The sequence below is a fragment of the Chelmon rostratus genome, chromosome 5 (genome assembly GCF_017976325.1).
Source record: "Chelmon rostratus isolate fCheRos1 chromosome 5, fCheRos1.pri, whole genome shotgun sequence".
Lineage (NCBI taxonomy): Eukaryota > Metazoa > Chordata > Actinopteri > Chaetodontiformes > Chaetodontidae > Chelmon > Chelmon rostratus.
In genome coordinates, this window is record NC_055662.1 from 27530406 (window position 1) to 27652675 (window position 122270).

Genomic DNA, 122270 nt, shown 5'->3' on the forward strand with positions numbered 1-122270 from the left:
GGAAACCTCAGATGGACACGCCGAGCCTGCCTCCTAATATGGCCGCCCACTTCTCGTGACACGACCGGGCCCGGAAGGAAGAGAGCGAGGAAGGAAGCGTCAATCAGTGGAAAAGGGGTCCATCTCCGAAAGGGTGAGAGGTCAGCACTTCACTGAAGAGGGAATGCCAGGCTGGGGATGGAAAAAGGAAGATGCAGGGGTGCGGACAGACAGACAGAAAGAGAGAGAGAGTGAAACTGAGTCAGCGATGAGGAAGGAATGTGAGATGAAGGAGGGAGGAAGTGGGACACTGACTCAGTTTGATCTGTGAAACCAGCAGCAGACTGGCCTCTGGGGAACCGGCCGCTCCACCTGACTCTTCACCTGAAGCCCACAGCCGACAGTCCACCCAGCACCTCCTGTGGGTGGGGAGAGGAGCAGAGTGAGGGGGGGGTGATCATGCTGATTGCCTCTGACAGAGGCACTGAGAGTGATTACAGACCTACAACACTGCATGTAACTGTGTACTCAGAGACTCAGTCCGAAGGCACAACTCATACTGTTTCACTTATTCCACTGCAAGTCGGCAAACAAGTTCACTTTACTACGACTGCCTTTATTTAGCTTTGATAACTGCTTTAACCAATGGCTTTAACACATTGTTGTATAGTTGTGAGCAGATTTGAGGGCATTTTAACTGTCTCTAAATATATTTGTCCACTAAAGCTCCACATTTAGGCAGCTACAATTATGAGATAATGATAAATTCTTTACTAATACTTAGCAAGGATGCTAAGCTATTGGCTATTATAACAATACCTCAAATGGAGACTTATTGTATTAGCTAGCATTAGCTAACCTTAGCCACCATAAGCTACTGGTCATACCAGACCAGGTGAGTCTCTAGTGTTTGAGTGTAATGAATTAAGTTGAGTTTTGCTGCTCATGAAATCAACAAATGTGTCATCATTTGTAACAGATTCATCGCGTCAGGAGTTGCATCTCTTAGCTTTAATGCTCGATAACACAGAATAACATTGTCAATCATTTATAGCAATATGACTTCAGTAGGTTTAAATACATTTATAAACATTCATATGTTTATTAAAAGACAATCATTTCAAACAGTTATGCATCTACTTTCAAATGACTTGTTCATGTATTTAATCAGTGAACAAACGCTTAAATATACACTATAATACAATTATACAATTATAATTACATCTTTTATTTAGATATTCATATTAATAAATAGTTTAAACTCCAGATGAAGCACGAGCAAGTGAATTATTTCCTACACACTCTAACGTGATTACAAACACAAATAAGGGCCAATTAAAGTGATTAAAGTTTAAAAGCGCCGACACAAATTAAAAAACCCAAAGAGGCTGTTTGCCACCAACACTTTCAGTCACTCCACAACCACAATAATATCCACAGAAACCTTTAGATCAATGTTTGTTTTGTGTTCTGAAAAAGAAAATGATCAATTATCAGTTATTACAGTGTGATCACTTTAGTCTTTCTGTCAACCTTTCAAAATAAAGGTTCGCTGTTTTGGCTTAAGCACAGGCATGCAAACATAAACTAAAGCTTACGGCTTTTTCACACACACACACACACACACACACACACGCGCGCGCTCTGAAGCTGGGGGAATTCCTTAAATAACATTCAGGCGAAAGCAGACATGGGTGGTCCACGCTTGTCATTATATCCCTGCAGGCAAGAAGGCAAACACAAAGCACCATGGGAAACACAACCTTCCCTGGTGGCAGAGCACCAGAGCTGCTCTCAATCTGGAAGAAGACAAGTCGTGAACTGCGAGCGAAGCACAAATCACTCGGAGGTGGAAGTTTGGTGCTTCGAGCAGCCAGAGAAGAAACTGTCTCCAGGGCAGGAGAGGAAGCTCGACGGTGGAAATCTGCAGCAGAGAATAAATCCCTCTGTCACAGAGGAGGAAGCCACAGCTTGTTTGTTCTTCCTACAACGTGGACTGACTCACTGTGGTCTAATGGCGGGGTGATAAATATTCTGTTCCTGCATACGATTTTTTACCGTGTGCTACTTATGCACAGCTAACACTCGAAGTCAAGCCGCAGTGCTGAGCAAACACACTGAGCAAACAGGCCGGGCTGTTGTCGGGAACTTGTTTATGCTTCAAAAGCAGGGGGAGCAGGGCAAAGGGCAGGGCCTTTTCTCTCCGAGCGTGGACGTGAATGCTTCTCAATGGAGATGGATGGGACGAGACACATAAACAGCTCTTATCTCTTCGTCCTCTATCCCTGCCGTGACCTTCCTCGTCTTCCTCGACTCGCTCACATGGCTGTTGGCTCCCCTGCTGAGCCTGGCTCTCCCTGGGACCACCGTGCACCTTCTGTAGTCAATAAATAACTCTGAGAATGGACACACGGACACAAAGCACAGATTGTACCTCTGTCCACATTTCATCTTTCTCACAATGGATCCTGTTGACGCTCCCACTCCCTGGTATTTGTCTGACAGATCTGTGACTCATGTGCACCAGCCGCAGCCAAACCAGAGACTGACTATTGACTGTCTGCACACAAAGTCCATTTTCCCCTACAGTTTCATGCTTTTAAATCATCCCTGCACACGTAGCACAATATAGATCCACGCGCTTATATATTGATTGAGATCATGCACTAAAGCTGCATCACTGAGCACGTCGGTGAACACGTTGAGCCACATGTATGACACACATTGAATAAAAGCCGTGCTCATGTTTACCTATCGACTGTTCACACAAAGCTGCGAGGAAGTGAAAATGTCAGAGGAAGCGGCGTGCAGGTGAATCACTGATTACAGCTGAGGGTGGATGAGCTGCTAACATGCAAGGCCAACAGCTGTGGAGCCTCGGGGGGGTCTCAGCGAGGAGGTCACGGGGTGTGCAGGCTGCACCGAGCTGCACGGCGACCGATCCGCGACAATGATTCACACGTGCTGATACTGAGGAAAACATGTGAACACGTTTGTAAAAATGCAGAAGTTTTAAGCTGCTGCACGTTAAAGCAGAAGACAGCAGAAGGCAAAGGTCTGCAAATGGATTCCAAACGTTTCCGACCACAAACAGGTTTAAAATGGTTTAGGATGTCACACATTTTATAAATAAAAAGTAAAAATCATCATATGCCCCAAATCCTCCACTTTAAGACAGTTTGGAAGAGCAAAGACTCTTTTCTTTGACCGTCCAACCATGGGGTTGGCTCTTCTTCTTCTTCTTCTTCCTGCAGACAGGTAGCCTGCAGCTATGCTAGCAGCTCTGAGCGACTGTGCTGCTTTGAGCTAATGCGTCTGTCAGCATGCTAATATGCTCGCAGCGACAATGCTAAAAGGCTGACGTTATAATGTTTATCATGTTCATCTTAGTTCAGCGTGCTAGCATGCTAACACTCGATAGCTAAACAAAAAGCAGGCCTGCAGCTGAGGCTGATGGGAGTTTGGAGTCGCATATTTTTGGAAATGTTTTGGTGAGATAAATAAGATTAACTTGTGTTCCCAGATTCGTTTCATCACCTTTGGTCTTTGGTTTTGTTGCTTACCTTAATGCAGGTTTTTGATTTGCTGTGGACACATGAGTGAACAGAATGACTCATTACTTCATTATGTCAGACTGACATTGTCCAACTAAAGTGCTATAAATCTTTACCGAAGCTCTCACATGTCTCTTTTAAAGCAATGTTTGGCTGGACTTAAAGTAAGTAATGTGCATGTTACAGTACAGGCCTATTTTACAAAATATGTTGTGATTGGTGTCAGCACTGGACCATCTATCTCCATAGAGGAAGAGATTGGGAAGGAATGGAGGGAGGAGAGCAGGCAGGGGTCTCTGCACATTAAAACCAGATGCAGACTGGCTCCAGAGAAGTGAGGTGCATTATGGATTGAACTCGAAGGCCTGGATGGCATATTTAGAATCTGCCATCCATCATCAAGTCAAAGCATGTTCATAAACTCTCCTTCAGACAGGTCAAGGAGAAGCGAGCGGAGGTGTTCGCTGAACAAGCGGCCAGTGTTTGTGGGAACATTGTGTGAAAAGCAAACTGGAGAATGGTCACCTATCTGCGAGAGGGGGAAGATTCATGGCCGGGAGTCTGAAGAAGAGCGTTGTGTGTGGAAACCACAGTGACGTCCCCGCCGGCTCAAAACAACCTCCCTGCCAGGACCGGCCTCTCTGTGGTTTGTTTACACTGAGAGCTAATCCAGACGGCACGTGCACGCCGGTGCGTGCACGCCACTCTGCACACCTCCGGAGAAGACGCGACCCTTGCGCTTCAAAACTCGGTCACGGGGGGGGGGGAGCGTACTTCTTTCTGTCTGTCTGTTTGTCTCACTCGCTCTGTTGCATGCAAACAAACACACACCTGTGCAACCCCCGCCCCCCCGCCGCCTCCAGAGCCCGTCCACACAGCTGGCTTGGCAGCAGTGTATGAATGCAGCGAGAGAGCCAAAGAGTTCTGCAGATCAGGAATGTGTGTGTGTGTCCGACTGCCTCCACGTCTGTGCATGTGTGTGAATTTACTGCATCGCTGCATACAAACATGTTTGTGTCCTCGTGTTTGTGTGTGTGTGTGTGTGTGTGGCAGGATATGAGTGATTGCCCTGCGAGGGGGGAAGGATGATGGAGCACTAAAATATGAATCATCAGCAGACGGCCCGGCTGTCCTCCCCCCTCTGTGTCTGTCTCGAAGCCTCCTGGGATCCCAAAGCTCTCAGGAACAGAATCCTGATTGCAGAACTCCTCAATCAACTCCCACAGAACGGGGGCGAACGCTCGGCCAAACGGTGAGGGTGTCTGTTCCGTGTCCCAGATCTACCATCCGTAATGGAAAGGCCATAGGTTTGATATGCAGTGTCAGGGTTTCAGGACTGAATGCACGCACGTGTTCAGTTTCACTTCAGATCAGTTTTATTTTTATGGCACCAAATTACAACGAAAGTTGTCTCAGGACACTTTTCATATGGAGCAGGTCTCGACCGCACTCAATCTGTAGAGACCCACCAGGTCCCTCGTGAGCGAACGCTTAGTGACGGCGGCGAGGAAAAACTTAATTTAAACAGGCGTAAACTTCCAACAGAACAAAGACAGAGCAATGACAATATGAATAATAACAATAACAACTATGGCAATCAAGAAATCTGACTACTAATAACACAGTAAATGTATGATTGTATATGTATATAATTATAATACGTATAGAAGAGATTTTCTCAAAGGATAATGAACCTGAACAGATGGAGCAAACATCAACCGCAGCTGCTGAAAGTCTGATTTGTTTGTTTGTTTGTTTGTTTGTAGAAACTGGCGGCCGGCTGGTTTCGTCATTTCGGTTTCTCCAGGTGAATGTCTGAAATTTGTCTTTTTGATGAAACGCTGACGTATGTAACAGTAGACATGTGTCAGTCCCGTGTGTCCGGCACATGCTTTGAACAAACAGTTTATAACGTGACTTTTCCTGAACGTCACGTTTAGCAGCTCTGGTTTCATTCGAGGTCAGTTTGACGTCTCGAACCCTGCCCTCAGTTCTGGTTTGAGATCCAACATTAAGACCCTGCAGACGTCATGCTAGCAGCTCAGCGGTGCTTTGAGCTTAATGCTAACCTCAGCATGCTAAAATGCTGGTACTATACCGATAATCATCATCTTAGTTTAGCATGTTAGCAGGCTAATATTTGCTATGTAGCCGGACTGGAATTTTGCAGGTTTTCAACTATAGGGTGAAATAAAACTGGTTCGGGGTCTCACCACAGTTCACAGTTCTTCTCTGGGGAACATGAACGTGACTGCTAGCATGTCTTAAAATCATATCCTCATCGAAACAATGCCGGGGTTACTCTGGATACGTGGATCAGCACCTTCTATTAAACAAATGGTCCCAATGAAAACCTTTGACAGAGCATGTTGTTGGATCCATGTATGTATCTGCAGACTTTGATGTACTGTTGTATTCTTGAGGCTGTGTGGAAGGTGGAAAGGACAAATAAGTCTAAAGCTAGCAACAGATTCAGAAAGTACATTTATTTTATTTTTAAAACATCCACTGTTTTTGGGTGGAGGAAGAGCTTTCAGTGGCGGATACCTCAAAACCTAAAGAATCCCAAACGATCTGCAGCACTAAGTAAATGAGGTTCAGTCAGACTGAACCTCTAATGTGGGAAAGTCGAGCAGAGAAGATCTGTGAACAAACCAACCTCTGTGTAAAATATCAAATCCAAGCTCCAGTCTGGTCGTTTTCATTTTAATGTAATTTTTTTATTTAATTTTTATCTTTATTTAAAATATCAAACCAAAGCTCCAGTCTGGTCCTTTTCTTTTTAATTTAATTTTTTAATTTAATTTTAATTTTTATTTAAAATATCAAACCAAAGTTCCAGTCTGGTCGTTTTCTTTATAATTAAATTTTTTAATTAAATTTTAATTTTTATTTAAAATATCAAACCAAAGCTCCAGTCTGGTCGTTTTCAGAGCTCTGCGGCTTCTTCCTCGCTGACGCTGCAGCTGAACAACCCTCTATCTCATGGATAATCTGTGCCAGATCTCCAAGCTAATCCCCTGAATGCCTGCGGCTCAACATGATGGGCTCTTTAAGGTGGACATGATGACACAAAAACACACCTGACGCAGGGTACGCCAGTAAAACTCCCAGCGGCGCTCCGCAGCTTCCAGCTGTGGCTTCAGAACAATAACACAGAGGAGGGAAAACAGTTCTCAGCAAACAAAGCTACAGCTGCTCGAGCTTAACGGGCTTGTGATTGAGTGTATCTTCCAGACAACAAAGGCAAACGCAGAGTTATCGAAGTTTTTATGAGAACTGAAAAAACATCACGCACCATTTCCTGGCAATCTGTGGTAATCACCATGGAGAGCTGGTGGACCATCAAAGATACAATCGAATCGACTCACAGTCAGCTGTGTGCAGCTCTGCACTCGGTCTTATTTGCGCTCTGATTTCCCTTTCGGCGGAGCGTCTGTTGGTCAGAGTCACGTATGAAGCGCAGACGTGTGGAGGGAAGCGTCAACAAGGATTCAGGTCTTCCTCCTCGGCCTGCTGGGATCACTTCAGTCTGCTCTGTGTGTGTGTGTGTGTGTGTGGCCATGTGTAACTCATGTTGTGGGGACGTAAATCTGTTTACGCAGTCAGATTGCGGGGACTCGCCTTCCTTAAGGGGACAAAATGCAAGTCCCACGTAAGGTAAATCATTGAGGATGAAGACTTTAGAGTAAGGTTAGAGTTATGGAAGTAGTGGTTAGGGTAAACCTCCAGGAAATGAATGTAAGTCAATGTACAGGGCTGTGTCCTGAAGTGATGGAAACACGACTGTGTGTGTGTGTGTGTGTGTGTGCACGAGATGCACTCATTCAGTAACTGGTGGATGCACAGTGATCCCACCCGTCTCCACCCAGTCCTGAAATACACCAGGCAGGACGGTTACAGGCACACAAAGACGCTACACAGGCCTGATGAAACGAGTCGAGATCCTTTAATCATCCTGTTAGTGAGTAAACGCTCCACGGCTCACTGATGATTTCTGAAATAAATGAATCTATACACGTCTTCACATCAGGGGGTTTCCTCACACACCTGAAAAACGACGGATGAGTTTCGGATAATTTCTGCACAACTTTACCTGGATAACTTTCCAGATCAGAAGAGGTTCTGGGTTTTACCCGGTGCAGTTATTCTGCTGATGTGTAATCCTTCTGTAGGTTCAGCCCCAGGCCTGAGTAAAAAAACTTAACATAAATAACTTGGAACGGACGTTGAGTTCGTCGCTATGCAGACGATACAGTTTTGTAGCTGTGGAGCTTCTTCGCTTCAGCCTGCCTGAAACATTTTACACAGATGTTCTGGATGTTTTTACATCTCCAGGGAAAAGACGTTGATATTTAACATGATGAATGTCGTTCTTTTAGGCAACATGTTGAAAACCTGTTGAATAAACTGAGACTGTGGTTAGACTCATCTTTGCTTCTCTTTGGATTAGATGCTGCTGTCGCCTTTTTACCACCTCGTGATTCTGATGATTGGTTTTAAAAGGAAAGCATCAACACGATCTCTCTGCATGTTTATCGCAGCGCTTTGAAATTTATGATCACATTAAAAGCGCTGAGCCACATTGTGTTTGTTCTGCCGGTGTGTTGACTGGATCAGTGATATATTATTATTATTTATAACACTTTTCTGTCCATCAGGGTTTTCTAAGATTACGAGTTATTCTTTCAATCATTATCTCAGATCTTCATGTTCTCTGTCACTTTGGATCGCTTTTTAGTTTGTTGTTGTCTGACTTTGTTTTGTTTTGTCTGCAACCTTTAAGCTTGCAGAGATGCTTACTGTAGTCTGCCTAGCAACAGAGGTTCACCTGACCTGGTTAGATAAAAGTTTAAATATTTATTTTATTCTACATTTATTAGATACTGAATGTTATTTTAGCAAAATGTTGGACGGAATACGTTTGCATTTCTTCTGTCCTGTGGGTGGCGCTAGAGAAAAGGCCAAGTGCTCATTTAGATTTAAATTGGTCATTATCTTTAGAGCTTAAATGTGCTTTGAAAGTTAAATTAGAGGAAACAACAATAAAATACGCAAAATCTTTAGAAATTATGAGGAATATCTGAGAAGCAAATGAGATACTTATTACTAACTGTTAAAATTAATTTCATTGTTAACTGCTAATTGTTAATGAAGTAATATGTAATGAACAAATTCGGAATAGTGATGTATTATTACCTGATAATTACTAACTAATTCATAAGATCAGTGATTACTAACTGCTTATTATCAACAAATGTGTATTTAATAACGTTAGCTGTGAGAAATATTTTAAATATAAGAATAATTTATATATAGGCTAATTGATAATTAGTAATTATAAATTGACTAATTAACTGTTCATTGTGAGTAGTTGTATCACTATATGTGGTCTAGTAAACACTTGCTCACGGGCCCTTCGGCAGCAGGAGGACGTGCACGCCGCTGTCGGTTGTACATGGAAGTGATCCAGATCATGAGGGCTGGACTGGATCCAGGTGCAAAAAAAGCCTGGCAGGATCATTAAGAGGGAGCTCTCTCCACACACACACACACACACACACACACTCCAGCAGAGCGACGCAGAGCGGCGCAGAGGAGCTCTCATCCAGCTCGGTGCCAGACGCGCCGTCGACTCTCTGTTTCTGCGCCACTTTTTCTGCGTTTTGTTTGGTTTGACAGTCGGGCGACTTTAAACTTCACATTGGTTTCAACATTGAGGGTTTTTAGAAGTTTGTTTCCGACTTTTCTCGCCTGGTTGGAATATCTTTCGGGACTAAAGGTGGACACTTGGTGGCGACGCGCAGGTACAGTAAAGTTTGAGGAGGAATAAAGGCTGGAGTTTTGCGCACAGTGTGCGGCCGACGGTTGAATGCATGTTTCCTGACGTGTCTTCTCTTCTCTGCTTGCAGAAACCATCTAGAAAAAGTTCCTCAGGACTTTATTTCGGACGCAGCAGCGCGTCAGGAGGAAAACTTGTCGGTGCGACTTCGTCTGGAGTGTTTTTTTTTTGGACTGAGCCGTCCCAGAAATGGTGGGGCACCTACATTTACAAGCGATGGATGATAGTCTGAAAGGAAAGAACCGGGAAGGGCTCCTCGACAGTCCGGATTCGGGGTTGCCCCCCAGTCCCAGCCCGCCCTTCTGCTCTCTCTCTCCGGGTCTGATCGAGTCGCGCTCCGGCAGCTGCACGACGCCCGTCGAGAGCCATCATGGATTTTATAAAAAGGAAAGCAGAGAAGGCAAACTGGTGAGAAAGACTCTGTTTACTTTGATGTGAGCACTTTTGTAGTGTGAAGTCTGTTTTGTGTCCAGGATCATTTTCAGCCACTTCATTGATTCACTGAATTAAAGGATAAAAAGAGCGAATGACCAAATAATGACGCTGAACTGAGAATCTGAGAGCGTTTTAGTTTCAGCCAGAAACAGATTTCACATCAGTCCCACTCACACAACATCTGGAAGCTCTCTCTCTCTCTTTCTGTGTGTGTGTGCGTGTGTGTGGGCGCGCGTGCGCGTGCCCGGAATTCCTTAGTTACAAACTTCTGATGTTGCACTTGTGCTGAAGATGACCCTCAGCGATCCGGTCACTTTTCTTCTCTTTCACTGGGGTGCATCAGCTGGGCCTGAACCACATGGTGTCAGGAGGGTCACTGAGTTGATTAGACCCAGTTGGGTTTCCAACCTGGGGTCCAGGCACTCCCAGGGGTCCTCGCCAGGATTCCAGGGTCTCCCATTAAAATGACAGGAAGTTTTCTTGCTGTAGTTCTGTCTGTCTGTATCTGACTCTGATCCGGTTTCTGTCTCTCCACCTGTGGACAGTGACATGTCGTCAGAAGGTCTGTGAGGGATTCACATGGAGGACTGTCGTGAAACGGTCCAGCTCAGGCTTCCTCTGTCTGCCATGGTGATTAGAAGAATCTGTTAGAGTCAGTTTTGAAGCAGCTCTATGAAAGCTTCCAGTGAGCGGCGAGCAGCAGGTCCGTGTCCTCAGCTGAAGACACTTTGTATGAACAGGAGGTTGGTTATTAGATCTGTGCTTGTAGCCCACAGGTGTGTTTGGATCGTGACTCTCTTCAGTGAGGCAGCGTCCTCTGGCAGCTCGTCTCCACACAGTGTTTTTGACTGACGAGCAGTTTGTTTCGTCCTACCTTAATAAAACATTTCACACTGAACAGCAACAACCAAAGAAAAGTCACAAATATGTTTTTTGTTTTTTGTCTTGTTAATCATCTTTTGACCCCTGCGGTACATCGACAGCCCCTTGGAGGGGTCCCAGGCCTCAGGTTGGGAACCTCTGTGTCAACAGTGTTTCATAATTGTGACTCTTCCCACAACCTGAAGCCCAGAAGTTTGATGAATGTTGGTGTTTGTGAGCGTGCACACCTGAGTGGAGTTACCTGAGCGCCTCCCTCAGCCCGTGAATGCTGACACTGAATGAACAGCTGAGAACAGAGAGGAGCTGAAATAAAGACGCAGGAAACAGAGAAAACACCCTGAAGCTGATTAATCTGAGGGAATGAAACAGGAACGACTGATTAAAGCTAAAAATACATCAGCATCTGGGAGCCAGAGTCTTCCTGGATTTGTTCATGTCCAGCTCAGCATGTGTGTGGACGCAGCAGCGGGACAGACAACTGAGACGTCCACGCGGACGTCTGAAGCCAACAGTTAATAAACCTTCTTAATGAAGTTCACACAGGCAAATCCAAGCAGCTGTTCAGGTATTTACAATAATGATTCAACCTTAAAGGCGATTTTTCCTGATGTTTGCAGCAATATGTGCAGCTGGAACGCTCAAACAGTCAGTGCACGCTGAGGCAGTGTTAGTCCTTCATTAGCTGAGGACAGACGTGGTTGATAACTGATGCTGAGCTCTGCCTTCCACTCTTTCAGATGCATTTTAGTGACACATCCCGCAGTGGGTTTTTGATTGAAAATCATTTCCAGGTCACTCCCACTTTCAGACGTTTTAAAAACATGTCTGCGCAGGTCGGGGTGGCTCCCGAAGTGTCTGGAAATGAAAGAAATGCAGCGCTGCATCCTGGGTGTTGCGTGACATCGATTTTTCTGAAGCCTGAAAAAGAGAACGAGAGAGATCCTCTAATCCTCTGCAGGTCCACATCAGTGGGGGGACTCTGCTTTGTGGTTTTCCTTTTAAAGATCAGTCCCGATGGGGGCTGCTTGTGTTTTCTAATCCCGTCCGTGCGAGAAGAATCAAACCTCTCCGGCAGAAAGAGGCTTTTTCGCTCTTTGAGACGTCTGTTAGCATCTATTTTTGTGTTGTTTTTGAACGGCACCTGAGAACAATCCTCCACGTCTATTTTGGGGTGTGGGGGCTTGTTAGAGAGGCTGCGGGCCATTGCATAAGTGTTTGATGACCTCTCACTTCTAAATTAAACGTGGATAAACACTCAGACAGTCGGCCTTTTTTTTAAACTTGGCTCACATTTATGCAGACGTGGAATAATTCATCTTATACTTGCACATATTAACGTGTGAATGAAGCATCAAGACGGACAGGATGCGTGAAAAGTATGAGCGTGGTCATGTGGTCTGCGAAAGGCTGCGAGCACGTCCTGTTGAAGGATGCCGGTCAAGTGTCGGCGGATTAGACGGCCGGACGGACGGGAGACAGATCTCATGACTTTTTCTAAATCTGCCTCGCTGGGTGATACTGATGCTCGTACATTAACGTCTTCGTCACCAAACAGCCAGCAGCTGGAAAAGGTGTGTTTGAGTTGGCGTCTCTCTCTGCGGCTCTGCATTGTGCATTGTACTTTGTGTGGGCTGCTCAGCTGCAGACTATTTTTCCTGGGCAGAAATGTGCTTCCAGGGGGGTTTGTGCTTTGTGTGCACACTGGGGGATCCGCCGCCTGGAGGTGACCTACCCTCCATTCACCAGTGTTTGCTTTGCAGAGGTTGCCAGAACACACTGTGGAGAAATACCTGGGATGCTCTCCATGCCGGAGCAGTGAAGACGATCAGGCACTTGCACAGTTTTCAGGTCGGGAAGCAGAAAGCGAACGGCCTGCAGAGGAACGTTTTGGCGGCCCCGCGGCGTTCGGAGAGCGTGCGTGGCGATGGCGGGCCGTAGGTAAGACGAGCTCACGCCCTTGGCCTGTTCTCGCTCGTCTCCTGTAGTGGCATGTGCGCTTAGCTGAGGCCAAACCGCAGCATGTGACAGCCTCTCTGTAATGTGAGAGTTGTGGTTGAGCTGCCATTTGATTCAGAGTGGTCAGTGTTTAGACACACACGCTGTATCTGCGCTTCTGATTGGTGCAGCTCATTATGGCTCCAGCCAGAGGTCAAGGGTCAGCCCTCAAGCAGAATACAGGCAAACCTGAATGAAGCCGCCGTCATCGCCTTGTGATCCTCAGTGTTGGTTTACCGGAGCTTAACGAGGCCTCTTCATTAGATTTTTCTTACAGGAACCTTTTAGAGCCGATGATTCATGAATTAGTCAGTGGAAAGAAAATTAATCTGCAGCTGTTTTGATAATTAGTCATTTACAACAAACATCACCTACATTCACTTCAACTTGTCAAATAAAACTGATTGTTTTGTGTTATTTTAAGTCTTTGCTTTTTGGACTTTTGGTCAGTTTTTGACATTTTGATGTAAAATAATTAATGGATTGATTGAGAAAATAATCCTGTGTGTGTGTGTCTGAAAAAGCAGGAAGAGAGAGAGCCTCACATACACACAAGCCATCGTTTGAACCCATAAAAATCCAAACTGACGTAAGAATCAAGAAATATGACAAAGACACAACACGCGTTTGTGATTCGAGACTTTCAGTCCGAAAACGTGTCCGATGACCTCTGACCTCCATGTGTAGGCAGAAAGGAAACCTGTCAATGTCACCTCTTATCTTTTTCTAACAGCATCAATTTCACTCAAGCCTATCTTCAGTCCATGCACACACACACACACACACACACACGCACACACACGCACACACACACACACACGCGCTGTGACTGTCTGAATGAAAGTGTTTCCTGTCTGCCGTGTGACTTGTCTAATTGTTGCCGTAGTAACAGCCGTGCCATCGTGGAGGCGAGTTCTCACAAGGGCGGATGAAGGAGCTGGTTTTCCTGGAGAGGGTGGGGACTGCTGTGTTTTTAATTTGGGCTCTTGGCTCTGCAGAAACCCCCAAACACGCTGGCATTTTTTACAGGAATTCCTCGGACGGACACGCTGGCGGGCCAATCACAAACGCTTCACCGCTGTTTCTGTCAGATTGTGACTCTTGTGTTTCCTCTGCACAGCTGCCGTACCTGCTGCTGAACTCCACGGGATCGGACCCCAAGGCTCGCATGTACCCCGTGTTCTTCGGAGAGAGCATCGAGGTCAACCCCAAACCAGAGCAGGAAATCAAGTAAGGGACTCATAAAGACGCCGGCTGCAGCGTGGAGCCGAGTGCACTCGCGTGATCAATATTCACATGTCAACGCTGCCACCTAGTGTTCATGTTAGATGTGTCTCTAAAGAGTCGTCGTCTTCTCCTTTTCAGGTGCAACTCAGAGGTCAAGTACGACTCCGACAAGCACTACCGGGACCAGGTCTACTGTGCCCCCGTTCCCACGGCCACCTCCTTCAGCGAGACAGTGGTGGCGGTGCGGAACTGCACTTGGAGGAGCTACAAGTCCCAGGTGTACCTGGAGCCGCGGCAGAAGCCCATCAGCTACCAGAGCACCACCATCATCTACCCGAAACACGCCAAGAACACTTACCGCACCACGCTCAACTACAACGCCACGGGCTCCCGCCGCTGGTTCGTCTCCACGGTGCAGCTGGAGTCGAGCGAGGACACTAGTCCCTGCATCATCTACACAGAGGACCTGTAGGGTCCAGCCTGCACTGGGCGGGGGCTACCTGGTGATCACCTTATTTTGTTTTGGAGGACGAGGAACTCGGGAAGGCCCTACTGAAAGGGAAATACTTCAACAGAGCCCCTAAAAACCCTGCCCTGTTCATGTCGACTCACCGTGGAGGAACCTCTGGGAAGCCTTTAGTGATCATAGTCATCTGAGTGTATTTCGACTTTCTACTGATGCAGTCTTTAAAAAGGGAGTCGCTCCTCCGGCAGTTCAGAGCTGCACGTCATTGGTTAATGTCTTATTTAATACAAGAGCTGACAAATTGGTGGCCTTCAGGTTGGACCGTCGCCTCAGTGCAGTGAAGGCAACAGATCGTAGAAGTCTGCACGTAGAGAAAAGTCGAGGTGACGCGATTTCAGCCGAGCCTGCGCAAACCCAGTCCCACCAACGCAAAGCTTCAATGCAGCTTTATTGCACTTCTTTTATATATCTCAGTCCTCTCTGTGGACATGGCCTCGCGGGGAGGGGGGGGGGGGGTTCAGCGCTGCATGTGAAAAATTGGACCAAAGATAGTTTGAACAATTTATCTCTTTTTAATAAATAAGAACCGTTTCAACTAACCCACATTAAAACAGCAGCTTGTCTAGTTCAGTCAAACGTTTAACGAAGTGTCCTGATTATTATGAAGCTGAAGGACGACGGCACAATAACCACAGACCGCCTGCAGAGATGAACTGAATGCTTTGGTTCAGATAATGGATGGAGTTAGGGGTGTTTTGGTGAACAGGTTCTTGTTTTGTGTCCAGGAGGTGCTGAAGGGCTGCAGAGCAACACGCAATTAATGAAGTTTGGAAAAAAAACATCCTTAATTATAATTTATTCTGAGTTTAAAGTTAGAAACTGAGTTAATCTGCTTCGTCAGGACTGTGTGGGTGTAGGACCACGTCATCTACAGTGTATCATTGCTTTTTCAATCAGTTTGTCTTTAACCTGCTTTTGTGCCAGATGGTGAAGTTTGTCCCACAGGAAAGAGACAAAAAAATGAGACACGTCTCTGTCCCAGCTGTGGACAAACTGAGGCAGAGACACTCACTCGTCCACGAGTCAAATACAACAGCTGTCTCAGCTGTCTGGATGCTTCAGTGTAACAAGCACTCAGCGTCGCTGTTCTGGACTGGGGGGCACCAGCTATTTGTAAATCTATCGCTAACTTTGTGCTAAATTAACTCGTCATCAGTTTTAAACTCATGATTTATTAACTCATGTTGCACCATTAAAACATCTGCAGCTCTGTCCAAAAATCACCAATCTAAACAGGAAGCCACTGCAGCATCACAACTCGCAGCACAACGTCCAAAAATCACTGTTTTAAAGGGGAAACAATATTAAACTGAACTGCTTTTACAAATGTAGGTAGCTAATATATTAGCTTTTGTTTAAAGTGCACACATCGAGAAATATATGTCTACAATAACCAATTACGCTAACCTAGCTAACATCATTTCGTCATAAAGTCTGATATTATTAGCCTAATGTCAAGAATAAATATATGCATTTGTTATGCTAACATAGCTAATGTAATTTGGTCATGAAGGCTAACTTTATTAGCATAATGTTAATAATAGAATGTGTTTATTATGCTAACCTAGCTATTGTAATTTGGTAATTAAGTCTAACATTATTAGCATAACGTTAATATAGATATAATATAATGTGTTTATTATGCTAACTTAGCTAACACTATTTGGTCATTATGTCTAACATTATTATCAGAAAGTTAATAATAAATATTATAGAATATAATGTGTGTTTGTTATGCTAACCTAGCTAACGTAATTTGGTCATTAAATCTGACATTATTAGCATAGCATTCAGTAATTTGAGGCATGTTGTTACTTTGAAATTTAATTTAAAATCTCCCCTGATGTCAGTTCAGATGTTTCAACCAGTTTCACGTGTTCTTATTCTTCACTCTAAAACGGGTCATACATTAGCAAGCTAGCGTTAGCCTTGCCCGTTGGTTCAGCTAACGCTAGCTAGCAGCTACATCTGTGCAGTTACAGGGCGTTTGTGTGCAGGTCTGTCCACCCGGTGATCTCTTAACTAGGCTTGAATTACGAATAGCTGGTGACTCAAAGAGCCGTTTCCTGTTGTTTTCAGGTCGTATCTGACAGTTTCTGATCCAAAGTAGCTCAAAAGCATCAAAAATCAGATTTCCCTGTCGAAGATGTAAAATAGATTTTTATCATGACTTCTCTTTGTGTCTGTCTTATATATTTAGATTATTGAACATGGCAAATATTGAAACTTCAGACTTTACCTCAGATTTTCTTAGTTATCGGTTTTATTTCATTGCAAACATGTATTCCTGACTTTCAGCTACAGCTTGCGGTTTTGTTGTTTTTCTAGTTTGAAACGCCCTCCGGGTTTATGGTGACGGTCGAGACGAGGGGCCGAGGCGGTGCGTCGGTGCTGGGTTTGAATGAGGGAACAGGAAGTAGAAACACAAAGAGGAGAAAAGTCTAAAAAGTCTAGACGAGAAGAAGAAGTGGTTGTGACGGCGGCGTTTTATACCAAACAGTTAAGTTCCTGGTGAGATGATGGAGCGTCGCGCGAAGTGTGGATGGTCTGTGAAATGTCAGAGAAAGATGACAGGAAGTCGTTGGGTGTCCAGTTTGATACGTCGCTGGTTTTATGTGAGATACTTTTGTTTCCTAACACTTGATTTTGTTACTGTAAAATATTTCCTGTTGTATATGTGGCATCGAGGCACTTCATAATTCTTTATATTTTTGTACGTCAATCATCGTTCCTGTTCTGATCAAAGGAAATAATTTAAAAAGATGTATATCCTAAATGAATAAAAAAAAGCAGTTCCCAAAGCCTGATTCTGTTGTGTTGAGTGTTTCTTCAATTTGATCGCAGGATGTTTTATCGATTTAAATTATTAAATATTGATTAAATGATTGGGACTGAGGTCAGATGAGCCAGTTCAGCTCAGCACAATTTATTTTCTCACATGAGTGAAAATAAAAAACCTTTTTGCTGATTTCTAGCTCTGAAACCACATGATCACAACTGCGCGCTCTCATTGGTGTGACGCCATCGGGGTGGGCGGGGCAAGCGTCAAACAGGAAGTTGGCCCTGTAACACGCGAGGTGAGCGAACTTGCTTGTAGTCTTTAGCTAGTTTTCATTTTAAAGTCACAAAATCGTCGTAGTTAATCTGTTGAACAAACATTTGACAGAAACGTGAACACGATGTTCAACTGCAACAAAATCAGTAAAAATCGCGTTAATATCGTCTTTAGGGTTTTGGGAAATGAGGTTTTTATTTGTCCCGTCCACCCACAAACGCAGCATTGTGTTAGATCTGTATGTTATAGATTAGTGGCTCCCAAACTCTTCATGTGTGCAGACCTCAAACAACCACAAACACGTTCAGGGACTGGCTGGATCTTTAAACTGTTTTTTTTTTCTAAGTCTACTCTAATAAACCAACCCAGCCAAGCCTGACACTAAGTTTAGCCTTGACCTTTTAACCATCGATACCTAATCCTGATTAATCAGTTGCAGAGTAGACTGAGACTGAAACAGAGAGCACAGGAAAGAACAAACAGCAAGGAAAAAAGTGGAGTGAGGACAGGCTGAAGGGAGGAACAGGACCTGCAGAGTGCCAACATCAGGTCTGCAGAGGCCAGTGAAGGCCTGAAGCACACTGCTGGGACTGAGTCCTGCACCCAGCCTGCACAGCACCTCAGTCTAAATCAGTGAGACGAATAAGGAATATAACCTCCTTTACCCCTCTATACAGAGGTAACATCTTCAGTATTGATATTCAGAAACTGTCCCAGTCACCCTTCATTTACCCAAGCTCTGCAGACACAGAGCAGGACAGGTCGCAGTTTGTCTCAGCTCATGCAGTTAAAATCCAAGACGAAGTTAGGATTCATGACAGAAGAGTGTGCAAATGTTCTTTCAAATGCAAATGAGACGGCAGGACTGAGCGTTGGCTCTATTTTTAGCAGTAAATTATAGGATGTGAAGCTGCTCAGTGAAGGACGCTGAAGGAGATCAGCACAGGAAAAAGAAGATAAGATCAATTTTATTAATCCCCAGCTGGGGAGATTCGGTGTCACAGGCAGCATCAATAGAAAGGCAATGGAAAATAATACAAATACAAAATATGAAGTTGACTATATGTATGTACATTTTATTCAGAAGACTATAAAAAAAGATATTACCAATGGAAAATATTGAGAAATATTTTTAAAAAGTTGTGCAAGGATTGAAAACATTTGCACATGGTTGGTTTGGGTAAGTTGAGTTCAGTGTTTGATCTATTGCACTGTAGATAAATGTATGTATGTGTCACAGTGGAAGGTCGGAGCTGCTGCAACAAGCTGCCACTCATGGGGCGCCATCTCACATAAATTATTATTATTATTATTGGAGAAGTCAACACAATAGAAAAAAGCTGCATGTGATGTCATCAGGGATGCTTTTACTACAAACTTAATGCGACAAACTGCTGTGACACAACTGAAATACCTGATCTGTAAATTCAGTTTACATGAGAGCAGAAACTTTGGCTCCACTGAGCTCATTCAGTCGCACAAAGACGCCGCAGGAGGTCAGAAAATGAAATCCTTCCCTGGGCTGGAAGCTGTATGTTACACTTATATAAGACCATTGTTGTAAAATGAGAAAGGAAAACTAATTCCAGTCTTAATTTCATAACACAGTCCACCTTGCGGAGCTCATGGATGTTATGTAATGACGGGATCATTGCAGACATGCAGCCTGACCTTCCTGTGAGCCGAGGATGGAACAGATCACTGAAGAGCAGATGAAGAGCACTGCAGAGAGCTCTGCTCTTCTTCATCATTATCAGCAGCAGCATTAACGTGAGTCACACCTGTATTTTATCATCTTATGCAAACTTATTACATGATGAAGTTTCTCCTCCAGAATTCTGTCAAACACATTGATGTAATTGTTAAAATGTGCTCGTGCTGCCCCCTGGTGGTATTTCACCTGCAGTTCAAAATGAGAACAAGCAGAACAAACAGGACTCTGAGACCATGAATGGCAATAAGCTTTTTATTTAAACATTAAGGCAGTGTCTTTTTTGTTTTTCATCTTTACACTGCTATCCACAAAGCTTGCTGGTGGGCATGTAGAATTTAACCATGTGAATATTTTTATTTTTTTTATTTTTTTTCAGAATACCAACCTTGAAGCAAGCCACATAAATATTTACATCTCTTCAGTTTTATATACAATCCTTGCTATTATACAGTGGGTTATAATAAAAAAAAATCATTATGCACAAAATGGTCTAACAATGTACTGTTTATGTCAATCCCCCCACCCGCCGCTTGGACAGTGAACACATCAGCGATCGACTTTCTTTTCACGTTTTGAACGACTATTTTTGATTTGTGACATGACTGAAATCAAAACAATCTGTAAGAACAAAATAGATGCATGTTAAAATTCATTTCATTATACTTTTAAAAACAACACGTTAGTCTGTCATCAGTTTAGGGAACAGCTGGATATGGCTTAGTCTGTTTACCGTCACATTCTTCAGTTTCATCAGCGGATATATGAAACACGCAGAGAGACAGATGTATGAAGCCCGGCTGCATTCGCGCCTCGCCGATGAAATTACAAACCCTCTGTCAGCCTTGATAGAAAACAAATCAGATTAAACATGGCCGAGCTTTCTGCAGGTGTGATTCAAGGAGGAAGAGGAGGTAGTCCTATAACAGTCGTGTCTGTGTTGTGAGAATCCACCGTGACAAAATGAACTTCGTCTTTCTAAGCGACGAAACGAGCGCCGCTCCCATCGAGTCAGAGGACACGACTCATCCCAGGCTGCACAAAGTCACGAGCTGGAGACAGATCATCGTTTACGGAGAGGGCGACCTTTGAAATACTGCAGTAAAATGTGAGCACATGTCTACTGATGTTACGTAAAACTACCAGAGTGCTTTCCACGCCTTCCCCTCGACCTCCTCTAGCCGGCGCAAACACGGAGAGGGGGGGGGCGATGAAGTACACTTGAAGTATGTCGTCGGTGTCGAGGCTGAGAGAAGGTCTGACGCGGGCCCAGTTCAGCTGTCCTGTCATTCTGAACATAAATCCAATGAGTCGAACAGTTAAAAGCTAAGGCTGTGATGGATTTGGAAGAAAAGAAAAAAAATGCACACAAGATCGTTAAGAGGACGTTTCATTTGCTTTTTGTTGTTGGATTTCCCTGCGTGGACAGAATAAACCCTGTCGGGGGCGAAAAGAAAAATTGTGCGTCACTTGGTAACTTCTGTACTGTATATGTAAAATAAATGGCACTTAACACTAGGAATATCTCATAACTGTACAAAATCTGCCTGGACGAGGAGCTGGGTCGCGGCTCCTCCTCCGGGCAACGAAAGGTCAGAGGTCAGACCGTCACAACAGCTCCTGGCCGGGATTCCAGCAGCCGGCTGAAGCCGCCGCCGCCGCGGACCGAGGGTCGTAGAAAGATGGCTTTTTGTCACCTCTTCAATGCGAACAAACCCCAAGTGATGCTGAGGAGTTTGCCGTTAAGCAGCTTTAAGGTCGGTCCGCACCTGCTCGAAGCAGCGAAGTCGTCGTTCACTAAAATGTGATTGTCGCTTTGAGTGCGGGAGCGATGAAGAACGTCGGTGGCGAGACCAAAATTAAACGGGTCGGCGCTGAAGGGTTCCTCCGCGGTGGGGTTTCTATGCTGCTCTAGAGTCCGCTTCTCACCCGCCCCAGGAAACACAGATTCTAAAAAATGCCATCGTGAACAGATCGACAACTAAGTGCTTAATATCCAAAAACTGCTTCAACAAACACAGACATGGTTAATATAAAAACAGTGAGAAAGTGTCACTTGTTTCAGTGCCATCCGTCTGGCAAATCATCTCCCCCGCGCGGGGGCCTGACGTCAACAGGCCGTCGCCGTTCCTCAGGACCCTCCCTAATATATGACATCAGCAATGAACAGCGTGTTTACCCTGTAAACCAATGATATGACCCTCCCACATAACAATCTCTGCCCCCCGCCCCCCAAAAGATACATCATTGCAGATAATAGACAACAAATGACACCATCAAAAGTTCACCATCAAAATGTACTAAAGGTCTCAGCTCACGTTCCAAACACAGGACTGGACTGGATTCAAAGGAGCGAAAGAAAGAACCAAAACAAGAAAAACAGGATGTCGACTCTCCTCCCGCCCCCTCGCACGTCTTCTTGTAGTGGTAGCAGTGCACGGGCCGCCTGCACCCGGAGTTCTCCGTGAAGCGACGTGACTGGGTCCTCCGCTGCTCTGGGGTCAGATCTGCAGTCCAAATCTGTCGGTAGAGCGGCCGAAAGTCCAGGTGCAGGTCAATGTGTCTGTTGATAAGGCCAGTGAGGAGAAGTAGTAAAGTTTAAAAAAAAAAAGAAAAAAAAAAGAAGAAGTGATTTGTCCTTTAGAGTAGTCCTGGAGTGACTGCATCACACACACACACACACACACACACACACGCACGCACAGCAGCAGTGTCCGGCTTGTCCTGCTTGGTGTCTCCGGTGTGTGAGAGGAGGACACTGATGGAGGGAGGAGGTGCAGAGTGGAATGGAGCAGGTGTGTTAGCAGGTGTGTGTGTGTGTGTGTGTGCGTCGGTTGACTGTTAGCGCCCCCTGTGGTGCGGCTGAACTTCGGGTCACTCGCTGTCAGACAGCGTCTCGTACTGAGACATGAGCAGAGGTTTGGGCTCCTCCTCCCAGGACCGGCCCTGTCCAGGTCCCATCCCCGGGCCCTGGGCCCCCGGCTGACCGGAGGAGGGGGAGGGAGCGGACACTGTCCCGCTGGGGAAACGCATTATCAGCGGGTTGCATGGGAAGGGGGTTGGAGTGGAACCTGCAGAGAAACAGAACAGTTTTTTTTTTTTTTAGATTTTTTTTAAGATGTTTCAGATATTTTCTCCTGTTTCAGGTGAATCAGCAAGCGTCTCAGAGGAGTTTCACACCTGTGGACGAAGGCCGGTCCTCCCACACACGGTTGGTGAGAGGAGTTCGTCTGTTGCAGTCTCCCTCAGAGTGGACCGAGGACACCGAGGACGGTCTCTCGCCCCCCGACAGGCCCGGTCCTGGAGATTTGGCCTTCCGCCCATTAGAGCGCCCTCCGCTCTTTGAGGACTTCCCTCCACCTGTGAACGGAGGAGGCGGAGCTTAAACCTCTAGAGTGACTCCATCGTGAGCAAAACACCACCAGCTCTGTTCAGAGCTGCTGCACCATCACAGAAACCCCCACCAGACTGAACCAGCAGATAAAAACCAGCAGATATTCATTCAGTAATCAGTGATTTGTGTTTGCGAGGCCGCTGCGTGGCGCCGCTCTGAACAGCTGGCGGTGTTTCCTCGCTCTGATCGCAGACGCCGTTTTATCCTCAGACTCTCAGAGGCTACGTCGCTCGTCAGAAACAGGTCATGAGGGACCTGAGGGGGCAGTTTGGCCTTTGTGTGTCATGATTGTGTTCTAATGAAAACTCAGTGGTGTTCTTCAGTCCCCGACACCCACAGGTCACATTTGAGGGGGGTGAACTGGTGGTTATTTTCATGTATGTTGAAAATACAAATAAAATCTGGAAACTTCATTTATGAAACCATGTCATATCTCGGGCTCGTGCAGGGACTCTAAATATATTCTTCTATCAGCCGGCAGACTTTCTGTGCTGGTGCTTAACTGATGAGAAGCTCAAAGCTGAGGTGGAGCAGCTGGTTAACACGTCACAGGAGCGACAGCAAGGCATGCTGGGAGCTTCACAATCTGTGGACATCAAATCTTAATCTCACCTCTTCGGCCGACGGTGCCGACGAGGATTTTCTGACTGAACTACGAGCAGGACGCACGCTTTCACATCACGCGTGAAGAAAGGCGTTCGAATGTGAGTCTCACAGGTAAAACGTGAGACTCGTGTCAAATCTTCGTATTAAATCTGTTTCGACTGACAAAGTTCTGGGTCACATCATCAAGATCATCCTAACAGTGGTTTATTTCTATGGTGTCACCACGACGTGTCCTTGATGGCTGAACTGAAGTCTGTGCACCAAGGACTGATCTTATTGTAGTGAGGCAGCACAGGATGGAGACTATGATCCCTGGACAAGGTTTCTGCTCATCTCTGTGATTTCAACACACATTTGTTGTTCATGCAGCATCACAAAAAAAAGATTGTAAAGCATCTGTTCATAGATCGCACCTTGTGAGAAGAAGTCCTCGGCTCGTCCGTCGGCTACGGTCAAGGCGGACATGCTGGAGCCCATCGGGTTAGCAGCACAGGAGGCAGAGCGGTCCTCAGACTGGTCGTCGTATTTGCCCATTAAGGCTTTTCGTATAATGGCCTCCAGGCCGATTGAGTTCCCCGGCGTCTCTGGAGTCGGGTGGCAGCGGACACTCACGGGTCCTGTGACAGGAAACAGTGTTGCATCAGTATCATGAACCACAGCAGCAGACAGTACCAACAGAGAGGCCAACAGAGGGGAGAAAAACATGCATTTATACACATTAACCCTGAAAATGTGCTGATTCCATGTGTAAAGAGTACTTTGTTAGTAAAAAGCACAGTTTTTCCAGGAAGCGATGCTCTACAACTTCATTAATCATGTGCCGGGGCTTCGGAGAGCAGTATACTTAAATCTAAATGTTCCTCTTCACACGAGTCCAGCAGGACGTTTGCCAACAGAACAGTCAGGACGCGTCCTGAAAGGCTGCGTTGTCACTTTAAATCAGTGTAATAACTGATGAGGTTTTACCTGCAGTCGTGGACGCCGGCATGTTGAAGATCTCCGTTCCCGGCTGACCCGCATCTGAAAGCGGGAACGGGGTTTCTTGTTAAAGTTCACTCTCGTCATTGAATGCAACACAAAGGTTTTCTTCTGGAAACAATTTGAACGGCGCCGTCATTGCTGCGCTGAGGTCAGACTTACTGAAATCGCCCTCATTTCCCACCACGGTCATCTTCTTGATCATCTCCTGTTTCTTCGACTTCACGATGGCTGACGTGTTCTCCGTCAGCTTGCTGAAGAAAGCCGGGGGCTGGGAGGCGTTGGGTGGAGAGCGGGAGCCCATTCTGCAGCCGGGACAGGAGAGCCGGGTTAAACACGCCCAAAACAAGGAAGGATTAGAAGCCAAATGTTGACATGTAAATACCTTTTTTGAGGGCTCTGCAGCTCTTGTGTATATATTTAAACTCTAACCAGTACGTCTAAGCAGCATTTCCAAGTAATTATCAACATCTCTGCTTAAAATGTTCCTCAACAAGGAGGCATCAGATGCTCCTGGCGGGTATTTGAGCCCCTCACTCTGTCTCTCAGGGTGAACGACGACACCCTCAGATTGAGACAGCAGATAAAATCGTCTGTTTGGAGCCGTTTAAATTTGCAATTTAATTCTTTCAGTGACCATCTGGGTCAAAACTCTGATCCAAAAACACAGATAGAACTAAATTTCTCCCTTCAGCGGTGCCGAGAGGTTCAGTCCACAAAAACACAAACGAGGACCCCCCAAAAAAAAACTCAGACGGTGCAACTCAGGGGGACAGTATGCATGAAAACTGAAAGAAAAACAAAATAAATAGTATAAAGTATTATATGACTGAATGTAGACGCAGCTCTCAATCCAATTAAACCACACCTGGGCGGCTCAGACACCAACATTTCATGCTCAAATCTTCTTTTACCATCCCGGCAGAAGCTTTCCACGGGGGGGTTTAGCCAATAACAGGGTTCCACCTGTTAGTCCTGAGTTTAAACTAAAGTTACCTCCTCGCAGTTGCACTCATATAATATCTGTAGCGAAGACCAATCAGCTCGCGGTGACTAAGGTGCTTCAGATATGGACGCTGTGATGGACGACGTGGTGACAGTCTGCCTTCTGTTCCTGAGTCATGATGTTCAATAACAACATTATGATGTCGCAGAGAAGATGACCTTTGACCTTTTGCACATAAAATGTCCTCACTTTAACATTTTATCCTCTGAGACATTTCTGTGGACTTTTGCCATAATGAACGTCTGATTTCTGGAGTCGACCACCAACATCTAATCAGTTCACCCTCAAGTCCAAGCAGGCGTTTGAGCCACGTTTGAAGAAATTCCCTCGATGATGGGACGGACCTCTGGACCACCTGAAAACATAACGCCTGCACGGAGCCATAGAGATGGGAACACCACCCCCCCCTGAAAACCTGTCAGCTCCATGTAACTTAGAGTAGATGTCTCAACCATTTATGGCCTGAGCGTGATGCCGTCTGAAGGTGAAGCTGTCGTGTACGTCTGTATGATTGCTGGCTTGTTGTTTGGCTGCTTTGCATCATCAAACACTGAAGTGTGGGGAAAGATCGTTAGATGCAGCCCCGCTAATCTTACACATCACACAGGCTGCATCCATCAGAAACTGAACAGAAACAGCACACGGGGGGTGTATCTGCAGCACTGGGAGACGTTACCCTTGCTCTCCCTGCTCGTTGGGGTAGGAGGCCCCTCCCTGGACTTCAGGCTCAGAGTTGGCTCCGGCGGGAGATACTGGTTCAATGCCGTCATTTGAAACACTGACAGGTGATGTCTTGGGCTGAGGGGGAGACCTGCGGACAGTACAGACACATTTACAGCACAAATTACAGCAAAGGGGGAGGATTTATACGGTCAACTGTCCATCCACACACGTCACAGACACGTCTGTCCTTCCATGGTGATTCCTACCGGTCTCTGTTGCGTTCTCCACCGAGGCCCTCTAGATATCGGGGTCCTTGGGCAGACTCCTGTGAGGTGGGTGGGGGCTGGGAGGCACTGGGTGGACGGGTCAGGTCCAGGACAGGAGAGCCGTGGTAGCTCTGCTGCTGCTGGCTCTGCCTGGTGTAGTCTTTAGTGATCACCTCCTGTTCATGCAGAGACACATCAGAAATATCTCCTCTGCTCAAGCACTCAGGAAGCTGGTCTTTCCATTTGTAAAGCGGTGGCTGAGTGAACTTACACTGATGTGCTGCGCCAGGGTGACCACCCTCTGGCTGCCTTTAACACAGGGGGACGTGGGCTGCTGGCCTGGAGACAGTCTCTCCTCAGATGGGGGCCGGTACAGACCGTGTGGCTCCATCTTCTGTTGAACTGAGAGTCAAATCCAAAGAACAGACACACATGTACACCCATGCACACGCACACACACACACAGGCAAAAATTACATCCACACACAGGTACAAGTTAGCTTTGCTTTTAAGCACACGGTGGCACAATTCAAGACCTCTAAAATGTACTAATGGAAACATGCGTAACTCAGAAATGTCTGTCAGTCCATCAGAACTCATGGTGGATGTGAAATTTAAACATTTCATGTAACATCTGCACATGAAAGCTCAAAGGAGAAGCTCTCCTACAAACATACTATATGACAGTGTGTGACACACTGCTTCATATCTCTAATTTATATTTAACGTACTGTTTGCATACAGACCTAGCAAGCATAGCGCTGACCAGAAATGTTGCTAAAATTGACTGGTTGTGCATCAGTGACTCATAAATGAAGAAGTCGCACAACTTCATTTTAAAACTGATGCACTCAACCATTTTTCTGTACTGAACATATAAAACCATGAAGGTACTGCTTCAGAGACAGGAAGACTATGCCTTGAACACACAGAGGGGAAGTGACTCCTGGTTATCCATTAATATGTGAATTTACTGCTGAAGCATTGTGGGGGCATATAAGACGATTTTCCCTTGTGTGTTTTGTGTTTTCTTACACAACAGTTGCACTACAGTATTTATCTCAGCAGAGGATGATGTAAGCTGAACGCAGGGGGCAGGATTGACTGTATGGCCTCCCAGAGAGGACGCGTCCCCCAGAGGGACAGGATGCTGTGGTTTCTGTTGTTAGCTAGCAACCACGGCAGAAACTCTGGGTTCATTTCAACAACAGCTTACAATCGCTTCTCTCTGTGGTACCAGCGTGCCAACGGCAAGGTGACGAGGTCTTATTAAGAAGCCTGCCTGGCGGTCTCGTCTCTTTTGAGAATCACGCTTCCCGTTGACTTCTCTTCGTACAGGAGGTTGTTTTTAACACTCATCTGAACTCAGCATGCAGTTGTCACTTGCCCCGCAGGCTTGTAAAACGTCTAAAGACGTGACACATCTCTCGACAAGCAGAAAACAACGGAACAAAATCACATTCCAGATGACGGACAAACTCCCAGAGGCTTGATTGAGAGGGATGTGTTGAGCGTTTGCCATGTGTGAAAAACAAATAAAGAAAAAAAATCAGCATAAATTACAGTGAGCCATAAATAGGAACATGCAGAAATTTGGGGGGCAGAAGCTGCAGTACCCCCCTCCCCCCCAGGTGTCTTTTCCACATCCCTCCTCTTTCCCACCCTCCTTCTGTGCAACACCGGCGCTCTCCGGGACTCCAGGGAGTCAGACTGGCGGCTGGTAAGACTTTCAGTGACGTTTGATGGAAGGGGCCGTCACACCCATTCTCTATTCCCCTCTACTCATCTGGGCTACATGTGGTCACGACCACAGTAGTGTTTACAATGTGTTTCAAATAGGTCCGGGAGCATCTACTAGACCTGCAGCAGTCGAGCAGAGCCGCTGCATTTATAACGTCAAAGTGTTTGAATTACGGGCAGTCTCATTTAACATGGGATATACAAGCCTCCTGCAGTGAAATGCCTTTTCAAGTGTCTAAGATATTCTCGTCATGCCCTCTTGCGTGTGGTGAAATATTCCGTTTAAAGTGAGCAGCCGAACGGGAGGGAGGAGGGGTTGCCGCATGTTAAATTCAAGTCACATCCTCTACGAAAAGAAAATGAAAATAAGCAGCAAAGGAGGTTCGGCCTTAACGCCCCACCAGCTTTAGCTACCGGAAAATGACACCTTAAAGGACACCTAGGATCTTCTTCGTGGAAAATATTTAGCCGTTGATGTTTTATCAAAGCTCGATCGAGGTTTTAAACTGCCTCTTCTCATTCAATCTGAGCCAGTCAGGTCCAATGTGGACGGGCTAGAGGTTTGGTTTTCCAGAGGGCACCCTTGGTGGTCTTTAAGTCTATTAAGAAAAACTAATAATAAAACTGGAAAAAAAGCAAAAAATTATAGCATTGAATGAAAATAAAAATGTAAATGAATTGGGCTGATTTGATAATGCCAACCACCACAGCGTGCAATAGGCCACAGACTGACGGGGGAGGGTCTGGGTGATGAGGGGGACCCTGGGATCCAGAGCGTCTTACCATCAGTGGCGCCGCTGGCAACAAGCGAGCCCGTCTCTGGCATCCCCGTTTCACAAGAAATTTGACGCATAATAATCGCGTTTATGAAGTTGGCCGCAGTCATGGTGGTCTTACCGAGTGCTCGGAGCTCTTGTTCCTGAATGGACATCGGTTTGTTTTGAGTCTTTTCCCTACTAGGTGTACCGCTTTCTCCACGACCAGGAGGGTTCTCCGACTGGAGAGGCAGCAGGTGTTGCGGCCGGCCTGAAGCCGAGGGGTAGGAACCTGGGTACATTCCTCCAGGGCTGGGGCTGGACAGCTTGGGGTCAGATTTACTGGAGGGCCCGTGTTGGTCCTGCACATGCTTGGGTAGACCTCCCCTGTTTTTGCCTCCATCGCGACTCTGCTCTTTGGCCACACTCGAGTCCACGGCAGGCGGATAGGCCTCGGGGGGAACACCTGTCCTTTGGAGGTGGCCTGGGTAACCTTGGTAGCGTGCCGGCCCTGAGGTCATGGACCTGGCAGGCCAAGAAAAACACATTCAGTACACAAGACGATCAAAATGTTCTCCTCGCTGTGAACACTTATGAGAAATTAGCTCTGGAAAAAGTCCCGGGGGTTGTCCTCGTAAAAGCAGAACTAAAATGCAGCTTACCGAAACACAGATGAGCTGGAGTGTTCGCTGACAGAAAGGCTCTTGCCGCCGGTGTTGTGCAGGACGCTCGGCCTCTGCTGCACGGTCTCCTGGGTGCGAGGGGACACGGGGGAGTGCTGGTGGCTGTACGGCTGGGACGAAGGTCTCACGCCACTGCTGCTGCTGGCCAGGCTGTGCTCTGTCCCTGAGAGGCGCGAAACATTCATGTCATTTCAAACCAGCGTTTTCCCTCAAGCTACGTTTGTGCCGCCACTGACTTTTAACGTGCAGATAAAAATGAGAAACTGCTCCGCACCTGGTCGCCAGATGGGGGCGTGCTCCACATTTCCAACAGAGCCGCCCTTCTCTCGGTCGCGCTCTCGGTCTCTCTCTCTGTCCCGGTCCCGGTCCCTGTCTCGCTCCCGGTCCCGCTCACGCTCCCGGTCCCGCTCCCTCTCTCTCTCCCGCTCCCGGTCTCTCTCCCGCTCCCGGTCTCTCTCTCGCTCCCGGTCTCGGTCTCGCTCCCGGTCCCTCTCCCGCTCTCGGTCACGTTCGCGGTCTCTTTCTCGCTCGCGCTCTGAAGATGAAGGTGCGCCCTGCATCTTGTTCATGTGCGACGACCCGACTGTGCAGACACAAAAAAAGAATCAGTGTAAAAACAGTATGAGTGCAACACACTTTATCTGAAGGTGAGTTTCCTGGTGTGGACTGAATTGTACCAGGTGAGATAGGGGAGGTGGTGTAAGGCCTGCCAGGGAAGGTGGCGCTTCCCCCGGGGATGTAGGTGATGCGATCCATTGGGGAGCCGGCTGCCCCTGCAGAGGGAGGGACCAGGACAGGTAAGTGTGGCACCTGAGAAAGATCGATGATTCCTGGGGGACAGAGAGAAGAGAAGAGTAAAGAAAACCCTAACAGCTGGTCCACATGTGTCCTGGTCTGCAGGATGACAGGTAAACAAAGGACATTCTCATACTGCTCCACGTCAGCAGGTATCATTTAACTCCAACAGCAAACTGCTGTTTGTCGTTAGAGATGCAACAGTAATGTGGTAATGATAGAGGGGAAAAACCTGGTTTGTATCTTTGAAATAAATGCTAATAAAACCAAGAAAAACAGAATAATGCAGCGATGACGAGGCAAATCTTCACCACCTGGAAAAAAGATGAAAATGATTACAAAGCACTAAAATGAGAGACTCCCATCGGATCTGATTCTGCTTTCGTCTCGAGACAAAGTCGCTCATGAACGATGCACGACGTGCTCCTGTTAATACCTGCACTTGTGGTTTGTTGAAGTTGCTACTTTATGTTGAAAACCTTTCGGCGAGTTGAATTTCAACCTTTCTGATCAAAGTAACAAAAAAAAAAAAAACGACAGCGACAGAAAAATTCATATTCATTACATCTGAAGCTGAATCCATCTAAACATTTTCACACAGAAATCCCTGTGAACGAGTCAGCCACTTGAGTCGCGGCGCGAGGTTAAGCAGGCCGTGAGCAGTGCTGCACTCGTTCGTGTTTCAGCTTACAGGTGATTCTATTATTGAATGAAATCCAGGCAGCGCTGAGCCCGCTGCTCTCAGCAAGCTCCGTCTGTAGGTACAGTCTGAGCTGCTGGCAAAGTTTACAGCTGTTCTGCTGAAAAAAAAAAAACAGTTTGCCAAACATCTCAGAAAGCCGACGTGACAAATGTGAGCGTGGTGACGTCTGCCTTACCGCGGGGGGCTGCGGAGTACGGCAGAGGAAGGGGCTGGTCTCGCGGAGTCAGGCCCCTCAGCAGGTCCGAGCGCTGGGCGGCCATGGCGGCAGCTGCGGGCCACTGGTGCATCTGCTGGGAGGTGATGTAGTCATTGAGCAGCGTCTGGCGGTTCTCCAGGGCCGCGGTGTCGGGAAAGCCACGAATGAGGTAGGGGTAGGGGTGAGGGTATGCAGGGTTGGGGGCCAGATGGCGAGGCAAGTAGTAGGCTGCTGCGTAAGAAGAGAAGGAAAGGACATGCCTCATTCATGTTGGACTAAATAACAAAATGATTACAGGCCAACAGATGTTTTCAAGTAGTTTTTTGACTAGATGTCTTCTCAGGACTGTGAGGACGGGTACAGACTGTGTCCCTCTACAGTCTGGTTTCGCCTGTCAGGCTCTGTTCAGACTGACAGACCCCCCAGCAAAACACTGCAAAAGGCTACGTTACAGTCGCAGTGTTTCGGCTACAGGTGTGAGGATGAAACACAAACCAGGTAGTCCAGGGATAATCACTGGTAGTCCACCCTGTCTGTGCTCTTTCGTGCATCTTGAATTGCTCAATGCAGTTCTTCAATGCAGACAATTGTTGCCAGACTACTCTGTGTTTTGTTTCTTTGTACGCTGTCACTGCACCAACACAAAGGTCTCAATGATCGGCGAGGCTGCATTGTTTTTGATTCGACAACATACAGCAGGCCTTCATGATTATCATCAAGAGATTAATGTTGGTGACCTCACATAACTCCCAAAACGCCCTCCAACCTCCATTTAGCTGAGGTCAGACTAACTGAAAACACCTGAGAGGGTGTGCAGGCCTTCAAGAAAATCTCACAAAAACAGTTTCAGAGGACTGTCTGTGTCAGTCCAGTCTGACTGTGGCTGTACCTGGGTCAATGGGGATGCCACGGGGCAGCGCTGCAGGATCAAAGGCTAAAGGGATTTGACGGTACACATCTGCAGCTCCGAGACCCTGCAGCAGACGCTCGTAGGTCTGCTGATCTGCAACACCTGGGAGAGGTGATTTGGTAGCACTCATTTCCCTGGGGGTTGGTGTGGCTTTACGCTCCTGGGGCGGATTCTTACTGGAACCTGGAGAGTCAAGAAGGAAACAAAGGAACTGAATGAAGGGTGAAGTATCTTGTTCTAAGACATTTCAGCTTGTTATTCAGGGCTTGAGAGTGGGGGTGGACAACAGCAGTGGCTACAGTTCCTGTAACGATGTATTACAGCGAGGCTATAAGCAAGAATCAAGCATTTTTTCAGAGCCACACAAACACAACACGTCTGGACTGTGTGAGTTATACCCACCGTCATGCTGCCTTTGGCTTGCCTCCCTGGACAGAGGGGAGCCACGATGCGAGGGACCAGGGTACGGGGTCCTTAAGGCGCCTTTGTCCTCGTAGCCCACTGGACTATGATGGGCCTTGCTCCCCTGCTCTGACCCCAGTGTGAGGGGAGAGGAGCGGGCAATAGGGCTAGCCGTGCTCACCACAGCGCTGGGCCTCCCTTTTGGTGCCTCTTCATAGCGGCCCCTCTCTGCACGCATCTCCAGGTGGGAGGGCGCACTGTGGTAGGAGCGCGGTGAACTGGCTATGATGGAGCGGACATCGTGACGTTTCCCTGAACCGGCCGCCTCCTGCTTCATGGGTGTTCCCTGAAAAGAAGCACAACAGGAGTGAATCAGTTCGTGCAGAGAGGGCCAAGCATTAATGGTCGGCGAGCATCTGCAGGTGTTGTTAGCGAGGGAATACCTGTGCTATGATGCCCTCCTTGCCAGGCTGTCTGAGCTCCTCCCTGGGAATGAGGTGGATGGAGCGCCCGGCCTCCTTCACCGTGGGCACCATGCCCTCTCTGCCCTTCATGGGGTCAGAAAGTGAACCGGGCCCGCGTGGCGGGGAGCCCTCCCTCTTCATCTGCTTAGCCTCCCTCCTCAGGTAGCCATCCTGAGGGTCCAGGTGACGAGGTATACCTGAAATCACAAAGACGGGTCAATCTTGTTTGACTTCCACCAGATTACACAGAGTCATCTAGAGAGCAGAGACATTTACATTCAGTTCAAAGATTTAATCTGCGGAAACATCTTTAAGACTTTTCTCAGTGCGACTGTGTCACTCTGATCTGCAGCGTTTACAACCACCAGCACTTCACCGCCCCTGTCAGCCTGTCTCCCAGCAGATGAGAATGGGTTTATAATGAATACATCTTGGAAAAGAACATAAAATCACATCATCCTACCTTGAGAGATGGAACCACGGATGTGATGAGCATCCTTGTAGGGCGTGTGATGTGGACTGTCCCGATCATGAGGCATGGCTCGGCCAATCAGACCTGAGGTAGAGGCAGAGGGGGAGCGAAGAATGATTTAATCAATAATGAGAGCTGAATGTGATTAAAGAAGGGTCAAACAGGATTATATCCAGCAGTCCCTTGTGACAGTGAGACAGGGTTAAGTGGGGTCGCCTCTTACCTTCACAGTTGGCGGCAGACAGTGAATCCCTCATAGGCAGCCCTCTAGAGATGCCTCCCTCCATAACGTCATAAGGACGCTTCAGGCCTAGAATGTCCCCGGGCTGCCCGGGGCCTCGGCCCTCATCTTTAGGGGTCTGAGAAGTCGAGCCTACGAATGACAGAAGACACAGGAAAGATGTTACTGTACTTTAGTAAAAGTTACCCCTTTGTTTAAGAACAGTCCAGGAGATCTAATGACTTACTTAAATGACTCCATGTGCTTTACAGAACTTGCAAGTTTAACTCAATGGAAATTTTTGCATTTGTTGGGTTTGTGCCAGAGTTTAGTCAGAATGAAAGTAAAGAGCTGATGAACTCACGGTCATATGTGAGAATGTGCCCGCTGATGCCCTCGTAGACCACGTGGCCTTTAGAAAGCGCCTCGTCCCGCTCCCTCTCGGCTCGGCTGGCGCTGTCCTCTGTGATCAGACGGGTTATGGTTCCCTTATACAGCACATCAGCCGGCGTCCCCTGTGTTGAAGAGAGGGGGCATGAGACCTGCGCTTTATCATCTCACTGTGCGGCAGCAGATGATCTTCAGGAAAGGTCTGGTCATGACTTTTATATGACAGATTGTAGCAATGATGGACAAGAGTCTGCCTCAAAAAAGCCTTCCAAAAAAAATAAAAATAAAATAAAATAAAATCTCACTTCTCAGGCAGCACCAGACGATGCAGCACTCCCAACCGGTTCCTCCTTGCTAGCTAACCACACAGGCTAACGGCTACCAATAGCAATGCCCACGCACAAGTTCAGGTAATTACACTGTTGGATGAATATTGTGAAATTCACACCTCTAAAATGTGAAGTCACTTCTGCTAAAAAGCCTAAAAAGCCTTTAAATAGCCAACAGTGTGCATTATGATCCATTAAGATTCTAATAAAACTAGTTTAGAAATCAGCTTGAATCCCTGATTACAAAAAACATTGGGACACTGTGTAAAACACAAATAAAACAGAACGTGATAACTGCATAATCCTTTCCGACATATTCTGACTCCATCAGCTTCATTGGTTTTTGTAAATATCTGCTTATTCTGAATCTGATGCAGCAACACGTTTCAAACACGTTGTGGCAGGAGAGACTAAAGACTGGGAAAGATGTGGAACGCTTCAAAAACACCTGTTTGGATCATTCCACAGGTTAACGGGTTGATCGGTAACAGGTGAGAGTATCATGATTGAAAGGCTCAGTGGTTCACGGCGAGGATGGAGCGACTTTGTCTCACCACTTTGTGAACACATGATTGGATAAAGAGATTAATACCTGGACTCAGGAACACTGCAGAAAACTGATGTCAGGAAACACAGTTTGATTTGAAATGACTGATTCTGGTTTTATTTATGTTTTACGCAGCGTCCAGACCTTTGGTTGCAGAAAGGTCGTTAACGAGTCAGACTGCAGGTCAAAAACAATCCTGATTGGATTATGGTACAGATAGTGTGAGTGACTGTGAATAGTCCCTGTTTCTCTTTTCAGGATTGTTGAATTGGATGTAATTGGAGCAGCAGCTGTTGACTTGATTGTAATGCTCACATACAGAATGTGTATTCTGTCTCTTGAATTGTTTGCGCCCCAGAGAGTGTTTGTTACAATGGTGACAGATGACGAGCATCCAAATAAATTAAAAACAATCACCAAGTGTTGTTGTGGAGGTGCAACAACACTTGATGACAACAGGCAGCTTTGTTAGAGCCTTGAGTCACATCACTCGTACACAGAGTGTGAGTAATATTCCTGCACTGCTTGAGAGTGGGGGTGGACGTTTGAGGGGGAGACACAGTTGTGCCTCAGATCACATTTCTTGCGTGTTGATTGCAGCTTTTCCAGGAAGACATTGCTAAAGGTTGGGGGCCGGACTAGCAGGGCTGTGTGTGTGTGTGTGTGAGTGGGGTTATATTTACTCATTCATCACACATTCACACATCCATCAATCCATCTAGCTGCAAGACAAAAACAAAACAAACAAAGCAGCTGCCCCAACATAACAGCACTGATTATTCTTTATGGCTTTCACCTTTTTCTTACTCATCTATTATGGTGGATAACTTCCCCCTCAGTACTTGTTTTCTCTCGCATCCCAGTTGGATGTGATATTACAGTGGGCATATCAATGACTGGGCCAGAGCCTAGAGTAAACAGATAAATAAAAGACGGAACAGACGCGGTACAGTGTGTACCTGTTGCCAGGGCGACAGGGCCACTCAGAGCTGTGGTTATGTCACAGCAGCAGGGAAATCTAGCAGCCGCAGCACTTGGCTTGCCTCATGACGTCTCAGCAGCTCTGCAGCTCTCTCTTTCACCATGAAACCCTGCTAACACGAAGGCGGCTAGTTTGACAGCAGTGGCTTTAAACGATACGGGCGGGGGCCAAATGACAGCCTCAGTGTGGGCAGAGATGGTGTTAACCATCAGAAAAAGTGGGCGAGTGTGGGTCGTTGTGTAATGGCCATAAAATCTGCTACGATCAGGAACCTGCACGCAGTTTAACACTATGTCAATTTTAGTTCAGCATTTATAGCCATCTGTCTCTGGACAAAGCAAATTACATTAACCTGAGTGCGCTGCTCCTGCAGTGATCTGAGGGGCAACACTGGGCCACATATCGTCTTATTTCTAATAACAAGTCTCTCCTAAACCAGAATAACGGCTCATTCCCTGCACATCATTTCAATACCGACTTATTTAAATGAATTTCAGAGGTGATTCAGAGGTTCTCCAAATAAAGGGGAAGAGCAGTGTGAGCCAGTTGTCTGTTGTAATGCGCTACTCAAATTTGAACACTGTCAGCAGAATATTCATAACGCACTTACATCAGGATTGCCGCACCCAGCATGGCGATAAACAAAGTGCACAAATTCTGCCCCCGTCAGAGTAAAAACACAGCAGTGTGGCATTATCTGTGGACTGCACCAGTTCCATCATCAACAACTACTTTAGATTCTGCATTAAAACGTTGAGATATCAAGTTATTTAGCTCTCAATATGAGAAAATTTGATTAAATTCACTAATTTCATTGTGGGTCTACTTCAGCTCAACTGTGCTCTGTGCAGCTTTGTTACACATGTCTGTTGCTGAGGAGAAGACTTGACTGGGGCATCGATAACTCCTGCATAGCAGCCTCAAGAAGGACCAACACTCACAGCACCTCTGTGGTCTGAGCTCACCTGAGTAATGGAGCCCCCTCGGTAGGAGATTGAGGAATCTGGATGCATTCTGGTCCCTGGGATGCCCTTAGTGATACTTCCCCCCTGAACAGCTGGAATAGAAGCTGTAAAGATAGCCAGAAAAAGCAGCATTAGCAGTGAGAGTGGAGTATATGAGATAATATATAAACAACCTCTTCAAAGTCAAGGTTTGCAAAAGTTCTTCAAGGACGACGAAAAGCTTGTGAGAACAGAACAGCTGCAGCCAAAGCAAATGTTTCAGGTTGTTTGGATCACTGTTTGCTCTCTGTAAATGTATTTACAGTCTTATTTATAATTGTAATTTCAGTCTAAACGCTGTATCTACTGATGTGAGGGTGGAAGCATGGCGTGTTGAGGCACCACTGGCAGTAATTACAGCTTTGAATCTTCTTGAGTTTGCGTCGAGCAGCTTTGCACACATGGATGTGGACAGTTTTTCCCATTTCCCACATCCTCTCAAGCTGTCAGATTAGATGAGCTTCAGTGAACTCAACTCCCCACCGATTCTCAGTTGAGATTTAAGTCTAGCCTCGGCCACTCAACTACATTCAGAGATGTGTCCTGAAGTCCTCCTGTGTGGTCCGTGCTGTGGGCCTCAGGTCACTGTCATGCTGCTGAGGGGGTAAATCTTTTCAGCGTGACAGTGCTGAACAACAACATGTGGAAAAATCCATGATTTGACTTTGTTATTCAAGTGTGTGTGGCACCTTGATTGATGGCAAAAATGAAGTGGGTTTGAAATAATTATGTGACGCAACACGACTTGGAAAAAGCAGGAAATCATTCTTCACCCGCTACACAGGGGACAAGGAAAAAATACAGATGCAAAGCACCAATAGCAGTTTACTGTACATGGAAATTAAAAGGAGGAAAGGGGAGCCACTCACCACGCCCAGCAGCGCTATCGTGAGGCGTCCCCTGGCTCGACAGGTTGTCAGCTTGAGAGGACGAGCTGCGAGGGGACAGCTGCTCCTGTTTGACCACAGGGAAAGGACCTGCTGTGCAGACAGTAAGAGGTGAACAGAGAGACAGCGATGAGAGACACACGTCTGTGATACAGCAGATGATCAGATGTTGTGATGGGCAAAGTAGAAGTGGAGAAAACTGGAGCCGGTCCCTGCAGACAAGTTTACTCACCCGCTTTCCTCTGATCCATCCAAGACATCCCCATCTGTGTGGGGGGCATCTTCCCGTGGTCCAACACATGAGCTGGGCTGTGTAACTGCACTGGGGTGCCCTGAAGAAACGAGTCATGATGTTGACGTACAATCGCTGCTCGTGTGTAAAAAGCTTTTTTTTAGCTTTAATGTTTTTTATCCATATCTTAACTCAGTCTTTTTGTGCGGGCTGCTATACCTGCGTGATGGAGCCTCCTGGCTTGGTGGAGGAAATGAGTGGCGGGGGCTCTGTGAGGGGCCTCACCGCTGCCATTCGACCACTGTCCGGTGGCAGACTAGTGAGCGAGGGGTGGCCTGCTTGCTGGAACGCTGGAGGGCAGGAGAGATAATGAGATTGAGATTTGACTGTTTGATTTTTGGCAGATGGTTTCCAGACGCATTTCAGCATCAACAAGTAGAGATTTTGTTCCTGTAATCAAATGCATATTACAGCTGAGGCTCGTTAGGATATAAAGATAGGGCAGAGCAGAGAAGAGGACTCACAGTTGAAGTGGAGCAGGTGCTGGTCGTGAGATATCTTGGCCATGTCTCGCTGGGACATGGGGTAGGGGGAGAGAACTGGCCGACCTAAGTTGGAGGTCCTCAGGTCATCGGGGCCCATCGCCTGTTTCTTGGCTTCGCTATGCGGCGAGAACGCCCGCGACTTTTCTGCAACGACACGAACACGAACGGCGTCAAGAGCAAAGCCCAGCACTGATCCAAGAATCTGCCTTCAGCCGCCGCTCACATTGTCATCACTGTCGTCCACTAGCACACAGAACCCCTGACGCCACAACAAGCCACGGCTAATATTTATTTTAAAGTACACACAGTAAAATCCTGCAGAGGAGAGGATGGCCTGCATTGTGTTTAAGGTGTCATTAAAACAGGGAATGGTGTGGTAAGGGGTGAACCTACTTAATCCCTGCAGGAGGGTCTGTAACCACCTCTCGCTGCTTTCCAGCTCTGAAGGGACACAAACACACCACAGATCATTGCATCCTCACACAAAAACATGCACCAGCTACACTTCTGTATTCGCCAACAGATAAATGCCAGCAAACAGCAGCTACCGTGCAGCTTGTGAACACAGTATGTCTACACCTGCCTCTGTGTCAGGCGCTGCACAGAGAGCTTTTTAAGCCTTTTTCTTTTCTAAAAATTCATGAAAAAGTGAGAAAGCGGTTGCGTCCTTTACAGTTCTCAGCTGCTGTGCCCAGTTGGTTATAAAAGACCTGTCTTTGTCTGGACTGTTGCTACAAGTCTTACACTGTGCTCTCAGAGATTCACATTCCACAAGCTCACAGTAAGTGCAGTGAACTAGACTATATTCCCTTCTGGGTCAATAGCAATACCGGATCATTTATCAGTTCCCTCTCCACGAGTGTCCCAGAAACACTTGAATACCCTAAGCACTAGAGAACACAGACTCAAGGTTAGAGCATGTAGCAAGGACCAACTAAGTAAAACTGGATCAAATGCGACTAAAACTGCATAATGTGCAGCACTTTCATTAACCTCCATTTTCATTTCATTATTCCTCATTTGCAGTGCTAACCTGAATCCACATATCCTACACATTTAAATACACAATAAACATACAAACACCCTGCAGGACACTAGAAAATGATGGCAAAGGAAAAAGACACACATGGAGATGAATATGAAGCAAAGTTACTACAGGTGAAGTATTGATGTGACTGGTGACTTCACAGATCAGCTGCTTGACTCGATATGCAACATAAGGTAGATTTCTGTCATGATGGAGGTGCGCGTACCATCCTTGTCGCTGGTGGAGGGGCTGCGTGGGCGAACACGAGGGCTGCTGCTATGAAGAGCCTCCCTGTCTCTCTCTGCCTGCGGGTTGTAAGGCTGCTGTTTGCCCGGCTGGCCTGAAAGCTGCTGCTGCTGTTGCTGTTGCTGTTTGACCTCTTGAGAGGACTCCCCGTGAGCCATGGTGATCTGCTGCTGGTACAGTGCCAGGGCGTGGGGGGGCAGCACTGCCTTGCCACCCCCACTCCGCTGACTGCCCTGCATGGAGGCTTCTGGCATCTAGACACAGGATGAGAGGGAAAAGAAAAAGGTTATAATCATCGCACACATAACACAAGCCCACTCCTACCGGGTGTGTGACATATGGTTAGCCACATACAGTATCTGATAAACATGATAGCAAATAAGCATCTCTTATTTCTTGGTAAGCTAAAGTTTCCCTAATGCCTAGGATCTAATTTCTTCTCCACAAAGCAATCTACCCCATCACCCTCCATCTGGCCAGCTTATCTTATACAAATATGACTTAACAATTTCACCTGCTATACTGTTATCTCTGTAAGCAAAGAGACGGGTAGCATTGATACCACTGCAATGGAAGACAGTGTGTGTGTGTGTGTGTGTGTGTGTGTGTGTGTGTGTGTGCGTGTGTGTGTGTGTGTGCGTGTGCGTGTGTGTGCAAGCTGGGCAAATCAGTTTTCTGTTGCAAAACACTACCTGGGTAAAAGACGCTTTTCAAGGTGTTCTTCAACATGAAACATACACACAATGAGACCCATCTGGTTTAACTGGTAACTCACAATAGGTGGTATAGCAGCAGCCCTCTGTTTGAGCTGTTTCAGGTCCATGGGCTTCTGCAGGGGGGAGGATATGACCCCATCGTGAGTGTAGTTCAGTAGGCTTGGCCGAGGAGAGGTCATTCTGCAGGCACACGAACACAGACAGGAATAAGTTAGTGCCTTCTCTCATCGGCTTTGCCCGAGCGCTGCGTTATTTCATCTGGCGCAAATCTTAAAAAATCTCAACAAAAAGAAAGACCTTAAGGAGTGTTTCCAACCCACGTGCCTGCCTACACACTCCACAAAGCCGACACAAACACGAATCCGCACTCCCTAAACAAAGTGTTTGTGATGGGGAGCAGCAGGAATGCATGGGATCTGTGCGTGTGTGTGTGACTGTGGAGATGAAAAGTTAAAATCCATATCTACGTCTCGCACATCTGTCGAAAGCACACTCTGAATCACAGACAGACACACACTTTGATGCACAACGACACACAGACACACACACACACTCTCCCTTTGTTTGCTTTGGCAGAGAGGGCAGCGTTTCCCTTGGCTCTGCCAGTACATGTAGTCTGCTGTCATGGAAAAAATTGAACAAATACCGTGCAAACACGACTAATCACTCCTCCCACGCACTTTGACACCCATTTCTCGTGGCCTCATTCACAGACATATACTATGCATTATATATATATACATATATAAATACATATGCTATATATAATATTATATATGTGCACACACACAGTAAATATATATTCTCATTCATACAAAGTACAAATAAAACCTCTGGTTGACAGAAAAGAGCAGCCTGTGGTGTACACATAAGTGGCTTGCCAAATATGGCTTCGCTGCTGTACAGTGTAGCTAGGCAACGAATAACACTTCAAAACCCTCGCTGCTGTATTTTTTTGATGTCTGCTGTGGTAGACCAGAGAAGTAGGACACCTAGTAAACCACAGCTCAAACACCAGAGGCCCTCTGACACCGATAATCTCATGCAGGCCCAATGATGTCATCAACAAAACAAAACATGGCGGATGTAGTAAAACATTTTTTTTAATCTAAATTAATTTAGGAAGAACAACTAATTTCTACTTTCACTCTTGCTAAGAGTTCTTACCTGCTCTTATCTGTGTTGTCTGTCTCCTCCACTTCGTCAGCACTGCAGGTGGCACTAGAGTCGCTGTCCCCATGGGAGCCGGTTTTGGCCCCGTGGTCCTTCTTGGAGCTCTTGGTGGAGCTTTTGACTTCCTCCATCTCTGCTGTAGGAGGTTTTTTATCTGTGGCATCGCTGGGTGCTGTCGGCTGCAGCTGCTCCTTGCTGGGCTCCCCTGTCTCAGTCTTTATCTCCTGCTTGATGGCAGAGTCTGCATCTTCCTTGACGGGAGGTTTCTCGTCCCCTGCCTGGCCCACGTCGGACCCGGACGCCTCCTTGTCCCCGCTGTTGGAGCTGGCCTTTGACCTGCTTGAGCCTTCCTCCTTAGCCTTGCTATCCTCTGATGAATGTGGCGAGGGCAGGCTCTCCGTGTCAGAGCTGTTGTTGGCTCCACCTGGCAGGACAAAAGGAAAACACAGATCAAAAGACAAGACTGGGCTTCTACTGCAAATCATGTTTCTCCTTGTCCTTTTTCTCCGTCTCTTTCTGCTAAACCAGATTCTTTACAGTGCCAGTCTTCTGCCTAATCAGGTTTCACTGTACAATAAGGAGGAACACAAAACCAATTGGGATGATGGACAAAATCCCCCGGGGCCTCTGCACTCGATGGTGGAAGTACAGTCCACACAGTACGCTTCTATCAACAAACTACAGCAGGACTTTCAGCACACTTTAATGTTTCTCATGTCAGAACATAATTCTTCAAACTAACGGGGAGCTGCTCAGAGTTTCATGACACTATTACATCATATACACTCAGCAGCCACCTTATTAGCTTCACATGTACAATCTGATGCAATCATACACAACAGCTCAGCTGCTGTTTCTACCTTTACTGAGATAATGATGTTCAGTTTAGAGGTATTAATTCAACTTCATGTGTTTTAATGAGGTTGTGCTTTGCAGTGGTGTTGAACTTGCTCCTTTACACATTTACCAAAATAACAAAAACTGGCCATCTTCAGCTTTGTAAAGATAGAATTTGTGGCAGATGTGTACTGCCTTAAATTGCAAAAGCGTAAAGTTTGGAATCACCAGTTGCGTTCATGTATTTCTTCTTTACTTCAATAAAGGCTAATGACAAAAATTAAATAATTAAATGACGACAGTTTCCGTTTAACCGATGTCCCTGCAGCGCTGCATGGCAGGGGAGAAGTGCTGTAACCATTCTGCTTTGCTTTACACGTTCAACAAAAAACTGATCCACAGCAACAAGCAGGATTTAATAATTTACATCATCGAATGCTGAAATATTTCAAAACCCCTTTACAACTGCAAAAACACTATAAAAACACTGCACGCTGTAATAAAACAGCCTCCTATTTCATTCCGCTCAAAAAGGTGAACTCCTCAATTGATAAACGCAGGTGACATAGATGGTAATTATCATTTGACTGGTGTACCTTCTCCATCTTCAGGGGCCTCCTCTTCATTGCCGCTGGCTCCTGAACCCTCCATTTCCTCCTCCTCCGCTGCATACGGGGCACTGGTCTCCTCATTCTGAACAGTTTTGCCCCTACGACGGGCCTTTCGCTCCTTCTCCTGGGTCGAAACAGACACACACTAAATAAAAACAGCCCAGGGAAAACGAGACACCGTGTTATAGCAGCTTGGTCACGCACACACAGCACGGATGCCTTAATCAGCATCACGTGGAGCAAATACGGCTCCCAAACTTTCCCAGTCTTTACCGATTTCATTTTATGCTGCTGCAGAATCTCATCCAGTTTCTGCCTCTTCTTGTAGTTGAAGTAGAAGTTCTTGCACTGTGACACAGTTTTTGATCCCACCATCTTGGCGATGGCGGACCAATTCCTACCATACTGGAGAAGGCCTGGAATGAACAGACAGACAGGCAGAGGGATTAGAACTGGAGGGGAACTAAGACGGGCCGACATGTGGCCTTGCATGACATCAAATGATATTCTTTATGCAGCTGTTTAAAAAAAAAAAGATGTACACTGTGCAAAGTGCAGGTGTTGTAAAGATTGTACATTTAACGGTTATTTTGGTTTATAAACTATGAACAATATCTTCAACCACAATCTCCATTAGTGCACAAAATGGAAGTCTCTCAATTGTAAATCAATAGCTATAAACATCTGTCTCTCTATACAGCTGCCAAAACTGTAGCACAGCCTGGGAGTTTAGTTCACAATGCAACATAGACACAGTCCCACTCTCCCTGCAGCAGCATGGCCCGATGCCATACGCTTCCTAAGCAGAGACAGAGAGGGAGATACAGAGAGAGGAGTGGTGGCCGAACCGTCCGTCACACCAATGACATCACTAACTGTCTCCACTGGGGTCACTCTGTGTCATATCCTCACTGACTTTGATGTGACCCATTTCCAAGAAAGCCTGGTCCTTTACCCAGTCAACCACATGATTGTGCCTTACACAAGAGTCTACAGGCACCCGCTGCGCCAGAGCTGTGATGGATCAACCTGCCATGACACACATACACACACGCATGCACGCACACACACAGCTATGTGCGCTAAAAGAAGAGATGTAGTGAGCAGTCAGTCGGTAAGTGGAAGTGAGTGAGGAAGACAGCGTAGAATTCGCTCCAGTGTCCCCCCACCCTCCAGAGTCTGCTGTTAGCTAAAGGCAGCTCATTAACAGTGTGTGTTGTAAGAGGCTTAGCTTACACCACCCACTTGTTTCCTGTGCCAGCCTGACAGGTCCTGGCAACAGGACAGTCTCTCAAAGGGTTGCGGGGGGGGTTGGTGTTATTAACAGGCAGAGAGCCAACACCTCCTGGGATAACCTTGGACATGGGTTCAGAGGTCTCTGCATCTCATCACTTAATGGAGGCAGTAGGACAACAAGCAGAAGTCCGAGCCAAAGGAGAGGAAAGGACAGCTGTTTACAGCCCCGTCAATTCAACGCTCATATTAATCAGAAACACTGACTGATAACAGCAATAAAACATGACGTATTAGAAGTTAACAAGTGCAATTTCTAGGATTTTATTCTCAAGATTCTTAGTTATTTATGTGTGCTGAGACACTCATAATCACGATATGAAGATGCATATAAACACGTCCCTGTAAATATGATAAAGTGTCCAGAAAACGGCAACGCTTCCTAAGTTCAAGTGATCCTCTGCAAAGCCATATCTATCATATTTATCTCTGCACAGACACGAATAAAACACGGAGCAAATGCTATTAAAAAAAAAAAAGAAAAAAGTTTGCCAAAATAGTTAGGCAGGCTCTGCATCATTCAGCAGCTGTGAGCACACGAATAATACTCACTGTCATGCTGAGAATTTATTAATGCCGGTATAAAAAGAACCACCATAACAAGCAAAGGTGATCTCCAAGTCTGAGCTGCTGGCGTCTAAAAGCTGCTGCGCACCTACAACCTGTCAAGTGTTAAAGTGGAAGAGGTTTTTCAGCTGAAATATTCATCGCTGCCACTAAAGGCATCGCTAGAAAAGCATCTCTACGGAAGGGAAGACCGGTCGGCCTGGCTCGCTCCAAGAGGACTGAGACACGTGACCGACACCTATTAACCTTTTACAGCCGGCTCACAAGAGTTGAGGAGGGGGCAGCCTGCGCTACCGGTCAGACGCCCTCCAACCTGCCAGAGAACACACAAATAGTGGCAAAATATCACACACATTCAAAGAAGTAAGACAAACGCTGCACCCACTGAACCTAAAGCAAAAGCAAAGCAATTCATTTCCTGAAAGTCAAAGGTCACTTTAGCTAGCGACAGCCACTTTATTCCACCATATGCAAGCACGCCAAGCACAGTCCCAGGCAGCTCTGGCTGACTCAGGGCCTTAGTTGCTGGAGCAACACGCATGGAACGAACTTCCAATCAGCAGCAGCAATACTGAAGCAGGTGGTAGTCTCACACCCAATCAGGACACTGTATTCCCATTAGCTCCTCCCAGAGAAAGTCCAATCAACACCTGGTGCAGCCAGAAAGTGGTTGTTCCCGTCTGTCACATGCCTGTCACTCCAGCCGTCGTCTCGTGGCCCTGCAGTGGATAACAATATCAGACGGTCTGATCTCTGGAGGGCCAGCCGGGAAGCTCTTCAGGGCTGGGCCTTCCGATCCAGAGCAGAGGAGATGAAAACAGCTCAGTCTCGGTGCTCTTCCTGCCAGCTGGCTTGATACTTGAGCCGGTGTCAGGTTGACATGCTCCAAAACAGCACATGCTCCTGGCCTCTCCCCTCCTGTTCCCTCACCCTGTCCTCCCTGTGCTCCGCAAAGTGCTGGTCTGTTCTTCTCTGCCGTGTCTCTCCCCAATGGCGGTCGTCTGGGAAGACTTCCACAGGAAAGTGGGACTGTGGGGCGGTGCTATGTGCTCTGCCTCGCTCTCCCCTCATCTGATCTCTCCTCTATCTCTCTCTTTTTTTTTCCTTCCCTCCCTCCCTCTGTCGGTCCGTCCCTCCCCCTACCTCAGTCTGCCAGCAGGCACGGCGGCGTGCACGCACACACACACACACACACACACACACACTCACACAAACGCATGAGTGAGTACACACTCACTCGAACCCTCTCTCTCTCTCTCTCTCTCTCTGTCTCTCTTGTTAATACTCCAGCACACAGACGCAAACACACACTCAGGCAGTCCAAGAGTAAACAGAGAGAGAGAGAGAGAGACACAGAGAAAGAGGGAGAGAGAGAGAGAGAGGGAGAGAGAGAGAGAGAGCCACTGAGCCAGAGAGACAATGGAGAAAGGGAAAGGATACAGAAGTGGAGAGTAAGCAAAGAGAGAAGAAGAAGAGGAGGAGGAGGGACAGGAGGGGGAGACAGGGAGTTGATGTTGATACCATGAGAAAGCATAAAGGCTTTCACATTTTTCCTGACTGACCTGCTTTTCATCTTGAATGTGACCTCTCTCCAGTCTATAACAACACAGAGTGAGGGGAGAGACAAAGTGAGTGGGGGAAAGAGGCACTTGCCAAATCTTCCACAGCTCTTGCCAATCTGGGCCGTCGCCATCTCCCATCTGAGCGAGGCGGGCAGAGCGAGAGACGGAGATAGAGCAACGGTGGAGGAGAAAGGGAGAAAAAATAATATGGCTTTCTCTACCTGCTGCTCCTTTAAATGGGTTCTTTAGGCAAGCAGAGCAGGGGCCATTATCCAGCTGCCTGCCTGCCTGCCTGCACCCAAGCAAAGCCTGCCAGATTAGTGCACTTACATAAACGCCAGCCAAGAAGGGCACGCATGCAAACACACACAGCCTGGTGCGCCACAGACACAACCTTTGCTACACATATCTTACACACACACACAGAGGCAGGCAGAGCTGGTGGGTTTAAGAGAGAGGCTTTGCAAAGATTGGCTGTCCCTTGTTTGAGGTAGCAGTCTTTATGAGCAGCGAAGACGAGAGCGATCCATCTCAGAGTGTGGCCATGCCATCCTCGAAGGCAGCGCTGGCTGGCACCGCGATGCTGGAATGCCGATGTCCTGCCAGGAACTATAAATGCCATTATTCAGATCTGTTTAGCTAAAGGGGATCAACACATTAGCATCAGGACACCTAAGCCTCTTTAAAACATATACATGTCAAGCACCTGCAAGGGAGCGCACCTTGACAAGCTTATTGAATGCTGCGAGGAAATGGGGGGGGTGCGGTTATGATCTTGGAGTGCGAGTTCTTGGACGGGGAATCCCTTTTGGCAGGTGTGGGGGTGGTTGTTAGGACCGATGAAAAACGGCAAGAACGGCTCCTCCTCCTAGGCCCTGGGCACTGTAGCTGGGGCTCTGTGGTTGTGGTTACATAAGCCCTTCATAGAAGCCCTGCTCCCACCGAGCTGCCAGGCTAATCCTCTGGGATGGAGAGCCCCACTAATCCCACTGCAGGAGAATGGAACTGAAGACATTAACCAGGATTACTACACAGGACCGTGTTCAAGCCAGGCCAGCGCCAGTTATCGCAAAATAACCCCTTAACACACAAACCCACACAAACACACACACACGAACCCCAAACTGCAGGAGACACCACACACACACACACACACACACACACACACACACACACACACACACACACACACACACACACACACACACACACACACACACACACACACACACACACACACACACACACACAGATGCCGTAACTCCTCTAGACCAAATGTGGTTTCAATATCACATTCAAGCTGTTGATAGCTGCTTGCAAGAGGCACTTTATCTACTGTTGACTGCATGAGAGGACAGGTTAAATTAGTCAGAAGCAGAACTGAGAGTCACACAAAGCAAGATGACACATCATCTACAAATGGCCACAAACCAGCCGCCTTGCAGTGAAATTGCGTTGAGTCACGTACAGAAAACAGGATTTGACATTACAAAAACGGTGCTTAGCCACCAAAGACAAACGCTTTAAAAATCATCTATAAAAAGATGCATTTACATGCAGAGCTCTGGCAGACATTCATAAATATCAATGCTACTGCCTGCAGCGCTCATCGACAATACCAATAACAGATGAGAAGATCCAAAGAGTGATACACATTAGAAACCAGTGAGGGCGAGGGGCTCATTACATCAGTAACTGAGACTGACGGACTGCACGCAACAAACACTCAAGCACACTCACACGGGGAGGAAAATGGGCGCGATGTCAGTGACCTCTGTGAATCAGTCTTCTGGGTAATCTTCAGTCAGAGACAATAAACAGGCTGAGTTAATGACTGCTGCATTTGCAGGGGCTGGCTGATAAGAGGCAGACTTTACAGCCTGCTTGATAAAAAGACAGGCTGCCTTGACCCAGAGTGATGGCTCCAAAGAGCAACAGGGCCGGTCCAGGCACACTGACACATACATGCATAGACACAACCGCGCAGCACGTGGCGGCCGCTGCCTCACTAACAGGAAGTCACAGCCACATCACTTGTCTGTGCTTTCACAAAAAAAACGGCGCGTGAGCAGCTACAAGCGCTCTTTCCTTTGGCGCCTCTATCATAACGCACAGCAACGGCGACGAAGTTACACTTCTTATGGAGAGGAAAGGTTTACTCCGTATTACCTTTTTTGGCGGTTTCCATCTCTTCTTCAGTCCAGCGAGAGCTCTCATTCATCTCCAGATTGGCTGTTAAAAAAAAAAAAAAAAGAGAACCACCAAGTCAGAGAGGGCGGGAGGAGGAGGAGGAGGGGTGGGCAGTTGTCACAGAGTCAGTTAGGGAGTGACTGACAAGAGGAAAGGAAGGAGAGAGAGAAATTAGAGAAGAAAAAAGAATAAGAGGGTGGGGGGCAGGGTAGCTGGTGCTGCTTGCCAGTGAGGCACTGCAGCGTGGGTCACTGGGGACTGTTTGTTTTAGATGGAGGAAGCAGGAAATCCAAGGAGAGAAGTCAGTTAATGATTATAGACATAACAACTGGCTTCTTTCCCTGCACAGGCCATAAGCCAGGCCGACCCTGCCTGGCAGACCGCGGAGCAGGAGCTCGTGTGTCCTCTATATGGACCTGTGAAGGGCACGGCGGGCCAGCTAGCACTGCTGCCAGCAGGGGAACAAACAGCGGCAGAGGGGGGCTGCTGATGAGAGCCCCTACGGCCCGAGTCACCTGGGGATTCCCTGTAACCAAACCTGTGCTGCAGGAGCGACTGCAGCATATACACACAACTGCTGAAACATCAAAAATCCCTGATAGCCTGCAGCAAGAGTGTTAGCGTGTGCACGGCTGACTTACCATCTGCGAGGAGACAAAGAGCTGAGCGGTGGGACACTGCTGACACGCCGACTATTTCGTCCTTAAATGATACTTTTGTCTTTTGCAAACAGATGGGATTTAAACTACAAGTCTCATGCAGTCACAACTTCTCACCGTTTTCATTTCTTATCATGAAATTTATGCGTGTCACAAAAATAGTGAGTGCCCGACTGAACGAGAAGAAGTGACAGAGGACAAAAGGAACAACAGTGCACTCTTGTGGTGTGGGACAGGAGGCCAAAACTAGACCAAAGGTGACAAAGTCCAGCATGATGGCAGTGAAAGACTGATCTTTGTTTAACTGCTCCTGACAGGTCCACATTATTTTATCCTCCATCATTGGTCTTAGCTTATTGTCCTAATGTTTTCATTAGAAGTTTCCTTATGATGAATGTGAAATAAAATTTAATGTCATTTCTGCGTGTTTATCAGGAATATTACTGAGGTTTAATCATTTACAGTACTGCAATGTGTCTGCAGGCTATAGACGCCATATTTATTCTGATGTTAAAATAAAACCACACAAAGGAGCAAATAAATAAGTCAGTGTTAATTTTGTGCGGTGCAGACTGACCGAGCTCATTGTTGAGTGGTGGCGTGGTGGTCTCCTCCACTTCGCTGGTCATAGAGCGGGTGATGCGGCCCTTGCGGCGTCCCTGGCTGTTGGCTGTGCGTCGACCCTTGAAAGCCACAGTGGGCTCTTTGTCCTCTGCATCTTCTCCAGAGGTGTCATCCCTGCATTTGGGAAATGTCAGCACAGTTAGCGAGAGACACTCAGGGAGTTTGAAGGTGTACTTTTTAATGTCGATGCCAGGATTTTAACTTCAAGTACAACAACTCCTGACTCTTCTTTCAATGCCACAGCAAAAACAAGAAAAAGTCCCAAACAGGATCATTTTTGTCTTTGTTTTCCTAACAACCAGCACACAGTGCTGACTGTACTGGTTGAGGACCAGTCGATCTTCTTCCCTGTTGTTTCATCTGTTTAACCTTGTAGATCTGTTATTTTATAACTTCACTACTTTCTGTACTATGAAATGAATCATTGACATCACGTCATGTTAATACTTTTGACAGCCTTAGTACATATGATGGGTCTCTGGTGCTCAACTGTTGTGTATCAACGTAAATGTACACACAATCAAATCAAACCAGAAAACTGACACGTTGATCATTCTTTCATTTCAAACCAAATGTGCTGAATAGCAAGCCAGCAGCAGAAAATGCACCGCTGAGGTAATAACCGCAGGCTGCAATGTGCACTGCAGGATATTATTCAAAATCCTACAGAAATGTCGTATTGGGTTTAGTAATTAAAAAACAAGCGTAGGGGGCTGCTGTGGCTCAGGAGGCAGAGCGGGTCATCTGCTAATCAGAAGGTTGGTGTTCTGATCTGAAGCGTCCTTGAGTAATATGCTGAACCCTAAAATGGTGTGTGTGTGTGTGTGTGTGTGTGTGTGTGTGTGTGTGTGTGTGTGTGTGTGTGTGTGTGTGTGTGTGAAAACACAGAATCATCATGGGGCATTTTGGATTCAAAAAGCTGTACGCTCCTACTGAGCCGGCTGCCACCTTACATGGCATCAAAGTATGAATGTTGACACGTGTGGTAAAGCTTTGAGTGTCAGCAGACTAGAAAAGCGTCATATAAACGACCTCACTGGTGAAATAATAGTGAGATTCAGTCAGTCTGAAGGATTGAATTCAACGCATCACCTAATGCCACTTGGCCTCTCGACGCATTAGCCATACTGCCACAAACCTGAGCAGACGTGTTTGTGTGCGTGAGGACAGGTGCACGCTGTCCTCACGCTGAGACTGAGTGTGTTTCAGTCTGCAGCATTCTGTAACAAACCTGGAGGACCGAATGTGAACGCGTGCACAGACGCCGCTTTGTCTTTCTTTTCTCTCCGAGATAATTTATCGAGTGTCAGCACAATGGCATGCCAGGAGACAGCCACTGAGTTTGAACCCGCTGCACCTCCATTCATCTTCCCACAGCTCCATTAATCTTGCTGAGGGGAGCCGGTTGCACCCTAAATATAGGCGAGCCAGCTGTGCCAGGGACAGGCAGGCAGCAGGGTGTGCTGGGAGTCACGGAGTCCCCTGGCCTCGCCTCGGAGCAGGGAGGCAGCACGCAACGTTTCATCATCATCTTACACCTCGACACAACTGCTAATAAATACGACCTGCTAATACCTGGAACTACTGTAGTGCGCAGCCTCAGCTGACATCATAATATAGTGCACGAATACAGACTGTATTCATCTAATAATTTTCAGGCACCAGAAAGCAGTGATATTCCATCTGTTGTTTTGCATCTCCTGCTGGCACGGTGCCTGAACACCTCCTCCTCCTCCTCCTCCTCCTCCTCCTCCTCGTCCACTGCACCCACCAGCCCAGCCACCCACCACACACATTCCTTCTAACACGCTGACATGTCAAACTGACAGCTAGGTTAATAACACTGCTTATTTTCCCCACCGAAAAGCCCCAGACTAACAAAATAAGCAGGGAATTTAAAAAATGACACTTGGCGTGGTGTTGGGAAGGGGAGAAGCGTAAACAGGAAAACAGCTGTTTTAATAGGGAGAACGAATGGGACGCTCAAATGTGCCGTAGGTGGAAAGTCTGGCTGGAGGTGAGGGAGTAAGAACTCGAGGGTTACAGAATGATTGGATTTCCAGATCTGCCCCTCATAGCCAAAACTTTCCCCATTTGCTGAAGGCTGACCTGGAACAATTCTACAACTGTGTGTTGAAGAAATGGGGAAGATTGTTTAAGCTGCACACTTTCAGAGTCACACAGTGTTTTCACTCGGCTGCATCGAACCAATCAGTGAGGAAGGTCATTGCTGCAGCGCGCTTACACTTAAAATTATAGGTTAGCATGTGATGACTCGTGACTGGAAGGTTTAGCATGTATTAAAAAGGAGACTCACTTCATTCCATCTTCCTTGTCTTCGGCTTCATTTTTTTCTTCATCCCTCTCTCCCTCCTTCTCTTTCTCCTCCTTCTCCTTGTCCTCCTGGCTGTTCCGCTGCACTTGTTGCTGCTGTTGCTGCTGCTGGCCGTGCTGCGACGAAGGAGACAGAACAAGGCCCTCCGTTACAAGGATGATCGCAGTTGACCGGATGCACAGACTTACCAACGCACAAACACTACAGAGAGCAGATCACAACCGATCCATTAATCCAGCACTGGGTGGTCACTGTTCTTCTGCCTGAATAATACTGCAAAACTGATGTGACAATGAGCAGGGGAGTAAAAAACTACACCAATAGTTAAAGTGACTTTCACTTCAGCAGATTCCTCCAATCACAATCCATCTCTTTTAACCACAGACGCCTTCTGCTTGTTTGCAGTGAGTGGATGCACTTCCTGTGGCAGATCTGTTATGTGATACATTATTCAGACATAAATGTACGTTTGGCACGCAGCTGCAGACGGCGCGACGCTTGGCTGGCTTCTTAATGAAGTAACACAACCGCCTCACAACTCACAACTATGAAAAACGTAACAATTCCCATGCTTGACTTTTTTTAAGTCTTGGTTTGTGTTGGTTTTAGTAAAAAATAGATACTAACCTTAAAAATCCTATTCATTCTCTGCATACGCAAAACAAAACAGGATGCGAAAGTTCCGAAATATGCTCTTTAAGCACCCAGAACCACTTCCTTACCAATTTCCTGCCTGTCTGGGCTTTTAGGGTTAGAGTTCAGATTAGTACAGACATGCAGTCTGACCAAAAACCTGAAAAACTGCTTAATAGCGACAAAGAAGACAAACATACTAACGGGAACCTCTGCTCCATTTGATGCAGGCCATCTTCAGTGGCTGCCTTTGGGCTAATGCTCATCTAAAGAACGCAAACTGTCACTGATGTCTTCACTACATATCTTCCCTAAAAACAGACACATTACATGTGGTTCCTGGCACGGGAACATAAAAAGGACAGAAACTGAGACAGAGGAGAGAGAGAGCCAGAGGATGAAAGGGGGGAGAGCAGCCATGAAAAAGAGGGCGAGCAGAGCCCGACAGCAGCAGAAGAGCAGGATTAAAATGCACCTTTCACACACAGAAGCTACTTTTTCACTGTTTGCACAATATCACTAATGTCCTCTCCCTCCCTTTGAAATGAGTTCAGACAGAAAACTCGGTAGGACTTAAAGGTCTCCGAGCCTCATGTGCCGCTCAGACACTTTTTCCTTCCTCCAGACACATCATCAGCATAATAATCACTATCCATCCCAACAACGGAGATCTGTTAGCACTGCGTCTGAACAGGCTGATCCAGGGACAGCCCCAAAGAAAATGCAGATTAAGAAGCAGCCACTCCACTACAGCACTGTGGGGATAGACTAAGTAAGACTGCTAACACATTCACATTAAGCTATTACTTATCCTCACCATCTCTCCACTACCCAAACATAATCTCTATTAGCATCTGCAGTCACTCTGACATATAGCTCTGCACTTTCAGTTCCTCCTGTGTAGCTACCCCCCTCTGTGACTGTGAGCCATTAGTGTGAGCTGCTACTCAACCACCAGGTAATGAGCGGAGGTTTCTTCAGGAAAGATGAGGAGACACCACGCTCGTTCCCACAGGAAAAGGTCGCCAGTAAATTAATGTGGCATTTCCTTAGCGCCCGCCAACACGGAGTTTAACAGCTAGCACCTGATCTGAGGCTAAGGAATAACTGGGGGGCTCATTAGCAACAGAAATGACCTGTGCTTGAAAAACTGTCGGTATGGAAACAGTGCTGACATGACGGGTCGGGGTTGAGCAAACTGTGGCACTTGATCAGCGCAGCTGTGTGACCTCTGGCGTTTCTCTTTTTTCCCTTGATCAGGAGAGTTCTGTGGCTTGCACTGCCTCACCGACATCACTTGCTGGTAGTGAGACGGAGGCCACGCTCACACGTTTTCAGCAACACAATGCCCCAATTTTCAGCAGCGTTCAAAGACTTGAGATCCTTTTGCGTGCTGTTTCTGTGCACCAGATACCTCACCGTCATCTGCGCTGTATGCCCTGCAAAGCGTCAACTCTACACAGAAAACACAACAATGCAACATATACGCTGCTGTCCAATTGCATAACATTAGAGCTTTAAGTGAGAGCCACTGTACACAAGAAAAACAGCGGAAGAGTTAGTGGTGGTTGTTCCTGCCAAACCTGTTTGACAACAGAGAATGTCATCAGGCCTGGAGTGCAGTGAGGGAAATGGAAATCCAGTAAGCTCAGTGACTGACAGCAGCTGACTTCCTGGTTGCCTAGCGATAGAAGCTGACTTCAGTGCTTCTGCCTGTGCAGGTCTTAAAAAAGACTGAGAGGTACCCTTCGGATTTACAGGCCAACAAAGCTTGTTTGGGCCTTGATATAAAGTAGTGCATCTGTTTGAGCCATTAGCTTGAAAGGTGAGAATACCTGGCTTCTTCCTCGGCGTCTGTAGTTCCTCCGCACTATGTTCTTATAGTTTTCATTCTTTTTGGTCAGGTAGTAAAAGAGCACACACTCTGCCACCGTCTGAAACATGAAAGAAATGTCATTTTTTTAAACAAACGCTTCCTGAGAAAATCGGATCGCTCAGACAAAACAACAAAGAAAATACACCAATACCTTTCTCTCCAGAAAAGATGCAATCAGACCGAAGTTTTTGGGGTGCTGGATGAACCTGTGAGAGCAGAACAAACATACTCTTACAGCTGGAAGAGAATGATATGATGAAGTCTGTGCTGACAGAGAAAAAGAACATTCAAAAAATGAAAATAAAAACACTGATCTCAGAGGATCAACAAATCTCTTGCTTTAAGCCCAAAGCAGGAAATCTGGCATCTAAGAAACAATCAAATATTACACTAAATGATCAAATATCTTATCTTACTGCGTGTTTGGATCAGAGTTACTCGAAGAAGAAACTGAAGCTCTTCCACTTACATGTGGGTAGACTTTAAAGTCACTGAATTTTACTGTGTGGGTTTGATTCGACTTGGCAGCTTGAAACGCCTCCTCTCGTTTCTCGCGAAAGGGGAAGATTCACTTCCTTACCAACAACTTATGGACCCTTTATCTGTCACACATATTTCACAGGAAGTGCAGACAAACCTCATTTTGTTGCTTAAAAAGAAGTTCTTAAGGATTCCGCCAACAAAACGAGAAAGGAGCTGGAAGCTAATGTGGGATTTGATTGAATTAAAAATGTAAAGAGTTGAATGTGAAAAGCCTAGAATAAACAAAAACCCCACATCTGTTTATAAATTGTATTCTGGGCGCAAAATGCCAAAGCCAAATGTGACACCAAAACGTTTCAGTCAAAAGATATTTTTAGGTGCATTTTTGGTCAACGAAACCAAATCCAGCTGCAGGAAAATAAGGATAAAAGGAGATATGTTTCTATTCAAAGACGAAGACATGATGTCTGTGTTTTGCTTACTTCTCTCTGAAAGTGTCCTTCTCCTGCTCGCTCCACATGTTCATCACCTGCCGGTCCTTGTACACCTTCATGGGATCATCCATCAGTCCGTTCATGTTGATGAACTTGATGCGCTGCTGCTCAGCATCAAACAGCATGGGAGGGATGACCGCCAGCTGTCGCATTTGCTTCTCTGTGTTCTGTCGCACACAGAAAGCAGCATCCTCGAGTGAGCGGGTCGGTCTCGAGAGGGAAACTATCAGACACCACGCTGCTTACACTGAAACGCACTATATGAAACCTAATGCGGTGATACATTCTGTTTTGAAATGTGGAAGAGAAGAATGGAGAGGATGCTGGCTCTGGTAATTCAGCAGCTTAGTTTATTTATGTATTACTTGAAGGATGTGCACACATCACTCGCACATCATGCTTCAATTGAGACGATTCATTGGAATATGAAAAAGGATGGGAGAGATCGTATGGATGCAGTGATTGGTGGAGCATGTTTTTGCGCCTTTTATGTTGGTGGATTTGTTGCTTTTCACTCCGTGCGAGCCACTAAAATCTGTGTCATATTTTACAAAAAGCATTAACCCTCCTCCCATTTGGTGACTTTTAGTCTTTTTGGCAGGGACTATCCTTCTTCTTCTTGTTGTTCTATTGGTGGGCACTGTTTGAATGTCAACACGTGCTACAACTAACATTCTACATACTGCCACCTGCTGTACAGGAGGTGAATGACATAAAACTGGCAGTTATGACCCAACCATCAATGTTACAGCTAATCTTTTATTTTAGAAAGGTTAAAAATATGGGAGATTTATGGGAACATATTTAAACAAGAGGACAGCGGGAGTGACAGGTAAAATATAGTAAAATCTCTGGAGGGTTGTCAGCATGCATATTAGTCGCATTTTGGCTATTTCTTAGTCATTATAAGCACTTAGCAATGCCTTATTCTGGGCTTTACAGTTATTAGGGGGTTTAGTTATTCAGATCATAATATATGTAAAACACTTCTTTACTTAATATCAATAAGCAGTAATTAGGAGGTCCCTGAGGAAATATTTTAGTTTAAGTACTTGTAGAGTATGGTCATGCAGAATAAGACATTAATTAGTGCTTTATTATGAGAAATAAAGAGCCAATATGCTACTAATATACATACTAATATAACTTAGCAACTAGTTAATGGTGAACACATCTTAAAAATTAGTTAATGTCTGAGGTTAGCAGAGAGAAGCGTTGTCAAGGAACAGCTCTTTGCTATTTTCTAGAGACGGGAAGGTAGAAAGCACTTCTTCAGACGATACAAGACAACCCAATTGGACACACAGCTCAGCTTAATGGGACTTGTCAGACATGAGAGGAACAGGTCTAATATGTGTGACCAGTGGATATCATGGCAATGTCTACTCAGAGCAGGTCGTCCATCTATCACCTTACCACTGAGCGCCGTGCCTCACGCTGTGGGAGTCTGACCCCTCGGGCCGAGCACATCTCCTGCACATGATGGCTTTTAACATCATGATAAGCAAGACATGTTTGCATATCTTGCGTATAATCCGGGAAAAGTGCAACTGATTGCCTACAGTGTGCTTCTTATTAAAAATACTTCAACCATGGAAGCTGACTTAGGCGAGCATATTTGGTTTTAACTGGACCCAGAATGTGTGAGCTGTGAGCTTTTGCATTTTTGAAGTGTGAACCTTGTCAGAAGAAAAAGCATGAATTTGGCTGGCATGTCCGAGGTCAAGTCAAGCCAATTTTATTTACATAATTTGCCTCAGAGGGCTTGAGAAAGTGCTTTCTTCGACAAGACTGACACTTTTGATCCTGAAACTTTTCCAAAAGCAGCTAAATCTGCAGGCTATTACAGGGCTGCGATTTTGTAGCCCCCGCTGACGTTTACCATTCTCTGCCTCCTCCTGCATTCTGTGCTGAGTTCAGATTCATCACAGAGCGATTATACAGCTGACGAGTACACGGACAATAACTACTGTTGCACCAACAGCTGACGCTGTGTGTCGGCTGCACACGTTATAAATGGAGGAAAGAGAAATGAGGGAAGACTGTAAAAAAAGAGACAGGCAGTAAAAACCACCAGAAACGTTTGGGAGCGTTTCAATTGAAAGCAGCTGTGCCGCTGTGCTTGCCGCTAGGCTGTGGTGGCCTTAAAGGGCTATTATTTAGCTTTGGCTAGCCCTGCTAACTTAACTGCCACAGATATTCCAGAGGCATACCATACCATCCGGAGTAACAGCTGTATTATATGCCAATATTTTATGGCATATGCCTCAAAATCAAAACTATGTTGCAGTGCTTTAAGAAGGCTCGAGTCAAATTCCTGCGGGCTGTATTTATGATGCTGCTCCTGCTGTCTTTAAAAGCCTGTACTGCAAGTGACATAATGTTCATGAATATTATTATTACATGCACTATATGTTTATGTGCTTTTGTGTGAAAAGATCATAATTTTGAAACCTGGATGATTAATTTCTCCTATTTACTCCTGCTCTTAAGAACAACAGCACTCCTAAAATGTGCATACACTGTATGTATATTTAAATGTCATATAAATAAATGGGGCAAGCATTTTTTAAAAAGTAATTTTCTCATCCACCACCTCACAAACTTGGGGTTTCATTTCTGGCAGCAGCGCCAACCTACAATCAGACATCCAGATGTTTGGCCACTGCAGTGTGAAAGTGTGAACACAGGTGCTGCAGAGGAGCGAGTGGAGGCGCAAACCGTCCTGACAGAAGAGCTTACCTCATGCTCCGATATTCCATCAATGATCTCGGAGACCTCATGCTCACTGCGTGCTGCAGACGAGGTCAGCCCACCTCCTCGCTGCCCGACACGGCTATAAAAAGGAAACACACAAGGCCCGATGATCAAAACTGGCCACTCATGACTGTAACTGAGCCACAGCAATTCTTTACAATAACAGCATGAGCCAGGAAACCAATCAAAGTCATCAAGTCAGTTCCAGAAACGAGCACAGTGCCTTTTACTCTGTTACAGCACAATCAGCGACTCCCTGCCGCGAAAGGGAGAAACAAATCTTGTGATCTCACCTCTGCATGCGCTCCTGTAGCTCTCGTTGCTTGCGGATCTCTGGGAACTGTTTCTCGTAGTACTCTCGCACCTTGCTCTCCTTGGCTCGGCGCCGCGGGTTGTTTTCGATGCGCTCGACCTTCTTCTCCCAGGCTTCCATCAGCTGGTCGTAGCGCTGGCAAAACTTCTGTTCCTGAAGCGCCACAGAAAGACAAAGATCTCAATCCACTGCAGAGCCCATTTAGATATCAACACTATCTCTTTTCTGTCTTCCCTTTGATCTCAAGACACAAAACTAATGGACCATTAAGTCTGAGGAACATTTAACAGTTACTGCTAAAACATCCCCCACAGCACAGAGTGATATTTTAGGCTGGATAACACCGAAAGATTCATTTTTCAGTGATTATATTCAGTATTCTTCTTTAGCTCTCTGTCTTTCTGACGACGTACCACCTCTACATGTTCAGGGGGGACAAAGTCATATGTTGGTATTCTATGGGGAGTCTGGCCTTGAGCCACGACTCTGGCAGACGACAGCCCACTGCTTTCCCAGCTTCCTGGCAGGCAGGCTGTAAAGCAGACCATTAAACCTGGTGGAGACACGACTCTCGGTAGGCTCATAAAGCACAAGGTGATGTCTCCCCACGCTCTGCCCACGAGGAGCTACCTCCCCCACTTAGACGCAGCACCAGAGAAGACCGGACACTCACCCACGACACGCAGGCTTCGATACAGGTGCTGCATGTGAACTGTTCTTTCTGGCCTCACATAAACTTGCAATACATGAAAAAATGCAGAGCTGTGAGAGAGTTGCTGCTGGCACCGTCTCCACGGTTGGAAGCAGTTAAAAGTTGCCCGTCATATTTCCTACTTGTGGATAGATGCAGATTTCATAGTAAAACTGCAGACTTGATTTGCAATAACGATTTTCTGTCCAGCCAGTTGATTTTAAGATGTCCGCCTGGCTCTACCATCAGAGCTCACCCCATTGATCCCTGCTTTATTTATAGTCACGCTCTTTGGCTCGGCCTCACTCAATCACCGGCAGCCAAGAGCGCAGACTAACCCCGTACACAATGCTCACTAAAAGCACTTGGCTGAAAGTGAATTCAACAGAAGTATTTTAAAAAAAATGCGAAAAATCAAGGTTTTTCTTTTAGATGATGGATTTTTTTTGTTCTTCAAAAGCATTCGCTTCCCCAGAGCAAAGCACTGACAACAGATCATGCTCTATTCCTCTTTGGTCCGCCTAAAACGGGCCCTCACATCAAGGAGCAGCTGGCCCAGTTTCACACGAGTCATCCGTCATGGGCCGAGTCCCAGCGGAGAGTCAGAAACGTTGAGTTCTCTACTTACCCACTGCTTACGAGCATGATTTCTCCTCTTGAAGTACAAGATGAGCTTCTTCCTCATCGCCTGGTTTCTACGGGGGATGAAGAAAGAGAGGCGGGGAGGAAACAGAGGGACGGATGCAAAAGGATAAGGTGAAGACATCCAAGAAAACGCTCGATTCAGACAGTGCTTCGGCTTTCATCACATCATAAATCTCAGTATATGATGTTCTCCAGATACTCAGGTACACATTTCTACCCTCTGCACTTTCTCTGCCTCACTTCTCTACACAATAAAAAAACAAACAGAAACCACACACAGTCACACACACACACACACACACACACAGACAATGCCTGTCCTTGTATGCCACCGCTCGATAAACTCAAACTTGCTTCTAGGTGGAAAGGACAGCGAGGTGAGCCAAACTTATAAAACTTGTCTGGTCTGGGAACAGCCAGCCACCGTGCTTCAAATAAAGGTCAGGGCCAGTAATCTCCTTAGGCAGCCGCTCGGTTTGTCTCTTTCTTTGCTGCGAGACAGAATTTTATTCCTGACACTTAATCTGTCAGTTGTAAGGTCACGTTCCCCGCTGATTAATGTAATCTTATTCTACATTAGTCACTTCAGCTGAGCCGCGGGGTCCTTCAGGTCACAGGCGAGGACAGAAGACGGGGAAGTGGGCGACCGGTGGTATATGAGTTTTGTGACAATTGGCAGATAGCATCATAACATTTAAGGTCTAGAGGGATAAACACGCAGGGTGACCTATTCTTCATTTCCCAAACATGTTATCTGCAATAACAAGCCCAAGTTAAATCTAAACAGCCTTAACCCCCAACCTACATAAACACTCCCACACAAACAAACACACACATATCGAGTCAAGCCATTGCGACAGAAAAGACAAACACTGCCAAATCCAGCAAGATACTGTCAATATCCACACTTGTGTTGGCATATAATGGGTGAGAACTAACTTGGTATGGCAAAAACAGGACTGATAGATTAAGCCCTTTAAAGACAGAGATGGCATTGTCCTCTAGACACCAGATGGCACAGGGAGAGATTAGTAGCCCTGAACCCCTGCGAAAGGTTCCCTTTGTCCCGCTCTAAGCCTGTGCCATTTCTGAGATATTGGAGAACACTGTAATTTAGAATAATACCTCCAAAACATGATGGCTGAAAGATTCATTATACACACTCTCACACTCGTGACCGATGTTCTCCAGTGGTACAAGCTCACTGAGCAAAAGCTCTTCAGACTTTCAAGTTTGATCTTGTTTTCATACTGCAGCAGCCTGCATATGCAAAGGCTAATGACCAATGTATCATCAGCTGAGTGGTAGAGTCAGAGTCAGAGTCAGTGTGTGTGTGTGTGTGTGTGTGTGTGTGTGCGCACGCACGAGATGAACTGGGATGTGGACTCCACAGAGATATTACTGGTACTCATCTATCCCAGCAGGGACGAGCGCCAAGGTTATCAAACCGGTTAGCAAAACAAAGAAGTCAATTGTGCCGGGTCAAAGCGACACAGTGGTATTTAATAGCACACACGCGCGCACGTACGCGCGCGCGCGCACACGCACACACACACACACACACACACACAGTTAATTCCTTTGAGGCAATAATACTGATCAAACGGTGCAGGGATCAAAAGGAGTGAAGACAGAGCAGTGTGGGGCTAAGAGGTCAGACACGTCTTGTGGTATGCCACCGTGCCCAAACCACAGTGCCAATGGTGCGCACAAGCTAATATAACCCTCCTACGGCCCTTTGATGTGCCGCAGTGAATTACGGCCCTTAAAAGATTACAGATGCACATAAGCCTTATTGATAGACGTGGCAGGGCCACACAAAGTTGTGTACTCCCCGCTTCTCTTGCAGCAGACATCCACAAAGATATGAAACCGACATGATTTATTAATCAATCGTCTAACGCAACCTTGGATGCTGAGAAAGGCATCCCGCTGTTAATATTTCATGTCATAGTACAAGCAGCAAAAATGAAATCAATAATGGTTTTAGTCCATTTTCAGACGCAATAGCGACTTTTTGTTGTTTGTTTTTCTGATTAATTCACCTTCAGTTCAAGCATCAATTATCTGAAGCTCAGTTAGCAGCAAAGAGACACAACTAGAATTCAAATATGATTTACTGCACCTTTATATTTGTCAATGGAAAATAGCTACTTAGAGTTGAAGGGCTGCTCATTTTATACCAAAGTCTTGTTTCTTAAGTGGCAAGAACACAATAATGATTAAAAAAGTCTTATTTTAAAACATTCGAAATAACCTCTGTGAAATAAAGTTATTGTTGGCTTTAATCACATCAAGGTCCTCACGAAAAAACATCAGCGAGTCTTAATTGCAAATTTCAATAAAAGCTAGATTCTTAATTAAAAAGGAGAGAACAGGTGCAGTCAATTCAAAATACGAAGGCACCCAATGAACCCGACTCCTACATGAAACTAGAAACCGTACGAGTGGATTCAAACTGCCAGGAGCTGACCTGACAGCTGATTTCACTGCTGCCGTTACTGCAGGGTCATACTGACAGTGCAGGTCAGTTTCTGAAAGGTCTCTGCATTAATATTTGACCTTCTGTCACAGCCACCTCAGACAAGTTTGCTGGAGGTTTAGTCCAATCAGATTGCAGCTCATAAACAGCCTTGCAGGGCAAACTGAGGCTTAATTGGGTGAAAAAAGATGATACAGCTCCAGCAACTACTTGACTTCTTTTAGGGAGTGGCTGATGACTTTTTCCCCCATAAATACGATCAAGAACAGGTGAAATTTCCCCCGGTAGTTCAGGGCCTGTTAGAGTTGTTATGTGAATTTCAGTCTTGTATACTGATGATATATCTCACAACAAACATCCGTCTTAGAGATCTGTGGTGACACGATTTGCATTTCCACCAATCCTACACGGGCTCCTGCATTCATGGTTAAACTCCTCAGCAGTTGGAAGCTGTGCCTGAACAGCTGGATATAAAACATGTATTAATGTGGAAGTGTGTGTTGTGTGTTGTGACAGACTCACATTTTGATGTTCTCATGGTACTGCTTGGTGTCAGAAGGCTGATTGTACAGAGGCTGGAGCATAAGAAGGAACAAACACATCAAACAATCACAAACAGTGTAAACAACAGACACATAAAGGCCGAATGAATTCACTTCAACATCCCATCAACGTGACTCTGACCTCACCCCAAAAAGTGTATGATACCAGTGCTTGCAGAAATGTTCATGAAGCCATATAACCACCAATCACGTTCAATCCAAACGACTCAGGCAAAATAAACAACCTCCACAACGGAAGAGAAGTAGTTTTGTAAAGCGCCGTGCTTGACGGGCTCAACAGTTAATTCATTCAACAGAACCCAGTGATCAGATTCTCTGTGTGAGTGTGTGTGTGTGTGTGTGAGAGAGTAAGATGAATGGGTGGATGGACGCGAGCAAATTTCTGACAAAAGCAAGTAAGTGAAAGAACATTACTGCAAACAAAGGTAGTCTGAGAACTAGAGGAGGAGTAAAAAGTCAAATTTTAAAATGTAATGAAGTAAAAAGCGATCAGCAGGGTTTCTATTCTCAGCAGGTTTGGGTGCAATGAACGCTTTAACACTGCACCCTCATGTGTTATCATATTCAACACACATTATCAATATGTTCAGTACTGCTTAATGGGGCTTTGGGTACAGTAATCAAATATTTTTACTCCCATTACTTTACAGCCCTGCACAGAGCTGGAGGCATCATGTGATTCTGACTTGTTAGTCATCTCTCCGAAGCATCATTCGTCCCTCTAACCTGACTTTCACAAAAATGTTCCCACATGTCAACAGTGCGAAGACACGAGCAGGGAAGAGAAAAACACGCCAACAGAAACATGACGGAAAATCAAAGTGTTCACTCACCAGTTCCACCCTGGGTCCCAGTCCCTCCAGTATCCTGTGAGCCTCTTCTGCCTTTTTCTGGTAGGGGAACACAAACAGAAGTAGTACATTAGCCGGCCGCCTGCAACTCTGCCATCACCACGGCAACGCAGCGAGCACGCTCACTTGGTCGCTGAGGCTGCACCGGCGCTCGCCGGATGGACGGACGGACGGACGGCTGGATGTACGGAGGGATGGATGCAACGACTATTATTAGAGCTTTTAACTCAAGCTGGGCCACAGCTCCTTGCCTCAGCTCCCTCTCTCCTCTCCCACAAAAAAAGAAAGAAAAGATTACTCACCTCCCCTGAGCTGAGAGAGGTAGAGAGAAAGAGCAGGCAGGCAGGAAAGCAAGTGGGAGTGAATAGAAAGTGAGTGGGAGAGAAAGAGCAAAAAAAAACAGGGAGGTGGGGGGGGGGGGCTAAAGGGCTTTGGTGCTTATCTTATAAGAGACAACTAATGAAAGGCAGAGAGAGAGCTCACCTCCAGCTTACTACCTACAACAATCAGCCTTAAAACAAAAATCCTGGCAGCGACCATAAAGAAAGAGAGGAGAGGTGCTGGGGCATGAAGCTGGGCATGAAAAACACCCCCCATCTGTGTCTCTGGATGACCTCTCTGCAGCTCTGCTCCTCCATACATTTATATTTAGCTCCGGCAGACAAATGTGTGAGCAGTGTCCCAGACTACCCCTCTCAGTGTTCGCTCCACTCCTTCTCTCATTCCACTCCATCGATCAAACAGACCCTCCTTGGTGACACGCCACATGCTCTGTTGCTTTCCATCTCACTTCATTTCCTTCAGCGGCCGAGCAGCGAGACTGGCAGGGCCGACACGTTCACGGACAGGATGGAGGGTTGGACGGAGAGGAAGATGTGGGAGAAATTTTAGAGCCGGTAACAGAGACAGAACCCGCCAGTGTGTGTGTGTGCATGTCAACCTTTATTGTTCACCGCCCACCGTGTCACGCTGCTTCCTTGTCCCTTTCACTCTGTCTTCGCTGTGGAGGTAAGACAGGGGGGCGTTCGGGATCTACTCCTAAGTTTACACAAGACTCACGCTAACAGACTGGCATGTAAGACCCCGGCGGAGCTCACGCACACAGCTTAACTCAACACAGGCTTCCAACTGGGTCACCTGCAAGTGGAGCCAAATCACATGGCCCTGTGCGTTTCCTCTAAGACACAAAACGAAGCACTCATCATTTACATTTGCACGCTACACATATCATTCGAATGCAAATGCACCGACTTGATGCCATTATTCTTCCTCCGGTCGTTTTGCATCGATCTGTTTATCCTCGTTCCTGTTGCTTCCTCGCCGCTGAGTAGGTGTAACAGGCTGCAGAGTATTGCCTCAGAGAGCTTGCTCACTACAGAAGCAGTTAATGAACAGCAATTATTAAAACCAGCCTTTCATCCTCGCAGAGATTTCTCTTGGTTTCCTAACCGTGATTCTTTGAGCAAATCTGAAAATGAGACGGCGTGATACCGTCCTCAGACTCTTAGAACGTGGCCTCACATTAAATACTAGAAATGGTAAATTTAGCTATGAGGAGAGGGTGTGGATGAGATCCAAGGGAAGCTGTACAGAGAATTACCTTTTGTCTAAAAGTGTGGATAATTACACAGAGAGAGCTTCTGGTCTTGTAACAGCTCTCTCCACCCATCTCCACCACACACACACACATACACACACCCCCTTATCACAAGACCCAGACAGAGAGGCCGGCTCCATTAATTCAATTATGCCATCCCGTGGTAGCTAACAGGACTGCTGCTCTGGCAGAGCCTTTATACACAAACATTTTAATGAAAACTGCCGGCTCTTACTTCTGTTTTACACATCAGGACTTCACAGTGTTCTGTCTTTAGGTTTTATCTGTGTGTGGTGATAATATGTACAAACAGGACCAAGCCAGGATGCAATGACAAATCATGGGCATTGACCAAGAAACAGCTGCCAGCCTGTTCATCAAATAGTCCTCTAAAAAAATTTCACAGGATAGAATTCATCCCCTTCACTCCAAAGTTGTTAAGACTGTAATACGTCTTTTTATTGTGGATTAAATGGTGATTTTATGTCTGGAGTACTGGACCAAACAATTTTCCCCTTGTGGTGTAACAAAATTGATCTGAATCTGAGTAAATCTTAGCAGCTATACTGTGCTGTCCTGCTGCCTGCAGACATACTGTCCCAGTGGATCACATGATCCCTAACATGAGAAAACTCAGGACAACCTATGAAAATAACACAGTGGATGCTTACACACCTAAACCACAACACTACAAAACTGTGATACCTCTCTGAAGGGAGAGAAAACCAGGGGAAAGTGCTACAGAGCCATCTCAATACAGCAGAGACACGAGGTTTTAGCATAGCTCAACAGAATCATGAGACTGCAGCCTCAGTGGGGCTGTCTCCTCTTGTGCTCATGTCCATGACAGCTATGTCCCAAATATGAGAAGAGTGAACTTGAGTTGAGCCATCCCCCGGGTGTGACAATGGACTGTAACCCTGTTTGGGAAAGCTGGTGACACTGAGCCCAGAGGGGACAGATGACACTGTAGTGACACCAGCTCCAAAAGGCATGCAGAGGCTGGAATAATTATAGCCAGGTGCTCAAACTCATATGAACACCAATACAGAAACATACATACTGTGCATTGAAATAGTAAGTAATATTAAGCTTTAAGGTAACGGTATGAGCTCATTTACACGCTCATACTTGCGCCATGTGCCTTATTGGACAAGTTCTTAAATGCATTCAAGCCATGAAGTTGTATATAAACATATATTAAGATTTTTTTGGGGGCATTTCTGCTTTCTTGGATAGTGAGGCTGTAGAGACAGGAAAAGAAGGTGAGAGAAGCTGAAATGCAAGTGCTGGGGTTAGAATCGAACCTGCTTTAATACATGACACATGCTCCACCAGGTGAGCTACCTGGGCGTCTGCATGCATACTGTTTACTCATTCCAACTGTAACTACGTAAGAAAGTGATCTGTAGATTAGGTCATTTACAGGGTCCCTGTGATCATGGCATCATCCAGGGAATTAAACAAATACAGTCATACAGACAGGTAACAGATCATCATAGCTTTAATCAACCATCAATCAACCTTTACCTGTGTGGGTGAGAGAGCAGGGAGAAAGACACAGAGAGTGAGAGAAAGAGAGAAGGGAGTGAGAGACAGAGAAAATAGAGAAAGGAGAGAAAAGAGAGAGGAAAGAGAGAGAGAGAGAGAGAGAGAGAGAGAGAGAGAGAGAGAGAGAGAGAGGTTGGGGGGGAGGCAGTAGGCCAGAGTACATCCTGCCAGTCAGAGGGAAGTGAAAGGAGTTACAGAGGTCAGGCCTCATTGTGGAGTAAGCCATGAGTCATTCTTTAACTTCGAGCCTTTCACATGAGTCTTGAGCAATCGGCAGTGTCCTGCTGTTACATGGAAGTGGTGTAATTCAGTGAAGTTTGATGACAGTCAGGGTGAAAGACATGAGGGACACTCCCTGTACTGTGGTGTCTCCTTTAAAAGGGCTTCACTGGCGTTTCGGTGATTTTCTGGGGACGTGTGCGCAGGTTAGACTGAAGCGTCACAACAGCAGCTCTGCTGTGGATTCGGTCTCTTGTTCAATGACACCTAGGCAGGGTGTATGCCTGCTCGCCACTCTGCACACACTGCACCGCTTTGAGATCCTATGAAAATGATATGCCTCGAATGTGTCAGAGAAGCTGTTCAAAACATTCAACATTCACTTTTCCTCTGACCTGTGAAGTTTCAACTCCCAGATACCCACGGGGAGCTTGTTCAAAGAAGTTTAATGGGGTGTGATTAAGTGTGAGAGGAGTTCTCTGCTTTAAATGCCAATTCCTATAAAAAGGAGACTTCTGCATTTAACCACTAGGGGGACTGAGAGCACTGAGAATCCCTCTATACATGTGCACAGAGCACTGCTGCATATATAAATTGCTGTGACCAACTAAACACGTCTAAAGATCTTTATATGATCTCCCAGCTGCTCTGTTTTTCTTTTCTATAAAGAAGGATTCAGCTGGTATACATGTACAGGTGATACAAGACAAAGATGTTTTCCAGTGTGCGTATGTGTGTGATTCATCATGCCTGCTATGTTGACCTTTAGTAGCTCATTCTGTTAGGCAAGAGTACTGCTTTGCCTGACAGTAAAGAGTGGGAGGCTCAGGTAGGAGAGGAATACTTTGTGGCACCCTCTGCGTTTGTTGACGAGGGTTTTTGAGAAATGCATCAAACAAGGTAAATGAAAATGACAGCTCTCCAAGAAAAGAAAGATGTCTGTCTCTCAAACAGTCTCTTCAGAGCCCCAGTATTCTGCTCTACAAGAGTAATCCACACTCTGTCTATGAGACGTGATAAAAACCAGGATGAAAGAAGCAAACACTCTGGGGCTCTACTCATGATCAAATTAAGAACTCTGTGGTTTGTTCAAAAGTGCACCTGCTGAGTAATCTAGTTCACCTTACATGCACCGTCTCCATCTCCAACACCAGCTGCCCTATCCCTGATGTTAGAGCCAAATAACCTTATCTGGCAGGGAAAAGATAATATTCAGACGATGTAAGTGCTTGGCTTAGTTTAGTTTGTTGTCTAGCATCAGCCCAGTGAAACAACCCTGAGCCCCTGAGAAAAAGCACCCAGCTCTTTGACTGTTACATGCACTCGTGGTGATGGAAGCACCGCATACGGGACGAATTGAAACCAAATTCAAATGCGAGGTAATCTGGGCTGTGGTGGGCCACAGACTGAGCGTCTGCTGCGTCTGCATCCTACTGACCCTGTTCTCATCGTAGATGATCTGCACCAGGCTGCGGTGCTTGGCCTCGCTCGGTGGCGGTGAGATGGGCCGCTCTGGCTCATGGGGCTTTGCGGCCTCCTCCTCCAACTGTTGCTGTAAAACACACACACACACACACAAAGATGACCGTTAACACTTGACTTTAACAAATCCACACTTCAACAAATCCAAAAGGGCCCTGATCTTCCAGGAAGACCTGTGGATCACCAGTTCCTGTTGCGAGATTAGAGAGTGTGCGTTAGATAAACTGTCCCTCCCCCTGCTCTCCAGCAGGGACGAGACTAACTGCCCTATTAGCTGTAATAGCTATTAACTCCCCAGGGCCTAGTTAATCAAAGAGTTACTACAACAGCCTGTAAACAAAGCCAACGCCTGCTGGGTGGCTGGAACATCCAATGAGAGAGCGGCAGACAAAAGAAAAGAAAACAAAGGACAGGTAAATGTGGGGAATGAACACCAGACAAATCCTGGAAAACAGCAGAGTTCTTCTCACTTACTAGACACGCTGGCATGCAACCAATCATTGCTTGGAATTTGTACTGTAGAAACAGTGAATTTTAGGAAGTGCTGTCTGATTTTCATTCAGAAAGAGGCCGAGAAGCAAACAGAAAGAAAAGCAGTGATTGGGTCTCATAGCCTGTTCACATTTAGACACTTCTTACAACTTTGGCAGATTTGATAGCTATGAGAAAAGGAAAAAGCCAACTGGAAATGCAACCAAGAAGCATTAGAGAGCCATGAGATTTGTGCATTCTATCCAGATGTTGAAAAGGTGTACATGGACCAGTCAGAATCATTAATCTTCCCACACCCAACTACGCCAATAAGCAGCATGAGGAAGTATCCACTTTCTTCCGCCTGTGATAATGGCAGGCGATAACGAGGCGAAAACCATTCAAACATTTGAATTATTTATACACTAACAGGAAACAGCAGCTTAAACGCATACAGTCATAAAGAAGCTATAAGGTGCTGCTGTATGCAGCGTTTCTCATCATTTATCTTTGTCTTGCTTTTTGTTTTGCAGTCTAACTCATCAGTGTCTGTGTTAGCTGACAGCTAACCGGCTAAACTGTTTTAACACAAGTTGCCCCAGTTAAACTTTGGTCTTCCTCAATTAAACAAACTATGTAGTAAAGTATGTTAGAGCCCCACAGTCTAGTACACCCTGATACATGGGATCATACCTGGACTTTACCTGGATATAAAATGCATAAAAGGAAAAGGAGGTTTGGTATTTGACACTGAAGCAACTCATCATTCTGATTAAAATGCTTTTATTGGAAGGTTTATTTACTTGAATTTGGTAAATTATTTTATAAAGAGGCCAGGGTTTAGACGTTTGAGTAAAAGCTGACAAAAACAGGAAACAGCAGCTTAAACGCATACAGTCATAAAGAAGCTATAAGGTGCTGCTGTATGCAGCGTTTCTCATCATTTATCTTTGTCTTGCTTTTTGTTTTGCAGTCTAACTCATCAGTGTCTGTGTTAGCTGACAGCTAACCGGCTAAACTGTTTTAACACAAGTTGCCCCAGTTAAACTTTGGTCTTCCTCAATTAAACAAACTATGTAGTAAAGTATGTTAGAGCCCCACAGTCTAGTACACCCTGATACATGGGATCATACCTGGACTTTACCTGGATATAAAATGCATAAAAGGAAAAGGAGGTTTGGTATTTGACACTGAAGCAACTCATCATTCTGATTAAAATGCTTTTATTGGAAGGTTTATTTACTTGAATTTGGTAAATTATTTTATAAAGAGGCCAGGGTTTAGACGTTTGAGTAAAAGCTGACAAAAACACTCTTTGGCAGCCACTGATATTTAACAATTAACTCAAATATAACATATAACCAATTATCACAAAACTACCAGGAAAAAGATTTGCCAGCTCAAGCAAATCGCCACCGAATAAATAAAAAACTTGACTCTTTGATTTTACGAATTGGCTGAAATGTTTGGATACAGTCTCCGTGTTGTTCGGGCTATAAGCAGAGACAGAAGCAACTCGCTGTCGTCAGGCCAAGGCCAAGTGTCGCTGAGAGACGTGCTTATAGCTGATCTACAGTTAAGTCAGCCCCCTGCTTCCCCCTTCTCATCTCCTGTCAGGGGCTTCAGAGAGGGGACAGGAGGCTCCAGAGGACACACATGAGAGTAGAGTGAGATGAATCATCATGTGATATGATAGGCCTGGAGCATCTGGTGAGGGAAACACAGACATTCCCATAGAGACCCCCCTTCTCTTTCCAAACCCGCCACAGAGTAAAATAAAACAAACCAGCCATCCTGGGCTTGGCTGACATGACACAGACTTGCGGTAACCTAAGCCTTAACCCCCGCCCATCCACCAACACTGCCAGAACTCTTTAAATAAAGTTTTACCGTGCCGCTTAATTATTCCAGATGTTTTAATGCTTCAAGAGAGGCGGACTGCAAAGAAAAAACCATAGAAACACTGTGTGTCTATTGAGGAAGGATGAGAGGAGGGGTTGTGATTTATGCGTGTGAGCAGCAGAGCTTAGACTCTCAATCATTCATAAGTTTCAACCCCGGGAATGGAATTTGATAGCCGGCTTTATTTTGCTTTCTTTCTGCAATTTGATTAAAGAAAAGTGAAAAACAGACTCATTAAAGACTAAAACTGCTCTATTAACAAGGAGCAACATACAAAACATTCAAGTAGCTAGCTCCTCGATTTTATCTGCTAACCTTCGATTTCATCAGGTGAAATGGTGTTGGCAGATTTTATCAGCTGTAGCTAATTTATGCTAAATAAAAAAAATCTAGTATAGTATTTGTCTCATCAGTGTGTTATTTGGAGGCCATTCTCAACCAAATTTCTGGGTGCTCCCAGTAAATATAACTGTGTCTTTCTGAAGTTGATCAAGCTTATCATAATCAATATTTCCAGCTTGTCAAACCACTGGCTGTGTACAGGAACCTTAAGGACTGTCAAATCAGTCTGTAGCTACAGTGGAGGAATGTCAACAGCATAATTCAGTTGTCAAGAATCACATCATTAGTTTAAATACTGTCAGACGAGCCAGAGATCAGACTCACATGTACCACACGCAGCTGTCATCAATAAATTAACCTAATGCGACTTCTGAATAATGATTTTTTTAAATAATTGATCACAACGCCGAGAACGTGAATATAACTACGTGCAGGGTGGAGGAGGGATTCGGGTGGAAAAGAGTGAGCTCGACCATACAGCTTCTCTACTAAACATGGCAGGCGGCCAAAAGGGAGACTGTGTGGCAGGGATATGAGTGGTTTAGCAGTCACAAAACCTCCACCATAATCCTCCTCCTCCTCCTCCTCCTCCTCCTCCTCCCCCGGGGAAGCTGTTATTTATAGCCTTATATATTTTTAACCTACTTTTCTCCTAAATAAAAAGCCAAAGAGAAGAGAAGAGAAACGGGAATGCAGCTGCCTGGAGGAGTGCGTGTACAGAATCGTGGCACAAGAAACGGCCACAGAACTTGAATGCAGCGATTACAAAACAGCTAGACTTTATTGCACTGATGCCAACTGAAGCCTGGCAGGGGAAGTCACATTGGAAAACCACACATGAACGTTTCAAACGAGCCAAACACTGCCACGAAGAAAATTCAACGAGGATGCCAGCGCTGGCAGAGCCTTAGACATCTACAAGCATGACGAATAAACTCTTAGGTAGTGCTGTTAGGCATGGCTGCCTGGTCAAAATGTGTGCAGAATGCAGAGGAAGGACATCACAAAGTGGTGTCTGCTTAACTTTCACTGTCTTCTTACAGCCATGCACAAAATAATGAAAAAGACTGTTGAAGTACCTCAATCACCTCTGCAAACGCTTCTAAAATGTAGGTCACATTAAGCTCCATGTCAAGCTGTAATTCACTTTATAGATTGCAAAATGTATATTTCGAAATAAACATAGGAAGGTTACATCCAATGCAAAAACCCGTCCTGCTGCTCTCTTATCACAAAGTGAATGAATGAATGTAAACACAGCCCAGTACAACTCATTATTTGCCTTCTTTTCAGTGGCAAGACAAATAAGTATTTTGCAATCTAGTTTGCAAAGCCCTTTCTGCTGCATACGTTCCCACATGCATCGAGTGCTTTGGAGGCGGTAAAAAAAAAACAACAAATAAAATCTCAGGCAGAAATATAAATCGATTCCAAAGCCAGAGGCATTTACACCAGGTCCAGCAGAACGTCTCTATGGAGAAACATAACTCATCTTAAAATTAAAGAGCTTAGCAAGAAAACTTGAGATAGCATCAGTCTCCAATCTCTACACACAGAGCAAGCCAAAACAATCTTTAAGTTATGACCACATCCATAGGTGTGCACACCTGTTTCTTGCGAAGCTTGCAGATCTGCTGCTCCACCATGGTGATCTCCCTGTCCACGCGGTCCATGTTCTGGATCAGCTCCTCCTTGGAGAAGCGAGCCGGCACCATATCCAAGTCAGGGTCCATGTGGACCGGGCTCACGGGGGAGATTGGCTCCAGTTTCCCCATGGCACCTCCGCGATCCTACAGAAGAGTCCACAGCACAGAGAAAAGAGAAACGGTTAGATGTTCAGAACTTTATGGTCCTTCGTATTTTCAATTACACAGAAGATGAACAATAACTTCATTTCATTAAAATCTGAAGGGAGAGAGAAGACTGAGGATGTTTCATGAGGTAATACAAGTCTATACAATATTTGGGTGAAATTAATCACAGATGGCATGTCAGGGTCAAGTATCTGACAGCATTGAAACCCTCTCGGCTTGAGCATCACAGAGAAATAAACTTTCACATTTCCACATCTTCTCTCCAGTTGAAAGCATCACAGCCTCCCTTTGATTGCAAGGTCTGTAGGTTACTCTGCAAGAAATCATCCGAACACAGTCTGTGCATCCGTGGGGAAGGTAACACACGGCGGTAATTAAGTCCTCTGGGTAATGAAAGCCAGTGTAGTGTCTCAGTGTCACTAGACCACGCTAATGAAAGAGGTCACAGCCTCCTTCGCCAGGATTATGCACCAGAGCACTGGCAGCTGGCTCCGTTTAACAGACATTGTTTGAAATGTGAAATACTCAGTTTTAAGGATGTAGAGGGAAAATCTGACGGGTAGGACGTGTGTGTAGATCAAATTCAGGAGACACTTAATAGCCATGTCTTCTGGCAGAAAAATGGAAATTGTGCGCGTCTGTCAGTCAAACAATACACAGTGCGGCTCATCAACTGAGCAGCTGTACTGATGAGAGCGTAGAGAGGAGCGATTGATCAAACCAACCATCTTCCAAGTACAACACGCTGCTCCTACATCAGCGTATACACTCAGAGTACACACTGATAATACAAACCCTCCTTCAGCACAGTGTTAGACTATCAACTGACCAAATTTAGTGAAAATTTTACAACCCTGATTCCAAAAATGATGAAGACTGTGATATCTTGCAAATCTTTTTTGACATATACTCAACTGAAAACAGGTTCACCGCTTTGTGAACACATGACTCAGGAACAGAAAACTGTTCAACTGCATTCTGTTTTTTTATGTTTCACACAGCAACAAAAGGTTTTTGGACTCGACAGAATTAAGATTAAATGAAGATGATGTTTCTATCCACTACTGTCATTGTGAACATTAGGAGTTGGACACATCAGGATAAACAGATGCTTTATGCACAAATTCTACAGCCGGGTGCTTTGAACCACTGCAGAGGACGAGGGCACAGCAAGGTGTTTGGAAAATGTAAATATGTAGTATATTTCTGTTGGTTTAATTTGAGGAAGATTCCCACCACGCATATCTGATGTTTTCCACTGCTGCAGGTCTTTGTTGGAACGGAAGCATGAACGGACGTTAAAGTCATGTGTTTCATGTATGTCACGATTAATTCGCCAAGCCTGTTTTCCATTTCACTTGGTCGCAATTTGCTTTCATCATCACACCAACTTTTTCACCTCAGCCAGAAAGCAAAAGTGGTCATAGTTCTACTTTTTTCAAATGTTTTTTGACAAAGAATAATTTAATGCACAACTTGAAAATCTGCATAAAAACAGACTACAAAAACCAGCTAAAAAAAAAAAAAAAACTGTCACCACTTCCTTATCTGTCAATAATCATTTGAGCTCTAACTGAGATGAGCAGGTCCTTTTTATTTGACCTGAATGTTTCCCTCGATTCATTCATTCTCCGGGACAATTAGAAAAACGTTAATATATGTGTTAATACTCCTCAAACATTACACCAGTACATTGCAACATGAATGATGCATTCAGAACCTCATGTTGTTCAGATCCCAGTCAACTATTGCAGCATTTAATTAGAAACTGGAATTCATCATTCTGCCACCACATGTCCAAGACAGCTCGATGTTCGGGTCCCCGTACACCTTTGAGTGCTGCCTTCGAATAGCCCAGCACACATAAAAATGCTTTTTTCAAAGTCTGGTAGATCATGCTTTAAGCCAATACTCAGTAATCCGCTCACATGCAAAGCAGGACTGGAAATGGAGTTGCTGTTACATGGGCCTGTTTATGTAACAACACACTCAAATGAGGGCCCACTTGTTCTGCAGGGGAAGGATTGAGCTTCTCCTCACTGCACATGTGCTCATACCTCCCGCACGTATGTGAGCATTCTAGAGTTACAGCCTCCATAAAGGAATGTGCATGTGATTGCTTGAGTTTTGTTCTAGGTTATATTTAAATGTTGAAATTAAGGTTTTGTAAGCGGGCTAATCTGGACTAGGCAGGCTGCATTATAGCCCCGCAGACCTGCTGTGACTGAAAATGTCACTGCCAGAGGATGTTGAGGGGTTGTCCTAGATGAACAAGCCAAAGTCTGCCGAAGCCGGTTGGTCACAAAGAATTCACTATGCATAAATATTAGAAAGGAAAATAATGAAAACGACGTCCATGAGGGCAAAAAACACCACCACCCTCCTGACCTGTGTTACTGCTCAGCATGCCAGAGACCGCTCACAGGGGGCAAAATCCTGGTGATGTAAAACCAGATATCAATACACGACAAAGTGTAATCTGGGAGGGAGCACCACATGTTCCACAGTTTATTAATATGAAACTTAAATCTTACTTTTACTGTTGCCACGTTTTTCTGCTGCAAACTCTAGTAAAATGTGAGCAAATGTTTAGAAAGCGTGTTAAACCGTGAGGGAAAATACTATGAAGACAAAAGCAGTCTCTGTTGTGTTTTCCCTCTGGCACTGTGTCCTACACTGTCCTCTGATCTCGTCAACAGCGCAGCAGCACATCAACAGCCACCACACCTGTGACATAATGTGAAAAGGTCACAGGCCAACAGCTAAGCCCCTGGCCCAGCACCGCTTACAGCTTATACACCCTCCATGACCCTCGTCACATTTAGAACATACCGCTGCATGCTATCTCCAGCTGTGTTTGCATCAGGCTTTTTTTAAACTACCTCTGGGTGTTGTAGCATGCCTACATAAATGTGTTCTGCTTAGTGAGCACCAGCCTGTGTTACTGACTCACGCAGTCTTGAGTGTATGCATTCCAGACACTTGAATAGAGCCACAGACATCCTGTTTTCATGCTAGAATGTGCATCTCAGTTCATAACAGTCCCCGTCGTTTGGACGTCAAGCCCTCTCTTGTGCAGACTACACAACAGGTCGGTGCTCAAAGCCTCTGAGGTGACCGTCCTTAGGTTTCAAAGCAGAATCTCTGAAGGGGAAATCACTTAAAAGAGAGAAAATAAAACTAAAATTCAGAGTAAAAGCGGTCTCAGTAGAGCTCTACGATCTAAACAAGGTTGTGATGCAAGGGAAAATCTTTACAGTGCAAGAATCTTACAGGTGTAAGTTGCGTGGGCGTCTTGCTGTGAACTCGACACATCAGCTATAAATTTTATAGACATGTTTCGCTGCTACCTTTTTTTATGTCTTGTTCTTTGAGCCAGGACTGATTGTGAACGCACGTCAACTCTGTGTCGTCGTGGGACATTACTACACGTGGACTGCTCCTCAGTTGGCGTCGTCTTAAATGGGGGGCTACAACTATAGATTATGTTCATAAATTCTACTCATTATTATGACAAAAGGAAGCGAGTAAATGACAGAAGTAAGTCAGATAAAAATATTTAAAATAATGTCTGCTTTCCTTTTACAAAAGAATCAAATATATTTCTTTTTCAAGCTACAGTTAAAGTAAGTGGTAGTTAAGTATTGACATACCATGAGTCAAACATCACCTACGAGTGCTGTTATTCACAGGCTCAAACACCAAAACACTACAGAATCCTAGTTTTTTTTACTTTCTGGATGCACACAGTCATATTGAAGCCAACGTGTGTTGACTACTGGGGTGTAATGTCCCTGATCGCCGAACATCCTGAGCCAATAACGTCATCAGTCCAGATACAGAGCCGCTGGTATTATGCCTAGAATCAATCTCCGCACTCGAGTTTCAGTTACACTTCGTGCCGTCTTTCTACCCTCGCGCTGGCTTTCTCACGCTCTCCCACACGTTGCACATGAGCGCTTCATTGCAGATGCTAATAAATGATATTTGAGAGTTAAAACAGGTGCTAACTATACAGCAGCCGTTTTTAACACGTAACATTTTTGAAAAGGACCCTTGAATTTGGTAAATAAAGAATTGTGATAAAGATATGAACTGAGCACTGGAAAACAATGGTTTCCAGTATGTTAATCTGTCACGTGCTCGTGGTTCTTTGGTTCAAGCTTTTTCTTATCTATAGATATATAGACATAGTTAAAGTGTGCGTCCTAGTTCACAGTTCAGTTGTAAAATCCGAGCACACCATGGAGCATCTCTTCTGCCGGGCTGATGAGATATGAGGTGGAGGAGATTGTACCAAACACTGGTTCAAAAGTAGTTTAGCTGACTTCATTGGGAGCACTGGTGCTGGTCGCAGAGGTGGGTCGGCTAACTTGCGTTGACTCACTCAGATAGAACGCCGTCAGTGGTTTGAGCTGCATCCCTGTTTTGGTCTGAATGGATTATTGGTCAGCTTTGTCACATGTGGATTTCCACAACGGTATAAATAACACCAATAAAACCGCTCAACCTTTGAGCCATATAAGGCAAGTTTGACATGCATGGAAAATTTCTGAGAGCTCTCAGTAAAGGCGGGTGCCTCTTTTTCTGGTGTGATTTTAAATCTTATTCTCTTTTCCAACCACAAAAGTCAGGATGACTGCACAATGTGTACAGTAGCAAAATGTTGCTTTTGTCTTTCTGTGATTCACTGTCCATGTGAGTCATCATACCACCATCAGCTCTGTCTGATACTACTGCCCTACTCCCTCTGTTCTGCTTGGTCTCCTCCTCCTACTCCTCCTGTTCCCTTTTCCTCTTCGCGTCTCACTACACTTGCCCTTTGCCTCATTTTCATTTGTATCTCTCCTCATACCCCCACTATCATTTGGTGCACTTGTTCCGTGCAGTGATTGCGTCTGACATGACTTATATAATAGCTTTACAGCCTTCTGTGCTCTGAGGGCAGTGTGCTGGCATTCCTGAATATTTCCCTGCTAGCTTAAGAGTCAATGTTTTTTTTCCTGTACCCACTGTTATTGGTGTATCTATTTACCGTTCCTAGGCTGTCTGCCTCCCCTGGCAGTTTGAAGCACTCTGTGTAATGTCAGGAACGCCTCCCCATCACAGCTCAACACTGCGAGCGAGTCGTATTGATGTGCAGTTCACATAGTTTCATCCTCAGTCTTTTGAAATCTAGGTCAGCTCTATTATTTATTAATTGTGGTTTCACATCTCCCTTAGTCTTCCCACTGCCGCTCACAGAGCTCCATCTCCTACAATGCAGAAGCTCCTTCTATGACTTCTGGTGCGGTGCGTCTAATGATATCCTTTGTGTGTCTGAAGGTCGCTGGCAGGATTCACTAAAAAACAAGAGGCTTCACCAATAAAGCCGGAATATTTTCGGAGAAAAAGGCGGTCAGTGTGGATACATTATGAATCATGATTTCTAAAATCTTGTTGTGAATGTGTAACTGAAGGCAACAAGCAGCTATTTCCCAAAATACTGGTACATTACTAATATAAATATTAATTCAAAAACTCTGTGATATGTCCAGACTTCTATAATCACAATTATAAGCATGTTTTGAGTTTCTATTTGTACTAATTATTTGTCATTTGCTTGTTGACCATCTTGACCAGCTGTAATACACTCTAAACCATCAATATCATACACAGTATTTTATGAAGACTACTGACCTTTGCCATATCCTCAGCCCCTCCCAGAGGCAATTGTGGCCGGTGGGATGAAGGCCTCATCAGAGACTCCGGTCCCATCTCTAATCGAGGCCGTTTGATCTCTGCATACTCCAGGTCTGACTGGCCGGTTGGCTCTGGCAGGTAGATGTGTTCATAGCGGATATGCTGCTCTTGTCCTCTGTAACAAAAACAATACAAACGTAGCAGATTAGAGAAAATTATGTAAAGCCACTGATAAAAACAGGGAGCTGTTATTACTACAAGCCGTGTTCAGTTCTGACGGTTTCTGATGTAACAGCTGATGAAAGAAAATCACAAGTTAGAAACACCTGATTTAGGGTCAGTACTTTCTTTGATATATTGGGTTTTAGCCACACTAGCATTGCGGATGACTCTTCAAGTCCTTCAGTCCAACACTTTCATCTCAACTGAATTGCAATTGAGTACTTTTCGACTAGCAAAACAGCATTCGGGTCAGGAAACCTCTAGAACTATTGACCAAATTTCCATGAGCCCCAGCTGCACTTAAATTTCAGCTTTAAATATCCAATGTGTAGGTTTAGTGACATCTGGTGGTGAGGTTGCAGACTGCTACGAATTGAATCCACCTCAATCCTACTCACTAGACCTTTCATGCTAACATAGCAAGATGGCTGATGCTAGCATACTTACATATCAATATGCTAACCTCCATGCGCGTTAACATGCTAGCTGTAAGCATGCTAACATGCCAAAGTTAGTATGAAAGCACAGTACATTACGTCAAGTTGAGACAATACTGATCTTCTGAGCGAGGCTTGGTGCTGGGTTTATTTAAACACGATGGTCTAATCAAATCTCATTCATACAGGCTTCATTTAACCACACAAAGATACATTTGTACAAAAGCACAAGATGACAGTTACAGCCCCAGATCAGGCTGACCTGAATCTTTACTGTTGGGCTCAAGGCACACACAAAAGCCAGCTGGCTTGATTTGTTTCAAACAGAATCATCATCAAGTAATCACCGAAGACCTTTTTTTCTGCAGAATGGGAACATGCAACGGGTCACTCAGGAGTGGAAAGTGGAAAGAAAGGGAAGCAAGAACATTGGAAATGGTGACTCACTGTAACACTACCATCTAATGGTTTTAAATGCAGCAGCATATGCTGGAGCGGCTCTTGTGTGGGGGTTTGCAGGCATTGCTAGGCAGTCAGTGGCCACACACACTAAGGTAAAGAAGCGCTTTGTTTAAATTTGCAGTAGAAGCTATGGCACTCCCTGTACTGTACCCCAACACAAGAACTGATCTGGAGGGCCAGGAATGCTAACAATTACACTAAGAGCCACTGGAGGAGGGGGAAGCACCATACTGTAATGTGATCTGGTCATGATCTGCTGTATGTGTAGTGTGGGGGGTATAGCCAGCAACAAGCTGAAGTGCGTGTAGTCAAATGACAGCTTCCGAATGTTAACTGCGCTAGCTACTCAGATCTGGGGTATTTTATTAGCCCACTTGTAAATGGCTCTCTGTTCTGAGGGAACGGTTTTCTCAAGTTTGCCCTGGAGGCAGATGCTAGAGAGTCAGTGACTTTGCTGCCAGTGTCAAAATGGAAGTGGCTTCTGAAGAGAAGAGGGAAAACACAACCATAATTGCTGGTCCAGGCCCACAATGGCCTAGTGTGTGGTTTCTTTATGTGCCAAAGAGCATGGAGCCTGTCTCTGCCTAGTAGGGTGCGGGGGGGGGGGGGGGGGGGGGGTGTAATGATTGAGACCATCCTCTGAGATTTACACAGGACAGATATGTCGTATGTCATGTCATTTATGTAACACGCAGGCATAAATCTGCATGTTAAAAGGTGTCACGGGGTGCTGAAAAAGAAATAGATTGTGAATGTTTATCTGTTTGATTGCCTAAATAGTAACTCGAAAAACAGGGGGCCAACATTAATGCCCAGATGGTGTGTGACTACACCCCCCCCTTCCCGAACACATTTTTCTCACTCATTCAGTCGCACACTTCCTCATCTCCATAGAGGGTTGGCACTTACATAATCACATCATCAAGCTCTAGCCCACCTCCCCCCTCTCCTCTTCCCATCTCTCTCCCTCTTTCTTTCTCCCCCGTCCCTCTTGTGAGCGTGCAGAATAATCTGATCCCTGGGGAGGATTTGTCTGGAGGATGAGAGAAAGAGATGTGTGTGGAGGTGGAGGCGGGGGGGGCGCAGAGCGAGCAGGGAGGGGGCAACACAACACAACATCCCCACAAGTGCTCCATTACTTTCTTACTGGTTTGGGCCCCGTTAGGACAGGCACAGAGACCATGTGTGCAGATAGCAGGCTGTTATTGTGAAAGCGCGGCGGCGTTTGTGCGGCTGCCAGCCTCCTCGCTGCTCCCCAGCTGTGCACTGCACAGGGACGGCTAACAGAGAAGCCAGGCTAACTGCACCACAGCTGGGATGAATGAAACTGAAGAGGAGGGACAACGGGTGGAGTCCAGAAACTCAAAATGTGCTCAAGAACCTTTCTGTTCATACTTGTGAACAAAAACCGAATTACTCAAAGGCAAAAATAACAAGAGAGACCACTACAACCATTAACTTCCCGATACTAAAACAAATGAAAGCTACTTTATAAAAGTAAATCTGTCTTATAAAGTAATAGAGAAAGGAATGTTAACTTTAGGATCCACAAGGTGAGACTGTTCGATTGTTAGAAGCATCATAATTCAGCAACTGATGCTCTGAAATCAAACGGTTTCCTTTTCACATAATAATTATAAATGAAAAGCATACTGCAGTTGGAAGGAGTATAAAAACAACAAAATGCAATTAAATACGTCAGTAAACATAAAAAGCAATGAAACCTTGTAAATAAACAGCACTACATACATTAATTAATTTTAAAAAGGGTTTAATAAAAAGCACGTTTGTGCAAATATTTGACCCTGATTATGCACACATCGATGCACTGGGGTCTGAACAGAAGCCTGAGAACACTACTACTAGTTTACAGATAAATGACAAGAATAAATACAGCTAGCAGTGTAAACTCATTTTGCATATTTGCACCAGATTTGCTTGCACTCTACTCTCTGTTCTGGTCAGAAAAGAAACCCCGTTAAGTGGTTTCTCTGTCTTGTTATGCTTGCTATAAAATGTATTCTCTCCCTTTCTCGAGTAGCCTGGGTGATCTCAGACAGATGGGAAGAGGCGGAGTGACTGAGATATTGCCTGGAGTAAAGAGGAGGATGAAACAAACAACTAGCACAGTGGCTCACCAGTGATTATACTGTAGTGGTTTTCTGACCTGTAATTAGGGTAAATTTGGAGCATTAACTAAATAGCACATTTTCACCTTGTCCTCAGTCCAAGTCAATTCAAGAGGAGACGACGGATACGTAGATCTTAAGCGCTTGAAGGAAAGCAGAGTTTCTAAGGCCATGTTAGTGCTAAAATTCTCAGTCAGGATGTGAACGACCCTGAGCTTGCTACAAATGGAGACATGGTGTGCAGAATTACTGAGACTTATGAAAAGACAAGTACACATCTGAGAGGAGAATAGCTTGAAGGATTGCCAAGGCCAGAATTACACTATTCAGAGTCTGAATGAGAACATAGAATGAGGGCTTCAGATTGGATTCTAAGCTCTCTAAAGGAATGCTGAAGGCCCAATACATTCAAGCGACTCCCACCCACGGACGCCTGCCAGCAAGACCAGCGGTTTATTTCACTGTCTCCACAAAGAAACGTGGGCTAACTGCTACTCTCCCTTTTTGATATGATGGATGTTTTTTATCTGCTGAAAAACAACCTCGCTGCCCCACTGCTGAAGCTGCACAAGGCATCTGTCTTGCAGAAACAGGCATCATGCAGACCGAGAGTGACTGCCAAAGCACCAGTGATTGAATGAAGGGTGTCAACAAATCAGAAGCTGGTGGGCAGCACTTCAACAGAGTGGTGTTTATTTCTGTATCAACCAATGAGCCAGTGTTCCCACATTGCGGGTTAGGCTAAGCTAACTGTCAAACAGGCCCAACGCAGCACTGTGCTTTACATCAGAGACCATAATCCCATCTGATTGATGGTTAAAGACGCCGACACAACACGCAACGGCCACACACTGATACAGAGTCATTCTACCATCTGCTGTCTGCTGTTGGCTAAAAGGTGCGTAAATTATCTCACAGCTGATTTCTAGTCAAATAAACCTCTTCAAAATTCAATTTTGTACTTCTTGGGTGTTTAACATATGCAAGAAAATCTGGCATGACAATCAACTGAGGAGAAAAAAAACATTCTTGTGACTTATCCTCTTATCCTCTGTGCATCATGCAAAATTCATGGCATGCACATAAATTATTCATTAGTGCTCATCAAAACTCATCCTCAAAAAAGCATGACTATATAAATAATAAACAACTATGGTAGGTACAAGACCTGAACCTCCAGAGAGAAAGTCCTATACATACAATGCTTTGCCTGACTTACTGTTGGTCTATTGAAGATGGCAAAACTCTGCAAGCTCCATTGCCCCGCAGAGCCGTTTAACACAACATTACAGAGGAACGGCTTGCGGATGCCAATTACATAAGGATTACACTGGGGGAGGGTTAACAGGCAGCAGCTTTAGTAGAATAATACTGCATAAAAATGCAGCCTGCATGGCGCTTGCATTGAGTATGCTTTGGTTTTCGGTGTACATTAAAGGGGAGACGCTACCAGTTTCACTGTAACGCCAGTTGATACTGTAGGTTTTGTTTTTGTGTGCTTTTAATATTTGCATATATGATGCTTGAAACACTGTAATGCTGCTATCTCGGCCAGGGCTCCCATTAAAAAGATATTTTGTGATGTCAATCAGACTAACTAAAATGTGAATGGTAGAAAATTCCTACATTGACTGACAGTGACTAGTGTCTAGTATATGGAAACATGTATGACATTGGAAATTATGATGTCGTCTACAATCCTCAGCAGAGGATGATGAATAAGGACGATAATAATGTAATGAAAGTTTTAAAGTAAATGTGGCTTTTTTTTGTGAAACTTGAGATGCTTTTCTTTTACGTACCCTGATACGATACAATACAACAAACAGCACAGATCATCGAAACACGCTACCATCAAAACAATGTCAAGACCGTACGAGCACAGAGCACCTACCTTTCATTGCCAGGCTGAAACTCTGACAGTAAGGAAGGCCGGCGGCGATGCGGCTGGGCCAGGTGGGAGCCGTAGTCCCTTGCATGATGAGAGTGGTAGTCGACCAGTCCCACTTCCTGGAACACAAACAAGTTGTCAGCGTGGAAGAAGACATCTTGCATTTTTCCTTTCTCCTTGAAAACGATGCAAAAGCTCCAATGATGCCACATTTTTTCACTCCCTGCCTTTTTTCTTCTGTAATTTCCAGTCCTTTTCTTTCGAGGTCTCATTTCTCCCACTCCTTCCTTTTGTTTCTCACACAAGTGGGATAACGCATGCACCTTCTGTAAACTTGCACCACTGCCAATCAGGGATTGTGGGACACAGCCCGTCAACCCTCATCTCCTGCTGCATGTGATGATAAGCGGGAGTGGTCGGATTAACTACAGGTGCAGCTGCGGGGATCCTGGGGGGTGAGCTTTCAATTCTCCCGCCATAAAAGAACAAAAAAAAAAAAAAAAGCCTAACAAACTCTGGAGGTCACTGAATGAACTTCTACATCAGCCAGAGGCCTCTTCTTTGAAGCACAGACAGCTTTGTCCCCGATACGGAGAGGAACAGAATCTTGATAATTAGATGTGGGTGGAAATAATGGGGAAGGCCTTAAGTGACTCCATGATGACAACATGAACTTTCAACTCAAACATCTAATGAGGGAACTGGACTGTGTGCACAACATTGTAACCTGGGAATGTTTCTGTTGGAAAAACACCAGTGGGGGCCCCTGGGGTCAGGCCCTCTCTAGGGGTCCAGAGTAATGCTCTGTTTACTAAATATCCACCAAGCTGGCAGACTGAAAGCTACAACTCCAGTAAAATCTTTACCTGAAAGAAGTTCAGGCACTACATGCGGTGCACTTTTTTTGCTTCATAAATTAGACGGTGACAGCTGGAGAGACAGGAAATGCATGCAGGAAGGGCTCAGGCTGGAAATGAAACCGAGCCCCCATAGTAAGGACTCATCCCCAGTATATGGTGTGTGTTCCACCAGGTGAGTTACCGGGGCGCCCAGGTGGTACCATTTAACGCACTGTGTGCCTCTTACCGTGTGCGCCCGTTGCAGCTGCAGCGGTAGAGTGGCAGGGTTCGGCAGGTGCCGTGTGTCCACAGTCCTCCGGCCCGGCGGCACAGACTGGGGATGAGAGGACATGCTGGCACAGCCGCTTCCTCTACAGGCAGGAAGTGGGTGTGGCTCCAGAGCAGATGCCGTGCATTATCGGCTGTTTCTCTTAGCCAGCAACCTGTAGAGGAAAAAAAAACGAAACATGAGATTTGTAGTTGAATGTCCCCAGAGGAACAGCCTTCATACCTGCAAAAAACATTACGCATAACTGTTGCTTGGAAACAATTTGATTTCTCCGGCTAGCACCTCCAGAGTAGCCAGAGTGGTCTCTGTGTGCTCCGGATATCAGAATGTCATCACCCCCTACCACAGCTGCTCCCCCGTCCACTGCTCCTCGTAGAGGATCGAGAGTCCCTGCACCTGCTAGTCTGAACCTCTCCTTTGCTGCTTACTGAATGCCCCACTGTCTTCACACTGAGGACGCACAGACACAGCCCAGCCAGACCAAGCAGCTAGCCCGTAAACCAAAAATACTCTGAGTTTAATGGGGCTTCAGAGGCAACATAAATAACCCAATGACAGATAGATATGTAGGCCTCGGGAGTCAGGCAATAGATTTTAACTCCAGATGACGCTATGCAAACTAGTCTGCTCTCATCTGAAAGGACAGTATCATATAGACCAAGAATGATGATATAAGTAAAAACATGCATACACTAAGCTGTAGCACGCCCCCACATAACCCCTCTGTAGTAACTAAGAGAAGCTTATTCTGCACAGAGGTACTGAGTGAAAATAAAGAAGCAAGAGGAATAATCCTATTTCAGTGACCGTGCAGATTACAGCGCACACCGACAAAACCGAACTGTAGTTAAAAGCAGAGACAATGCTGAAGAGGAACATGGTGGACTTATGAAAACAGCGTCACACCCTCAGTGGAAATTGATTTGAGGAATTTTAAGGTTAAGTGCAACAAAAATTCAATGTTGAGACAACATTCAGCTCAGTTAGCTCATTACTGCACCGTTCTCATACACTGATAAAAGCCTGTGATAGTAGTAGTGGGTGGATTAGTACTCATGACATGTGTCCCGGTGACTCCTGCCAACAAAGAAATTAGGACTCCCGCCATTTCTGTGGGCCTCTGACTAATGACACCTCTGTCTCATAGCTCATGTTTCAGCGCTGTGCAAGGCACACAACAAGAGGCACGGTGGCAGAAATATGGGCTCTCAGCATGGCACCGATCAAAAGCTTGACAAGATAGCAAGTGCTCTCGGTGCACTGCAATTTTTTTTAACTGCACGGGAAAGCCAGCACCAGCACTGAACCACCCTCCCCCAAAAAAGTCCACATACATTCGATAATAGTGAGATTTGACACTAAAAATAATGTTTTTTTTAAATAACGAACATACACAATTAGTTAATAACAGTGACAAGGGATATTGACAAATTTGGAAATGTTACAAAATATTCAATTATTAATAGTATATCCACTGTGAGCTCGTTTTCTTTATTGTCCTTGTTACAACCCATGTAACATTTGCTTAATTTAGGTGTTTCCTTATTTTAATAACACACAATTGAAATAGAAAACCTGGCTTCCATCCTATGTAAAACTTGTGTATAAATATAGTTCTATAATTTTCACATATAATACTAACAAAAACACAATGAACTGAATTTGATCATTCGACAATCCCACAGTGGGCATCACATGACCAGTATTGCGGTCACGTGGTTATTGCCACAGCCCTTAGTGGAGTGCCCGTGTGTCAGCCTCCATTGTCGGACTATAATTTTGATTCTTTTTTGCAGGACAAAGAGGGGCACTATCTAAACTTCCTTCCTGCTCGACTGTCACTAACACAAAGTGTCACTTGATTCCAGTTATGCAAAGGGCTCTATTACGAACAGCTGAGCGTGGCTCTAGCTTTAAGGAACAGAGGAGCTCTGTAAACACAGGCTCGGAGGGGCCACAAGGTAGGAAAACACTGCCGAAGTTCTCACGCCAACTAGAGACTTTGCTTTTGTGTCAAGTAGTCTAAACTTTTTCTGTGGCTTCAAATATTTTCAAGAAACTGGTGCACACTCATCTTTTAGTCAGGCAGAACTGGATAACAGCCCACACAAAGGGAAGTGCTCAAGTCCTTGAGTAGACCTCACTGCTGGGGAAATACTAGATGAGGAAAACTCATGATATTGACATAGCATGCAAATATGTGCAACAAAGGGCAGAAAAAGAGGCCAGCGAGACAAAGAGAGGGTGAGATAAGCCATCCCTCCTTGTGGAAGCCTCTCTTTGATGATTGTCCAGTCCAGAGAGATTCCCCTGAGAAGGACGAAAACAAGTCTGAAGGCAGTCACAAGATCTGCAGAGGACAAAAAACCTGAATCAAGATGAGAGGGCCAACACAATGAGAGAGCTTTGACATAAACTCTGAGGCGAATGGGGCCTTCCAGACGAGAGGCTAAACACATGCACTGGCACTGCTACAGACACCCACAGGCAAGTCAATGGCTTGCTGCCAACACTGCGAATGAACTCAGTCACCTCACTCTAGCGTGCTTTCCTTCTCCCCCTCTTTTGCTTTCGTCTTCTGCACAGAGTAGAGTGGGCCTCAGCCTTCAGCGGTGCAAGCCAATATTTCATCCTCTTACCCCCCACCCGCCCACCCTCCCTCTCCATTTTAGGAATGGCTGTGGAAATACTAGCACAGAGCACACAGACGGCTTCCAGCCTGCCAAGGAGAGCAGGAGGCTGACTTCAAACAACAGTTTAATTCTACTGACATAAACAGTTAATCAAATCTCTGTCTAGTCTGACTCGGTAGCTTGACAGTCAAGCTCTTAAAGAGAGTACAAGGGATTCAACAGCTTGCAACACATTTTCTGATAAGAGCCTTGATAGCATGGCTTGGACCTTAACAGAACGCTGTGATCAGCCCAGCACTGCAATAGCAATAATATACTGTTAATTATATGCCCATTGAAACATTATGCCAGTATTTCTACTAAAAAAACACACACACATCAGTGTACTGAGCTGTCAGCAAGGACTTCTGCAATTATCATGACAGCCAAAAGAGATGTTGGCTCCGTCCAAATGCATGGAGCTGTTGTGAAAAGGAAGATGAGTGAACTGTAATGGGCATAGGCCTCGGTCTGGGAACAACATCAGAAGTCTATAAAGCAGTGCCCTGGAGAGCTGAGCTCAGGGGAGGGGGGCTGCTAGGACTCTCAGCCTAGGAATGTGGCACCCTGTCAGGTCTCATAAGGATTTATCTCCCTGGAGCCTCATTACCGAAGGGCCCTGGACAAGGAGGCTCTCGCTTGCTTACCCTTTCACTCACTCACCCTCAGCCCTGATACCGAACGGCTCACAAACACTGTATATGCATGCAAACACTGATTTTCAAATGACCCTTATCTTTACTTAGAGCATGGGTGGTCCAGGTCCCGTTATGTGATCCACATAAAAAGTGAAACTAAGCATAAGAACAAAACAACGAACCGACTTTGCCCAACTAAATCTTCGAACTTCTGCATTGGCTTCACCCATCTGCAGTTGTTGGCTGCTCTAATCCCACCCTTCGCCTCTTTCTCCATCCACCCAAATTTAACATGGAAACAAAGCTTTTGCAATTAATCCACTGAAGCTTCAGTATTGGGGCCCCGGGAGGTTTTTTAAGGTCAGGATACAGAAACAAGGTCAATCTGTACAGTAAGCACAGTTCCTCACAGCACAAACACTTCAACCTTTTCCATCTGACCTCACCCATTTTTTATTTTATCGAAACCATCTATGGAGTTCTTTATCACTGCGATTACCCAGTGCACCATTCAAAGCCTGTTACTGATTTGCCTTTTTCTTAAGAGCCTCAATAATACTTCTGTGTAATAAAACCTCACTCTTTAAACTCTCATACCTTAAACGGTCTATCTCTCTTGTGGGTGGACACCAGCACGGCGAGAGTACGATACATTAAAATGCAGCACGGCAAAGCAAAGGGGAGGAAGTCACAGTACAACGAGCGGTTAAAAAAATGAGAGGTGATTGCAAACACCTTTAAATTATCAGTTGGAACAGCAAGAAAAACACTCATAGATCTGCCAAACCCCAGTACAACGCCCTTTACACTGCCAAGCAGTAATATCCAGACAATGCTGACATGGCAGAATGTCCTTTTCCTGGTAGACACTGTCATACTATAAAGGGGAAGACAGCACGAGATCAATGGAGTGCAGAGGCTACTCTCATTAAACATACTTCCAATACAGCTATTCACATGAAAATGGGAGCTGACATGACTATTAATGCAATAAAACCATCCAGATGAAGAAGTCTCAACACTGTAATCCATATAACATGTTGTGTACGACACAAGAGAAAAGTACTGATCACGCTAACTGAAACTCATTTAACACTTGATGGAGAATCTTTGTATCAGCTTCAAGACGCTTCCTGTAAAAAACAACCACACTTTTCACTGTATTCAGGAGGGATTTTGGCTCCTTCTTCCACACAGTCAGTCTTTAAATCTTGAGGATTCTGGGGGGCCCGATAGTGAAGCTTGGTCTTCGGTTCTTTCACAAAACTTTAAGTCTGGACCATTCCAGCACCTTTATTTTCTTATTCCTTATTCTTATTTCCTTTGCCGAGCCAGTTCTCCTCCAAACATGTTCTTCATCTTATTGTTGCCAGAAAGTTTGATTTTTGTCTCCTCTGACCACACTACATTCTCTGAATAACCTACAGGCCTCTCTAAACGTTGTGCAGCAAACTTTAAACAAGCTTCAACATGCCTTCTCTTCAGTAATGGAGTCTTATGGGGTGATTATACATGGAGACAGCAGCGGTGGAGTGCTTATTGTTTTCTCTGATGACTGTACCTGCTGCTTCCTGGGGCTCTTTTTGATTGGTCCTTGGCTCTTGGGCTACTCTCCAGACTAACTGTCTGACTGGCTGGCTGGAAATCTTGTGAGGAGCTCCTGTGCGTGCTCAGTTGATGATGGAGTGATGTTTCTTCCACTTGTGGATAATGTCCCCAGTGGTGCTTATGGGTACATTTAGAAGTTGAGAAATCTGTCAGTAACCAGCGCCGTTGCTACGCTGCTTTAGAGTGCTGTCGCAAAGGTCTTGGTAAAGCTCTTCATCTCAGATTTAATATTCTCAGAGAAATCTCAAAAATATCTGAATCCAAACTAATAAGGACCACCAACCATTACTGGGTAGACAGGCAAGCAGGCAAAAGAGTTACTAACAGGGAGGTAAAATCAAATGTTAGGTGACAGGGGGAGGCTATAAAAGGCAGCAGGTGATATAATTATTGCCTGTATGCCAGCTTGATATATAGCGCAGCTCCTGGCAGGCAGGTGGCAAGCACGTTGCTATTAGTACCAAGCAAACAGTGAAAGAACATCCTGACACCCCCAGCTGATCTTGCCTTACATCTGCTCAACTTTCAGACAGGAAATCAGCAGTCACAACACACAGTCAGCAACTGAAGAGACTGTGAGAAAGGTGTGAACACCCAGTCAACTTTGCCATGGCTGTAATTTGTCTGACGGAAAGAGGTACAATCATCTCCCAAACCACAGCCCGTCACACCTTTCATTTTGAATCCGAGTGAGCGGCACACTTCCCATCACGTTAGCGACAGTATGATTAACACCAAGGAAGCACCTGCAGCCACAAGAGTGAAAAACAATAGAAGTGATTGTTAAACTGAAAATGGAAGTAGAACTGAGATGTAAACAACGTCAAAAGACGGCAGTTACAACCTTAATGTGGATTATCTTTAGCATTAACGTCATCAGACATGACACTGGAAAACTGGAATTGCTATCAGTCCAAGACAGCAAATGAATTCATCATTTTCAAACATAACTTCATATAACTGATGTATACAACAGTCAATAACTGCAGAACAATGTTCGCTCAAGACAGACAGAAAAATGTAGACTTTTGGTCTGTATCTAGCCACTAGCTTGGGCTAGCACAACCGAGTGGCCATGAATATATATGACATATATATTACTATAATCATAGTGTATTGAGTATAGTAATATATTGGACAAAAACTGGTGATAATGAGGTCTAAACTTGTGCGTTTCCCCCTACTGCAACAACTGTGAAAGGAAGTATTAACTGTGAATTGCTTATTATATCCATCACTGGTCTCAACACACAGACTGTAAAAGTGAGTGTCTGGCGGGGAAGAGGAAGAGGAGCAGAGAGACAAACGGGTCCTGTGATTGGCTGGCCTGTACTTCCAGATGTGATCATCCAGCTGTATCCATGCTGGACAGCAGAGCAGCTATTGGATTTCCTGCCTGTTCCCCTGCTGCCGACAGCCTCAGCGACACTGTGTGAAATTACATAAGGCTCTCCCCTCCCCCTCCCTGCTAGCGGCGTACAACTGTGGCCTTCACACAGTGCAAACGCTGCACTTCACACCATGCTTGTTCTTGACTCCAGACTTTTGTTTAGATGGCTGAGTAAATATTTGATGAAAAGTTGTAACCGACATAGCCTAAAGAATCTTCCTATTCGCTCTTTCAAATACATCAGTGTTTCGTTATTGCTGATTTAAATCGTCTATTGTCACGTGTGTGCGTGTGTGTGTGTGAACGGTTATTGCTCCTGATGAGCAGGTGGCACCACGCATTTGTAGCATCTGCCACCAGTTTATGAATGTGTGTGAATGGGTGAATGCTGACTCGTGTTGTAAAGCGCTTCAAATGGTTGGTAAGGCTAGAGATGTTCTATGTAATGCCAACATATACACAATTATCTGTGTGTGTGTGTGTGTGTGTGTGTGTGTGTGTGTGTGTGTGTGTGTGTGTGTGTGTGTGTGTGTGTCATGAAAACTAATGACAGTTACCTCTGATATCTACTCTACATGAGCCCTTCCTAAGGTCCTGAACACCACACTGACAGAGGTGAATGCTTTGCCTCACCTCACACTTCTGTTACAACTTGGACTTGAATGCATCACAAAGATCAACGTATGCGCTGTGTATTTGCAGCGGATTTGCAGAGTGGGTTAAGGAGGATCCTACTTGTTTGGCTGGACCTGGAAATGTCAGACCTCTGGCTCCCTGCAGGGCCCTGAATTTAAAACCGGCTAGGAGCCTCTGTAACAACAAGCCCATAATTTCCAATACTTTAAATGCGTGGTTTATTACATGAAAACTTGAAGGGAGGTAACCCTGGTTTCCTGCCAGGTATGGACATCCCAAGGGATAAAGACAATGTGTGATGTATTTAAGGATGCATCCCTTTTGTCATTGGAACAACTTCAAGAAAAACACCTCATCTCCAAAGACATAAATTTTTAGATACCTCCAGACTCGAGATTTCGTAATGAGTGAACCTACTCTTAATATCAAAGCTACAACATCAGCTGTAGAGCAGTTACTTTTCCTGCATCCCACTAAAGAATCCATGAGTCATTTCTACATTTTATGGTGGACAGATGTGTTGAATGTGCAGGATGTTGCACAGACATGGCAAAGTGAACCTGGTGTAAACACTGACGGGGATGAATGGGATGTGATATGGAACCATAGAAAGGAAAACATCAGTGTGTGTCCATGCTGGGCTGCTTGCTATCCTGCATCATTTGCAAATCTCTCCCAACACAAGATATAAAATGAACCCCCAGCGTTCACCTTTGTGCCTAAAATGTAGAACCTTAGCAGGGACCTACGCTCATTGCGTCTGGTCGTGTCCTAAAATTAAAGCATACTGGATGGATAATTTGGAAGATAGCGGAAACGTGTTTGAAGTGGCTTTGCATATGAACCCTCTCTGTTTGCTGCTGGGTCATCTGGGTTCTGGCAGACTGCATGATATCCTTACATATGCTGCAATGAAGACTATCTTTATGTCATGGATAATGACAAACCTCCCACTAAAGCAAACTGGCATAAGATAATCATGGAGTGCTCTACTCTGGAATACTTGACTCGTCTGCTTCACTCTTCAAAGGCATGAAGATATGAGCTTCATATCTTCACTTTTCCAACACTTCATTCTAATTATGGACCCCACATTTGCACCTTGCTTAGAACACTGTAATTGCCAAGCCCCATTGTCATCTGAACTACGTCTTGGGTTTTGTTTTTCTTTAAAAAAAAAAAAAAAACACTATAAATATACACATGAAAAGAGTCTCTCATAAAAGTTGTTGTGGTTAGTGGTGTTTAAGCCTGCTGTGGCATATTTTATAAGTACGGTTTCTGGTCCGTGTCAGGCTTCTCATACCCAAACCACGTCCATGTGACAGAAGTAGCTCCACTTTTAGGGACGAGCTTGTTTTGTCCTTCTCCTGCTCAGAGATAACCCGTTTCTGTACTCCTGAACTTCCTGCCAGCATCTTTGCTGAACAGCAGAACAAAAAGCGATGTATAATGTCGCCTTAACGATTAAGAGATTAGTCAAGTAGTCAATTACATATTGGTACCCTTGCTAGTCGGCACCACAACTACTAGTCAGTTAAGGTATTATTGTTATTTTATTAATGTACACATTTAAATGACAGGATAATGTGCAATGTTCACAATGCAATCAAAACTTTAATATAACATAACATTTATATAACACATCAGATTTAAATTTCTCTGGTCATAATGCCTGGGGGAAATAATTTCTGGGTTACATGTAAAAATATTCTCGCTCGACGGGCCGTTTTTCTGCTCGCTCCTCTCCTGATATTTGACATCTCTGGTGAATTAAGGGATTATTTTGAGAACAGTGCACCAACAAACCAAGAAGGTTTTGGTGAATTTTTGTTTGTTGAATTTAAATGAAGTGTGTTTTACTTTGATAAAATTTTGTCCCAATTCATGTAGACACAAAAACAGTAAAACAGAGTTCATAAACACAGGTCATATTTGATTTAATTCCTGCCATTTGTCAGAAACCCAGAGACAAAGTAGCACACATTTCACTGCCATTTAAAATACAATTTTGGTATTGAACTGTTTCAAATTGCTCTTACAAGAGCTGCAATATTCTCTGGGCAATGTTAAATACAGATTAAATCGTGCTTAATTTTGACAGATTTTCAGTGCTTCCTTGCTTTTAGACTAAGTTTACACGTTGGTTTAAACGTCAGGGAGATTAGTCATTAGGGAACATCCAGAGTAAAAAGTGTGATTTGTTATTGTGACACAACTACATAAACGATTGATCCTAATATGAAACAACAGATGTTTTTCTATTGCCATACGATATATGTCGTCATATGGCAAAGCCCTATCACCAAGGCGTTGTGCCAAATTTCATGCATCATGCTGACACTGAAACAAAAAAAAAATCACATGACAGCACGTTAACAGCTCATTCCTGACTGACAACCTGAATCAAACCTTCACTTGAATAAGTGGTTTGAGATTACATTACATTACATCGACTACTCCCAAGACTTCATGCAATTAATGCACATGATTGACAAAAAAATCAAACACTGATCAAGGCTGAATAACTGCTGTGGATGATTATCTGTTAATAATAACCATCCACCAAACACTCAGCTCAGCAGGACACAATGTGACAGCAACACTCTGATGTATGAGGTCTCAACTTACAAATCCCTCTTTATTCTCTGTTGGCTCTGTTCTTAAAGCCCACCTGACATTCAGCTCTCCATGCTGAGGAGCAGGAAATAAAACTGAGGAGTGCACTTGTCTGCTGGGCTGACCTACTTCCTCACTGCTACTTAATTATTCAAGAGCTTTGAAATGTTCTTCTGTATGGCCGCGTGCAACCCGAGTGCCTCTGTTTGCCCCTCATGACAGCAGCCTCACAGAGCTTCCATTTATACATGAGAGGGTTCGAGTGTGTGTGCGTGTGTGTGCTGCCAAACACTAATGCCCATACATGCTGGTGTTATTTACACAGACAACATACCAAACAAAACATCCCACCTAAATTTGATACACAGGGTTTTGAATTATGCACATAGAAAGACTTCGTGGTGAAAATACCCAAACATTGCAAACACAGACTAGACGTCACACCAGCAGTTTGATGTTTCGATGCACTCGGAGGACTAATTTGTTCCAAACTGCACTGTCATGGATTCAGCGCACATGTCAAGACAAGAGTTCAATCCTCCCTCACAAACACATGATAACCTGTAATTACACTCCACTTAGGCCTTCGTACCTTTCACCGATATGTGTCACTCGTGTTACCGCTGTAAGATCACCAACCTGGAGGTGTGTGCCCTTGGCAGCTTTCACTGATATGCTTTCCAGAATGTGAAAAACAAACTATGCTGGAACACACTTTCCTAGTATAAACGTTAGGCTAATCAGAGATAAATATAATGCAACCCTCAGCTGAAGCCTACACACAAACAAGAGTAATGTCCCGTCATCTGTGTTGCATAACAGAGTCAAGTGAATAACTTACCACAGAGCCATTTCTAATCTCTGCTAATCCGTCGTCTGTCTCTCCTTTAGTACGTTTAAATATGGGTGACTGGTTTTCATAGCAACTCCATTTCATAGAAATGGAAATCTAAATAGAAAGCATTATGAATAATAAATTACTCTGACCTTTAATTAATTTTTAATGACACACAAAACAACAACATGCACTCAAAGAGATATTATATGAGACATTTAAATAATACTCTTTTTGGTTGTCCATTTGTCTACTGAGGTCTGATTACATAAGTCAATTATATTATTGGTTTTATCAATGAAAAGCAAACAATAGTAAATTAAGCAGCTTCAAATACAAAGATTGATCGTGTTCTTGTGTCTTTAAAGGTGTCTTTAAAAGTGACCTCCACAGACTCCACCAACTCGTTCTCACATGTGTGAAAAGGACAACGGGGGGACTGAGGTTAACTAACAGTGTTTGGACATGTTATGCAATACCTTTGATTAAGTAACTGACAGCTGTTTGGTCAAATTCCACTGAAACTCATCAATTTAAAGAGTAAATGATGAAAGAGGCAATTCTTGTCTGACTCCAGGCTTTAAGAACAAGCTCTAACACAACGCCAGAAACATCTATCATTACCACACCAAATGACAGCAGGGATCAGTTTTTATTTAGATTACTGTTTAGACAGAAAGGCAACGTAATCAGCAGCTTAAAGGAAATAGAAAAAAAGAAAAACTGGAAGGGTATAGGCAGCAGGTTCACAGTTATTGCCACGTCACTTGGCACAGCATCAGGTATCAATTAAATTAACTGCAGCTTGGTAACAGGGCTGGCAGCTCATCCACGCAGAAGGCCAATAGAGTACTCCTACTCTAAATATATATATCACAAGCTCCCTGTCAGAGAATAAATAATCTTTAAAAGTTTTAGAGCAGCTGGTGTTCTTTAGATGGTCATAATATGCAACGATCTCTCAGAGAAAATAATGGAGAATGTCGGTTTAATTTCTTTACTCCAACTTTTACTCCACTAAAATTAAATTAGAGTTTAGGATGCTGATGGAAGAACGCCCATATGTTCTCTGCTGTTTCAATAACATCTCATTCACAAAATCTACTGCCTTTCAGTCCAAGTTATGCTTGTGTAAAGATATATAAAGTAATTTTCAACATACAGAGTTATGACATTCACAGTTAGCATGTTAAACACATTAAACCAGCCTATGTGTTCTGTAATTACCAGAGATGATTGGCAGTTTGCTCGTGTTATGCACCTCCGGAGTGCATGTGTACAAAACTGATTTCAAGGAAGAAAAAAAACATTACACAGTTATATTCATGCTGGTTTCTTCTGGTGAAGACTGATTTTATTTGAATTAGAAAAGTGTGGGGAAAAAAGGAGAAATGTGATTGGCTGAATTTGATTTAGCAGCATCACAAATTCCTGAACGGACAGATAAATCCTGTGGCCCCTTTGAGCTCCACAGAGTGACAGACGCGATCAGTCTGACCTTCAGACCCTATTAACCCCTCGGCCAGCAGCCTCAACATACCCAACCCCCTCCCCCTTTGATGACTGCATCCTCACAACAGCAACCAAAATATGAATGTGTGAGGCCATTCAAAATGAGGACAAAGTAATGAGGCTAATGGCTACTTGCAGGATCTGCGAGGGCCAATATGAGAAAAGCACTTTCCTCAAACAACATGTCAGAGCCGCGGTTTTTCCACTTGGCAATCCCAGAAAACATTACAACTGCTCAACTCCAGACCCAGTTCAGCCACCGTAACTGAGGTGGCACTGTGTCCGGCTCAATGGCACTTTGATTGTGAGCAATTCAAGGCAGTCCAACAGACCAGCTGCACCCGATCATAATATTCTACACTGAGGCAAGAGTAACATTCTCCACACACGAAACCTACCAGGTGCAGTCCACTAGTGAGCAAGAAATGCTAGACAGCTGCTGTTACTCATTCAGTTAGAGGGAAACTTGGTGGGAGGAGGGAATGCGCCTGGGAGGCAGTTTCACGGTGACTGCCTCGTATTTCCCTCTTTGGTTTCTGCATGTTAGCTTAAGGGTTTATAAAGTACACCGCAACATACCAAAGTTGTGTCATTTCCCTGTAATCATCGTTGCATCTACTTTAATTACAGTAAATATAAATTTAAGCTCAATGTGCAGCGTGAAATGCTCGTTGGTGACGCAGTTCCATCTGAACAGAATCCTGACTGGATTTGCTTAAATAAAAGCAGCACACCTCTGAGCTGTCAGATGTGGATTATTACTGTCTGTGGAAATTAAAAGGCTACGGGAGATGCTGATTTATGATTTAATGTCAAATTGAACCTACTAATCAACACCCAAAATCCAGGTTGAGATTTGAACAAAGGCTCCATCAGATGCAAAGTAATGACACACCAGGCCGTCGGGTCGAGTCGGGCTGTGTGTGGCCAGGTGTTGCTGGCTCCAGTCAGCGCTCATTAGGGGAGGGCGCTCTGATAATTCTACATAGTCACTGGCTGGTGGATCCGCACTGTGTGAACAAACTAATAGTGAGGGTGAAGGCTCCGCCGACTGGAAGAATTACTTCACGTGGCTCTGCTTTGAGTGGCATATTGCAAACAATGCAATGTGAGTTAGAGCTTGCGGTGTGGGGATGAGGAGCTTCTGCCAAAACACAACATTTTACTTCTTTTTCTATTTCAGAGTACCTGAAAAGTTGTGATTGTGTTTGTGGCTTCTGTTTGCAACTTCAAACTGAATGAAGGTTTTAAGCACCATTTTGAAACGCAATAGAAATTCAAAGGCTATTTGAAGTCTGGCTATAGTCTACAGAGCAAACAAATCTGAGAAAAAAAGATAACACTTGAGATTGTGGATCGTGATTGTGATTTAACAGGTCGTGATACCATTTTTGGGCCAGATCACCATCGCCATTCATCCAGTTCAGCATGTTGAATTGATGTGAAGGGATGGAGCCAGCTGAGCATTTCCTGACCAGGCTCGAGTAAAAATCAACCCTCAATTGAAAAGACTAATAATAATAATAATAATTCAGGCCTTCTTTCACTAGAACTTCTCTTCCCAACAAGCTCATCTGATTAATATTGTATAACGTTATACAAGCTTAACCATTTCTAACACCCAAAAGTAACCATTTGGTTTATGGGGATATATGGCATGATGTGAAGCACTAACATTACCTGATAAACACAATTAAAGATGGGGAAAAAAAGAAAATTTACAGATGAAAGGTCAGCTTCCCAGCTACAGTAGTTATGTGCACGGGCTAGCCGCTGCCATCAGGAACACACATGAACAGGTGACATTTACCTGATGAAACAACAACGACTGCAAAAAAAACCCCCAATGTTTTACATAATTGCACAGAACAATTTCCTGTTGTTTTCATGAGAGAGCTAGTGCCTGTCAGCGTTGTGCCATTAATCAGTGGCGTAGTATATTCCAGCATCTACAGCAGCAGCATTTAGCAATGAAAATGAGCAAAGCAGCTTGAGCCACATTCTTCTGTTCATTTTTACGATGGTCCTTTCATACTTGCTGATAATCCTAAAAAATAACTAATTTAAATGATCATTTGTTTGATATTTATAAAAGGGGACAAGCTACAAAACTTCTCTCATATTAACCTTTGCTCTTAAAAAAATACTCTTAAATAATGAGAATGATTAAAATGACAGGTTGTTTCCACCCTACTGAAAAGTGACAGTTTATGACATGTATGCTGTTGAGAGAGAAACCTTTTGAATTTGAAAGGAAAATCTTTTGTGATATACGATGATGCAACATGCTTTGTCTTCCCACAAGAATCCACCGTGAGGATTCATTTTTCAGACGATAAAAAGCGTAAGAACTCTCCCCTTTCCAGGTTTCATAACTGTGTTGTGTTTCATAATACGAGCAGAAATTGAACTAGCAGTGAAACGGCCTCCCTGAGGCACCACACTGAGCACGGGATTATCTTTGCCCCCATTACCCTTTTGGAAAAGGGAGAGATATCTCCTCACTCTCATTTAACTCTTTACAATCCAAACTGCTGAGCTGACACTGTACTACGACTGTACAGAACTCAAGTCAGCACTGTCACACCATTCAAGGATTATTAGCAGACATTGATTTAAGATTTTCTCGTCAGACACACCAAATGCCTCCAGGCACTATGAATGAATATAATAACTGAAATCTTCGCAATGAAATACCAACTAAACTGCAAGTATAAAGTAGCCATACTTGGAGCCAATTGTTTGGTGAGAATCTTAGTCTGTCTTTCTTATCATTTGGTCCCATATTTCCGTATTATTTCGTTCATATCTTGTCACTTATCTAGCGGAGGTTCTAGTATGTAGTCTGTGCCAAAGCAGTTAATATGATGCACTGGAGAATCAAACCAACCCAACAAGTCTGCGCACTTTACAACTTAGATAAACACAAGGTATGTACACAGCCAAGAAGAAACAGCATTATTCAAATGGAGAGAAAAAAGTAAACTAAAAAAAAAAACACTTGTAGGAAATGTCAGAGTAAAGGCAGAGAGCGCAAGGCGTCAAAACATTTATCATAATGATGCTGGTACCATCCCTCAAAGTAACTCTTGGTGATGTTATTTCTGATGTGCCATACTTGTTTTCCATCACAGCAACGGTAGCAAAGTCCTATGAAAATGGTAAATATTTGGTAAATATTTTGTGAACTGCTAACACTGCCGGTTCAGTGGAGCCCCAGACTTTCATAGTTTTTCTCATTGTCTTCATCAGGCAAGTAATGCTTGCTTGATGAAGACTATAAACATAATAAATGTAATGAACATTAAAGAGACTATAATCAATATGTTTACAATAGCAAAGTATGAGATGACGATGTTAAATCAATGTGAAAGGGGACGCTTGTAGTGATGAAGTAACAGAGAACCTGTATTCACCTGTATGTGCAGCTCACCTCTGCTTTACGGAGCTATGAAGCAAGTTTCAGCTCATTGTTTAGCTGTCCGGCCCACAACGCCACTACTTTGAGTTTCACCGGCCTCATAGATACGTTATCGACAGCAGCAGGCAGCCATTGTCAGCAAAAAAGCAGTAAAACCCACTGTGCACTACCTGCTCAAGACCAACCAGCAGACATAGCGAGTGACTAGCTGGTGAATATCCTGGATCATTTAGCAGCTAAAGAGCTAGATAAGAGCCAAGAGTTACAAAGAGTGAACACTGGATTGGAATAATAGTTGAATGGATACATTAGCAATTAATAAGTTCAACATGTCAACTTAAAAGGTGGTATATCACAGTTGTGTTAAGTGGCTAAAAAATAAGTTATTGCAGGTTTAGGTTCCAAAAAAATGTTTGCTTTGATTGTGCAGCAGCGACAGAACACGTTATGGTTGTATTTTATTTTATAGTGTTTTATAGCAGACCGAGGTGGTTGCATCGCATGCAACAAGGACCACCTCTGCTAATGGCATACATTTGATGAAATGAAACATTAACCTTAAGCACAGGTGCCATTTCAAACAGCGAATGCTATATATCTATTGGGTGTGGCTCTTGTTTATAGGCCACCAACAACTAAGTGGATCACCAGATGCAACGCGTTAAGATCATGGCTTACCGCCTCGGCTAAACCATTTCCTGGGGGAAACACTGGGTTACATAATCGAAAAGGACACTTCACTTAAGTCACAAGAAAATCACACACCACTGATGGTATCTATAATGGTCTCTCAGACAGGTTCGGTTTAACCTTCCCAGGTTTGGAGACGTGTTGCCACCACCCAGCATAAATGAGCAAATACAACAACAAATCTTACAGCAGTTCCAAGGAAGTGCATGAGTATATCATGCTTTATTTGACTGATTCAAGATCAATAGGTGCTTGGTCAAGATGAGGAGGAAAATGAGCTTAACCCCACAGTTGGTATTCACTACATGTGTCGCTACTAAACATATATTGACAACACCTTTCAACTCAAAAAAATCATTTTGGCACCACAATAAAAGGGGCACCACCTACACGTTAAATATTATTCACAAATCTATGTGTGTATGATTCTAATTTTACAGAGATTTTATAAGTCAAGGTTATACAGAGACAAAACCCCTCAGTGCTGTGCCTTTACAGACTATTCTAAGATAGTGTCGTCTCTCATTAGCAGATTCAATGCATGCAGCACAACATAAAGACAGTGAAGACGTACTGCCATTATGCATTATGTACAATATGAACATATATTCAATAAACTTAAAACCACATCTGACTGTGTCACAATTTAAATTCAGCCCCCTTTACTCCCATCTGAGCAGCTACACAGCAGAACATCTGATTGCTTATCATGATTGTGGTTGTGGAGACTGAGCAGCTGACAACAACAGACAATCCGCTTCTTTTCACACCAGCACAAGATTACTTTGTTTATATTTATGATCGCCTCATCTGGTGTAAACTTCTGTCTCTTGGCATTTTCAGAAAAGAAAAGGTTTGGCTATTCTATGAAGATGTCAGCTATGTGTCTGCAAAGATGTCCCCGCTCTTAGAAGTTTGACAACATTACGCTTAGTTTGCAAAAGAGACAGCCCTTAACAATACCGCTTGTTTACAGGTGGCTAACCATCACTTGTTACAACCGGAGACTCTTACAGAAACCTGCCTACAAACAGAAATACAAATGTTCATCAAACTAATGTTAAAAGAGAAACTTCTTAATCTAAGATGACCGGCCGTTAACGCTAACTGTACCGATTGACTTCTGTCAGGGACTTGACACCAGGCTGGTTCGGCAGCAACAACCAGCAAATTCTAGCTTATCACACATCTGACAACAAAGCAATGAGTTACCGGCTAACGTTAGACTAGCTACCGCCGGAGCGCACTGAGTCAACTTCATAGAAAACCATTGTTTACAAACGCGAAACGGACGCTTCTGTGCGTAGCCAAGATAGCAGGCTAACGGAGTTAGCCAGATACCACAATAAACGTTATTAACACATCATGAAAAGTTGACACTATTTATTGATAGCAGATACTGGTAGTGGTGTGGGGGGGATTCGTGTGTTTACACAGATAAAACCAACGCAGCATTAATTCAGTTCAGTAAAATTGGTGTTAGCTTCTCCGCAGTTCTGACAGCTAGCTTAGGTAGCTAGCACCGTTAGCTATTAGCCTAGCCATGTAGCACGTGTTCCTGATTTATAAAATAATTAACTAGCTGGCGATAGCCAGCCAACAAGGAGTACTGTGGTGATGTGAGCAACCAGCTAGTTGAACTCTTCTCTAACATTACATTTACAAAAGGCTCAACGAGCCGTGTAGTTATAACGTAACGTACAGCCTCGAAAAAGGTCAATACTGCTATGTATGTTTCTCCTCCAAAGAATAGCCGGACCCCGTCGTCCAACAACACAACAGACGGACCCCCCCACACCAACGGACAGCCAGCAATGGAAGCTAACTAACCTTAGCGGCGGGGCAACAGAAACCATTCGGCGGTGTTATCCCACAGTAGCTGATGTCCCAATCCTCGGCAGTCGGTCCAATTTCGCTTAAAAAGCTTCTCGCTCCGATTGAGTGTCTCGCCCCTGAATTAATCCAAATGAAAGAGTGGTTTTCGTTTTCATTTGTTCCGCTGGCGGTTTTCAGCTATGTCGTGCCTGTTCCTGCACTACACAGTGGTCTAGCACTACTCCCTAAGCCGCTGCTGCTGAGACCATAGCGGGGCTGAACCGCCTCTCTCTCTCAATAGGTCCGCATGCTCTCTCGCCCCTCCTCTTTACTCAAGCACTGCACTTTTCCCATGCCCACAACAAATATAGTGATGTAGTGTTAAAGCCAGCGACCATAAGCACCAAACAGAAAACATGAACCTGGCAGCGGTTCCCCTTTTTCTCAGGCTCTCCGCTACTTTCGATACATTAAAATTTGCATGTCTGACATGAATTTCTGCACATCCTGCAAACATGTCTGAATAAACATGCTCACGTTCCTTTATATACTTCTGTAAGCCTATGTATTCCATGAATATGATCTGATAATAATAGGTTTGTACTGCACACATTTGCACACATTGTATTTCCTGAGAAACATATAGGCTATATGTTGCATTCACCTTCATATATGTTACATACATGTCTGGTAATGCAGAAATGTGCCATATTCCAAATAAAATAAATAGATGTAACAAATAAAACCGTTGCTATCTATCTATCTATCTATCTATGTATCTATGTATCTATGTATCTATCTATCTACATCTGAATCACTGCATCCTCGCAGCTCAAACACATTGCTGGCACACATCGTCATACCATCAACAGCCTGTCCCTCTCACACTACAGCTATGAGGACAAAACCCTCTGTATTCCCTCTCCCTCCCACCCGGTTCCAGTCTGAGGTTCCAAAAGGGCTCAGTTCAAGCGTTGACACTCCAGGAAGTCTACATCTGTGCTGCTTGATGCCCGTGGAGAAGTACAAGCTGTGAATACAGTGACTTAACATTGAAGGATAGTATTTGGGAGATCACAACATACCATGCTGTGTACATAGTTGATGACTGCTGAAGCCGCTGCCCTCTAAATGGTCTCCCCTCTGTTTGTTTCACAGCTACACTGGCTTCTAAAAGCACCACCCATACTGCCGCTCCTCCAGTCGCAGAAAAGGTTTAGTTTAAAAGTGTTGAAGTTAGTCAGTGGGGATCATTAAAGAAAGAAACTTGCTGCTATGTAATCCAGGTTTTGACAGGCTGAGGTAATTAGTTTCCCTTCATTTTATGTATAATTTGAATTCTGTGTTATGTCATTCCACTTGGACAAGGTGCTGGCAACACGGCTTTGCCATATAACTCTCTGGCAGACTATGTCTTGACCTAAATTTCAGCGGCAGCCTTCCCTATGATGTCAGATGGGATTGTTTTTCTTCCCCGTGTTTTTCTTTCTGCTCTGTGGTTTGGGAGACCCCCTCTAACCATCAGTATAACCGCCATCTCTTCATCCAGCCATCACAGAGCAGGAAGGAGAACTGTTTATTTCAGCTGGGCTTTCTGGACCCAGGCGCATGTCGGAATAATCTATCCCCTATCTCCGCGATGCCCAATTTGTCAGCTCACTGATAAAGCACAAATGTTTCTCACTTGCCAGTTTTGATGTCAACAGCTGTGTTTCATCTGCAGCCAGAGCCCCTGCAGAGTTAAATGGAGCTTCAGACGAAGCCCAAATGGCCAGATGAACTCCTCCTAAAATCTCACAACCAGTAAATACGTAATATCTGAACAAGGGACTCTTTTCACGATTGCATAAATGAACTTGCGGCCCACTTTAGGGGGAAACACCTGAAGAAGAGATGCCTTCTGCAAGCTAGTAAAAAAAGCTGAAGAGGATTGTTTCAATAGATCCAGAGCCCACATGAAAGGCACCACAGAGAGTGACTGCATCAGCTAAGCAGACTTTGGCGATTTCAAAGGCTGTCAGTTGATAGATGCACTGCAGACAGTCATTACGGCTGTGAAATAAAAGACGAACAACAGAAAATCCTTCAGAACAGAGCAGAGGCTGGAGGGAAAATCCTCATCAAAACAGCACTCTTAAAAGACGAGCTGCCATCTCAAGTCTACCAGATTAATGGAGCTCCCTTTTTGCGACTGATCGGCTCTGATTACAAATTCAAACACTCCTTTGCTCGTGCCATCTTCCCAAACTGTTGCTGATTAGAAACATATTATTACACTCTGCCACTCTCAGTTTTCTATTGTCTTCGGGGGGGCTGTGTTTATGGCATGTTGAGTTAGACTCACGCTAATTGGATTCAAGCACAATTAAATCAGAAACATAGAAACATACACATTAAATCTCTAATTGAAATCGTGTATTCCATTTACAAAGTGATTTTCAGACAAAGGTGATGGATACTATTTGCTATTTATAATACTGGTATAATTACATGCCAGGTTCTTCCTTTGGCTATGATGTACAATTTTAGCTGAGGCATAATTCATTCTGCCATCAGTGACATTTATTATTGTCACGACTGGGCTCGAGTCAAACAGCCTGGGAAAATGATCTCTCTGTGTAGATATCAGAGGCAGAGGGAGAGAGCGAGAGCGGGGCCTGGTGTTTTTTATCGGCCTGATCCCGACACTATTTTCCTCGTATCATTCACAAATCAGTCTAGATTTACAATGCAAAGTCAGGGCCGAAATGTATTCGCAGCCACAGGACTTCACCTCGCCGCCCCCTCCTCGCCACGGAAAAGACAGCTCTGAAAGCAGAAAAGGCAGCGTCTCACCGAGGAGTCCGACGACTGCCTGCATTGTTGGAATTCCAGCTTAACTTCCTGAGTCTGTCCACACCTGGCCGACCGCCAGCACGCGCTTTTCTCTCATTTTTTCCTCTCCTTGCCTTTATCAAGATCATATGTAGACTAAATTTTACTGTTGAGACATAATATGAGTTTTTCCAGCCTCAGCCACAGGAAATACAAGGCAGGATTATGTCCTGTGTCGTTTTGACATCATATATTCATTTTAACAGCTTCTATCACTGATATTGGTTTAAATCTGCACTGAGCAGAAATCTTTTTGACACTCAGACTGTTCAAATAACCACAGCAATGTACACACCACCAGCAAGAGACTGTTTAATAATTTCTAACTGCCCAAAAATATAATTCACCGCAACACACACTGCTGTAGGTGGCAAATTGTGCCTTAATTTCTTTGGTGTCACCAGCAGCAGTGGGCGTGACAGACATATTCACACTTGTCCCACGTCCAAGTGAACCCCTGTAATGAAACTGGCAGTGGCACAGCATCGCTGCAGCTTAGCTCAGCCAACCATCTGTTAGGTTGCATGGATTCATGCAGAGTAAACTAGAGTGGACCGTGTATGGACATGTTCAAGCATGACTGTCATGACAATGTTCACCATGAAATGAAGAAAACCCCAGTTCCTGTCTCTTCTAATGGAAAAAGCATGCAAGGAGAGTGTGATTCACTGCCTTTCATGTCTAATCCCAGGTTCAGCGCTTTAAAGATGACGCAGAGACACGTATATCAACATTCACACATGGATTTATTAAATAGATCGTCCGCCTAGATATTTGCTGTATGATCAAATGAATCTATGTAACATCTACAGGCGGCACTTGATTACACTGATGCCATTTACAGATTGAATCAGGTCACGGTGTTGTGGCTTTCTTCCGTACGCTATTCTGAGTTGTGAGATAAACCTTGGCAGCTGAGAAGCACGCAGCGATGAAAGAGCTGAAGGGGATCATGGACGTGACGAGATGACTCGTTCACCCTTTTCATGCAGAACGGAGCACGTCTGCCTACCAATAATGGCCACCGTCTCTGACAGAAGAATTTGATCCTGTGGTGAAATAAGAGTTCAGTTAGTCCTTTCCAGCCAGGACACATAAGGCATTCCTGTCTCTTCCCTCAAGGACAAAAGCCGGTTTTGGCTGCAATTTTCTCACTAAGTGGCTGAGCCATAAGCCCAGAGGTGAATTGCTGCTGCTCAGCCAACTCAAATACGGCTCTGCAGGAAGTGCTGAGCTGGATGGACCTGCACTGCTGCGTCTAATGTTAAAAGCCCAGCCGGTGCTGAGTCCTTCACTACTTCAGAGCACAGCGCTACCCATCCAGCCTTTTGTCCACTGCACGATAGCGCTCACTGGCTGCTCACATCTCCACGTCCACATAAAGACGCAGGCGGGGAATAATTGTGTGGTCGAGAGAATACTATGTTTTCTAGAAAAAAGGGAGGAAGGAAGGACAGGGGCGTATATGGGTTGCCATAGCACTATATAAGGGAGGAAGAAGAATAATAGCGGCATTTTCAGTGGGAGGATGGAAAGGGGAGGGGTTCAGAAGAGTGCAGAACCCCCATAAATAAAGCTAATGAAATGGCAGTTGAGTCTGGAGAGAGGTGGAATGGCTGGTTGGGTCTTACCCACTGTCTGATTTATCCTCAGTGTCCCTGTGAGCACAGTGGGGAGATCCATTACCTCACCTCATCAATAACATCCCATGGACAGGGAAAAAGGCCTGCCTTCCACGCCGACACCCACCCCAGGGACCGGCTCAGAAGGCTCACTCAGTGGGGGAGAGGAAGCCGGCGTAATGTAGTCACACATAGAGAGCAAAAATGTCTCAGGTGGGGGATGGGTTGCTTAAGGGGAGCTGCGCAGGGGGTAGAACATCGTCAGCACATTGCAGCAACTCACGATCACATGCATTCGCATCTCACAGGCAGGGAAATTGATGCATTCGGCATTTCCCACATGGACACGGTGGCTTTATTGTAATTCTGTGGGTGGATGGCGAAAAGATAAGCGCACATTCTCTGAGTCAGATGACGCAGGGAGCTATCATCAAAGCGACTGTCAACACAGTCGACTCGTAAGTGGCTGATAAGGCTCCTCTAATTCATAAGCAAGGCTGTCATTAAACTAGAACAGAACAGGTGTACGCATGCCTAAAATTATGATGTACTATAAACAGAGCAGCGATTTTAAACGATCCCAGAGGGCAGGCTGAAAATATGCAGGTGCAGGAAATAGTTCTTTAGTGGAACGCAGAGTAGTGGAATTAAAACAAGGCGTTTGATAACGATAATAAGTCCTTGGAAGTATTTCACAGCAGAAATGAGGTGAAATGTCAACAGAGCTTATGGTCTAGAGGGAGTTGATAACAGCACAGAGATAAGAATAGAGTGCAATAGCAGATATTGTGACTGAGGTAATCTCTGTTACACACTCCCTGTCTGTCTGTCTGTGCATGTGTGTGTGAGCCTGATCTTTCATGTGCTTTTTGCAGTGAGATCACAAGGTAGTGGCAGCGTCTGTGTCAAGGCTGAGTAAGACACCCTGAGGGAAGGGCTTTTCAGCAGCGCAGCTGAAAGGAGGAAGCTTGACGCTCCGACACGCCACAGAAAGACACACAGTAAAATCCCCGTCAATCACGCCCCATCGCCGGGTCTCCATTTTCCCCCAGCTGCTCTGGTGTCAGCTAAGCAAATGTTAGACTTTAATCACACAACTGAACAGTCAAGAATCCAGCTTTGCCCTCGGAGAAATGCTGGTGTTTGGACGTAATTTTTGCTTCATAGAGAGTGAAGTGAAGTTGACGGAATCTCTCTCCTCAAAGCTGAGCCCCGACACTCTGCTACATCACATGGTGAGCCGTAGCGAGGGCGTTCAGAGCCCTGCCTTTCAGCAAACACACAGCCTGATTACACCTGACGGACTCTCCAGGTACGGATCTGGAGCTCTCCTGTGAACTGCAGCAGCCTGAGACTCAGACCCTGACAGGACAACAGAAGACTGAGCTATGTTAACTCCACTCCCAGCTGCAGGGGCCTCCACACTGATGATGCTCCCTGCAGGTTAGTTGCTTATATTGTGTTTTTTGATCACTTACCACACAAGAGACATACACTTGGTGGTGATAATCATGGTCCTGGGCTGTCGTACTGAACAGAAATAAAAATATCTAATGTTTTAGATATATTTTTAGATGTGGTCAGTGACCTTTGAGGTTTAATAATGTCTGAGGAAATGAAACAGAATGACATGAATGGAAAAGTCTAAAATACAGAAACGTGGCTTTTTAATAAAACGAGCTGTATTCACAACCCTGATATAACGCATGCAGTTACACATTCAACAGACATGGAGCAACATTAGCGTTCATTTCGTGTCGTGTTTTTGGTCGCCTGGTGAATCCAAGGCCAATATTCACCCTCCTTTTAGCTCTGTTTTTGGTCTCCACCTGCTCCTGAGGGAAGCATCGGCCTCTTAAGCTGCTAAATGCTTCTCTACACTCAGCAGCTAGCTGCTAGCTCTGTCTGCATGCTGCATGGCGCTGGGCAGGTTGTGCACACCGCGTTTTAAATGCTGTTTCCTGAAAAGTCAGGTGACAATTTACTGATTTCATCCATTGTTATTATAATAAGACAAAGAGTGTGTAGCCTTGCTAGCAGCTTTGTGAAGGACTGTACTTGAGCACAGCTGTACTTAGAGCTAAAAGCTAGTGTCAGCACGCGGACATGCTCACAATGACAAAGCTACAATGCTGATATTCAACAGGCACAGTATTTGTCATCTTCACCGTTTTGTGTGTGTTAACATGCTAAGTGCAGACGAGGCTGATGGGAATGTTTTGCAGGCACTGAGTCATACACCAGAGCACTGGGGAAATGGAAAACTGGACCTCATGAATGAAGGATGAAAAGTGAAGGAAGCATCAAGGTTAGTGCAATTATCCTGATTGGGAGATGAATTTCTGTGCCAGTTTTCCAGCAATCCATCCAATAAGCTGTTATTGAGACATTTCACAAAGAAACAAAAATGTCAGCCTCACAGTGAAAAGTTAGAGGCTCAACCAGGTTGAAAGGATTCATCTTCTGGGGAACATAAGTGTCTGTACACATTTTTAAGCAATCCATCCGACAGTTGTTGAGATATTTCAGCTTGGACCGAAGAGGTGGACCGACCAGCAGCCTTGGCAACAAATATTAACATCTTCTTTAATGATAGAAAACATAGTGTGCTTCACATTACACACTGACACATGGTTCAAGAATAAAAAGAAACCATATACATTACAATAGGACAGTGTCCACTATGGAGAGATCATTTTCAATATGCAGACTCTTGCTTTCCAAAATCAGCAGGAAAAACCACGGAGACCACCATGTTGCTGTGAAGTCCTTGAGGAAGAGGGCGATGTCCTATTCAGCAGCTTCTGTCTGGCTCTGCTGACACCAAGGTCAAAATGTGCACAACCCTGCACGGCGAAGAGGGAAAATAGCCCATCAGGCGAGCAGCGAACCAAGCGCCTGCGCCCTGGAAAGCGTCGTGCAGGAGTACAGGGTCCTCTGAGAGCAGAGGCGGCTCTGCGAGCATCTACAACACTCCCTGAGCATTCGCAGAGCACGCTCCCTCCTCCACCTGGCCTGGCCTCCTCACAGGCGGCAGCGCTTCAGACGTGTTTGCAGAAGCGTGTTTCGTCATGTCTTGTGTGCGCTCAGAAAAATGCCTATTAATGGGTGATATAATTCACTACATGTGGCACAGATTTATGTGAACTGAACCACAGCTGTCAGACGGCGTTCATGTGAGTATAATCAAAACCTTATTTTGACAGTATGTAAATTCCTGTAAAACAGTGTGTTCCTCAATATGACAGCCGACATCAGAGGCTGGAGCGGAGCTGACTGCGAGAGAAAAAAATAAAGGCAGTGGAAAGAGCTGAGTGGTCACCGTAAGAGAGTAACAGAAGAAGAATTTAGCCTTCGACTGCCAAAGCTAGTGAGTCACATCCGATCTGAGAGATTCTTGTCAGATGTGGGAGAGTGGGAGGTGTGTGTGGGCTGCAGAAATATGATATAGAAGCGCTGATCCAGCCTGCGAGCATTTTCTCTTGAACACCCAGAAATTAATCCAACCACCTTGGAAAATCCTCAAGGCTCTTCACACGAGGAATGTAATGTATTTCTAACAGACTTGTATAGGGTCTTTGTGTGTTTATGTCCATAAGAGACAGAGAGGAGACTGAGGGGAGGCCAACAATACACTGTGTGTGCCCGAGGGCTTGTGTAAGATGCACATTCACAGTTTTGTTTGAAATAACTCAATGATAATGATATCCTCTGCTTATACCCCCGCCTCTGTGCTTGCGTGTAACCTGACAGCGGCGGCTATGGCCGTTGCCTCGGAGCTTCTCTGCACTCGATGACCTTTGCAATCATTTTAAACCACGATTGCACGTGTCATATCTTAATTATCATCTTCATCTCTACCTCCCTCTTGCAGTTTCGCCGCTTTCCTGTCATTATTTTGCTAAAAAAAACTTGCTCCCTGCTCTTTTATTCCTCTCAAACCCATCCATTCACTGTCTGCGTCTGCTGCGAGGAACAGCCCTCATTTTGATCCTGGTAATGATTGGTGCCCAGCCAGGTGGCAATAATGTGCCCATTCTACTGTGTTTCCTTCCAGGGGTCAGGGGTGCTGGGTGATTAACACACAGGATGTGACCTTTAATCCACGAGCAGCTCCTCGCAGCATTAATCTCCCCCAGCCAACATTCAGCTCTGATAATGGCATGTTAATTAATGACGCTCTTTTGAGGTGGCGTCAGCCGGCACTGGAAGCTCCAAGAGCTGGTTAACACTTTGCACATGTTCTCAAGCATTCAAGTCACCTCGAGAATATCAAATACAGACATGCACGCCCCAAACTGCCCACGTGACGGACAAACGATGCTTCAGATTTCCTCCCCGGACTCAGTGCAGTCAGTGGGTGCACGTTTGAAGGTTTCATTGTTAAATCAGAGGACATGGTTTTTGTTCGTGAGGCTCATCGCTGCTGCAGTATTTCTATGTTATCTTCTACATACCAGCAGAGCCACAAATGCATGTTTTCGCAGGAAAAACGTCGACGCGTCCTCCCCTCCTGTTTCCGGGCATCTCTCTGATGAAGCAGAGCTCAGTCAAACTCATTTGCAAGCACACATGCGTGATCCACCCGAAGGACTGTCATGGTCCCGGGTTATATTTAATCAAATATTTACGTTTGCTTGTTCAGCATTCCCTGCTGATGTCAGAGGAAGAGACAACCGGCGGGGGTTTACCCGGAGTTTTGTGTACATTGGATGAGTCAGGATGATATGGAGCAGAGGCAGGGGCCCCGGCTTGTCACCGTCTGGGAACTGTGACAGGATTTATGGATCTCTGTGCCTCAGAGGGGAGGCTGCAGAGCAGTGTGTGTGTGTGTGTGTGTGTGTGTGTGATGGGGGGGTGGGTGCAGACTAATAGACATTGCCCATCCTCCGCCCTGCTTTCTTTACATTTGAGTGACTCCTTCGCATCGACCGTTTATCAGCAACAGAATTATCTAAGTTGTGCATAAAATCGATATTTATTCACCAAAATGATTTAAGATATTCCAAACATTATTGATTCAAACATGTACTATGCGATCCTACCTAATCACTATTACCTATAATAATTATTGATTATTTGGATAAAACCTTCGCAGATGTCCTTTGGCACAGCTGTGCTTTAAGCTAAGGTCACAATGACAACGTTAACATGTTTCAGCAGGTATAATCTTCACCATGTTCACCATTTTTGTTTAGCATATTAGCATGCTAGCTTTTAGAGAAGTAACAAAAAATACACAAAACACAGTTGACGCGGATGGAAACATTATTAGTTCTGCAGGAGTTTTAAGTATAAAACAAAATGTTGTACATGTTCATGTTCAAAGTTTGACCTGATGGTGGCGCTAGATGGAAAGTCAAGAGATCACCAAAGATCTTACATTTCATTCATTAATTTGGATGAATAAAATTTTAGGTTTGACGATGCGGGGCGTGATGACGTGATGATTGAAGCGTGATCAGCTCTCAGGTAATAAGGTATGAAAGCAGTGAAACTGTGATGCTGAATTGTCAGCTACAGTATACAGATGACATCAGCTGTATCGGCGGTGGCTGAACATCGTGATTTCATTTGATGACGTGAAGTTTTGTGATATTTAAGTCCAAACAGGCAGAATAACAAAGCGGCATCTCGTTTCCTGCCGCAGGCCCTGTGAGTAATGTAAAGGAAGCAGAGACATGAGATCACTGCTGCTGCAGCAGAAAGCAGGTCAGACAGGCCGTCTTCACAAAGAGCCTTTTTAAGAACAGAAGAGCAGCCCCATCAGAATAAAACTGAGGAAAACAGAATAAATGAGCTCCTTCTGAAGGAGATTTTAAACATGTCACAGATGAAAGTTCGTGTTTGAACACTTCACTGATTTTTGGATTTCTGCACGTCCAGGTACAAAAGCTGATGACTGCAGCTGAGACAAAATGTGATTTCCTCCTCCTCCTCCAGAGCCTCCTCGCTTCACCTCCCCCACAGTGGCTCCACTTCTCCCTTCAGCCTTTCCACTCGGCGGTTTGGGAGGAGCCGCTCCGTTGGCTGGTGGCCTCCCTCCATGACTTCCTGGCTGGGGAGCTGCTCTCCTCAGAGCCCAGGCCCAGTTCCCTGTTCCTGGCTGGTGTCTGGGTCTGTGGTTGAGCATCAACAGGGGAGCAGAGGTACATGAGCACACAGGTACATGTGAACTATCACATATCAAAATGGTAAATATGTTGTATTTCACTTTCTGTTGAACAACAGACTCTCATTTATAACTAGCCACTGTCTATTTGTTGGTAGAAATGACGTCTGTCGGTAGCCTCTTTGATCAAGTTTAGCTATCGAGCTACGTGATGCAAACATTAGCTCATTGGTTCTGTCTCTTTCCAGCTGACTCATTAAAAACCAGAAACCCTGTAAAGATGTGCACAACTTGTTTATGTATATCAATAACTTTATAATCATATTTCTTTATGTTCCAAATCAAAATATTTGTACACATGTTCTGTATGTGTGTTGCATGAAGACGCTATATAATATACATATATATGTACATTTCATTGTACAGCCCTGTGCTGTTGTTGGGAAAGATGAAGAAAAGACGCCACCGTCCGTCCATCAGTCAGTGTCTTTACTGCAAGGCCTGTGATGCTGCAGAGGATGAGGATGAAGAGGAGGACACAGCAAAAAATATTCACCTGAACAAATCAATTAGCTGGATTTTTTATGTACTCTCACAGTTTAGCTGTTGGGGTAGAAGATAATTCCTCTAATTACCAACTCAATCTGTGTTTTCTCCTGCAGCCTCACAGACCACCACCGCCGGGATGAAGAAAATAACCGGAATATTTCTTTTCCTTGTCAGAAATCAGCCAGTTCAACTGTCAGATGAAGAGTGAGACTCCACAAGGCTTTTCAGCCTCTTTTAGCTCATCATGTTGAGCATCAGAGCATCTGATTATTTTTATAATTTATCTATTAATTTTTGTCTATAAAATGTCATAAAATTGTGAAAAATGCCCCAAGACGATGAGTTCAACACCCAAAGACCCAAAGATATTCAGTTTCTAATGATATAAACCAGAGAAAACTTGGAATATTTGCATGATCAAGGTCTTTAATGATCAATTGATTATCACAATTGTTGCAGATTCATTTTCTCTTGATCAATTTATGGATTAATCAGTTGATTAACAATGTTTTTACGTATGCGGGTGAAAGATTGTGGACTGTGAGATGATGCTGGAGCATCTGGGTGAAAACCCCACACAGACACCAAAGTCCACATAGAAACGCTCTGATAATAATAAAGAGTTTAAGAGCACCAATAAGTCACAGTGGGTCACCCCTCCCCCTCCTCGTCTTCTGCCTCCCCGCCCCCCCTTCTTTACTTTCAGCCCCATCCAACATTTAAGACGAGAGAAGAGGCCCCCGGCCAGATACTGGACCCCATCGCCTCATGACATAGCAGCACTTGTGCATGTGTGTGTGTGCGTGTGATTTATGTGTCTTGTCCAGACTCAGTGGGAGCTGGGAGACCAGCCTCCCCAGCATCCCCCACTCGCCCAACAAAGCTCTCTGAAAATGTGCGTGAGAGGTTTGGGGGAGGTTCCCCTGAGAGGCAAATAGAATTAAGGAGTGAAACTGCTGCAGCCCCTCAGCTGACAGCAGGGGAACACACCCAAGCCTGAGAGTGATCGCTCCACGCACACATGCACACCTTTCCTCCTCATACCTGCACGTCTTTACACTCCACCAACACGTAAACTGAGAGAGGAGCGTCAGTCTGCCTGCTGGGTTAGACTAAACATCCTGAGAATCAACCTTTTCCACTGAAACACTTGCTAAGTATTATACCTCTGAATACACTGGCTGGCAAAAGAAATGCAAACACACACACACACACACACACACCATCAGGACTTCCTTTGGCATTAATCTCACACATTTATTCTGGTCAGTCGACTCGCAGGCTGGAATCCACCAGGACATCTCATGTTGCATATCAACACTTCCATTTGTGCAGCGCGAGGCTTAAGTAGGTTAGCGGCAGGCGCGCACACTCCACTTTCGTCTCCGTGCCCTCCAGGCAGTAAACGATTCTGTCAGGGAGGCTCCCGCTCGTTATCGACCTGCTCGCAGGCTGGAAGTTGCGGGCACCGCGGCGGCCCCCCGCACGAAGCAGCGCCGCCTCTGCCGCACAGCAGCAGGACGGTATGGATCACATATAATGCCGTGCACAGAAACACGGTCGAACCCCGCAGGGCCTCTGCAGTGAAGAGCATTGATTCAAATATACGGTAGCACACAGGAATTTACAGTGCGAGCTGCAGGCGTGGGGGTGTAATGGTCAGCATTGCTCGTAATTAGTGGTTAATGTAGCACAGTAATTAAACAAGACTGTATGTGAGGCTGCACTTAGTCAAAGCAGCGCTAACATGCTGAAGTTTAGCAGGTATAACGTGACCCTGCGCACCATCTTAGTTCAGCGTGCTAACATGCTAACTTTTGATAATTAGCACTAACTGCAGGATGCAGCAGAGGCCGACGGGACTGTCAGGTTTGTAGGTTTGATCACGAACCAAAGCACATTCAAAAGTTAGATGAAGCATTGATTGATCAGCAAAGTTGTTTCAATTCATCGTGGATCAAATTTCATGTTTTTCTGTTTAATAGTCGCTGCAGGAAGAATCACCATGAATGTGTTGAGCCAATAAATCAAGCAGATGATGAGACACGTGAAAACCTGAGCCTGCTGGTTGCAGGGTCCATCCAGCAGTTATCAAAATGAAGCGGCTGAAGCTGCACCACACCTGGCCTGGGACACGCTGACTGTGTGTGCATGCCTCTCAGGTGTTCTGAAGCAGGAATGCGTTTGGATAGTTTGCATGTCTGAATCCTCGGGGCCGGCAGCTGTCCAGGGGGCTGAGGTGGGATTTGTGAATGCGGTTAGACCAGAATAACAACACTCAGATTAACGATGCCTGTTCCTCTGCATTGCTCTGACTCGACGGTGTATTCCACGAGTATTTGTGGCTGGAAAGTGTGTATCTGGAGTGTGTGTGTGTGTGTACTGTATGTACTGTAAGTGAGGCCTCTCACAGACATTCACACTGCGAGGAGCGTTCAGGTGCTTTATGGAGAGAAGGCAGCTGGCTTGTATGATCCATGTGTTGCACCTGAGATGTCTGACCCCCTCCTCCCCCTCAGGCATACATGTGACCGTGAATCCATTATCTCCCACCAGCCCACCACCACCTCATCTCACACACATGTTTCCCATCATGCTCTGGACATTCCAGGCGTTGCCCGGCATTCCACAAAAAAAGATCTGCCAGATAGAACAAAGATGAAGGCAAGAGGAAACCGGCTCGGGCGTCTCTGTTTGTGTGCAGCAGGTAATGTGATAAAGCTAATGGCATTAGGTGCGCTTGTTTGTAGATCTGTGCTGGACATCTACAGCCGGCGTGAGCCTCGTTCAAGCTGCCGCTCTGCAGGTTGGAAAATCCTGGAAGAGCTCAGCGAAGCCCAGATGTTCATAACACGAGCAGCTGAGTGTGTATTCAAATAAATGGAAATGAAGACGCTGGCGGGATGCAGAGAGGCGTAAACACGATGCGTCTCTGCCGGCCAAAACCTGCAGGTCCACCGCGGCTCATCAGCTGGACTCGGACTCTCTCAACAAGCATTTTGTGCAGGCGTTCATTGCCCCCAGAGGATGAATCTGACTTTTCCTCAAGTGCTTTTAAGCAAATGTTAGTATGCTAACATGCTAATCTAAGGTAGCAGACATGGTAAGCATTACACTTGCTAAACTTCAGCATGTTAGCATCGTCATTGTGATCATGTTAGCATGCCTGTGCGTCTGCGGACCACCAGATTATACAAACAGAAACTGTTTGGACACAGTTAGGTTACTTTTTTTTAATGTTTCACATTAAAAGCATTGGCATTTCCCTTTTAACATTTTAGTATATTGGCACATTTCATTTTCATTGGCATGTTTTATTCTGTCGGTACATTTCACTATGTATATTTTATTCTGCTTGTATATTTTATTCTGCTTGTATATTTTATTCTGCTTGCACATTTCACTTCCATATTTTATTGTTTATTGTTTAGTATATTTTGTTGCCTTAGTATATTTTCATTTTGGTATATTTTTAATTGCTTTACGAATATTTTTATTGCATGTTGGTTTATTTTATTTTATTGTAGTTATCTTAATTTTATTTTTTCTAATCTTCTTATCTTTCTTACCATCTGTTCCTAACATGGGGGTTGCAATGAAAATTTCATTGACATGCTCAATGACAATAAAGACTCTTGAATCTTGAATCAAATTAAGCCCTGGTGTTTAAAGCAGGCTCGTGTAACCATATCGATCAATGTTCAGAAATCAATAGACTGACGAGATTCGCTGTTAAAACTCATCCATCCTGTGGGACGACACGTCGGCCCCCTTTCGTCTCACTTTTGATTTATGCATAACAGTTGAAAGACTTTCGGCTTTTTAAAACATTATTTCTTATTATAACTCAGATTTTTCAAACCCTTTTTAGCGATTTTACTGAAAATCTGACTGAATCTCTGGACGTCGGTTCATGCTTTGCACTTTAAACTTCTATATGTTTATCTATATTTCTGTATGTCCACCCCATATTTCCACTTTTTTGCTAGTGTTATATCAGCCCCCCATAATGTGACCATAACAAGGTAACAAGCAATAAGCAGTTGTGACTCGTGAACTGCAGCCATATTTTTATCAAACGCATGCTGACCTGAGCAGATGCAGGTGAGCTGGAGGCTCACCTTTAATAACCCTGAACATGTACTCTGCCTGTAGTCAGACAAGTTAGAGTAACGCTGAAGCACTTCCTCATTTCCTCCAGACGTCATGCAAGGAGCAGAAGGCTTTTAACACAATGTACATCATGAGACGACCAGAGGAGGAGGAGGAGGAGGAGGAGGAGGAGGCTGCAGAGCCATCAGCGGGGGCGGATCAGGACAAGATCAATGGGAGTGACAGGGAGTGCAGGAGGCAGCAGGAGATTCAAAGTAGGCCAATAAATAACATCCTAGTGAGACAGCAACTGCCTCCTGCTCAGTCATCGCCGCCCCCTTCCACCCCCGATCCCCCCGGCCGACTGGGCCCCCTTGATTGCTGGCCTCCGAGGGGGGGTGGAGGCCCCCAGCTGCACAATACACCTCTCATACGGGGCCCTCACTCACCTCTTGCCTCCATTTGTTGGACATTCGTCTTTCAGCATGTGTGTGAGTTTGTTTTGGGGGTGGGGGCTTTGAGGAAAGATGGAAGAGTGTGCGTGTGTGTGTGTGGTGAGTGGGGGTCCTCCATGTTTTTTACATCTTCTCCCCTACACTCACCCATCCCCCTAAACATTGTTCTATATTCTGACTTGCCCCCCATTGCAGACCACCAGGCTGTAGGCTGTGGTTCCACTGAGGGAGTCGCTGGTTTGAACATTAGACGCTTTGGTTTCTGCTCGATAGCAGCTGAGAAGAAGAAGAGGAAGAAGGAGAAGAAGAAGAAGAAGAAGAAGAGGAAGAGAAGGAGTGTCGTCTCTGCAGCTCTGCCTGACGCAGCCTGTGCAAATATCCCTTTAATGAGTCTTCTTCTTCTTTATGAGGTCTGAAAAAGACCCGAATGATGTCATCAGGGCTGCTTCAGGTATGGCTTCACAGTTAGCATGTTAGCAGTGAGGCTAAAAATGAATGTATGGCCATATCAATCTGTTGCCAGGTCGTTCATGGTCCACAGAGGATGAATCTGGACAACTATTGGCTGGATTGTCATGAAATGAGCTGCTGATGTCAATGTTCCCGTCAGGACGACTTCAGACTTCATGACCAAACAGCTGCAAAACTAATCAGATTCCCATCATTCTCAGCGGTTCTTCGTCTTGCATATCAGCAAATGTTAGCATGCTAGCATGCTAGGTTGAGATGGTTAACACGGCAAGCATTATGCCCGGTGAACATCAGCGTGTTAGCTTGTCCTCTGTTACGCATGGAGCAGAGTTTTAGCGTCTAATGAAAGGTGCTGATGAGTTGCATTATGGGAAATGTAGGATCCGGTGTTTTTCAGGCTTGATAAGGCAAGATAGGGACTGAAATGAAGAAAATCTTGGCCTCAGCTGCTTCGATGGTCATCCTTGTTTCAAGTGACAGATCACATTCCACAGGTGAACAGGTGGATTGGTAACAGGTGATAGCATCGTGATTGAAAGGCTCAGCGGTTCACAGCGAGGATGGAGCGAGGTCCAACACTTATATGTTGGAAAAAGATGTTTTTATTCACGCAGCCTCTCGTCTTCTTTAGACGGTTACACAGGAAGTGAAGCCTGAGACTAGAACACATCATGAGTGATGAAGAGGAAATTATGATTTATGCTCCAACGTAGGATTGTGGATGCGTTTAATTACAGCGGATGACTGGATTTGGTGTGCACCTGGAAGAGAGAGACCGTCGCCCAGCAGTGCAGTTCAGGTTGGGAGGCTTGGCCGTCTTCCCTCGCCTCAGTGCAGAGTCTCTAAATATTTCACAAAGCACACACAGCGCTCGTAGGACACGCAGATGCCGGGATGAGGGGCGAGGGGCCGACGTGTCGAGGCCGGCGCTGGCGGGCAGAGCGGGACCAGGACTCAGGGTGAAGACAGAGACCCTCTTTGTGGTTCGCAGCCACGCGCTTACATGACTGTCGTACCACAAGACGTTCGCGTGGACGGTGAGAGCAGTGGAGCGCAGTGAGCTGACAGGAGCAGACAGAGAGGAGGAGGCGAGCAGGGAGGAAGGAGAGGAGGAGTGGGAGGTGGGAGCAGAGTGGCAGACTTCCACTGTACATCTCAGTGGTACGTTTTCAAAGTGCCGAATGACACTTCTTATCACCACGTCGAGGGAAGTGGAGCGTGGCAGCTCCTGTGCTCTCTCGCCCCATCTTGCATGCAGAGCAATTACCACTGGCACACACCCCCACCTCCACCACCACCTCCAGCACCAACACCACCACCATCCTCCTGCAATTCAGTGAAATCAGCCAGCAGACCTGTGACTCATCAGTTAGAGTAATAGGCCTGTCCTGCACTCGCCTCAGGAGTCTCGATGCTTGTGGGAGGCTTAAGGAGCAAAGGGAGATGACTAAACAGAGCAAAGTCGTCTCATTACGGGGGGGTGGGGGTGGGGGGGGGCGCAAGAGAAATCATCTCACCTTTTCATTAGCATGAATCACAAAGGCAGCATCGTTCAGAAGCTGCCGCAGCCGTTTTCTGGCACCTGCACTGACGATGCTGCAGCTCTGCAGGAGCGACTGAGGGTTGAACACGTTGCTCAAGGGCACATCGGCAGCCTGTTTTACCCCCCCCCCCCATGCTAAACAACTGTTTATTCAGCATGACGTATTTAATTAAAGAGAAACCGAACTCAGGCGTGTCTGAAAAAGCTGTACTGGCGGTGTGTGCTACATAAGCCATTGTTCCAGCAGCCCTGTGATTTGCACTAAAGGGGTCGCAGTGGGTTGCCATGGCAACCTTTCAGTATAGATGGCCTGTTTCTTTTCCAATAGCGGTGATCATCAGCATCATTGGAGGAGCATCATTAGCGGGGAGCCCCCGGGGCGGCGTGATCAGTGCCTGGGCAGGACATTAGAGAGTGATCGACGGAGGATTTGGCCTTTATCACGTGCAGGGTGCAGCAGGGCCGGGCGAGACGAGACGGACCTCCGTGGGCTCCTTTGTACCTGGATGCCCGCTCCCCACCTCGTGCTGAGCTTGCCTCTGCATCTGTCGCCTTCAGCCCCGCTTGTCTCTTAGGCAACAACAAAAAGATCTCTTCACTGTTGTCGCGTCAACACACGCAATGATTGAATCACCCCCGTTTCCAGAGGCTGTCATTCACACCTCCTCTGCTTTCTGACATGCTTAGAGGGCTGCAGCCCTCATCCCAGGCTCATATATTTGACACTGTTCAGAGGCTTTGAAGACCCTCCTGAGGTAAACACTCACATGCTGGGGAGGCTGGTGTCTGAGCCCCTCCTAATGCATCACTTCTTCAATGGAAATAAAGATATCGAAATACAAAGTGCTGCCATGGGGGCTTTCTGCTCACTGAACTTCCAGCTGGAAACGACTCTCAGTTCCTGGATCACAGAGCTTGTGTTGTTTCTCTGCCTCAAAATCAAAGTGGAAACACGGCGCGTTTGCGTGTTTACACTTGTGCGTGTGAAAGGTGCACTTACACCCCCCCCCCCCCCATCTGCTGCAAACTGACATCTGAATCAAAGCTGGGAAGGAAGAAGTGGTTACACAAGTGTTTACATTTATTTCCTTTTCTCTCTGCAGCTCTTTCCATCCAACGCACGCACTCACAGAGAGGAGGCGTGAAGCCGGTGATGAGATGTATGAATTAAAGTGGTGTGATTCATCTTCCCTCCTTAACCGCACCGCGACAGCTCCTGTGCTCTGAAGTCTGCCAGCTGTTCCTCCCTCCAGCTTTAATAAACGTACTGACCTTCGTCTCACACAGGAAAAAAAACCCATTCATCCATAACTGCTGTTTACAACAGATAGTTTGTGTAAGTATAAATAAGAGAGCTTGAGTACAGTGATGGAGTGATGTCCAG

General features: G+C 45.2%; 2 protein-coding genes across 10 annotated transcripts; one reads left to right on the top strand and one right to left on the bottom strand.

Moving 5' to 3' along the window:
- The first annotated feature begins 9114 nt into the window (after positions 1-9114).
- rflna (refilin A) lies at positions 9115-17247 on the top strand. Its single transcript, XM_041937301.1, has 4 exons — positions 9115-9340; positions 9446-9783; positions 13808-13917; positions 14053-17247. The coding sequence occupies exons 2-4, from the start codon at positions 9565-9567 to the stop codon at positions 14384-14386; spliced, it is 663 nt and encodes a 220-aa protein (XP_041793235.1). The 5' UTR covers positions 9115-9340; positions 9446-9564; the 3' UTR covers positions 14387-17247.
- A 2198-nt stretch (positions 17248-19445) lies between these two features.
- ncor2 (nuclear receptor corepressor 2) lies at positions 19446-103378 on the bottom strand. 9 transcript variants are annotated; one of them, XM_041936329.1, is made up of 47 exons: positions 103184-103378; positions 85291-85486; positions 84208-84323; positions 79061-79238; positions 73175-73357; positions 68809-68922; positions 63986-64042; positions 63112-63164; positions 60091-60157; positions 58752-58924; positions 58444-58537; positions 55690-55868; positions 54876-54930; positions 54684-54782; positions 52198-52331; positions 49834-49994; positions 48577-48639; positions 43259-43401; positions 42971-43106; positions 41532-41961; positions 40424-40544; positions 39629-39902; positions 38769-38816; positions 38355-38519; positions 38050-38180; positions 37831-37930; positions 37581-37691; positions 36673-36776; positions 33824-33974; positions 33463-33612; positions 33231-33323; positions 32747-32964; positions 32304-32649; positions 31881-32084; positions 30971-31222; positions 29975-30127; positions 29572-29880; positions 29277-29460; positions 28757-29139; positions 26391-26521; positions 26120-26295; positions 25867-26001; positions 24347-24489; positions 24173-24226; positions 23620-23823; positions 22387-22566; positions 19446-22277 (listed from the first exon to the last, which is right to left on the bottom strand). In XM_041936329.1, exons 2-47 carry the CDS (start codon positions 85393-85395, stop codon positions 22081-22083), a joined length of 7257 nt encoding a protein of 2418 aa, XP_041792263.1. In that variant the 5' UTR covers positions 85396-85486; positions 103184-103378; the 3' UTR covers positions 19446-22080. The 9 variants fall into 9 exon arrangements, with proteins under 9 accessions (XP_041792263.1, XP_041792267.1, XP_041792262.1 ...); XM_041936333.1 differs by having other exon boundaries at positions 29975-30070; positions 30971-31219; positions 37581-37688; positions 42971-43109; XM_041936328.1 differs by having other exon boundaries at positions 42971-43109.
- Positions 103379-122270: the final 18892 nt, after the last annotated feature.

Excerpts from the sequence above, each read along its gene's own strand:
- rflna (XM_041937301.1), top strand. The coding sequence starts at position 9,565 with ATGGTGGGGCACCTACATTTACAAGCGATGGATGATAGTCTGAAAGGA. Across the intron at positions 9,784-13,807 it reads AAAGCAGAGAAGGCAAACTG|CTGCCGTACCTGCTGCTGAA; the intron begins GTGAGAAAGACT and ends TCCTCTGCACAG. Across the intron at positions 13,918-14,052 it reads AAACCAGAGCAGGAAATCAA|GTGCAACTCAGAGGTCAAGT; the intron begins GTAAGGGACTCA and ends TCTCCTTTTCAG.
- ncor2 (XM_041936325.1), bottom strand. The coding sequence starts at position 85,395 with ATGTCCTCTCATCCCCAGTCTGTGCCGCCGGGCCGGAGGACTGTGGAC. Across the intron at positions 33,975-36,672 it reads GAGGGGGCTCCATTACTCAG|GGGACGCCGGCTGATGTGCT; the intron begins GTGAGCTCAGAC and ends TCTTCAACACAG. Across the intron at positions 33,324-33,462 it reads GTCTGCCGCCAACTGTGAAG|GTCTGATTGGCCGAGCCATG; the intron begins GTAAGAGGCGAC and ends CCTCTACCTCAG.